At 39.4% G+C, this 144179-nt stretch overlaps 1 protein-coding gene and 1 long non-coding RNA gene across 3 annotated transcripts in view; one reads left to right on the forward strand and one right to left on the reverse strand.

Annotated features, from left to right (window-relative positions):
* Positions 1 to 24674: 24674 nt before the first annotated feature.
* ZNF608 (zinc finger protein 608) lies at positions 24675 to 106755 on the forward strand (the record flags this gene model as incomplete). Of its 2 annotated transcripts, XM_082301820.1 has the most annotated exons (9): positions 24675 to 24812; positions 27929 to 28972; positions 62205 to 62460; positions 98451 to 98538; positions 99005 to 101456; positions 103217 to 103634; positions 104180 to 104352; positions 105279 to 105432; positions 106670 to 106755. In XM_082301820.1, 8 exons carry the CDS (start codon positions 28088 to 28090, stop codon positions 106753 to 106755), a joined length of 4512 nt encoding a protein of 1503 aa, XP_082157946.1. The 2 variants fall into 2 exon arrangements, with proteins under 2 accessions (XP_082157946.1, XP_082157947.1); XM_082301821.1 differs by lacking the exon at positions 27929 to 28972 and having other exon boundaries at positions 24771 to 24812.
* A 35761-nt stretch (positions 106756 to 142516) lies between these two features.
* The window catches only part of LOC309585383, a 6703-nt gene continuing 5040 nt past the window's right edge, over positions 142517 to 144179 (reverse strand). The window contains exon 3 of the long non-coding RNA XR_014227291.1: positions 142517 to 142735. This is a non-coding gene — a long non-coding RNA (uncharacterized lncRNA). The remainder of the gene's footprint in view (positions 142736 to 144179) is intronic.

Below are 144179 nucleotides of genomic sequence, written 5' to 3' on the forward strand. Positions count from 1 at the left end.
TATCACAGAAAAATTCAACTAAAATACAGGCAAGAAACACACATGCTGTTTCCCCAGGCTGATGCAAGGACTGGGTGACTGCTAGACCTTTCTCACAGAAGTTAATGCTGCTTGCTTTAGGATGGGAGAGCCACTGCCTTAGGATGATAAACATAGCACATATCATGGATCCAGGGGATAGGGGTGATGACTGCTCCTTGTGACAGCAGGGCCAGAATATGCTGGCAATCACTGCATTGCCTCTTGCCATTTCCCTTCTCTATTCCAGAATGCAAGGCATGTGCTGCATCTTCACGGGCACTTTCTGCCTTGAGAAGACAGTTTTATCAAGTCACTGCTGCTCGGAAAGAGAAGCCCTACACCACACTGATGCTGTGCTGCTGATCAAGAAGCCTGGAGGAAGAAAGCCAAATAAATTGGGTTTAAGTCATGACCAGAACGGGGAATACATTCCCCTCATTGCTTAGGGCAGGGTGTTTGGACCAGCAAAGGAGAATCTATCAAAAATCCTTTCACATAATAAAAATAGTTAATGATGTTTATTTTTAGAAGGAATGCTGCCTATCAAGATGGCACACTACATTCCACGCAGTTATGTCTCTAAGGGAGCTCCACATCATCAAATTTCTGATTCCTTATAGGAACTTGTGACTACAACCAGTGCTCTCATTTAACTTTTTTGTGATAAATAAAATGGACTGCACACCCCAAACCTTTCACAATGAGGCTTGTTTTCCACTTTTTAAACTTCTAATTCTTTTCTGCATTTTCTCTGGAATATCAGCAGCTTACTTGAACACGGTGCTCCTGTACAAACCACCCTACTAAAAATATCTTGAACCTTATGTGAGAATCACTCAGCCTTGTTATTCAGTTGACTATTCCCCATAAGCCTCCACTCATTTTCAGAGCTGCTGAAGTCCTCTGCCCTGAAATACTGGCTTCTATTATTTGTTTCAAGCTGAATTGCTATATGGTATGTCTGGTTCTTTTCTCCTTCCTTTTGTTGGAAAAAGAAAAGCCATAGTGTTGTGTCAAAATGAAATAAGCCATGCTTTAAAATAGTCTGTGTAAAGAACCTGAGTGAGCAAATACAGGGGATCCTTTCATGAAGTTACCATACCTTTGGTAGTTTTTCCATGGAATAAATACAGATTATAAACAAGAATTGTTATATTAACACTTCACCTTATAGTAAAAGGGCATTCATGTTGAATACTATTTTTCCTATTATTTTTATTAATACCCTGTACATTTCAAGAAGCAGTTGCCAGGATTAGTGTGGGAAATGGGAACATATTGTACAGGCAGAACTGACATAGTAACAACGATGAAGCCAGGTGAGCAGAGTCTAACACACAAATGAGAGTAAATATATTTTCTCCAACACATTAAGGAGCTAAGTGACTTTTTTCCCCATTCTTTACAGAGTTCAAATCCCTGGCTGCAGCTCAAGTTATTTTGTTTAGAGGAATCTAAAAAGGTTAAGCCAACTAACACCATGAAACAAATGGATCAGAGGTATTTGAGCTCTGGAAAGTCAAAGTATTAAATAAATTGTAAGTTCATACTGTGCCAGTTCTTAGTTTTCATTGTTTTAATTTGAAGGATGAAGTAAAATACAACTGTGTTAGATAAAAACATAATGAAATAAAAAGGTATGAGTAACATGACATGACATATATAAAATAGCAAATGATTGTTTTCACTCAGTCAGTTCACATAGAACCTCAGCAAATCAGCTTATTTTTCCTGAAAGTAGTTCAAAGAACACAAGCTGCCATTTGTACCCTGTTTTTTGCATCTTCCATGCTTGCCACCTAAAAGCCTTGTAGGTACAAAATAGGAGTTTTGACTGTGAACCTGACAACCTACTCAGTGGTTTTTGGCAGTCTTAATGGGTGCAGTTCTCCACAATACAAGTACCTGTTTGACACAAATGGCTTATGAACATAAAGACCTGCATGTACTTTCAAAACCAAATATTCCTGAACATTGAGTGTGCTTTGCACACATTGTCTTGAGGAACAGATCCTTGTTTTGCCTGCAAATCAGGCCTAGTAGGTATTTAGAGAGCCTAGAAATGCATACATGCTACACCACATGTTCTCCTACCCACTTGGATGTTCACCCTATGAAAAAATTATAATAAGTGTCATTTTTCTAAATATGGTGGTATGTTCACCATGAAATCACTGGTAGATCAGAAAAAATTTATAAATTACCTAGTACAGGTCTAAAAACAACTTAAGCAAGACTTTGTCTTGGTCCAAAAATGAAAAGTGAATAATAGTAAAATTGAAAAGATACAAGCAATTTTCCAGTGTGTGCATGTGTGCGTTTTGATGTAGAGTCTATTTGGAATTATCTTTAAAATTTGGGAGGTTTTTCCTCTTTATTTCTATTGCATTTTTTCTTATCCAGATGACACTTTCTACACTTAAAGCTCAAGAGAAGGAGTGTTAGTGAACCTCATAAAGATGACCAGAGTGAAATCCCTGAAAAACACATAAAAATGTTGGTTCTTTTCCTAACCGTCAAACCCTGCAAGGTGCTGGAGTTTTACTGATGCCATTGAACTGACCTGGGAGAGATGATAAACCCCTGGAAAAATCATGCATTCCTGAGGCCCGAGTGTGTCTATGGGTTCAACAATTAGGCCTGATGCAAACGTGCAATCTAATGCTTGCTCTTTGCTTTATTTTAAAGGTTGAAATGTGGCATTTAAATAACATAATGTCAGATAAGTAATAAGTGTGAATGTTAAGTGTTTACTGAATATCAGATTTCATCCAAGGAGATGAGAGAGACATAATTTCTGCAGTATTTGCTAGATTATGGCTTTTAGTTTCATAGGAAGGGTGGCTGGCAGCTCCTTGTCAGCAGATGGGTAGGAGTACAAGAAGCTTCCTTGTGTTCAATATCAGCAACTCCTGTTTAATTTGCATTTGCAGGAGTTTTTTCCATAGCGTATTCATTTGCCAGTGAGTTAATATGTCCCTGCATAATCAGATAAGAATGGAATAGAATTACTAATGGTAAGAGGAGGTGGAATAAGGGCATGCCACTAGAACAGCCTTTCCTTCACCCACTTAATCCGAGTAGGTCATAATTTCAACTATCTCAAGTTTAGGTTGGTCTTATTTCTTTTCCACAGGTAGGAAGGTTTGTTGTTTGTTGTTTGATGGGGCCTTTTTTTTGTTTTTTTCCCCCTCAAAGCTGAGTTTAGAAAATTAAATGCTCCGGATTGGCTATGACAACCACTTCTTCATTCTGTGAAGCTGAAGAATACAGAACTTATGCTCGCAGCTAGAAAAATACGTCATCTACCTCCTAAACCAAATCAAAGAGCAAACTAATTAAAGCAGAGTAAAAAATATTCTCTGTGAAGCAAGAAGCAAAAATAAAAAACATTTTAAAACCCACGAAAAATGTTGGTCCCAGTGCAACTAATGTATGCAAGCCAACAGCCATACTTGCATAAGAGTAAATGCAAATGTCATAAGCCTTTAGGGTTGTAATGTGCCATTCATGGGGCAGCCTGCACAGCGAAGGAGGGAGGGCTTCCAAACAGCTTTGTCAGCTGCTATTGTGCCCCTGGGGCTCAGCAACTATGCTGTGAGCAGCAGTGCGTGAGCTGCCCTGCCAGACTCGTTGGTGTTCAAGAGGTGGTGCCTTGACCTCAGCAGGGAGGTCACGGCTGCACTGCAGGGATTTGTGTTGCAGCCAAGGACAATCCTCCAGGCTGCTTAGCAATGCACTTGTGGGCCCTTCTGTAGCCTTTGGAAAGGGGCACATTGACCAGCAAAAGGCTTGCAACACGAAGCTGCAGCATGTTAAAACACCCCACAAAACCCCATGAATTTACCACTAGTAAATTCATCTCTTCTAGTGTCTCTTGGACAAAGCAGCAGTACAAACACCCTGGAGTTTTATGTTGCATTATTACTTCTAAGCTTCTGTAACTCAACATAGATTATCCCTTTTAGCTGAAATACTTTGTAATGTAGATGAAGCTACTTTTGAATCAAAGAGACAGGTGTCAATGGCCAAGATGCAGGAGGCCCAATTTTAAACTCGTGTATGATGTAATTTCATTTGGATTAACTCAACTCCTAATTTGGTTTTGTCTGTGCAAATTCTCAGTGAACTCAGTGAGCTACACCATTTAAACACAATAGTTAATGCAGAAAGTGGATACTTCATACATTTATTAATTCTGCTTTACAAATTTCTTTGTGATTTTAGCATAGAACTGTGAGTATATAAGCCATGATATATTAAAAGTGTTGTGAATATCCATAGCAGTATATATGCAGTTTGAAAGAAAAGGAGGGGGGAAGAAGGAGGAGGACAAAGAAAATGAAAAAAAAAAAAAAAAAAAAAGAAGAGAACTGCAGGGGTCGGGGAAGGGAGTGGAAGGGAAAGCAAAGAAAGGCAAAGGAAACAGTCTCTAAACATGTATTATGTGCCAAACCAGTTTCTTTAGCCTAAACAGTTTCTTCAGCCTAAAGCATTCCTGTGGATTTTGCTTGGGGCCCTTAAAAATCTTCTTACACATTTCCTATTTGAATATCATCTGCTCAGCAGGACAGATATGCCAACTATAAACTATTCTGCCTAAGTGACATAAACTACATGACCTTGCACTGGCCTTTGCAAATTATTTGGACCAATGATGTGTTTAATTGGGAATTTAATGAGCGAAATAGATGTTCCTTGTGCTTTTCCAATTCACAATTATGTTCTTCTGCTTTTACTTCCAGATAACTCTACTGACTTTGAGGAAGCTACAGTTAGAACACAATTTAAAAAAAAAAAAAATTCAGAGCAACAGGCCCATGAGAATTTTGCTACTGAAAACAAGCAGGATTTACACCACCATGGAGCAAGCAAATCTAGATGTAAAACATGGCAAGTAAATATGCTGAAAGAGCCTCTCAAAAACGAGCACCCTATCACTGAGAGATGTTTCAGCCACTGTCACTAAAACTAAACTTTGTGATTGCAAAGCCTGCTAAGCATTGAAGAATGCTTGATAATGTCATTGAAATCACAACCATCTCCCTCAAGCAATACATCCCAAGAATCACCTTACAGATTACAATACTATAGTCATTTCTGAAGAAAGCTTACACTTGATGCTACCAAGTTCAGTGTTTCTAGTAACTGTTCTTCTAAACTCTTTTTTTTAGTAGCATAATTGAGAAAAATTTAGTTATCTCAGCTGAATGGGTTTTTTACCCTTTGTCCATCACTGTAGTGCTTGAACATTCAGCACTGTCTTGAGAAATACAGCATACAGAATTATGGGGTTACTAATTCATAAAGAAATCACACTCAGAATTCAGATTATATAAAAAAATTCTAGCTTTGATTACCTTCAAAGTCACCTTATCATTAGCAAACTACAGAGAAGATGCAATATGCAACAGGTGAAGATCTGAAATCCAACATAGAATACAGAGCAAGGGCTCATCTTAGACATTATCTAATGAATGAATAATTATATTTAATTATTTAGTTCCAAGCTAAGGACATCTAGCACCTAAGGTAGATACTCATACAGGATGAATAATCCAAGCATGATGCTTATTCTAAAGTCTAAAACAGGGAGATTCAAGATATGGACAATGTGTTCAGATCACAGGGACATCAGGAGGAAAAAGTTCTACTTCAAGTACAACCTGCTGTGCACAGTTTTTACTTTTCCACTGGCTTCTGCTGGTGCCAATGAACTTCATTATTAAAAAAAAAAAAAAAAAAAAAGTATGTTCTGGCTGTGCCCACACTAGTATGACAATGATTAATTGCTAATTCTTCATTCCCTCATGGAGTTTATTTATGGTAGGCAACTGATAAAGTGACAAGAACTACATGCCTCTGATTTTTAAATATCATTTTGTTCCCTTTGTACTGAAAATTCTTTTCAAGCACAATACATCATTCAGTGAATGAGTAAACTTACAAGAACCTAGGGTCCACACAAAATTTTCCAAGAACAGGTGCAACTAACTTTTGTACTTCAACCTTCCCTCAATTCTCTAAGGGACTGGTGTTGCCCTTCAGGTACCCAGACAATGTCTGGGAATGTCTGTGATCTTTAGAATATAAAATTCCAGCTCCACTGTATTTGTATAAAAGCCAATTCTGCATTTTTCCCTAAGCCATAGAAAATGTCAAAAGTTGTAAGGCATAATGACAGAGTTAGAGTCCCTGCTGCATTATTTATACACATTAAGACGTGTCACAGCAATTGTCCTACATAAAGAAGCCCAAAAATCTTGTATTTTCAAAGGTCTTGAAGTGGATATTTACATGACAATGCTTGTGAAGACCCAGTAGGTGTGTTCTGCTAGGAAAACCTCTGTGAGTCACTTGTTTCTGCATCTGGCAAGAGGTTATTACAAAATGTTGTAGGAATGTCTACAAAGTTGTTGTCAGGTAGCCAAAAAAAAAAAAAAACCCAAAACACTACAAGGATTTAAGAAGGATTTATTCATTCACATAACTAGACTTTAAAGCTGTAAGTGGCTCTGCCATGCTGTATGCTTCCATTGCTCCCAAAGCTGCTGCACGTACTTATTGAAGTGGCCTGTTACAGTTTTTAGTGCTGGTCAGACCTGTCTGGCTTTTTAGTGAAAAGCGGAACAGTTAGTTTTGTTTACACAAATCACTAAGCTAGGGTCCCAAGTTCATGCAAGAACAGATCTCTGTTCAGGATCTATATTATCGAGTCTCTTCCCTAAACTCCGTCAACAACATAAAGGCAATGAGACACACAGTCTTCAAGAAAGTTATGCCAAAGGCTCTGAACCACAACAATTTTGATTCAGCAAAGAAGATGAACATTCATTCCTGTCTATTTGTAACCTACCAGAAGGTCTCTAAAACAGTGAACTTGTTTGGAGAAAAGCCACAGACTAAGAGACTGGATCCTCTGTGGAAACAGGATAATCTCAAATAATTGAAAGGCATGGGCTGTGGTTTCTGTGACTGCACAGTAAGGTGGAAGGATCAGACTTCCAGTACATGGGCAATCCTCTGTGGCTTTGTATCTGATTGTTGCTGCCCAGGCAGCTTCAGGGACCTGCAGGGCTGCTGAGCAGCTCTGTAGAGATTGTACAATAGGTCCAACAGTCCTGGGGTTGAGCTTCATGTGCTGTCTATTGGAGCCTCTGAGAATGGAGACCTGCAACTCCATGCTCTCAGGTGGTCACGCATAGGAGCAGTAAGAGTGAGAAGCAGTCAGAAACAAGATTCATTACCCTTTTGTTTTGGTCAATTCTTACTGAGTTGAGAAAAACAGACGAAGTGATCGCCTTTATGCTTTTGAATTGTATGTGGTGATGAAAGACGTAAATAAATTCTGCCGACAAAGTTAATTTCCCTTTTTCTGCTTGAGCGTGTCATGGTGACCCATAAAAACATCCAATGCGCAACAGGGAAAACACTGTGAAAAAGAGGAGATGGTGTTAGCAATCAGGTGTTTAAATATTTGTTCTTTTTTTCTTCAGGTTTTTGTCAAACAACTTCAAATCAGAATTGAATTATTTGATTGGAAAGTCTTGTGTATCATTCTGCACTACTGGTCCTATTGTATTCCTCCAGCAGAGCACAACACACATCAGTTACTATTTGCAGGTGTGGAGATGTATATATTTATTATATCTTTCCTGAAAGGCTTGAAAATAAAAGCATTTTCATTTAGCTTATTAACATTATGCAAATGACAAAATAACTAGTCTTGATTTGCTGCCACTACCTTGGAAATATTTAAATATTATTATTACTGAGCTCAAGCTTTCAGTTTTATCTCTGAAATTTATGCTTTTAGGCTCAATATATGCTTGTCAACAAATAATGATCATAGATGTGAGCTGGTTCATAATCCAGAGGTACTAGGTTACAATGTGTTGCCATGGAAACTGTGTTTTATTGCATTTTCTCTACTTGATTTAAGACATTTGACAATCACAGCAACTGTTTGCCTGTCTTCCCATATCATAAAATATTCAAAAACACAAACAACCAATAGGAGACATTCACACAGTTCTTAGACCTCACTATAAAAATAAAAAAAAAAGAAATTACAAGCTTATGTTTAATAGGGACCTTTTGTGAATAGTTTATCTCACAGAATGTCAAAGAGTGTTGGAAAATTCAATCAGAGGTTAGTCATCGAATGGACCTGTCTTGCCTGTGGTTCATTTTGTTTATTGCATCATATATCTTTTATGATCACTGGGACTTTAGCCTGAAACAGCATTTTCTTTAACAAGAGCCATGTTTCCTCTAACGTTGTTTATTGCATCTGAAACATTACTCTTTGAAACCACAGTACATTTTCAATTGAGCAAAGGTCTGTAACAGAATACAGCATGTCTGTGTTTATTCAGGATCGTGAGTAAAAAATATCCCAGTTCATGTAACATTAATCACTTTGCCAGTGTTCAGCTGAGGTCATTGCCACATTCCTAGCAGTATTAAGCCAAGTCAAGATTAATCACGTACATTAAACCCTGCAAGGAAAGCACGTGCAGCGGGTCTGAAATTAGACATTTGGTGAAGGACTAAGAGAGCACTGTAACAAAATATGTTAGCAGTGCTGTAGCAAGCTTTCAGAACAATTTGAGATTTTTACCTCCTATGTTCTTGTCAGCTCATCTATATTTAAGGCTTTGTTGCTGTCTCCTTCATTTAGCCCATTTTTAAGAAATTCTAAATAAAACCACTAAAATGCTTTCTACATTGTAGGAATTATTTCCCCCCTTTTTTACTCATTCATATATTTTAAAAATGCATTAATGTATTCTTATGTGACTCAAATTTGGCTTCTGAGATTTAAAAAAAAACAAGTAGTAGCATTCTGAGATATTTTCAGATAGAGAAGTTAATAATCAAATAGTATTTTATATCAATTATCCTTTCATACTTTCATCTCTTTTTGTATGGGCACATACATTAGTGCCATAAAGCTTCACATTTTGTGCTGATGTTGCTGGAAGTCTAAAAGATGCATTTTACACCATATCTTTATGTTCTACATGGTAGACAGTTAGAATTCCTTTGTCCATTCTTGTAAACTTCCATTAAACATTTGCTTGGTTTTTTATGGCACACAATCAAAAAAGGATAATTGAAGGACAAATAATTTCCACTGAAAACCCCAAGGAGAAAACCTTGTTGTGACATGAAGTTTACAGCCAGTTATTTCTGTCTTGAGAATATATTGACATGTCAAAAAGACTAGATTCATGTTTTTAAAAAAATTAGGAAACTTGGCAATTCAGCAACACAAATGGGAACTAAACTGCTGAACTATAAAATTAAAGGAAGTAGATTAACATTATTTTGCCATTCTGCAGTGGCTTAGTGATGGCCTTCAATATCAAATGCTTCTTTTTTTCCAAAGATAACAGAAAGCTTTTTCATACAGCAAACATCCAAAATCTGGGCTTGCCATAACTGCAACTATGTACGGTCATGTCCTTATACAGCTGTACAGGGTCACAGAAGTATATAAAATATGATCTCACACCACCAACTCATCCAAACACACAAAATGCTCCTAGCTGGGGATGGATGGACTGCTCATTGAAGGCAATCCTTCTCTGCTTGGGAAGTTCTCTGCTGCCTGCCCGACTTTTGTGATGAGCAGGAGGGATATCCCCACCTCAGGTTCCTCAAGAGAAAGGCTGTGTTCTACAGGAAAGGTAAGTGGCATCTCACCTTGTGAAAGACTCTCATCTGGAAAAAGGCACTTAGCACCAGTTTCTGCAAGGGTTCAGACACTATAGCATTTTTTTATCTCCTTCTTTATGAACTTTCACTCAGCAAGAGTCATCTTTTTATAGTAGACCAGCACAGAAAACAGTGAGAAAGTTTAATGCTTCCCTGCACTTAGAGAACAACATTCCTCTTGTGGATCATCAGAGGCATCTCCAGCTTAAGGTAGAAGATGCTTCTAGTAGCAATGACATTTATGAGACATCTGTGTCATGTGTGTTTGCCACAACTTTATGCTAAACTATGTCTGGAAACAATCCTTATTCAAATCCAATTGGCACGTATTCTTGATTTGCTTCTATAGAATTAATCTTTTTCCAGTGGTTGTGTGCGAGATTTCTCTCTGCTGCAGAGGCTTACAACACTGGATGAAAAGTCTGCTGCCCTCCTGGGACATACTAAAGCTGTGTTTTTTTCATATTTGGCTATAGATCTCACATTTGCTGTAAGACTTGGGAATTATTTCTGTGGCCTATGATATTTCAGTAATATGTAGAATATATTCTGCCAACCTTCTAAAATACTTACTGCAAGGTTTTCTGCAATGGCAGGGATTTGGATTTCTTACACAGTGTCCTCTCCAAACCCATACTCTAGGGATTCAGTGATTCTGGCTGTTCTGCCAAAGATGTAATGCATGACATTCGAACTTGTTCTTGTCCAAATTACCTGTCTATCCAGCAGTTTGTCTACTAGGTGTCTCCATAATATTTTGGCTTCTGCTTCATATTCTAAAGGAGTATTTATGAGAAATAAACACACCTTCTTGAGGTTTTTTTGAACTCTTTGTGGAAAATAAGAAAATTTTTTCAAAAACCCAAAAGACAGCAAAAAAAGAAGTGCTGGTCCTCTCTTTTTTGTCTTTTGCTCCCCAAAACTTTATTACTGCAAGTTAAAAGTCAACCGAAAGGATCTTGCATGTCTACAGTTTATAAAACTGCATATGCAACATTTTCCCTGGAAATCAGTTTACCACTGGCTTTATCCAAGACCAAATTCATAGACTCACCGAATATGCTGAGTCAGAAGGAAGCCATGAGGATCACTGAATTCAGGTCCTACTCTTATGCAAGACACCCCAAGAGTCACACCATGTGCCTGAGAACATTGTCCAAACGCTTCTTGAACTTGTCAGGCTGGTGCTGTGACCACTGCCCTGGGCAGCCTGTTCCAATGCCCAGCCACCCTCTTGGTGAAGAATTTTCCTGATATCCAATCTAAACCTCCCCTGACACAACTTCAGGCCATTGCCTTGGGTCCTGTCACTGTCACCACAGAGGAGAGATCAGTGCCTGCCCCTCCTCTTCCCCTCACAAGGAAGTTGTAACTGCAGTGAGGTCTCCCCTCAGTCTCCTCCTCTCCAGGCTGAACAGACCAAGTGACCTCAGCCACTCCTCACACGGCTTCCCCTCAAGGCCCTTCCCCACCCTTGTGCCCTCCTTTGGACACTCTCTAACAGCTCAGTGGCTTTTCTGTGTTGTGGCACCCAGACCTGCCCCCAGCACTCGAGGTGAGGCTGCCCCAGTGCAGAGCAGAGCGGGACAATCCCCTCCCTTGCCCGGCTGGTGATGCTGTGCCTGATGCACCCCAGGACACGGGTGGCTCTCCTGGCTGCCAGGGCACTGCTCACTCATGTTCAACTCACCATCGACCAGGACACCCATTTGCACCAGTACCTGTGCCATTGGCTTTAGGTGATGCCATAGTATTAGGCTGAGGTAAAAGTATTAACACAGCTGAAGTTTCATCACCATGACAACCTGAAAATATTTTTCTGAGTCTTTTTTGCTTTGTTTTGTTTCCTGTTTTTGGGTCTGGTTTTTTGGTTTTTTTTTTTTTTTGGTCACTATTTTGTGAGAGGGAGGTTGTTTGGCTTTTTTGTTGTTGTTTTTGGCTTGTTTTTGTTGCTGCTGATGTTGTTTTTGTTGTTGGTTTTTTTTGTGGTTTGGTTGGTCTTGTTTGTTTGTTTGTTTGTTGATTGATTGATTGATTGACTGATTGAAGTACTGATACCCCATTAAAAATTTTGAATGAATAGTAAATCTGTGCCAGTCCTGAAAATAGGAATACCTCTTAGAGATATTTGTCCATGCCCAACTTTAGAGCTGAAAAGACAAAATGAATGTGTCAACAATGTCAGTAAATCCTTCTGGGTTTGTTGAATTCATAACAAAAATAAGACTGTTGAAATCTTCTGCAAAAATAATATGAATCTGTGGCTTCATGTGTATTCAGTGAATGCCAAGGGAGATACCACACAAAATATTCCTCATGGGTGAGTTTAATCAACAGATAAATAGCCTGTCCGAAAAAGCCAGTGGGTATAACAAAGCAAGAAATCAGGTCACTTTGTACTGAGCCCATGTATCTGAAAGAAGCCACACAAATCATACCAAGATTTACTTTGGATTTCTAAGATTTCTTACAAATTTGGAAGATCATTTTGTAGTCAATAGCCTGAATATTCTCTGTGACTTTTCCAAATAATTTGTCTGCCAAACCATTTATTGCTTTCAGCTCAGGTCATCTATTGCATATGTTGATCTCACAGCCAAACCTCCTTAGTCTGTTATGAAAGGAGGTTTATTTCTCCCCTTCATTTGCTTGGGATTTCCCAAGTTCTCCATTAGCTCCACCTTGATTTCTTTGATCTATTCTTTTCACTGAGAAAGTTACTGCAAAGTGTACTGTTGTGAATTTATAGCACAGTCATTCTCCTGCACTTAATCCCTCACAGTGCTGATGCTCTAAGGAGAGAGGCAGATAATTTCTTTTTACTCCAGCTGTGCCTAAGGAAGGGGTTTCTATCCCCAAGTACCAAAAGTTTTTAGCTGTTCCTCTGAATGAGGTGCTTTCATGAGTATGTCTTAGCCTGCTCTTGGGAAAACGAATGGGAGTGGGTTATGTCTAAAATGTGGTTGTTTTGGGGGCTTTTTTTTGGAATTCAACCCACAGATCTGGTGATGGTAGGTCTCTGTCCTTATGGTACAGTTGTATTAAATGGTATAACCCAATTTCATGGTTTACTGCAATTAAAAGGGGTCATCTTGCGCTGTTCAGGTCTCAATTTCCTCTCCCTCACTCCCACCTAAACTTTATGCTACCACTGACCCCCTTAAGAGAAGAGGTGACACATCTGGTCCTCTGACTGTGGAGTGCACTCATTCAGTTCACTGAGCCAGCAGCACAACCCCACAAAACAGTCAACAGTTTTTGTTGGCTTAACAAACTCCACCGACTCACTTAGGGGTCAAATGAGTGCCAGATCTGTGCAATGGAGAGGATGAGACCACACAACTTGAAGGGCTGGAGAAAAAGTGGGAAAACGGGGCCTTAGAGAAACGGACTTCCTCTTTTGGCAGCGGCGAGCTGTTAGAGCAGCTGAACTGTTTGTCTGAACGGCACCCTCACCGCGCACAAAGGATGCCCATACGAGAAAGAATGCAGTAGTGTGCTGTAAAAGTCACACCCCTGTATACTTTGCAGTAACTTCACTTGAGCCATAACTCTTTTGTTCTGTATTTGTTCTCCAAATTCCCTCCCTGCAGGCAGGTAAGGGAAGTAGCTTCAGCTAATCCCCTTAGCATACCTATTGTCTGTCTAAAATACAGTCATTATGTTCAACAAGCCTTCATTGTAACGAGTCTGGAAGAGAGAAGACACAATCCATGTGAGTTGGATACCCATTTGCCAGGGCATTCAGAAATACAGCAAACCTGCAAGCTCACTGCACTAACCAGAAATCCTAAATCTTACCCATTCACCCCATCGCTGCATTATGTCAGAGTTCAAATTACTAGACATTGATTAGGTGGGAGAAAGGTTTGCCAGAAAACTTTTCTGGCTGAATGCACATACATTGCACAGCAGAACATGTCTGGCCCCTTATCTAATTAATTCTGTAATTAACAGACATTGCCCTGTTTTGGAGAGATCAGCCTTTTTGTGAGCACAAGTAATGCCAGTGACTGGGACAGAAAATGTGGGTTTGAATTAAATTTTCAGTGACCAGTTTTGACCTATTCCCTTCAGTAATTAGCAAGAATATTCTACTAGAATCAATGGCTTAACAACAATAGAGGCAGCTCCAGGATATGACAACTGGGCTGTAAACAACCACTGCAGATGAAATGGAGTTATTTTCTAAGTCTACTGCGACTTGTTTATCTCCGCACTCCCATGTCTCTTCCCAGAAGTAACTAAATACCATCTCTTCCAGGAAGATCCCCCATCTAAATCACTTCTGCCTAAATGGATTCAACTACTTAAGCAGTGAGGAAAACAGTTTTGCTAATTTGCCTCATTTTTGTTGAAATGATCTAGAGAGTGCTCAGGTGGAGGGAATATGATGTACTGTCCCTAGGCAGATGATGAGTTCTACCTCTTCAGTGGCACAGCTATTTGCAGAGTACATTGTTTACCTCTACTGCTGCAGTCTCCCAGGAAGACAAACCAGGGATATCTTCAGCATAAGAAACTTTTAAGGTGCAATTAGATATATACTGGATAAGCCATTAAAACATTATTTCATTTTAATGATTTGTATCAGCAAGAGGACATAAATTAGTAATGGCTTATCAAACTTTACAGTTAAAGTTACTTAAAAAGACTTCTGAATAGTAGGTGATAGCAAAATATATGTATACATGTATGTATATATGTATATTCATATACTTATATAACTACAGAAAGAGCTAAAATCACTATTTTTTTGTCTCTCACAAAAGAAATGGTTCACACATGCTGTCCAGCTTGAAAGTTTCCAAGAGAGCTGATTGCCAGCAATTATTTTATGTTTTATGATGCATTCTTTCACTCTATATTTGGTTTTGTTCATATGGAGTGCACAGTGCAATACAAAGGTTTGTAGGGGTTTGGAATTCCTAGATTTCTTCTGAAAGCTTGCTGCTATTAACAGAGGCTGCTTAAAAAAAATTTTCCATGGCTGCTGGCTGCTCCTGAAATGCATAACAAGATTTCAAGGGAAAAAACCCCAACCTGTAAAGAGAAAAAAAATGAGAGGACACTAATTTCCCTCATTCTGAGTAGGAGGTATAATGTCTTTATAAAGTAATAATTAAAAAAGTACAAAACAATGACTGGTGCCTTATCTGGACTTTGCAGCTGTACTTCCCTCTTTTGCATTAGCAGTGTGTGTTCTAAGGTTATGAAAAACCATGAAAATTGCATCTTAAGAGGAGTTTTATTCTTTTTCCTAGCATTTGATTGAAACAGACAGCTACATTTTGTGTATATATAATTAGGCAGTAAAATAGGCTTTGAAGGCAGATTTCTGTTTAGTATGTGAGTCACACGCACAACAGTCTTTCATTCACCAACGAAAGACTGATCTTTTTAATGCCTCAACTCGCTCAACATGTTTTCTGAATGCTACATCTTGCAGGAAAGAAAAAAAGGAGAGAAGGGGAAAAAAAAAAAAGACGACACAAGCAGCTTTAAAGCCATATTTCTCTCTTTCTTTCTGGTTTTTTTCCTTGTTTCCCCAAACGAAACACAATCTGAAAAGCCAATCTAGCTAGTCTGTAGTGATTTAACCTTATGACAAACTGATTTTTATCGTCTTTCTTTCCAGATGGTTGTCCAGGGCAGCACTGAATGCTGCACCAGCTCTAGGCGTATCTAATCCCTCTCATAAAAGGCCATTGTGGTAGTAAAACTGAGACCAATGGCTTTTTCATTCTCCACATCTCAGCTCTCCAAAGTAATGGCAATGGGGTCTCCTCTTCATGTTTTTCTTTTCAGATGCATAATTTCTCCTTTTAATAAGGCTAAAATAGAGAGAAATAAAAGGAACACAATCACATTTTCCTCAAAGCTCTTTCTATAAATACCTTCTGGATAACTGAGCTTAGGAACAATTATCTGCATTCTGAGTTGTTGTGACACTGTGTGAATATAGCAAAGTATTCATGGAAGTTTCTGAACATTATGAAGTATGTGAACATATTCAAATTTTGGGCAGATATCACTTAGGGCTTCATATTTTCTGCTTAAGGTCACACTGGCATTCTTCTTCATCCTAAAGCCTAAGGTTGCAATAAGAGTAGTGCTCAACACTGGGACAGTTCTCATACTTATTCCTTGCAAAGTAATAATGTAAAAGCAATTGTCCACTTATTTTGTGCATTTGCAATGCATTATTGCCAACAACATTTACCTTAAATCATAATCCATATATTTTTACAAAGAACAACTAAGAAGGTCAGACAGCAAATATTCTCTGGGAAAAAAAAAGTGCATTTTCCTTTTTTTTTTCTCCCCCAAAAAGCCTTGACCTCGGTGCTAAATGTTTTTATTAACAATATGTTAACAGATTATATTTCAGAACGAGTTCACCATTTTGAACAGCAGTACGAGAGAGTTGGCCTGCATTTAATTACAACTTTTTATTTGACCTCAGAGGAATGCTTTTAACCAGCAAAATACAAAGTGCTAGATAAAAAGATTTACAGCCAGAAACAGTTCACATAAACTCATTTCTCCAAATAAAAAACCACTGCATTTTAATACACCTGGTTAATATTGATGTACTTACAGATATCTTTTTATATTACCATTAAAATTAAAACCCAGCAACACTACTTAAACTTTGATTTGGGCAAAATATTGATACAAATTTTTTAGTTCTGAGAGAATTACATTAGTGCCCTTACAATTATAGCAGTGTAAAATAAAAAAGCAAAATTTTTTAATAAGAAATATACAATTTATTTCTAAATTTCAAATCTGGAGTCAAAAGGAACGAGGGGTATTTACTCTGAAAAATAAAATTCCATAGCATGGAATAATTCGTAAGTATCCTTGTCTTTTAAATACAAGAAATCTTCTGGGCATTCTTGATGAATATGAGCTAAAATACGTTCTGTAGAAGCAGTGATCCTCACAAGATTTCTTCCAGGTTCTTTTATAGTACATCTGTGGGAAGATGGTTGAAGCAGCACTTCTGGCTCCAGGACAGCACAGACAACCTCCAGCCAGAACAATTCCTAAACATCTCTCTTTCATGAGAATTACAAAAAGTGCACCAGATTTTCTTTTTTTACACATCCCCAGGCCGTTCAGGGAACAAGACAAAAAGTCTTCTTCCATCCTGGCTTAAAAGGTTTGAAAGGACAGAGCATCTTTACATAAGGCAGATAAAACTGAGACCCTTTTTGACTCTTGGAACTTGTCTTTCTTTTCTCTAGTCCCAAAGAAGAGAGCAGTTGCAGTCACTCGAAGGTCTGCTTTAATAGCAGCTATTTGCAATACACGTCTAAATCTAATGCAGATGTTCTTAATCACATTACACTTGATCTCAATATGCTTAACAAACACAGTCCTCAGGGCACCCTGTAAGGTAAGTAATCACTGTTACACAAAATTACAAGTGAGGAAGCAGAAGCTTTGTGATGAGAAGACCTGCAGGTTTCAAAGCCCAGACTGTGCAGAGGCTCACCAGCTAAACAGACCACCTCTGCCTTATTGTCTGACATGAACAGTGCTATGCTTGAGCACACACCACTGCTTTAAAACAGACAGATGTGAGGTGCTCTGTTTAGCTACAATCACAACTTACTTCCATTAATAAGAATGATCAAGCAGACATGATGATGTTACTTTCCTGTACCACAGCTGCGGCATGTAACACCAGCTATGTTTCATGGCCCCTGCTGTGGTACAACTCCTCAGTGTTGACCGTAACAAGGTGCATAACAAGACTATTGGAGTATTATAAACATACCACATATTAACAGTAGGAAGTCACTGAAATAATTTTGAATGTTGTATAAAATACTCTAGATTCCCAGGTGTTTTGTTGCCTTTAGTGGGAAATTCTCACTGCAAGTTTTTGGTTTTTTTTACTTGATGTTCCTTACTTCTGGAATGTACTTCTCAGTGCATTCCTTGGAGTTTTTTGATTTTGGTTTGTTGTTGGTTTGTTCTTTGGGGTTGTTTTTGGTTTTTTGCATTTTCTCTTTTATTTACCAGGCTTCTTTTTAAATTAAACTTTTGCAATCATGCCTCTGCAGAAAATATCTAAAAGCTTGATGGGTCTTCTCCTCAACCTTCAGGAATGCAGCTCTCCAACGTTTCAGGTAGCTCCATGGAGAATGTAAACCTTGAAATGAGCAATGTCTCACCTGATCCCATTTCATCATCCACTAAAAAACATAGCTGAGCTACTTTTGGCTAAAGGAATCAATGATATTTTTACATCCACTTATTGCTTTACTTACTATTTCAAGGCAAGATGGCCAAATCACAGTTGTCACAAAATGACTGTGAGACAGCTGAGAACAAACTGCCCCAATTCCCCATCTTCTGTACCAACCTTCCCTTTTTGTGATTACAGTGTCCTCTTTACTGTCTCCCTCTCTTGGTCTCAACCTCCCCCCCCTTTCTCTCCTACTGTCTTGCTCCCTGTTTCCTCATGCTGCTTTTAGAGCAAGTCCCTTCTTGTGTAGTCGAGGGTACAAAGCTCTCTTTGTGTTTCTCTCCAGCCCCAATACAGCAAAGGAAACAACAAAAGAGCAACAAGGACAATCAAGAAAGCAAGAGAGCACAGTTGCCTGCTCTGGTACACATAAAGAAGTTCTTAGGGTTACTCTCTTCACTTGCAGCTCCAGTGGCCAACATATTTAGTTTGTTTAAATGCTTCTCATCCAGAGTATCAAAATTTTAGGTATTTGTCTTGCCCCAGAGCATAGGTTTTCTCCTTCCTGTGCAGTTTTTAAACCTACTGGGCTTAAACCTACACCCAAACAGACTCTGATACTTCTCTGGTGGATTTTCAAGGGTCATTCCTCTTCGAGCTCATTTCTGTCAAAAATGTAGCAGCATGTTTTCCTCATTCTTCCCCCAAGGATGATATACCTAACCTTGGTTCTGAAAACTTTCAGTCATTCCTCACTTTACAGACAGTATGCATTTTGACTGTTAGTCACCTTTATCTTATTCCTAGTATATGCTGATTTCATACATGGCCTATTCCTTCTGCTTATCCAACATCATGCTTCTTGCTCTCCTTTTACATTGGGAAAGCCCCTTGCAAACCTGCTTCTGCTGCAGACTCCTTATGCCTAGCTGGCTACTCCTCTGCAAATTCCATTTCAAGACTCATCTTCCCTCTCCCTGGCCTATGACTCCTAGCCTTTCGTCTAATAAAGCAATCCAATCCTATTCACTAAGCCTCAGTTTCATTTCCCCATGCTCATTTGTTCTCTCTGAAAATCTAAAGTATGGTACCCAGCCACTGGCCTTTTGTACATTTTTCACCTTAGCATGATTATAACGTGGACACACTGTCCTACTAAAATACTGAAACTGCATCCATCATTTCTATTACAAATTATAATGGACTGTGAAACATTAAGCTAAGGCTATGACAAGACCATAACAGATTTTAGCATGTATTGCCTGTTTCTCAGAGCACACTCTCTATTATGAAAGAAATAAATGTTTTTAATGTTATCTGAATGTTTACACAAAGCACTACATAAATAAATATGCTGTTTAAATTACTTAAGAAATTTACTACCTATATTGAAGTCTATACTCATGTCTAGGCAAAGGGTTTGCAATTCAAATTCTACACTTGAACTTCAGAGAGCTGTTAATTTACAAAACAGAAAAGACTTACTAGGTCATTCAGTCCACTCTGATGCCGAAATGGAGTAATTCCCCATAGTATTTATTTTCAGTGCTTTTTCCAGCCTAATTTTCAAGTCCTATGCTGTAGGACTTAGGAACTTCCTTCTTACTTATTCCTTCCATATTTATTTCACTGATTAGCACATTTCACTGTTAGGATTTTTATGTATTTATTTTCAACTGCTGCTGTTCTCTTTTCCTCTTTCCTTTTTATTTTCTCCATTTTCTTTTCCTTTTTTGGTTTTATTTTCTTTTGTTTTCTTATTTTTTATTTTCTCTACTTCCCCTGTGCTCTCAGAAGGATAGTTTCTATCCTCTTTACATTTTACACTCACTCTGTACCCCCAAATACATACAAATACAGACACAGAGGCTCTTTCATAAATCATTCCCTCTAGTTGTCAGGTCATCTTTGTTGCTCTTCAACAAACAACATAGCAGCACTTTGTTTCCATATAGAACCTGTATTTGTGTGCTGAAACATCAGAGACACTGACCTCTAGATTAGGTATCAAACTGAGACTCCTTGTGAATATGCAGATAAATGTAAAAGAGTCTACGGACTGTTCTAAAGAAGAAGGAAACATTGTCAGTATTGCCTCCGGAAAAAAAAAAAAGTATCTAGCAGGAGTATCTGCCAAGTGTATAATGACTCCTCTGTAGTTTGTATCATCAGTTCCCACACTCTGATCTATGGATCACTGGCAGTCAGCAATGCTATAATAGATTACCCACAACTAATCTGCAGACCAGTAGTTTGTGCACATCAATTGAAAGTTCGTCCATAATACTGTGGGATACTCCGAGGGTTCTAAGGATGCGCTAATCCAAAGTTTTCGGGTCAATACAATTTCCAATGTACCGCTTTCAAATCTTGCTACGAGAAAACTTTTATGTGTAAAATCTTGTACAGGAGAGAAACGCCTCTCATGGTTTACATAATTAGTCTGACAAATAAGTCCTGATGAGAAATGGATTTTTGTCCTCTCTTTGGTGCGAAGTTGAAGACAAAGAAAACGATGGTTTACTCTTTGCAGACATGCTGTCTATAACAGCGAGATTGGAGGCGCGGACGCGTACCCGTGCTCCTGCAACATGGAACGAGGGAACAAAGGGTGCAGTACAGAGAGGCTGAATGAGGGGAAGCAATTAAGGCTCTGCTGCAAATGACGGTAGGACTACGTGGCATTACAGCAATTTACCCCATCAAGTTTAACCCCAGCGATGTCAGCAGTCCTCCCTGCTGGCTGTGCGGGGCCGGGGCGCGCAGCGGCTCCCTCAGGCCCGGTGCCGCCGCTCCCCAGAGAGCTCGCCCAGGGCCCGCGCGCGGGGGCACTGCGGGCGCGCGGCCGCCGCCCCGCCCCGCCCCGCGCGCCGCCGGCCAATGGCGGGCCGCGAAAGCGATTTCTGGCGCGCTGATTGGGCGCCGCCCGCTCAGCGCCCGGGGGAGCGGGCAGCGCGCGGAGTCCGCGGCCGCGGGAGGGGCGGGAAGGAGCCTCTCCTCACGGCACACGCGGGCTGCAGCCGGCCCGGGGGCAGGGATCCCCGCCTCGCGTCCCTCCACTAAACAAAGAGACCTTTGCCGGTGATTTTCCTTAGCGTATGCAATGCATATGTCTGGAAAGGTTAAAAAAAAACCCCAAAAAACCAAAACAAACTCCCCAGCAAAACACAAAAACGGGACGGGGGGCAGGGAGGGTGAGTGGTGATCTCTTGGTATTATTAGCGGTCTGCAGCTGCATCAATTAAACCCGGATTTCCTATTGTAGACAAACATCATTAACTTATTTGCCTGTCGTCTGTCGTCTTGTAAAATGCACAGAAATACAAAGTTGTAATTTAATTTGGCAAGCAGGTAGAAATTAAGGTGGAAAAACCCCTAAATCACACAGCGGGCCCTGGCTGCTGGCGTTCTGAACCTGACAAGACAATGTGAATTAAGCGGTCCTTTTGCAGCCACTCATGGGAATCGGCTGCTGCAGATGCACCCACGGGCCTGCGAGCAGTCTTGCTGTAATTTCTGCCACAGAAGTGGATAAATAAAACCCTGCTTCGGTAACCATGTGGTACGCTGGGCAGGCTCCTTCCCTGTAGAGTCATGCACAATAGCCAGGAGGGAAAGGGGCGAGAGAGGAGACTACCCTTCGAATTTTGTGATCTAAGGAGGTTTTTAAGGATGCTTTACCCATCAGGTGGCCTCTGTGGTTGGAGAAATGGCTCTTCCACTGACCGTTGTTTTCAAAAATTAAAATGATGGTGTAAGGCAGATAAAGCAGAGGCATTTTTGCAATCTCTCCCAGTGACTGTTCCTTGGCTAGTTAACAGAACATCTATTCAGAAGCAATTTTCTTTGGGCTGAAATTATGTGCTGACCGTAGCAGATCACTTCCCATAATACCCCTTCCCCCACCCAACGCTAAATACAAACTGTCTCGTACTCACTGTATAATAATGTGAAAATGACTGTAATTTCGCAGACGAGAAGCAGCCCAAAGTTAAACGTGTCTAAACAGTGGTCGATACTGAAAAATCAAGGCCATTACCTAAATCTGAAAAATACATACTGTAAAGAAACAGGAATAGTGATCCACGACTAAGTAGACCAAAAGCTTGGTGTTGCTGATCTTAAAATTTTGCTAACCGCTGAGTGACTCAAGAGCTACCCCGGGGAAACTGTGTTTTTCGGTACCTTGTAATATTATACATGCCCACTCCTCCACGAATTGCAAATGCTGGGCACAAATGTCCCCTCCCTGGGGGGAGGCTGGCAGCGCCCTCCTTGCGGTTATCCCTGCGTTGTCCGAACGCCCGGGCGGGAGAGCGGGGATGTGTTCACTATTTACACCTCAGCATTTCTTCTTTGTACTACCCACATGCCATGACTTTTTTTTTTTTAGCTTCGTTTCCCCTCTCCCCCCACCCCCGCTTTGTAACGGCTTAAACGTTTAATGTGATCAAGGGCCTCCTTGACAATGAACTTATCCCTGCTAATAAACCCTTCATTATCAGCCCCTGAAGGGGAAGTATTTTTGCACAGGAGAAATGGAGCAGTCTCAGACCGGGCAGCCGCAAGGCCTCCCAAAGGAACGTATGTTGGTGACCCCAATGCCCGCGGCGTGAGGCCGGAGGGGCAATCGGGAGCCGGGGCTCACAGGACCTGGAGGGCAGCCTTTCCTCCCGGGGCCCCTGGTCAGGGTGACGTGGTGGCCAAAGCGCGGTCGGCTGCCATGCCACGGGCGGTTTCTAGCTCCACTAGTCTTGTTTCACCTTCCGCAAAGCCCCCTCAGCAAAGCCCCCTCAGCAAAGCCGGGTCTGGGGGGGCTTTGCTTCTCTGGTACCTCTCCATTAATCGCCCCTTTGATGGGAAGCGTGCAACGCGGGGACGCTGACGCGCGTGATTTGCTCAGCTGGATGAAATCCAAAGAGGTATTTTGTCACCCTGTCATGGGTGTGCAGGACATCGTAAATGCCACTCTTTGACTTCTTGCCGGAAATTTTGACTTGGGCAATGCGTGCGCTTGGCAAGAAAAACATCCCGTATCGATTTTCACAGGGAGATCAGTCCCAGCGAGATCAAGGGGGAAAGGAAGGGGGGAAAAAAAAGTAAAAGAGAAAAACAAACAAAAAAAAGTAGATCGTGCTTAAGGGTATGAAAAGGAACAGGGTGCCTGCGGGGCCAGGGGCAGTGCCCCCCACCTCCCGACCCCCCCGTACCCGCGGGCGGCGGCGGCCGCCGCCGCCCCCATCCCACCCCCGCCGTCCGCGAAGGGTTAAACGCAATTTAACGCAGTGGTGTAGCATAATGGCTCCCAACGTAAACAAAAGGAATGATTAAGGGGGATATTTTCGAGCTACACAAAGCCCGATAGGGAAGATTTGTGTTACTAATTCCTGTGAAAGGATGTTCACGTGGTAGTTATAGGGTCGCTGGCATTCACACTTCAGTGCGTGCGGCAGTAAATCAGCAGTCTGGAAACAAAAGGGTTATTTTCTGCTCCCCTTCCTTCCGAAAAAGAGGAAGAAAAAAAAAAAAAAGAAGAAAGAAAGGAAGAAAGAAAGAATAAAACCCGACCTGCCTAACTTAAGCCATATTGTAAAAACGAACATGTAGTAAAATACATGAGGAGCTGAAAAAGTGAATACAAGAAAGAGGGTTGATCCGAGAGCGGAGCAGCGCCTCGGTGACCCCCAAGCAGAGGTGGAGGTGCTGCCCTACCCTGAGCCTCCCTTCAGCCCCTTCCTCCAGACACTGTTTGCTTTTCTCCTCCACTAAGCACGAAAATAATAGCACATGTGTATCAGCAACCCTCTCTCGCTGGCTTCAAGCTGTTATAATTTTGAATGAGGGGGCATTTAAAAATTATGACTGAGATTCTAAATTGCCTCTTTGAAACCGGCACAGAAAAATCATTCATCATGGCTTCGAAGAACTGCCCTGAAATTAAATTAAAACGAAATGAGGGAGTCTTCCTCCCGACGTGTGAGTCTTGGCAGAGCTACACTCCACCTTGGTTTTCTATTTTTTTCCCCTCCTCCCCCTCTCTCTCTTTTTTTTTTCCCCTCATTTCTTTTCCTCTCCCTAAGCCCTAAATGCTATGTAGGATAATTGAAATGGGAAACACGATTTGTATCTGGCTGCAGAAAGGAGGCTCGGTGTAGGCTGCGGGCTGCAGAGAGAGCGGCTGCGTGCGTGTGAGCGCACAGTGTGTGAGTATACAGTGTGTGTGGGGGGGTGTGAGGGCACAGCGTGCGTGAGGGTACAATGCGGGTGTGTGAGGGAACAGTGTGTGCGGGTGTGAGGGTACAAGGCGTGTGAGCGAGGTACAATACGCGAGCGAGCGCGGGTGCCGGGGGTGCGAGCGGGTGCGTGTTTGTGTCTCTCGCCCTCGCCGGCAGGCAGGAGGAGCGGCGGGCCAATCGCAGCGCCCGGTTTCATAAAAGCTGGGCGCTGATTGGCCGGCAGCGAAAGGGCATCGCGAACAAAGAAAAGTCCCTCTCAGGTACCGCGCGGAGCGAGGCTCCCACTCCCCCGCCTCGGCCGCTGCCGTGGGGGCAGCGCCCCTGTCCCCTGTGCCTGTGTGTCAGCCCGTGAGGGGACAGACACACATGCCGGGTTTTCCTTCTCTGCCCCGTTTTTCTTTCTATTTTATTTTGGTTTCCTTTTTTTTTTTTTTTTTTTTTTTTTTTGGTTGTTTTAATTTTGTTTCTAGAAAGAAAGGAAGGTTCATGATATCTGGTGCTGTCTTCCTCCAAACACAATAAATCTGTTGAAGACATTAGAATTTTTTTTCCTAAAATAAAAAGCGGCTGCAACAAAAACACACTCAATGCAGTTAGAAGGAAAAGGTCAACTCGATCCAATACAGACCGTAAGTACGGTTGCGTGGTGTGTCTATAGCACTTAGAGGGGATTTTTTTTTTTTTTTTCTCTGCAAACGGGAGTGTTGAAGAGTTTTGGGAGTTGAGATAACTAGGGTTCTTGGGGATTTTAAAAGGAGGAAAAAAAAAACCCAAAACAATCCCACAAACAGGGTGAGTTATTTGAGGGAATGAAAGCACTGTAGCCACACAAACCATACCTGACGGTGCACTTGGGGGGCGTTAAAGCGTAGTGCCTTTTTTGGGTTTTAACTAACGCAGGGCAGGGGGAAGGGGGGGAATAAAAGTGACACCATTACAGCCAAGCCAGCATTGCTTCCCCGCCCCCCCCGGCCCCGAGAGCACGGCGCTCGTTAGCAGGAGCGATGGGGCACCGACAGACCGGGAGGCACCTCGCCTGTCACACCGAGACACCGGAGACGCGAGGTTGGAGCTGGGGGGTGGGAGTGGGATCGTCCGTCGGTGGCTGATGCCTTGGCCGCTTCCACCGCCGTCTGTTCTCCCGGCCCTGAGGTGCGGGAAAGGGAAAGCCCCGAGGTAAATGCGCCCCCCGGGGAGGCGGCGGGGGTTCGGCGAGGTGTTCCTGGGGGGCACCCCGGGGCTCCAGTGGAGGCGGCGGGGCCGCGGGCAGGGCGCGGCCCGCCCCGCCGGGTGTGTTTGGGGCGGGCTCGGCCCGGCCGCGCTCCGCGCCCCGGTCGGCGGCGGCCAATGGTGCCTGGCGGCGTCACGTGACGCGGGCGGCGGGACCGCCGCGCCTTCCCCCGCCCCCGCCCTCCCGCCACCGGCAATTCATTACGGCTTTTAGCTTCCCATCGCCGGCTAATTAAAAATACTAAGCTAAAGCTCCGAGACTGTCTGACTTGGGGAGGGGGGAGGGAGGCCGAGGGAAGGGGGAGGGGGTGATAACGGTAGACTGCGAGGTTTGCTGAGACAATAAGGTGGGAGAGATCTGTCCTGACAAAAAGGTCGTCTGCTTTATCTCCTCGGACTCTAATTACTGAATTACTTACCGCATGACTGACTAGCCCAAGCTCACGGGTTTTTCGTTGTTATTATTTTTTTCCCCCCCGAGACAGCAATTCGAAACTGATAACGTGCCTATGCTGATTTTTTTTTTTTTTTTTATTTCCTATTTTTAAAAAGCGCTGATCTAAGACTAGAGAGGGGAGGGAGGGACGGAGGGACGGGGACAGGCACCCCCCTCCCCGAAATCTTACCCTTGGGAAAATTTAGTTCTTTTGAGAGCACGCAGTCCTTCCACTCCCACAAAATGTTTTGATAACCGGTTTATCAGATCAGTGATTCCCCCCTCCCGCTCCTCCTCCTCTTCCTCGCCCCCCCTCTTCCCCCTCCCCCCGCCTCCCCCGCCCGTTTCCCCTCAAGTTACTTCAAGAAATCAGATCTGTCAGGACGGGCGAAAAAAATGCCACTTCCCAACTAACAGGCGGAATCCAGCCCAGATTTTCAGTCCTTTCTTCTTCTTTTTTTCCTTCCTCCCTTTCACTAATTTATCCCGATGTTAGCACATTCTGTCTTGTAACACCCGGGCGCCTGTAGGTTTGTTTCATGGGATCATTACTTACTGATCGGGATGGCTCCCAGGTCCGGGGCTGAAGACGGAGTGTGAAGTTGGGGAAACATTTCTTTTTTCTTTCTTTTTTTTTTTCTTTTCTTTTTTTTTTTCTTTCTTTTTTTTTTTTTCCAATATTACTGTGATGATTATTACCTCTCGGTGCTTATCCAGGAAAAGCAAACAAACAAAAATCTGGTCCTTGATGCTTCACTTCTGAATGTGAAATATTACCTCCCAGCTGGTAAAGTTGTGAGGCACAGCATTTTTTTTTTCCTTTTTTCTTTTTTTTTTTTTCTTTAAGCAAGGACGAAAAAAACCTAAACAAACAAACAAACAAAAAAAAGGACTTCTGATCCGTGGGCCAAAGTAGGGGAGATATGTTACTGACCGATTTATACTGGCTGAGATGATACTTGCTTTCTACTTGATCACTTGCTCTTTAAGTAAAATGAGGCACAGAGTTGTTGCTGAGACGAGTGGGAACAGCATTTTGATTTGCTGGTTTAATTAAAAATGATAAAGGATTTAAAGGTAAGAATTATGCATATATATGTATAAATATTTCGGCAGTCGACTGTAAAAGGGAGAGATCCCTTTAAAAATCGTTTTAACTAAGCTTTGTCAAACACACACTCATTTGCGGTCACTGAGGCCACCTTGGTGCAGATCACTTAAAGTGTATGTCTTAATCAGTTTCCTGTACAGTCAGTAATACTATATTTAACAGACCTAACAATTGTGTGACCTAGGAATACATTAGAGCTGCTTTTAAAACTGTTATGTTAAGAATATTTTCTTAAAGAAAAGAAAATTTTTATTTTTCCTCACCTTTTTTTTCTTTTTATTTTAACCTATGGACTTTAATATTTTGCAGTTAACATTTCTGTTTGTAGGTTGTTGTTTTTAACAGAAGGTGTATTGTGGCAGGGAAAATGAGGTTTCCCACTTCCCTTAGCACTCTCCTCTCCCCACCCCCCCCAAGAGACTAAGTGGAAGGGGGGTGAAAGATAATATAGGAGAGTCACAAAACTTCAAGGGTTTGGTTTAAAGCCACAAAATCCATGGAATGCAGTGAAGAGTGAATCCGTGTCCTTCCTTTTCTCCTTTTCGTGCCTAGGTGGTGGTCCAAAGGGTTAGATTACAACATGTGCTCCAACAGCTAGGCACCACTTCTATGACTGTATTTCCTGAGCATTGTGGATTTAAATCATGTAGATAATTTTTTTCTTCTTTTTTCTTCTTTTTTCTTCTTTTTTCTTCTTTTTTCTTCTTTTTTCTTCTTTTTTCTTCTTTTTTCTTCTTTTTTCTTCTTTTTTCTGGACATGGCTTTTTAAGAGAGATAGTGGATATTGGTATACAATTGGATTAAAGGTGCTCATTATAAAAATATCACAGGTACTGCCTCTGGTTTAACGAACTTAAGAACGTGGCAATGGTGAATGTTTTCGCTCCCCCCTACCTTGCCCCCTCTTTATTGAGTGACGTTATATCATGGTAACACCCAGACAAATACTTGACTTTCCCTCCTCACAGGACAACGTGGACGTGGACTGCAGGTTGTGAGCCTAGACACACCTAGGGGAGGAAGACAAGAGTTGAACTTAAGAGAGAGCCCAACGGAGATAAACGAATGTCCCCACATCTCCAAAGGAAAGTTCATCGGATTTTTACTCTAGAGATCTCATCTTCAGGATGTCATTGAACACTTCCACTGCAGGAAAAGGTGTGGATCCAAACGCAGTTGACACTTATGACAGTGGCGATGATTGGGAAATTGGTGTTGGGAATTTAATAATCGATTTGGACGCCGATTTGGAGAAGGACAGACAGAAATTTGAGATGAATAATTCTAATACCACCAGCAGCAGCAACACCAGCTCCAAGGATTGCGGGGGTCTGGCTTCCAGTGGGGCTAATGCTACCTCAGCCTTAGCTGATGGCCTAAAATTTGCTTCTGTTCAGCCCTCTGCTCCCCAGGGGAATTCCTCTCACAAAGAGACTAGCAAATCAAAAGTGAAAAGGAGTAAAACTTCTAAGGATACTAATAAATCTCTGCCTTCTGCTGCCTTGTATGGGATTCCTGAGATCAGCAGTGCTGGCAAAAGGCAGGAAGTCCAAGGGCGCCCTGGAGAGGCAACTGGCATGAATTCAGCACTGGGTCAAAGCGTGAGCAGTAACCCAAACGGCAATAATAGCAACACCAGCAACACCACCACCATTGCCTCTTGTGGGAAAAACAAAGAGGAGAAACCAGGTAAAGCCCCAGGCAGCAGAGGCTCCAAGCGGGATAAGGATGCAGGAAAATCCAGGAAGGACAAGCAGCATGACCTGCAGCAAGGCCACCCCAATGGCAGTGGGGGTGGCAATAGCCAAATTCCCTCTGGGCACCTCTATGGCTTCGGGGCCAAGGGAGGCAGTGGTGGAAGCAGCAGCCCCTTCCACTGCACCTCCTCTGCTGTGGGGGAGGTGAGCAAAAGTACCCCGGATTCAGGGTTAATGGGGAACTCTATTTTGGTAAAGAAGGAAGAGGAGGAGGAGGAGAGCCACAGGCGAATCAAGAAATTGAAAACAGAAAAGGTAGGACAAAGCTCCTCTCCACCTCTTCTGTGTTTCCCCATGTCTATAATAAGTGTCCTGTGAGTGTCCCATGACCATATGTCTGGCTCCTCTGTCCTCTGCTGTGTATTTGTGACATGTGTATGTTCTTCCTCTTTCCCTTTCAAAAAAAAAAAAAACAAACCCAAAAAAAACCCAAAACAACCCACAGACCTCTTCCCTACACGGACAACACCACGTTTCCACTGTGCTGCTCTTCCTTGTGGTTTCCTCTCCCTGTCTTCACCTGGAGAATGTTTCTGTTTTGTCTGTTTGTTTTAATTGCGCTTGCCCAGAAGGAGAAAGGTAGAGAAGACCCTGACTGAGCTGTCCCCAGTTTTAGCAGAGAGCAGCGGTACCAGTGGGATGGCATGTGTTTGCATATGGGGGTGCATAGCTCAGGCTCCAGGTGCAGCAGGTCTTGTATGTGCTGACTCTCTTCCACAACATCAGCAGGCATCTGTGGCCATTCCTCTCCCAAAGTCTAAAGGACCCCCTCTCCTTTCTCTGACCCACTGCCTGGAGCTGAGATTGTGCTTGGGGGAGGAAACAGGAGCTATCGGCAGAGACCCAGGCTCTGCCGTTGCGCTTCGTGGAGACGCAGGATGCTTATTGTGCTGGGGGGCTCCCATGGCACTGTAGCCCAGAGACCCCAGAAGCTGGTGTAGCGGCTGGGAGGAAGGAGCCAGCAGGCAGGCAGTGCCTCTTGTCTTCCTGGGAGGAGGATGCTGGGAGGAGGGAAATGCACCTTGTGCTGAGAAGCGTGTGTGGGAAAGCTTTTGAAACAGAGGGGAGCAGTTTGTCTCCTGTCTTGGGGAGTTTTCCTCTCTGAGCCACGCTGCCTCTTGGATTTGAACTACTTGTTTGTTGAGTGGTTGAAATGTATGAAAGAAATCAGATGGGCGTGTGTGATTTTATTCCTATTACCTTATGAAGGATGCTTTCTGTATGAATAGATGGCCACTACTCTATTCTTCGGGAAGGGTGGAGTGAGACCTTGTTGTCTTGTCAACTGCTGGTTCAAGGATGTTCTGGTGTTGGTGGGAGTTCTGTTCCTAGGGCAGAAGGCATCTCCTGGGGGACCAGAGGGTGAGTGTTGGCCCAGGATTACAAGTATGATAAAATTCTACAGGTTGTTAAACGAAGACAACCTGCTCTCCCTGAAAAATAAAGGAAACCAACACCCTTCAAATGAACAGTCTCAGCGTGTTAGATTGTGACTGTATTGTCAGATGTTGGTCTTAAATTTCCTGCTTTTACAACTTCCCCCAGTGAATGTTCAGCGATGGGGCAACTTTTGGGTCGGTGTTAACTGTATGTTCTGCAAGTGTCTGGGAGGGCTGAAGGTCTCATGGAGGGGGGAGTTATATCTTTTTATGACTTGTTACCAGCTTTTTGTATTTCAGTCAAGAAGTTTTTGTAATTCTAAATCGACTGGAGGATTAGATCTGTGTGTTTGTGACAACAGATATTTGTTAGTACTGGAAGACAATTCCAAGGGACTCTGTTAAAGGCAAGGAACAAATTAGATTTCATATTGTATGCATATTATTGCTTTTAAGATAGCATATCTATGGATGAATTTGAATGAGCCTTATGACCTTGTCTAAATGCAGATGAGAAAACCAGATTGCTGTGTAATTCATGTATATATGTTTGCACTTTGATTTATGAAAAGTGCTGTTCGCGGCAGAAGGTGTCTAAAAATCTCATGGTCTCTTTATTAACTTAGTACAGTAGGCATTTACTTCTGTTGCCAATAGTCTTCAAATTGCAGTTCTCTAATCTGTTTTAACTATCTAGATAAATTGCCCTAATCCGGTCTTCACAATGGCTGTGGTTAAAGAGTCAGAGCCATTTGATTGGATTCAGTGGCTGCCTGGAATGTGGGAGGTACTGCCCTTTTGCAACCCCCTTAGCCTTTTAATCTCTCAGCCAAATGTTCACATTCAACAATTTTGTTTAGCTGGCAATCTGAACATTTCAGTATCTCAAAGGCTGCTGCCATGGCAACAGAGATTAGAGGGTGGTGTGGTTTCTCCCTTTTTTGTGTTCTTTCAACTCTCTAGTCACACAGGAAATTGTATGAAGAATCCATATACGTACGAGTAATTTTATGTGCAATGTAAATGGGATGGCATGCAAATTCAGAGCAAACGTGTATGGAGGAGTTCAGCGTCAGTGGCACACTCTGTGTGTTATAGATGTCGCTCCAGGAGGAGGTCTGGAGCTTGCATTTCCAGCAACAGCCGCTGCTGTTGGCACACACCGACTTTAATACAGGCTTTGCACATCAGAGTCGTGCAGCCTTGGCCATTGTCTGGCACAATGGTGTGCTTGCTTGCTGTCTTAAGTAATGTCCCTTAGCGTTTTTCTTTGCCAAGAATGTTCCCTTTTAGACGAATAATAATAATGTAGCTTGTTGCTGATAATGGTTGATACTTTAAGTCCAGCCAATGGCAATATTAGTAACAGTCGAGTGTTTTGTGTTTGTTGTTCTGTTTTTGGTTTGGTTTGTAGTTTTTTTTTTTCCCCCAAATGATTAACAGTCCTTGGAAAGAATTCTTTAAAGGTTTCGGATTCCTGAAGCGTTATTGCTTTGACTGTTTATACACTAGAATATATATGCCATACTGACACAAAGCACCTTGTATCTATAGCTAAATACATAATTTTCAGCCTGCATGTTGAAACCAATGTTCAGTTATCTTACTATTGTGCAAGACATGCCTCATGAATTTGGAAGTTTCCTCTTAGAATCAAATGAGTTCATGACTGCTGATTCAAAATCTACATGTTTTTATGTGCGGCATGGAATATAATACTGCATTTGTTTACTATTTGTGAAAAGCTTGGAGCAGATTCCCAGGAGTTGTAGTCACTGTTTAGCTTTCACAGCATGCTTCAATTCTATTTTTAGTCTAATTATTATGTTTTCTTGCTGCAGAAAGTCATGTAAAACATGATAAATTGGATCTTATGAAGCCTAATTAAATCAATGACTGTGTTCTGCTGGCTCTTTTATGCAGAAACCACAAATATGTTGTAAAAGTCGCCACTCCCCTAATATGTGGATAAAGTCAAAGTATGCTGTAATTCTAAGATGTTTGAGCTATATTTGTGCAGTCCATTTTGTGGCTAAGCCACCAGTGACATGTCTGAATAAGTAGCTTTGACAGGTAGGCTAACCACTCCTAAGATTTTTGGTGTTAAAACCTGTCTCCATTTTCTGTTTCTCATCCATACTGTTTTTAGCACAGTCAGTGATTGTTTGTCAGCATGAACTCTTCATCTGTTTCAGCTAAGTTTTTTGTATTTTTAACAGCTGTTACATTGAAAATTGTTCAGAATAGCTACAAAATTTTCTTTGTGTGCATTGTGAGGAGGTTTTGGAATTCAGACAGTTATAAGTTACTCTGAGATATGGGAAAAATGTATTTGGTGTGTGAAAATCAGTATGTTTACATGAAATTAATGCAGAAGATACAAAGTTGTAATCAGAAGGGATAAGTTACAGTTCTAAATGTATCAGTCTAGTGATACTTCAGGATTGACTTTTTTTTTAGCTTAGTGCTTCTCATTAAGACTTCATTTCACATTTGTAAGTCGTCTTCAGCAAATTAACATGTTGGCTGGTATTATTTATTCACTTCTTTTGTTGTGTTTTAGTGTTAGGATTTGAGAGTGTTTTTGTACGCCATCAGGACTCTCTGGATGAATTTTACCTATTGATGTAAATCATTTAAGTACATGCTTTGATTAATGATGTTATGGAGATATGCTCTTCATGTACTTTTCTTGCCGGCCTTGTGTGTAGTTTATTCACTGTGAAATAAAAGGGCAGGGAGGTCACTTGCTGTAATTAAAGAACAAAGTCTATTGTTGTTTGACAGCAAACTGTTTTGAAAGCTACATAAGGGATTTAGCTGTTAAAAACATTGATAAGTATGGGTGTCTAACAATAAGCACAACTCAAGGTTCTTAAAGTTCTGTAGTGCTGTCTAGTAGTGTGACGGTGCTTTTCGAGCTGGGTGAAGAGGTGTTGCCCTTTGGCCGAGGAAAGCTTTCCGTGTGAACCTACTGACCTCTGCCAATATGTATGACCAGATCTGCTATTGAATTCCTGTGCAAAGCAAGAGTTAGTGTAGCACAATGGAGGCTGGTCTAGAACATCTATCAAATAAAGTAGGGAAGCTGATAACCATACTCGGAACTACTGGAAAAATATTTCACCTTGGGCATTGGTAATTTTACAATTTTAATAACTTCATAAATACCCAGTAAAAAGGAAAGGATTGATTGTCCAGATGTCATGAGGTTAACCATGTTCTCCATGTTAAAGGGCTTTCCTGCAAGATTGTTTTAATTATAGCTATATAAAGACTTGTTTTTCCAAAGTAGCATTTTATAGTCCAATAAATGAAATGTATGTTAAAAGTGCTAAGCAAAATCTCCCGTAACCATAGAGGTGTTCAATAACCAGATTCAAGTAACATGGAAAGTACCATCTGTTTCTAGTTTTCAGCATAAGCCCAGGAATTGAATAGCTGAGATTTGCTCGTATTTTTCTGACTCTCTTTCTTTTTTTAATTATTATTATCATTATTTTAAAAAGTTCACCTGGCACTTTATAGAAGCTTTCTGAAATGCAATAATACAGGAGAGACTGTGAAAACACATGTTCGTACACACAGTTAACCAGTTCCACTTTCATTTAAAGAGATTTCCAGAAGCTCAGTCATTGAAGAATTTATAATAGTGAATCACCTCCTGCAGGCAAACACAATAAGGGTCAGTTCTTCAAAGGTCTTGCTATTGAGGTAGAACCTGATTTACTCTTTCCTTATGAAGTAAAAGGAAGGGAAAGCTCCCCCCCCGCCCCCCCCCCCCCCCCAACAATAACAACTAAAAAATCCCACCCCAACCTCTCAAAGGATAACTTTAGCAAGCTCTTATCAGGCACTTAATTGCATATGATAAAACTATTGACTAAAATTTTCCATGCAGACTTTACTGCTGTTCAGGGAAGTGTTCTAGAATTGTTGATAGGGAGAAAATCACTCTTTTAAAGATAACTTGTTCTAAACTGATAGGCAATGAGATTCTTGGCTGTAGCCTATGAGCCCTGGATAAAACGCCATCCGGCCTTTGTTTGAGGTCTTTTACTAAAGCTAATGACTGGTCTTGTGCCGCCCTGAGATAAATGACATTATCTCCGAGTGGTCTGACAGGAAACAGACATGTTAATGGTGAAGCTGCGGGGAGGATCTGCTGTAGTTCTGACAAAAGAGTAAAGCTTGGACCCCTGGTTGTGATCATTAACACAGAATGCATTCCTTCATAATTGGAAGGCTATTTTATCGACAACAACGTAAATCATAAATCTGAAATGTGCAGGGTTTTTTGTGTGCTAAAACTGGTACCTTCCCCCTCCCCTCCCCGCCGTATAAGAAATGGGTTATCTCCATAGTACTGACATTAGTGGGAGAGCCTGGGGTCTGCTTTCTGTTAACTGGACACATCCTTTGCACGTTGAATGCAGGTTCCCCTTTATGTGCCCTGTGTTATCCATGTGATTTGCATTTCTAAGAGAATAAAATAACACCTGTGTTTCTTCACATCTTATGCTGTTATTGATACACGTGCTACTGAGCACGTTTTACAAGCATCGTCAGGAGTATCATTGCAGAAGTATTAACATTTCAGCTATCTCTTCACCCTTTCACCTTTACTCCCATTTTGGATAAGGGCGTATATATCTTTTGGATTTCAGTCACCCACCTTCTTCAAAGCAAATATATTGCTTCTGCATCAGTTTGGGCAGCTTTGTGTTATTTCCACATGGTCTGTATTTCTCAAATGTAGAATTCCCATTTTGAGTGGCATGTTCCAGATTTGTTCCAGGGTAGACAGTTGAAATTGCTGAATGTAACCATGTTTCAGAGTCTCCTGTGGTCTGAGCTAAGATACTTTGTACAAATGATCCAACAACCAGGTTACTATTTTTATCATATGATTAACACTTTACCAGCTTTATATTGTACCTATATGATGTTCTACTTCACATGGTGATATATTGCTATGTTCTCTGAATGGCTGGAGAGATTGACTTCTTAACTGTGCTTCATTTTTTACAACAGAAATACATCTTCCCCTGAGTCCTCAGATAGGCTCACACCTGTGGATGCAGTGGCTTCAACTGAAGGGCTGGCCATACTTTTTGCTAAAAACTAGCATTTGTTTTAGTGTGTTTACATATCAAGGAATTATTTTTATTTCTTAACAAACAATCACAGAATATATATATATGGATATTTAAAAAAAAATATGGTCTGTACATAACATTTCCTGTTGGGTGAAAGACAGCAAAACGGTCTCCCATGAAAATTTCTGATGATGACATAATTGCAAAAAGTAAATACCTTTCTAAAAATCAGAAAAGTTAATTTTATATGTATATATTTTTTCTATTTCATAAACTTTTTTCTTTTTCTGTTTTTGTACCAGTGTTTCTGCCCAGTGCAGCTCTTTTTCAGTGCAGCCTTTCACCAAAGTGAACAATAACACAATCTATCATTTTATAATTTGCTTAAAAATATGTTTGAAATGTGATAATTTTAATAAAGATAATTGCCAGTTGTTATAGGAGGACTTGAGGGGTTTTCCTAAAGGAGATTTTAAATCATGATTGTTTAAAATTATTATTACATTCTTGATTTAATACCACAATTTACTGAAGGAAATGAGTAGCCATTTGGGCAAAGAGGAAGGTCAGACAATGACTTTTGGTTGTGCTGTAGGATTTCAGTAAGCATTCTCTGTTGCACTTTCTCTTTTAACTCTTACAAAATGGTCTTGGCAATTGGAACAAAGCCTTTACATTTGAATGAAAGGTTGTAAAACTATTTAGAGCAACTTGACTGACAAGCAAGTTCTTTGTAATATTTTTTTTCTCTTTTGAAAAAGCTGAGAGAAATATCAAGCTGTGGGAATAGGTAGTTTGCTCTGGCACCCCATCTACATGTACGCTTCCATAATATATACGCATATAAATATAAGACTACTTGATTAAACAATTCAAGTGAGCACATAGGGCAAGTTCCATGCAATGAAGTAGGATTCATGTCTGTATATATAGGTCTTCCAGCCCTAGGGTCACTATGGTGTTGATTAGATTTTCTGAAATCTTAAGCCTACTCTGCAAGTAAGAAAGGGGCATTTAGTGACAGATTTATAATCTTACTTTTACTGTAAGTTGACAAATACTGCTAAATCTCAAGGTGAAAGGATCAACTTCTCTAGCCTGTAATATCTATTGGGAATTAAATGTGAAGCTCTTTGTTTCACTAATTTTGAAGTGCAATTGTGCTATGTTCAGTTGTATGTCCTTTATGATAAATCTTCATCAACCACCTTCAGAAAAAAATGCCAAACATTTGGTTCCCTTATCTTCTCACAGCTTCTGAGTCTTCCTAGACTAAATCTCACTCTTGTGCGCAAGCCCAGCTTGGCTGAGGTGTTTGTCTCCGGAGAAACTCCACCAAATAATAATGGATGGAAAATGACCTCACGAGGATGTTTGAAGCATATGCCAATAATGGCATGTGAATGCAGTTTTTGCAGTCAAAAGAGCAAACTAAAATCTATTGATTGTGGTTACTCGGTGTTTTCAAAACACTAGCATTCGAGTTGTTGAATTGTCCTGTCATGTTAGCCAAGAAGCAGATGGCATAACACCACAGAAGTGTATTTTTACTTAAAGAAACTTTAGAGATTTTGATGTGTTTTCTTTTCCTCTTATTTCCCCGATGGCTTCTTTTTATTGAAGAGTAACATGAGGAGACCTGGTAGCAATTTTATTGCTTTCCCATAACAGTTTGAAATAATAGGTTGGTCTTTGGTTGCCAGTCAAATTTCTACCAGTCAGCTTGATTCTGTTTTTTATCATGTGGCAGTGGAATATAAAAAGTGTATGTTTGTAGTTTACCCTCAGAAACTAGCTTTTTTCTCCATGCTTCAATTAGCAACAGAAGACTAAGCTTCAATTGGTCACACTTTCGTAAACTCTGAGAGCTTGCTTTCTTCATTCTGATAAAAGAAAGTGCCAAGTTTAGGCTCTGTTTCCCAGGAAATTTTGAGGCACATCTGGCCTCTTTAACTGTGTTCACTAGACAGTTTGATTTTGCACACATTTAGTCATTTGCATTATCCATTGAATTAATTCAGGGGTTTTGTTAAGCCCATTCCCCCTGCAACACAAGTTCATGCTATTCAAATGCCACCTTTACTGATGAATTTCAGTGATGCTGTACTCAACTGCGGTAGAAAGAGGTCTGTGGGTACCATAGTTGCTTGTTACGTAAGAACAGCTTTTATAATTTTCACCGCTTCCCTCACCCAGTAAGAAGAGTGAAAAGCAAACTGTAATCTCCTTTCTCATAGCGCGCAGGGCCAGACCAAATTATTTTTGGATTTCCTGTCACCTCCTTGGCTGATTTCTGTGGATGGCTTATGTTAAAAGCAACAATAATGTTTGAATTGGAAGGGTTTTGGTCTTTGGGTTTTCGTTCTTCATGAAGAACTGTTTATTTGAGTGTGGTTCACCACACTACATGGATAGTACTATCAAATCTGTGCTTTATTATAGGCTTGTAGCAGTGAAGTAATGGCTGTATTTGCATGTTTCAGGGTTTCATGTTCTTGCCAATTCTTTCTTTTTGAAGGAGGGAAATGAAACTAGATCTGTATCTCTTCAACAAAAGGTAATAGTTAGAAGCAAATACAATTAGAAATGGACCACATTACTTCACTGAACTTTGTTTTGCTGGTAGGAGTTTTAAATCTGATTTAGTAAATATTGAGGGATTTGTTTAGTTAGCTTGCACTGACTACAAGGATCTAATATTCCAGGAATATTTATGGGTATAATGAACGTATTTGACATTAAGTTTTGATGGTTAAATTTTACCCTGGGTTTAAGGTTAGGCACTATATGTTGTATTGCACCAGAGTTCTGAAATTTGAAGGAAAAATACTGCTGCATTTTGAGAACAATGAAGGTGGTTGTTCCACACCCAGTTTTACTGAAAACAAAAATTGATGTTCTTGCCCACTTCATCTAATAGTAAGGTGCAATATTATGTAATAGTATTACTAGTTGCTGTTTAAGGAAATGGTTGTGTACACATATGTGTGTGTATGTATATCAGTATAGATATTCACATATATGCTGGAGGTGTGTGTATATATATGTATACACATACATGGACATACATACACAAGAAAAAAGAGCTGCTACTGTTTTATAAATACAGCAACTGAGTTTTGGCTAATAGTTTTATTTACATTTCATGTCCAGATCTTTTAACAGTCTTTCCTGTGACGCTGCAATGGATGCCAAGCACTGAAGGAGAAAGCTAGCAGCTGTTTCCATTACAGCATTGGTACATTAGCCTCTGCACTTTATTTTCATTTTATGATCTCCTCTAACCTTTCCTAATCACCCCTTAAAAAGGCTTTTCCCCTTCTGCCTCTGATTTATCTGTCTGCAGGGTTCTGTGTTTTTCTTAGCTTTAAAAATGTAAAATCTGTGTGGTTTTTTTTTTTTTTCCCTAAGAGCTTAATGCTTTGACTCTTACCCACACTGAGCAAGGGCTTATCATCCTTTCTCAATTCAAGTAAGTAGTTCCTTGTGTTATGTCTCTGTAAGCCCTTACTTGAGATGAGTCCAGGTTGCAAAACAGGACCCACTGTGACCAATTTGATTATTCTTGTAACAGCTTGAGCCACTGTATGATTTACAGGTTTTTTTGCATGCCACCTGAATAGTGTTTTGTTCATTCTTGCTCTTTCCTTCGCCATCTCTCTGAAAATAATTGTTTCATGGCTGTATGCTCTTATTGCTGAGATATGACTGAAAACTACATGCAGTACAGTGAAGCACATTCATTTTCATCTAGTACCCGTTTATTGCCTTGAGCACTGTAAATCTGTCAGCTCTTCACGATGCTTTCACCTCTTTCTTCATTTGCTCCAGCTTCTAGTTTGACAATGTTCCCCTGAGGCAGAATTCTAATCTGCTTCCAATTAGTTGCAAAATGTGACTCAAATTTCCACATTATGGCTGCTGTTTTACTTGCACGAACACATCTAGAAACAAATTAATGCTCTTGAATATTTATTTTTGAGCCTTCAGATTTACTCTAGGTGGAAAAGTTGCCAACTACATTCAAACTGCGTCCAAGATTTATAATTTTTCTCAAACTGAAATATTCCTTAAAGGTTTAAAATGCTTAATTTTCACAAACCGTTTTCAACTGGTTGGTAATTATTGAGGGTACATTGTATTGTGATAAATTAAACAAGTTTGCAATACACATAATTAGCGTTTAAATATGGATGGGATTGCTGTGTCAGTTTAGGATAAGAGGCATTTCTTTTCTGCAGAGCCAGCACAATCTTTTTTGGAACCTTTAAGTAGTTTTTCAGGACGAACATACATACTTGACACCTGTCTGACTGCCACGTATTATCTGCAACTTCAGAAGTTGTCATTTGGCTGAGGGGGAGGGAAAGAGACTCATTTGATCTCTGGTGAGTCTTAATAGGTACAGCTAATTAAAATCTTTTTGTGCGTCCTTTTGTAAGGATCTGAGCTTGTCTATGCATCCATATAGATGAGTGCATGGGTGTACATTTAAAATACCATCTCTAAATTAAGTTTCCAGGGTTTTCCTGTAATGTTCATTTTCCTTTGAGTAGCTGCAGTAGGAATATGTTGTATTCAGTGGGGAAGAAGTCAGATTTTCTGTGGAGAGTGTGGAAATCAGGATTAAAACACCAAGGAGAGGACTGGAATCTAATGGGAGTCTGAAGTTCATTCCTTATTCAGGCAAAACTAGCATGAGAGGCTCCATGACAATTCTGCTCTATTGCCCATCCACCTCTAATGCCTTACGTCTGTAGTTGCCTATATAGAGAAACACAGAGTATTTAATTCAAATATACCAGTAGCTGAACCTGTAGGTGAAAATCTTTAGTGGAGATTAGCACTCTAAAGCCTGGCAGATTGATGTCAGCAGTCGTAATAGACTTTAAATAGGCTTGCAGAATTTCATTGGAAGTATATTGCTGAAATTGAAATAGCTAAGTACCTGTCATTTCTAAATGATATTTACACCTGTAAATTTATCTTTCCATTTACAATACTTTACTTATTTAAAGTATTAAGTATTAAAAACATACAGACATGTTTTTTAAAAAAAAAAATTTAATTGTCTTTACTGTCCTGCATTGAGGTGGTAGCCTGCTATTCCTGCGTTATATGTAGAAACATGTCCGTGAAAGCAAATATACGCATGCTGTGTTCTGGTTTTAATCCCTGAGAACTTATTTTCCAGAAAGAAAAAAACTTAAAAATAGAGATAAAGCAAAACTATCTCAATGTTATTTTATTTTCTCTTGAGTCATGAGTGACTTTTAACTGCAGAGATGAAAAAGCTAACGTTATTTATTTCTCTGAAGGTTTCACTTACTCTAGTAGACTCCTGTGATTCACAATGTCATTCTATAAAGAAACAGTATTTGCAAACATTGTGAAATGCTGCAGCAGCATGGCATTTTTTTTTCTCATACAATATCAAAGTACTTGAGGTTCAGCTTTGTAGCCATGGTGAATCACAGTTCCTGTGATTGTCAGTTGTTGATAAAAAGTACACAGACAATTAAAATTCAAGTGAAATGCATGTATTTGTAGCTTAGAATAACTGGCTTAAAGACATGCAGAGTGAATAACCAGGCCAGTACATGAAAAACCTCCTCCACCATATCCACATGTATGTGTACACATATATGAACATGCAATCACACATTATTAATTTTTCAGGCAAAAACCACAGTACTTCAGAGAAGTATTAAATGCTTTTGTTGATAGCTTATAGTTTTATAAACTCTAAATGAGCTTATTGCCTTTTAACCAGCAGTAAATAATAGAAGAACCTATGAGCCTCCACATTGGACAGCAGCCAAAGAAAGAGAGGGTAAAAAAAAAAAAAAAAAAAAAAAAGTGAATGGCTTAATTGTAGAGCAAATCATTTGTTTACAGATTAAGAACTATTTGGTAGCTAAATCCTATGGACAAGGAGGTGAAAGAATGAGGCACTAAGGTACAGGAAATGAGCTTTATATTTTGTGCCCAAGTCTTGCTATTTTTGCCGCCTCCTAAAGCAGAGGAGGCAGGGAAAAAATGAGTTGTTTAACAGCAAAGACTGCTGAACAAACCGTACATATTAAGTAGGAACAAAAGGGTGGGAGAAGGGAAGTGTTGGTGCACTTATGTGCTGACAGGAACCTGACAACTGGAGCTGCTTCCATCTTGCCACCAGTCTGTGGCAAGATGAGCTGCCCTATTTTGTTTTCCTTCTGAATGGGGTGGGGGAGAAATGCTTCTGTTAATTTGAGCAAACATAATACATTTTCTTGAAACTCTCTCCCCAATATGCTGTTTGGCTTGCTCACTAGAACTGCCTACCCCCCCTTTTTTTCCTTCTCGCTTTTTCTCCTCTCTTCTTTTTAAGAGCAAGGTTTTTTTAATAGGCCTTTGTTTCAGTATCGTAATTAATTAGTTGACAGTTTCAAATGGTTAAGAATTGCTTGTGGTTCCTGCTTTATTGTTGTACAACATTTTTTTAAAGACCCACTTACTGGTGGCCTGTAAATTTGAAGATATCATTTTCATGAGTCATTGGTTTAAAGATCAAAGCCAAGAAAGCATTATAGCAGGAATGGAGTAACCTCTGCAGTAAATGTTGTTTAAGTTTCTTCAGTTAAAACTCACTTTTTCGGTAATTCATAATCTTTCAAAATTCTTACCTTCTGACTAGAATTTTCTGTGGCTTCTTCTCTTCATCACTGCTGTGAAAATGAATTTACGAAGTCTGAATAAGGAAACAGGTCCATAGGTCATGGAAAATAAAACATTTTATTTTACAGAACATCCCTGCTGTCAGTATCTTGGTAGGCAAAGCCTTCTGAGAAAATGTGCCATGATTATTTGTGTGGAAATTGGCTTTGATTTGATCAGATTATAAATCATCTCAAGAACATGTTTGGCCTGTGTAAAACAACCATTCATTTTTCCATCTTCAGTGGCTGTACTAATTTACATGGGAAAAAGAGTAGACATAGCTGAGTTCGGTAAATTGTGTCTGGTCATCTGTACTAATAAAATACATTTCTAGTTTGATCTCCTTAACTTATAATAAAATGGACATTTTTATCCCTTTGGCTAGTGGCAAGTTTGTGTAAAGAAAAATCAAAATATGCATGAAAAAAAGAACTTGTCAGTTGTTCTTATTGAAATCCAGTATAGGAAAGTTTTTAGTGTACATTATATTGACTAATTTTCATAAGGGGACAAGGAAAAGTTAATGAGCTTCAGGAGTGACCTTTTAAGTGCTTGGCAATGCTGTGCCTTGTTTCTTTACATATTGCTTGATTGAAGTTCACTGATGTGATATAAAATGTTGCGCTCTTCTTACATATAAACAAATGTAGAGTGTGTTGCCAGTAGGTTCTGCTATTAAGAATGTATCTCCCTCCAACTAGGAGTCTACTACGTAGTAACCTCAAGAAAAATATTCTTAATAGCACTTCTTTCTTCAGATTTAGTTTCTTCTGCATTTCCTGATCACAAGAATGAGATATAGTGCATGGAAAAGTGATCCCAGCTGCATTTCCTAGTCACAGGCCACTTCACCCGTTGCATTTAGGCACAGCAGCTGATTGCTTCAAAATGAGCAGCAACATGAGCACTGACATCTCTGCAAGAAGAATGCTGCTGTGAAAGTTACGTAAGAATTGTGTCTTTTATATGCAGTCTAATTATAAACATATTTGTATATGTTCATGCCCCCTTTGTGTTTTCCCTAGGCTCTGAAATGACTGTGTCTGTTGGAACATTAAACCAGGCTGTTATCTGATATCTGTTTGGTAAAATGAGCATTGACATATTTGACGTGATTGAAAGCAGTGTTCTTAGTGGCGATTAAAGAACTTTACATTATGTGCATGGCATTGTGATTTTGTTCACACTGTACTTTAAAATGTGTATAATGTGACTGGCAAAACTATAACACCTGTTTGTAATAAGAAATTTGCAGCAGGAAATTTTAAGGCAAAATGGTAGTAATTTTTGCATCTACTTAGACATATATAATTTCCTTGTTATTATTGCTTCTAGCAGATACACAGTTGGTCTTCAGACTGCAAGTTAAAAATCATAACATTGAAATAAAAAGTGAAGTTTCATAAATTTTCAAAACAAAATTACTCTTTTTTTTTGTGGGTATGCATATGAAGCTTAACTACCAGTAGACAAATTCACTCCAGAATAAGTATTTCATTTTTGATAAATGTAGTGAAGTAGGACCATATTTTTCTTTATCGTTAGTACCTTACCAAATGCTTGATGGACTTAATAGACTTGTTTGTATCCTTGGCAGAGTAAAAACCAATGATTGAGCAATGTTGCCCTGACTGTGGGTCTCAGTAAATTCAAAAGGAAATGTGCATTCTAAATCAACAATTATAAGACAAAGAAATAATTTAATCTCAGGATTTGGGAAAATTTGATTGAAATTTTTTTATTTTTTGTTATTGTTTTTCTTGTACTAGAAGCCAAGGGTCTGGTAAAAGTCTGAGAAAAAGGAAGTTGCTGACATTAGCTCATTAGGATAACAATAGCACTGGATAATATTTATGGTGTCATAAGAGCTCGTCTTTCATATAATTATGTTTATCAACTTTTAATTCAGGAAGAGCCATGCTCTTTATTTATTTATTTATTTACAATATTACTTTCAGAATTGAATGGGGAATGAGTGGTGTGACTTGCACTAACAAATTTCAGTATTTTGCATGGGACAAGCCTTTGATAAGTTTAAGTATAGAGGTCAGAGCATAATTTTCTCTGTCCTGTTAGGCTTGCCATTGTTGCACAATAAGTCACTGTGTTTGCTTTTGTGAATAAAAATCAGCTCCAAGGATGAGGAGAATGACACTTTCGTGGTTCATTCCTACACTTGTAGTATTTTCAGGGTTTTGACTTGGAGAAGGTCATTTGATCTGGAAGCCTTAAAGCCGGAAGTCAGTATACCAGGTTTGTCAAGTAATTAGGCTAATTTGTTTTAGTTGTTACTGAATTTGTAGAGCATTTGCTGACAGACCAGGCTATGAGCAGTGAGGAAATATTACTTAGAGATCAAGTAAATCTCCTTTTAAATTGCGGCTATATTTAAAATTAAACTTATAGCCCACTTTAGAGTTGAATTACTGCATTTGTTGGTTTGGGGTTAAAGTTAGGCTGCACTTAGAGGAAACAGCATCTCCAAGACTAAGTCCTCTTACAGCACTACAGAAATTCTTCAATCTGGCTTTTCCACTATGGAAGTGGGCTATGGTAAATCTTGTTTTCTTCAGCTCTGGACACAAAAGGTCATATTTTTGCTCAGTTCACCCACAAAAGGAGCTCAGGCAAAATAGTGTCTGCACAGGTCTTGGCTGTACCCTAGTCTTTGCATCTAAATAAGCAGTGAAGCTGTATCTGTGACATGGGTAGGAATGAAGCAGTGCCAGGACAACACTGTAAGCTGATGACCAGAGTATGCCTCAGCCTGCAGGTATCAGTGGAACAGTTTTGTTAGGTTTCTGAAAATGAAACTTGAGCTGTAATACCATGTTCTAACAGCATCTACCCAGAATAGTATCAATACATATCACTGAGGAGTATTTCTATAAGGTGGGCCATTCTCTAGCCTGCTCCAAAAAGATGTCCAGATGATCCACAATAGTGTGCTTTTTCTAACCTAGTGTCCAAGTTGACTAGGGTGAAAGGGGAGGGTATACAGACAATGTAAAGGGAAAGGCAGTGATCTTCAGAATAGGTGTGTTTGGGTTGGTGATGAGTGCCTAGCTTTGATACCCTCATTTCTATTTACCTCAGCTGTAAAAAGGTATGTGACTGCAGCCTAAATCTGTTGAGTTTATTTGGCCATTTAAACTGATGTTTGGAATCTCCTGGATAAACAGAGCAATTTATTTTAAAAAGTAAGCTTTACATTTTTTCATAAAGGCCATCACGACTCGATGTATCATGCTTTCTCCTTCCCATGAGATGAATGATCATTCAGACTTTTCCTTGAATTTGTGAGATACTAGTTCCTTGCACACTGTAGTGCCTTCTAGTATTTTTCCCATCTTACTCCATATTCAGTGTTAGTAAAAGAGGTGGAATTTAAGAATAAAATTACCTCAAGACTTCCCTGTTCATTTGACAGATTGTGTATGAAGTCAAGTCTCTGGTTCCATGGTGTATTATGTCTGTCTCCCCTGTTGTTTCTGTGAGCTTCCCAGATGGTTACTGAGGAGAGAAAAGTATTTCCAAATTAATAGGAAAATCTGTTGTGAAACCTCAAAAATGTACAGAAGTCTCGAGGGTAAGCTGTGTATCTGGAGCACTTTGTCAGGGCTTTCCTTTTTTAAAAGCTTTCATTAACCTGAAGGGATAGTGCTTGTAGAAACCTAATTGCTGAAATCCCTGTCTCCGTTTGCTGTCCTGCTTTGGAGCTCTCCATCTCTTTAGCAGCATTTGAAATTCTTATCTGGCTGTCTGGTGGCTAAGTGCTCTGGATATAACTAGGAAGAATATCACAGGTAGCAAGGAGGACAGATTTTTCAGGCATGATGGTCAGAGTTGGAACTGAGTCACTTGATATAAATGAAGCTCACTTATCTTAGATTAAAATTCATGCTTACGTTCTTCAGGGAAATCTCTTGGAGTGAGGTTGGAGCAGGGGGTGGAGATTGAACATCTGTTATCTGGTCATGAGGAGGGTTTGTTTTGTTTTTGTTGTTGTTGTTGTTGTTGTTTGTTTGGGGTTTTTTTTTGTTTGGTTTGTGGTTTTTTGTTGGTTTTTTTGTTTGTTTGTTTGGGGTTTTTTGTTTTGGTTTTTTGGTTTATTTTTTCAGGTTTTGTTGGTTATTTTTGGTGGGTTTTTTTTTGGGGCCATAGTTTTCACACTTACCACCAGACTCTGGAAAATATTTTCTGTAGGTGGCACAAGATAGGAACACCCTTGTGTTTATGTTTAACAGTCTTTTGCTTCTTCATTGGTCTGTCGATTGTCTTGTGTATCCAGTGAATTAGTTTATGACAACTTATGGAAATAGGTAAGCATACAATTCCTAGTGTAAGTGATGCAATTTGACAGATTCTATGTTTATGTGTAAATCTCTGCTGTTTAGGAGACAGGTGTGACATTCTTTTCCTCTGCATTTAATACACATTAACTAGCTTTCTATACAATATTCAGTGATGAGGAGATTAAAAATCACCTCTTTGTAAAGGAGGAGGAAGCAAGTGAGTGTATGCCTTTGGCAAGGGAAAGGCAGTCTTTCCAATGACTCTGTTGCCCACTTGAAGCTGTAGCACAAAAGTGACTCTTGGCTATTTTGTCCCTCTGTGGCCTGAGCCAGATACTATTGGTGGTGCTGTGTTTAATGCTGAAATGTATCTCAGTAACCATTATAAATCAACAAATATTTGTAAGTTCCTTCCTGTTAGATGTTTTTTCACAGTGCAGAGAAGGCTATGGCACTAATTGTTAAGAGTTAGTTTTTTCTTCAGTATGCCAGTGTTTCCATATAGATGCTTATGTGTGTAGTTACTTGGATTTCAAGCTATTTTCATCTCATCAAGAGAAGCCTAAGAAACATAAGAGATGTATACTGGCTGTGTAAGTACTGAGGGCTGAAATCAAAACACTATCTTTCTTTCCTGGTTACAGTTAACCTCTGGTTGAACTCTTGACGGCTCAAACTGGCACCAGCCCCATTTCTTCCAGAGCTTCCTCATCCAAATTTGTACATGCAGATATATGGGAGTTACTAGGATGATGACAGGTGCCATTTACAGGACACTGGAGGTCTAGCTTGATTGACCTGACCTGAGAAATGTGCTTTAAGTAGCCGTAGAGACAAAGGTATTTAATGTGTGAGGCAAACAAGCCTAGTAATGACAGTAGTTTCCAGACTGTTTTTCTTTGTCTAGCCTAATTAAATATCCAGAGAGTTGTTTTATAAGCTATGTATTGTTCAGAGAGCCATAGTTACTTCCATAAAAGTAAGCTTAAAGAAATGTGCATAATTGGAGAAAAGATTGTGGTGGCATGGGTGTGGCTGCACATCTTGAGTTTATAGACAGGGAAGCTGTCTTTGGTTTGCCCGCAAAATCTGTGGTTAATCTAGTGGATAATAACGTAGCCTTTGATTATCAAACAGTTTCAAAGTACGGTGACACGATGTTTGTTTCCAAGCTGTTAACTTTCTGAAAAGTCACTGTATCTCAGTTAATTAATAATGTTATAGGGTCAGCATGTTGCTCGATAAGCAAATTCATCACATTAATTAAAACGTGAGTGTTGTAATCTTAAAATACAGTTATCTGACCTTTTAAAAGAACGGCTTGTGTGTTACTCCGTGCCACTGTTATAATGAATTAGAAATAAAAATCTAATAATGAGTATGTTTTCTTTCTAGTGAAACTAAGTGTGGAGATCTTTTCCCTGTGTGTCACTGCTGTTACAGTCAAGGGTGTTGTCAGTATTAAAATTTAAATACCACCTCCTCCTGCTCGGTGTGATGACCCACCCTTAAGGGGAAGGTGGGTCATCACACGCACTCATCACCGCTGAATAAAGTTGGTTTTGATTGTAACTTTACAGATTAGCAGTTCCTTAGTTCCCATATTGCTGTTCAAAGCACAGGGGTAGCCTAAAATGGCTGCAGATTACGATGTATGGCTGCTCTTGTGAAGCTGCAGCTGTGAATCTCAAAGAGGATGTAACCATGCAGAATCGCTCTTTTAGATGGTCATTAGCGCTGCATAAGTACAAGCCTCTTTTTCAGATAGCATTTATTCTTCACGGTTCTTCTACTAGTATGTGATGGCAATGTCATTTGCCAAGCATTGAATAACAATGAATGTTTTATTGAAGTACAGTATTCTGAACCAGTGCTTTTTTTAAGCTGTTTAAGTGCTTAATTTTCGTTTGACTGCTCCTTTTCATGCAAATGTGAGTGTAGCAGAAAAATCCAATACATCCTTCTCCCTTGTGCTTGTGTGATGTATTGGACTAAGCTGAAGGCTTGTGTGTGGCAGAAGGAAACACAGCATAATTTATCAGTTATCCACTGGCACCCTATCCTATTCCGGTTTTAGTTGTCTTTTCTTCAGTTTGTTTAGAACAAACATGTGCAAAAAACCAAAGCAAACAAAAAAACCCCGAAATTTTTCTGTGTGATACTAAGGTAAAAAGCAAGTCAAGAAACAGTCTCTTCCTTGCCCTTAAAATTCCCGTCAAACAGAGAAAAAATTAAGCACAATATTCCTTTTTTTGTGAATGAAAAGTGGAATTAGGTCCAAATATTTCAATGCAGGGTTCTTTCACTCTTCTTCCAAGGACCAAGTTGCACGTGGAGGCATTATAACTTCATTTATGAAGGGCACGTTTTTAATGTTGTTAGCATCTACAGCTTTGGCAAGATTTTTTTGAACAGGCTAGCACCTACTTTTGCCATTATGAGGATCTGAGGCTAAACTCATGCACCCAGTCTGCTTTGTCCTTTTGAGCATCTGGCCCCTTGTTTTGATTTGTGAGCTATCTTGAAAATCTGGCATCAGTCCTGGGGTTTAAGTTCTAATTAAATAAAGTACACAGTCTGGCCATAAGCTTTGCAATACACTGAGGAAAGGAAGAAGTGGGAAAAAAGCTATCTTCCTTTTATAGTCAGTGAAATTGAGATGGCGAGACTACAGAGTTATTGAAAATAGACAATATATTTCCATGCTGAATATTTCTTTCAAAAATGGCTTTTAGAGCTTACATACAGACCAAACCAAACGTGTCTGTGTTCTCAGAATTCCTAGGTTTTAATACCACAAAGCAAGTTATGACATTATGGCATGAAAATTAGCCATGCCATGCCATAGTCCAATACATGATTGTATCCGTTCCTGTATTATCATCAGACTCTTTACCATGATTTGGGAATGCAAAGTAATTTTCACTTGTTTGGGGGCAGAACAACAGGTACTGTACTTGTTCCGTGGAACAGTAAACAAATACTTGTCAGAATTCAAGTGCTGTGATGCTAATTTTAATAAAACATGTGATCTTTCCTTCCTAACTATAAACAGTATCAAAAGCAAGTGGTCAGTCTTCAGGAGATACTCAAATTAATCCAGTCTAATGTCTCTTAAATATGTACTTCTTTGCTATGTAAGAGCAGAGAACTTTCTATTTTATGCGTATTGAGATCAAAGAAGCTTGTGTTTATCTGATTCTTTTTGCCATTTTTTTCTCTATAGAAAAGCTAAGTTGAAATGTAAAAATGTGTATGAAGTTCTTTGCTTGTGTTCAAAGGTCCTCTAGTTCTACCTCTGTATCTTGGGTGTATGATTTTTCCAGAGTCTGTGTGTGTGTGAGCCTTCTTTCTCTATCCTCAAAGAAGCAATGCATGTTCAGGTATCTTTGATCCATTTTCTGGTTGGCCATTAGTCATATTGATTCTCCAGTGATAAAGGAAGCTTTGTTCTCAATGCAGTTTTAACAGTTCAGTGTCAAGGTCTGTCACATAAACAGTGTTGACATCAAAGATAATTTGCAAAAATGTATAATTTTGCAAAAATACAAACTCAGTTATATTTCACTTTTTGTATTTGAGATCAGGAAAGGAAAACTGAGCAGGTTGGTTTTAATATCCAAGAGCAGGGAAATTCCAGGAGCAAATGAAAACAAAACAGCTCCCTCAAAATTGAAAAGTAAACATGTCCTTAATTTCAGTATCTGAAAGTAGCGATTTGAACTACTTTGTTCACAGGTAGGCTTTGAACTAAAATACTGTTTACATACATATTGAGAACTGTTGTCAACCGGTGCACTTCTTATATTTTGTTGTAGTACAATGCTTGCTTTAATCCATTTAATCCATCCAAGAGTCAGTCCAATGAGAAGGAAGGGAAAGGCAGCAGAGGTGTAATAAACACTGATTTAATTTTTACAGCACAGTACATTATAGAACTATAAAATTGTGTGATTAGCCAACTCATTAACACTGTCTTAAAGCAAATAAGTGTTTAGAGCTTGACACACTTAGTGCTGAAAACCTTTCTAATAGTAAATTTTAAAAGTAACCAGTGTTGCTTGGAATAAAGATTGTGCTGCTGTGCATCATCAGGAGCTCTGTATTAGGGCTCTCATCCAATGATTCCATTCGAATGCATTCCCTGTTTTACAGCACTCCTGTCTGTACTGCTTTGACACTTCCTTGAGAGTGGTGCCATGTAGAACCTGCAGCGCACTTGTACAGGACTGCCACAAAAATAACTTAATAGATTTAAGTACTGCCTTCCACTTTATAAAAGGGTTTCTTTTCACTTGCTCTTTTGTCCTGCATTTATTGGTAGTGACTTAGGAGGCATAGTAACAGCCAATATGAGTCATTGCAGTCACCTAAGTCTGTACCTTTCTGGTAGAATTCCATTGATCTAGTTGCTGAGTTAGTTGTTTATGCCCTTAGCATTTTCAGTGGTGATCTAGGAGAGATCTAATTGCCTGGTATGAGACATCTGAAAATTCCCAGATTTTTGTACATAGACTGCTCATGGAGTGCTTTTTGAAAATGATGTATTTGAGCTGAAAATTTAGAAAGTCTTGACCCCTTTTGGAAGAGTCTAAAAATAGATAAACAGTCTCTTTTTAATTTGCTAGATACTGGGAGGCCACTCCTGTCAAACTTAACTCATGTCACTTTGCGAATTAACTCCAACATTTGGTATTAGTTTGTATTAGTTCTTTCAAATTTGAAAACAATGTTAAAGAATGCTTGGAAAACAAATTTACTGTCTCAGCCAGCTTAACAAAAACATGTAATCTCAATAAATTTAACTTTTTTTTAATCAGATTTTTTTTTTTTTAAGTAATTATCAGCTATACAATGGTGAATCACTTTCTTGTTTTAATCCTGTGCTAACAAAGTTACTGCTTTGGAAGAGATCTGCCTGATGAATGTTTCCCCAGGTTAGCTTTTAAGCAATTGAATTGTAAGGTCACTAGTTGTTACAGAATGACAGAAAGAGGGAACACACTGAAATTAACATCTTGAGATGTTTTAGGGTGAGGCTCATAGCACAGTGGGTTTTTTTGGGTATATATCAGAGATAATTTTTTAAAACAGATATATTCCAAAAACATGTCTAGGACAAGATAAAATGTATTTCTAAAATTGTGTCAGCCATTGAACCTACAGGTGATCTATCTTTAAGGGCATGTTGTGTTCCAGGCATTGCTTTTGCTATGGGAAAATAAGTGTAAACCTGAGTGAGCAAGGGACTCTCACACACAGTATTAGGCTATGTGATTTAGCTCAGTGATGCTTAATCACATGAGTTTAGGATGTTACATTTCTCTAGCAGCAGTTGCCATCTGCATGTGCTGACAGAATGATTGTGGGAGAGAGTTCTGTCCCCTTTGGTGCAAAGCACACATGGAGTCTGTGGTTCCACCTCTGGAGAAGCCAATTTCAGACTGAGCTGTCACTGCCACGCTCACTCATGGACCCTGTACAATGAACTGACATGTCAAGATGAATGCCACCAAAAGTGTGAGACAAGGTGCGGGATTTAGGTCAGATCCGAGTTGTCCACAGGTTTGGATGTTAGAGACACGAGTACTGCTACAAGTCTGTACCCTTAGTGAAAGTTGTCATTACAAGTGTCCCTGGAGCAGTAAAGCTGTGGAAGCTAGCAGTGCCATGGCTGCCTGAACAAACAGTCTGGGGCTGATACCTCTTTAGTCCAGCTGTTTACTAAAGGAGGAGTTCCACAATATGAATCTGGTGCTTGACATATTTGGTGCCTTTATGTGCTTCCTTGAGTAGTTAAGACCCTCTTAGCTGTGTCAATTTGACTAACAGTATGCCATCCTGAAGTAGGATATGAGATGTGTGGTACTCTACGTAAGAAAAATAAAAGGAATGATTGTCTGGAAGACCACAGCAAAGTGGGAACTGTTAAAATTGGTTTATGTCAGAACAGAATATGTACTCTGGAGCTGTGCCTAGAGCTACTGGCTCTGGAACAGCGAAGAGTCTAAAAGGTTCTTGCTTCTTGCTTCCTCTTTGCTCAGAGGTTAATTACTGGCAGTAACTGAGATAGCCTGTATAAAGGTAGCTCTGGAAAATCCCTACAAATAAATTCTCTCTTCCCTTAGATACACAGTATTGGTAGGATTGGATTCAGGTTTTTTGCAGCCATGCTGTGAAACCTCTCTATTTTTAGACCCTCGAGTAGAGTCCAGAGAGAGCAGACAGTGATGGGATTAAACCATCCAGCTGAAAGTGCTGCATTTAAAATGTCAGCAACAAGTCGTTTGAGGTCCATCTTCATAGGCATGTTTACTTTTGTACAGAGGAATAACTGTTCCCGTTGGAGTTACATTCTTGGCTTGTTTCCATTCATTTATATGCAAGAAGAGTAAACCTCTAGTCAACTACACTCCATAGAAGTCATTAAGAAAGGCATAATTGTGGATTTTTTTTCCCCACACACATTTGAAGACCAAAATGAACCTGAAAATGAGTTGGTAGTATTTCTACTTCAGTTTTTCAAAGTCATTAGCAATACAGTAAATGGATGCCTTTAAGTCTGGCTAATTTGTATATAATGGTAAATAGATCTGAGGATGAGAAAAGTCATCAAACACTTCGGTGTATGGATATTAATTTCCAAATATCTGAATAATGGTTGCTGGATTGATGCGTTCAGGAAAGGAACACACAGAACTTGTTGCCTTTGTCCACCAGCTAGAGCTTTTCCAGCCTTTCACAACTTCCCATATGTTAATGAAAAACATTTTCCGAGAAATTGGCCGCTTCGTGCTTTGTAACTAATGCCAGCTTTTTCATGGACCAGTTCAAGGCAGAGCAAAGGGAAAAATGCCTCGTTTTAGTGCGTGAATTACTCTGACAAGCTTTCACATCGCCCCTCCTCTTATTAATATTCTTTTTGATGTGAGCTTGTAAAACAGAGGATTGGCTGTTAATCTCTGGGATCTCAAGGGCTTTTGGCAGTGGCCCATAATTGATGTGTTCACATGGCTGTTGTCTGACTACTAATGATTAGACAGCAGTGTTATCTCCCAGCTAAATCAGTGTTGCTTATAAATCACACTTGATAAAGTGCAGTTTCATTTCTTCAAAGGGTCTGTGCATGTCTGTATAGTTTGATGCAACTGCCAGAGCCATTTCATGATTTTGTGACAGCTTAGATTAGGTTTATTTTTATGAGCAAGATATTTGAATTTCTACCAAGCATTCAGAAATGTTTTTGTTTTTTTGGGGGCTTTTTCAGTCTTTGTTTTGAGCTTATTGTGCGTGGATAGAGTAGAAAGGATATGCACAGTTAGGGCAGACCATCCTAGAAAGTGCAAGTAACTGGAGAATATAACACATGAAAAGTGGAGTACTTGGACGGTCGAATTCTTTTGCTTTGTTTGAACAGAGAGGGAGCTTCATTTGCAGTAGGTGTTGATCACTCTGTTACACTATAAAAATAGTCTGTGAGAGCATAAGAAAGGACATATGGAAACACAAGGTATTTCAACAATGGTGTCTGGGATTTTCTGGGTGAAACTGGGTCCTTTGCATGCCTCCCTTCTTTTTCAGCAGAACAGGAATGATAAATCCTTTATAAAACTCTTCAAATAAAAACTTCTGTGTTTGGGTTCCTAGAGAGCATGCTAATGAGGATCTTAAGGTACTAAGGCAAAATCAATAGGCAAAAATGTTGAGATAGGGACATGAAAACAGAGATCTCAAGGTGACCTGAATACTCAGCCACTGAAAGGACAAGATTTGTCTGTCTGTTAGGTAACCTGTAATCAGATAACTTGGTGCTGATAGTGAGGATGCTCTCATGAAAAAGAACTAAATCTGGGTTTCTCCTCTCTGCCCAAACTGAATGACCTCAGAATTGAGGCAATTAGGTCAGAAAATTTTGAAAGGTCTTTCTTGCTGACTTTGGTTCTTGTATTTGCCTTCATATTGTAAGATTAATCCTTCAATCTCATTATTAAGGGTATTGAACACTTTGTGTCAGAAACCGGTGCCAACCCAATAATTTGGAGAGAACAGATATTAGTGGTTTCCTCCTCTCAAGGATTATTTACCCTTAAAAAAATCTTTACTGTACATGTATTTTTTTTGGAATTTTTTTAGAGCTCTTATTCGAAATGCTATCTACTTTTCTCCCTGGTAAAACAACCACTACAGTCCAAGCGTTGCCCACAGTTATGCTTCAGTGGACCTACTCTGGATTTATACCAGTGAAGGTGTACATCAGCTGGGAAAAAAAAGTCAAGTCATGAATTGTCTTTCCTGAAGACACTGTAAATAGATCAAACTGCATTTGAGAATAAAGACTTTAACTAGATATTCAACAGTGGGCAATTTCAAGGAGAGCTAAACAATAACGCTTCAGCTCCTTTTTCAGTTGAACTGTCACAATGAAAAGGAAAGCTGAAGGGTCATTTTAGAAGTTTTCCTTTAGTGACTTGCTAAATAATCATGAATGTGTATGTCCCATTCTTGAAAGTAATAATACTGTCTTGTCCTTTAAGTAAAATTATGACACAATATCCTACACTTGGTACTGTTTGTAGCTAATAGTGTGAAGTTAGCCTAAGGAATATAGAAAAAAACCTAACTGATACGCACTATCAAAAAGCACAAGGAGACCTCTAGAGCAATAATACAGGAATATATTAGTCAAAGACCCACATGTCTTGCCTAAGAAGCCTAAGGGCTTTTTAAATTAAAAATTTTAGGGTCTGTAGACATCAATAAATATGGGGCCATTAAGTCAAATGCTTAATTTTCAGAACATGCTGAAAATGCCATCCCTAAGAATGTAGTCAGGCACGTTAAAGCTTTTGGTATGCATAGGCCATCAACAAAGTTCAGTTCTGTGTGTGAGGATTATAGAAGGTCTTTGACAACCTTTTGGAAGAGAAATTAGTTTAGACAATTTTTCTTAACAAAAATGTACTGAATTCAGGGAGCAACAGCCTGAGTCATAATGTGTGCAACTTTGCAAAGTGAGTGTTCAGCAAGTGGGTATAAGGCAGCAGTGGGCCACTGACATGCAGAAAGTCAAAAAAGTACAATGAAGCCATTTCTCTTCTGAGTTTTGTTTGCCACTTTATTATACATTGTCCTGGAGTCCTGGAAAAACTCCAGAAGTTTTATTGAATGTCTTATATTCCTGTACTCCAGAACAGCTGAAATGGCAGCTCTTCCATGAGGCTGTGGTTGCATCATCAAGTAACTGAAACCATCTTTTGGTAGTGGAGAAATTCTGCTGTGGAGTCATAGAGTCATGATTTGGTTGGACATTAAGAATGAAAATTTGCAGTGGAGCAGTGAAATGATGATGCAATCAAATTAAATATTATCTTCCTATATACCATTAAGAATGAGAAAATTTTCCTTAGTCTGTTGGAGTCTTGATCTGTCATAGAGCAACCATGCCTTCTTTCTCGGGTTGAAGTCTTATATGTGTTAGAAATAAACATTTGAAAACTGAGGGTAATATTTATTTATAATGCTATGAGATTTATGTAAGCAAATAACATATCTATTTTCAGGCTCAGAACCCTGGAAGGTTGACTGTGGCAGAAACTTTGGAATAAAAAGAACTGATTGCCATTGTTAAAATGAAAAGTTTTTTTCTTTAAAATGAAAAGCTTCTAAAGGGTCATATAACTTCATAACCCTCATAACATTCATAACCCTAGGAACCTAGCCATCACCAGTAGGTGGACATGCTTTGGTTTTTGCCATATTCAGTTGCATGACACTGACAGATACTGGACATCATTCTGCAGTTTCTATCTAGCCCCAGACAATCCAGAGAAATAGCTTTCTTGACTACTCAGAATAATTCCTTTCTTAATTGTGGACTACAGTGTACCTCTCTACACAGGATAGATATCTTGAGTGAATTTCAGTACTTGTTTATTTTGTATTAAAGCTTAGCAAAGCATAATGGCTGACTGAAGAAAAGTTTGGAAGTGCAGATTGAAGAGCTGACCAGGAGAAATCAAGACCAGGAGAAATCAATGCAGAAAGGTGTTCTAGAAACAATTATCTCAATGAATGTGATTTACTTAGGCTGAATGAGGAGAAATGTCTCTATGAGAAATTTGCAGGTGGTGATCTGGGCATCCTCCCAGGACTCTGCCAAGCGTTAGAGTTGACATACAATTTTTCACAGACACAGCCTTGGCAAAAGGATATCACTGGCAGCTGTCAAATGCTAATCTTTCTCACAGTAAAATATGTGAATGGCTTGGGAAATCCCAGTCATCTGAGCTAGAATGGGAGATCCAAGAGAGGACAAGGAAGTTTCCTTGCCTTTTGTTCAGCACTGTTGTCCTGCATTAGACCCTACTCAGAACTTTGGCTTTTCCTCATAGTCTTCATTAATGCTGTTCTAAAAATAAAATACAAGCATTATCATGTCTTTGGAGGTGCTGCAGATACATAATGTCACATAGTCACATAAGGTCTGAGGAGGTCTGGAGGTCACCCTGTAAAAAGAACATGCAACTGTGAAAAGATGAGTTTGCAGAACTCTTGTGTGCTGGTCAACGTGGCTGATGTGAGTGGCAAAGAATATTTTGGGTACAAGGGGGACTTTTTTTCCTTGTTCCCCATATTGAAAGTTTAGTAGCAGAGTAAGATTATAAGTGGATATTTTTTTAGCTTAATAGCAACTGTTCAGAATACTGAAATCATTCCAGATGTGAGTGATTTGCTGTTTTACTAGGGAAAAAAGTGTCAGTTCTGTTAATGCCTTTTTGCTCTCTCCAGCTACTCAGTTGATTGAAGTGGAGATGTTAATTTTAAGAGTAGGAAATACTTGGAAACTGCAAGTAGATGCTACTTGTGTTACTCAGTTCAACAAAATTACGCATCGTGTTTCTTGTTCATAATACAATATTTGTAAAGTATAAGCATTTAAAAAAATATTCTCAAACAGAGGTTTCAAAGTGTGAAACTTGGCTGAAATTTATCAGTTTGAATCATCTTTGTTGTTCTTTTATGTTTAAGCTCTTGTGATTCTCAACTGGGTTCACCAAAATAACTAATTTTCTTAGTATCTCTGATCTTCCTGAGTTTTGAATGTAAAGCTTGTAATAGATATGTCTGTCCTATGGCAGAAATTCCCTTCTACATCCATGTCTTACAGTATTTCTTTTTTTTCTATGCTGTCATTTATGGCATTGACTTTTTTCCCCCCTCAACAATTTGATGTAGAACATTTGAAGAAAACAAAATATCGTTTCTGTTAAGCATAATATCACAATGCTTCTGAGTTGGCCTCTGATATGATTTATAGGCAAGAAATACTGAACTGAGATTAAAATGGGATCTTTCAGACAAAATGGAGATTTTTCATAGTGGTAATTCCTGTCACATGGTAGAATATGAAGGAGTAGCTTTAGGTTTTGGATATGTAAATTCTCTGTAGGGCAAGGTGTGTAGCAAGAGGAGAGTTGAAGATTGGTGAGATGTTTGGAAGTGCAGACATGCTTCTGAGCACACAGGCATTTTTCTCATGTCACATTCTCCCATATTTGTTTTCTTCCAAAGGAGTTACATTAATTTCATTAAAATTACTTCTGATTTATGATGTTGTGCATGAGATTACAGTGAGGTCTTCTGGGGTCACTGTTGCTTTAGAAAATCAAGATGGAGGCAGGTATACTTTATGTAAAAACAGGCTAGTCTCCTTTTCACTGTAAAATCTAGAGAAAGCAATTTTTAGGACTCAAAACTTCCAGATAGGGCTGAATTCCTTTATTTCCTGTTTTCCTTTCCAGACACAGTGATTCTGTGAAGTATTAATTCATAACTGTAAAGAACTTCTCAATGTAATTTTCAGAGTTGGAAGTTTCTTAGTCCTTTCTGTCTTCATGTTGTTGTCTTTGAGAGGGAAGACTTAGGTTTGCAAAGGGCCAGGCTTTGGTTTTTAGTTAGACCCTATAATAGGATTCAGATCTTCTTTTCACATTCTTTCTATTAGTGCAAACATTCCCACTGGGAATGCTTTCAGTATTTTTCTTTTTTTCTCCATTTAAAAAGAAGTGCTTTCTGGGAAGGGCTTGTACTTAGACTGAAACCTTCTCCTCTGCCTTTCTTCTGGCTGTGTTGGTAGATGGATTAAATGGCTTTTGGCATATACATTTCAAAATCACCTGTGTATGACACTGCAGTAGTGTATGACCCACTTTGGCCTTAGATTGGTAGACCACGTTATCGTTGATATATATCTTCAAAGACACACCTTCATGAAATCAGGAAGGTGAGTTTTGATACACAGAACTTGATTCCAGCATGTAAAGTGACTGAGTAACTGAATGGCAACCTTGCTTATTAGAAAGTCTTGTCTATTTCTTGTTAGTACGATATTTCCTTTCTTTTCCATGTGTGCTTCCTCCTACTGACAAATGTTATGCAGCCACCAAAATAGACTTTTTTTTTTTTTTTTTTTTTTTTTTTTTTTTTTTTTTGTAAATGTTCAGATAAAGGATTGCTCCATGGAGCAGTGACTAGATTGTTTGGCAGGCAGTCTTCATTTTCTGTGAGCTTTCTGCTACTAAGCATCGTAGCTCTCTGATACGATCAAACACTTGGCAGTGGAAAACTGCCATGAATAACACTGCAGCTTTGTAGCCTTTGTCACCAATCAGCTCTCAAAAGCTCTTGGAATTAGGTGAAGAAAATATTGCTTGAATATTTCTGTCTTTTTGTACTCCTTTGATTATGTGTCTAAAGAGAGCATCTATGTAAATAACCTTCTTCAGATTCAGATTTTCAATCTCATATTGGAATCTCTTGTGTGATAAACAGCAAGGCTACTGTTCAGTATGCGCCAACACCTGGGAATAATAATGAAAAAATAACAGTGAGAAACTGCAGAGCATCTGTTCTTGACATTAACTTTCCTCAGTTTGACAGACTGCCACCACCAGATGTTAGTCTTATGTGCCTTTTTTTCCACTGGAGATGGCGGCCTTCCTGCCTCTCTTTGCCTCTAATAGCTTACATCAGTGCCCTTTGGAGAATTCATGAAAACAATTGTGTCACCACAATGATCTCTAAGAACCACCACTTTGCAGTGCTGTTGCAATTATCAAACAAGATGGGATCATTTTAAAACGTGGAAATCTGGAGCAATGTTTAAGCTTAGTATATTTTTTTTTTTGAGTAAGGTCATATATGTGCAATGAACAGGTACCTCAGGGACAGTAAGTGTCCACTTATTTCTCAGCCAAAGGTTTAGTGTTTTAATTCACAGAGAAACAGCCCCGTTTAGTGCAAGCGCTCCTATTTGGCCTTGTCCTGGGTGAACATTTCTAGTGGAAAACATGAACGTTTATTAATGGCTCTAAATAAACCAGACCTGAGTACAAATATTTGTTACAAAGAACTTAATAGGATACACTGTCAGATCCATGCTTTCGTTAGCTCCCCCTCACTGTTTATAATACTCAAAAATGGAAAACACATCTGTCAGTTTAGTCTACATTCACTTAAAACATTGGCTAGTTTAGTATGACCACAGAAAACACTTTGGATTTTTTTCCTCTGGTTTTGTGATGAGTATATTTTACGGAAAAATGATGTTGCATTTGTAGTAGGAGGTTTTGCACAGCTTTACAAAACACCATGTAAACTGTCAAACAGGCTATTCATCAGCATTTTTTGGGTTTATAATGGGATGTGGCTTAGCTTTTCTTAAGTGCTAGGCTCCATTTACCTGCCAGTTACTGATCCCAGTTCTCTTCTGGCTTGAAGTAAGGTATGTTAAGAGCTCCTAAATTATGCCTGGGGTACAGATTGACCCCGTTTCACTGACAGAGCACCATTACACAGCCAGTGCCAGGGAGCAGGGCTCTGTGCCATCCAACCGTGTGCCTCCACTTGGCAGCAGACAGCAGGAGCTGTAGAGCATAGAATCAGTGTCTCCCCACGCACGGCATACACAGTTATGGTTTTGTGTGATGTGTGCTATTAGATACTGCAAGAAACAGCTGCTGCTGGGGGTCAGCTGATATTTGACTTTCCTGTGTGCATTCAGGTCTGCTCTGCAAAGCATTCTGCCTGTGCTTTAACTGTGCAGCTCTGTTGGCATAAAGAGAAGAATAAAGACATCATTGCTTGAGTGCATTGTTCCTATGCCACAGGAGCTCTGCTTTAACCAGTAGAATGTTGATAGTATTAGTAGATTTTTACTCCTTAGGGACGCTGTTAGTATTTATGTTTTGCTTTGGTTTTGGTGTTGCGGGTTTTTTTTGTTGTTGTTTGTTTGCGGTTTTTTGTTTGTTTGGTTTTGGTTGTTTTGGTTGTTTGTTCTGGTTTTTTGGTTGGGTTTGTTTGTTTGGGTTCTTTTTACTTACCTTGAACCTGAAGATTTCATTCTAAATAAAAAGAATCCCCTCTAAATGAGGAATACTTTGGAGAAGACTGTGGTTATGGGTCCTTCCCCTCTCCTGCCTAGTTCTAATGTAATTGAGATCAGAATCCAGGCTGGTCATACTAAGATCATACAAAACATTTTTACAACATTTATTGAGAAGTGTTCAGCACACATAAGGCTTGTATACACAATTAAAAGCCTTGACTCTCAGTTTGAGTCAATGAATAATGCTAAAAGCAACAGAATTGTTACAAAGGCCAATGGTAACAGTTGTTACAATTTTTAAAAAGGTCTTCCTAATTTGTCATTTTATTTTCTCATTATGAAAAGTGTCCATTTGATGAAGTGAGCTGATCTATGATACATGTATAATACCTTTTAGTTTGTCCTTTTCTTTGTATCCCCATTTTGCTTTACAAGAAGGCAAAATGAACTTTGATCTACATTAAGATACATTTCAGCAAAATCTAGATGATGTATGGTGAGCCATTATGTCTTTTCTGTTGAGTCTTCTTACAAGGTCCAAAACTAAAAATATAGTCTTGAAGACATCTGATCATCTATTTTGATGCAGCTAAAAAGCAGCTGTTTTTAAAAAAAATTATTATGCTGAAGAGTGGTTTCTTCAGGTGATATCTGTGATCCAGTGGGCCAAATGAACATGAGTTCCAGGTGGTTTAGGTAGTTGAATGGGCACACTCACATCCTTATCTAGCTGTCTTTTATGTGACAAGGGATGTTAGAGCCCAAGTGACATATCGAAAACCTTCAGCCATATCTTTACACAGAAAATCTGCTACTGAGGAGATTGGTAGTTATATGGGAGAGATGATGATGAGTGTCTTCAGTTCATATGCAGATATTGTCTCTGTGAATTGTCTTGTGCATAGACTGATTGTCTGGCGGGATGTATTCTTCTAAATATGCATTTTGGAAACCCTGAGAAATTAGATGGTTTGGCTAGATTCTTACAGAAGTCCTCATCTGTTATTGCAAGCAGAAAGATCTAAATGTTGTCTGTAAGGTATTAGGTGGGTCATCCTAATGTATTTTAAATGATTGGATGACAAGAGATTGTATTTGCTCCCGTATGGATATTAGAATTGTTCCAACTACTAAATTCTCTATGATACACATGAAAGAATGGCACTTGTGTCTTTGTACTGTCTTTATAAATGTTTTTCTTTAAATAGAAAATGAAGTTCCCAGTTCGCAAAATTAATTTCCATCCACAAAATCAGTCTCTGTCAGTGCCAAGAAAAAAGTAAACTTAATCCTTGTTTTAAAAACTTATTATTTCATACTAACAGTCTATGACAACAGGGAATAGTCTAGTAGAAACTTAGCAAGTTGCCTTGTTTAGCGTGTATGATAGATATTTTTGTACTTAATTTTTCATGTGCAGCATTTGGGCTAATGTCAAAAGATTGAAACTCATAAGACTGAAATTACCTGTGATACACCAAATCCCTACATAAAGAAATGCAGTCTTGGCAAACTGGGCTTCTTACACTTTTTAAAAAATTTAGTTATGTATTTTATTTTTATTTTATTTTACTTTTCTTTTTTTAACTCTCACAGCACCATTATAGTAAGTTTGTCTGTTGTTTTCAGGTTGATCCCCTGTTTACAGTGCCTGCACCTCCACCTCCGATTTCCAGCAGTATCACACCTCAGATTCTGCCTTCCTACTTTTCCCCATCTTCATCCAATATTGCAGCACCAGTCGAGCAGCTTTTGGTACGGACACGTTCAGTGGGTGTAAATACTTGCGAGGTTGGAGTAGTTACAGAACCCGAATGCCTTGGACCCTGTGAGCCTGGGACCAGCGTGAACTTGGAAGGAATTGTGTGGCATGAAACTGAAGAAGGTAAATTGTTTTTTCCATTAGGTTTTTCTGTGAGATTTGTTGACAAGGGGATACATGCTGTATCGGCCTGGGTGCTAACTAAAGGCTTGCTCATCTGTTGGGACACCATTATATACCATGACAGTCACAGCTTTACAGCTCAGCTAGTGAGTTTTTATTTTGAAAACAAATGGCGGGCCTTTCTATTGTTTAAAGCAACTGTGTTTTCCAAATGACCTACCCTGTAACCCCATCTAATAATAGAATTGTTTCCTCTTGCTATATTAAGAAAAGCATATGAAGAAATTGCTAGTAGAATAGCATAAATGTGCTAATTAAATGTACATCATGAAGAGGTGTTTATGTGATGGGAGTTGATATTTGAATGAATGATGAAAACTTAGCTGAATATTTCAGCTGATAAGAAATGCCACCATTATGTAACAATAGAGGCCCCAGAGATCCTGCAAATTGATGTGATTATTTTTCCATTTTGGTTATCTGAAATATGCTTTAAGAGGAAAGCTTTCTTGCTTGAAGAAAAGTGTTCATGTGTTGAAGAAGTGCTATCAAAACCAGAATGATTTCTTTAATATCCTTTGAAGACATTTGTCCGAGTAGGAGTGCTGGAAAGCTTTGGGGAACACTAAACATTGATTTGCTATGATTTAGAACAAAGTAAGTAGGAAGAGGATTATGCTGTGATATGCAGATTTTTCAATTTTGGTTTTCAAAAGCTTATTATTAAAATACCAGCTTTCTCCTGCTAAATGTACTGCATGTGTACACTAAACTTTTGCAATTTTTCATTTAATAATAGCAGATGTTTTCATTTATACCTGTGTGAAAATCTTCCTGTGATAGTTCTTATATTTCTTTTGAGGATTATTTAATTTTTAGTGGTCTACCTTCCTCAACAGTGAAAACAAGATTATTTACAAAATGATATAATGACAGAATACAGCAGTGCATCGCTTCATCATAAATCCTGACATGTTTCAGACCGTATGCACAATGGCATTTCGTCCTTTGCAGTGATATATAAGACCTCACCAAAGTGCTCTACACTGTCCTCTCAAAAATCAATAGAGAGAGTCAGATTTACTTGCTTTTATATGCTTTCATCCATCCATCTTTCTCTCTGTGTATGTCTGCAGCAGATTCATAAGGTAGATTGATCCTTTTAGATTGTTTTTAAAGCACAGTATAAATTCTGTTTTAAAATATCCCTGCAGAGATGACTGCCCTTAGCAACTCCAATATTTCTTGACTGGCCTATATTAACCAGAGTTGGAATGTGTGGGTGTTAACTGTGTTGACATGAAAGAGCGGTAGCTGTTAATGGTGTTATTCTTGCTGAATAAACTAAACTTCTGACCCCCACTGAATTTAAGAGGCCTTCCTTGCAAAAGGTTTGGCACCAGAAATGAAGTATTAAAAAAAGTGCATTCTGTTTACCAGTATCTCAGCACTCTAATGGTTTAAAAACCCTTGTTAGTTAATGGAAATTAACTCCCTTAGCCTTTTCCTAGTTTGTTTAAAACAATTTTCTGAAACAACTCAATTCAGTGATGGCATGTTTGAGCAAAACTGTTTCGAGTGTGCCTGTTTTCATAGCTTTACAAACACTCTTTGGGAAGACTACAGCTATGAATGACTACAAATACAGATAAAATGGGATTGTAAAATACTCTAGAAATTTAACTAGAGTGTAAATTAAGAGACTGAAGATACTTGATATGATTTCTTATTGTGTGGTTTGTACCATGCTCTTTGTGTTTGAGGGTTTCAGACCCTTCTGACTGAAGAAAATAATAAAAATTTGACTGTTTTGTCCCAGAGTTCACAATCAACACTGTATTAAGAAAAAGGAGTTCCTAATGATGATTTTTCACATTTAATTAAGTTTTGATGTTTGGAGCACCCATATAAGTATATATTTATGTGTTTTCAACTTTTCTGACATGTTCATGAAAGCAGCTATATAGAAGCTTGCATGGAGCCATTTCTGTCAAATTCTAGGGAACAGCATGCAGATGGGTCTTCTATTTATCTTTAACAGAACAAAAAATATTACCAGATACTAATTTTCTCCAGTTATGATTTTGACTTTAGGGTAGAACACAACCTTTCCTAAACTGGTGTAAATCCAGCTTACTCTAAGTGAAGTCTTTGTAACTAGGTACATTTAAAACCATCTTGATGTTCATGATGACGTACAAATTTCGTTTGTGATGTTCATATGTTTCTTTAATATTCACTCCCTTTACTGCTTTCCAAAACTTAATAAAAATACACATGCAAACAGACATTGCTTTAGCTGTCTGGATATCCTATAGCTTCTCAACATAAAACAATCCTAAGAAGCTAAGGTATGAAAATTTCAAATCTTGGGTTGTGTTTTGAGATATTTGAGTTATTTTATATCTAGTTTAGGCATTCTGTGAAATTAGTTGTGAGGTGATAAGAATAGGCTTGTAGGATGTCTGCATACTGTATTGCATATGAAACAAATATGCTGCTGAGCAGCCTTCATGTCCTGCAGCAAGTAGCTGTGGGAATGCAAATACAGAAAGGATGTGGTGAATCACAGTTATTACAGCAAGAATAGTAGTGTGAGTGGAGAAAGATAAAATCAAATCGTTTATGTAGAACTCGTTATTAGCAAAAATGTAATACATGCTCTATAAAAAAGAAGGCATATACTGAGAATTCCTGTTATGAAGGTATCTGAAATAACCAGTTTTATGTATGTTAAACAAGTTGTCACATTCTGTTGCATTTGTTCTTTGAGGTCAGGAAAAGGATGATGTTCAGGTTTATGAGTCATATTTTTAAGATAATCACTCCAAGGGTGGGGGGCAGGGGAAGAAAGCAACACTGGATTTCAGACAAAATTCTGAAAGACCAAAAAGGGCATTGGTACACAGCTCTTTTCATTACTTCTACACCACTCTATTTAGTTGACTTGATGTAATAAATCAGACCATTTTTCCCAGAGTGTTTTAATCCTAAGAGGTGTAGAGGGAAGCTGGCATCTGAAGTCTGTGACATTTAATTACAGGGGGTGGTAACTAACCATAGCTGGTTACTCCTACAGTTGACTGAGACTGCTGGTTATCACGTGGGAATTTCTCAGTTGCTCCACTAAGCAGTGTAGTGCTTAATTTCTACGTATGTGTGCCAGAGGCATTGTCATCTGCATGACAACCTTGTTTGGATGTAACTTGGTAGTGTGGCCAAAGTGGTGGTAATGTCTGTGAAACAGAGCATTGAAGGAACTATCTGAGGCTACCCTGTAGAAGAACAAAGAGAAATGATTATGTGGGCAAGTCAACATGAAACTGGCAGTTGATGTGGATATTTGACATTAGAAACTATCTTCAGTAAAAGTCCTTCACAGAAACAAGCTTGGCAGTGTTAACTGGAGTGTATATTCTGGTTTGGTTGGTTATTCTGATGTTCTGGGAAATAGCTGCTAAAAGTCTCTATTGCTATACTGAGAAAAAAGCTTATCTAGAATCAGGTACTTGCTAAGATGTGTCATTATCTTCTGGGAAAACAATTTCGAAGCAAGTAATAATTGTTTCTTATTGCCTGGAGGAAACGTAAATGACCCAGAAGAAAGGGAAACCACCAACCAACTTTCTAAATTGCTTAGAGCTTGCGTTTTTGTTTTGCTTCTCACACGCAGTTGACCCAGTTGCCCTGGGTCGTGTCCTGGTTTTGTTTCTGCATCTAATAGTAGTGTCTGCCTTTAGATGGCAAGCAGTAGTTCTGATGATGTCTTGTTTTCTTGAAGACTGCATAGGAGACAGTCCTTGCTGCCTTTGTGTGCAGAATGAGCTGTCTGTATGAGGTGACATTCTTCCTCTTTGTGCAGCTGGGGCGCAACCTGCTGTTGTTCAGTAACAAATAATGGGGAAATTAGTTGTGTTTTTCAATCAGGGTTAGCTTGTTGGTCTTTATAACTTGAGACAGGTTGTCAAATAAAAGAAACAGGAATCTGTGCGATCTGATGGGATCATTTCTAGGGTATTCCAAATTTATCATAGCATCAGTTCTGACACTATTTTGCAGCATTTTTAGAGAAATTCAGTAGAAAGGAGAAGGCTTAGAAGACAAAGAGGTATGCTGGTATTTGTTGTGTATAGGGTTTCCCAGCCTGCCACTTTTGCAACTAATATGCATAGTTTGTTTTGAAAACATTATCTGTTGCACAGAGCTAATGTGGATTCTTCTCTGCCTTACTATGTGGTCTTAGTTTTGCAAAGAATACTTTAAAAGAACAGTCTGTTTTAAATATCTTTGGTTAGATGTGTTTGTACATGTGTGTGTAAATAAGGCTGTGTATGTGTCAACAGAAATAGAAGAATGAGTAGACTGGCTGCCTGTTATTCCTGTTAGCAATTTTTGTGGTTTAACAACCACATTTTCTTACTTTCACAAATACAAAGGCATGATGAAACAATGAAACTTGTAATGGAGAAAGCCATGTCAAATATGTTAGGAAACAAACGTAGGCATTAGAGACTTTTATCAAAGAACATTACAACAATTCGTATAAATTTAGAGAAACATGTTAAATCACACTGTTGTCTTGAGTTCAAGCAAGGTTTATTGAGAGAGGCAATATGTTTTATTAAACCTAGAGGTACATTTGTAAACAACAGGTTCGCTTTTAGACTGGATGCATTTATTTTGCTGTGTGATGTAGACCATTGACTTGCTGGGTAGAGGGAGTGGTGGTTGGGTATTGGTAAGCACCATATTTAGTTCAGAATTGTGTATTTATATGACAGAAGCATAAAGATAACTACTGCTCAAAAATCAGGCTTTGTTATGTCCACATTACAGAGAAGTGGAGATAGTAGGGTTTTTTGGCTAGTTATATTAACAGAACAGCTAAAATCCAGCTGTTCTCTACTGGTGCATGGGTCATCTGCTGACCCAGTATGAACATCACCCACTATCAAAATGCCATCGGTTAAGAAAAAGCCTTTACATGTATTTATATTTTTACATGTTATGTTTAATTTCTGCTCTTTCTACTGTATGTGATACCAGACTCAGTAAATCAGTGGATTTATGGAATCCTTAAATATGTGATTTTTTAATAAACCTCAGCTGTCTCATTGTATTATCTCAGGCACTTGGAGTCTGACACCTGGTACGTGTTACATAGAAACTTGAAGCAGAAGAGATATGCTCTGCATCTCACAATGGAAAGCCACAGTCTTGCTAAAAATGTTTGTGGTTTGTGGGAGGTCAACCTACTTTACAGAAGGAATCTGGGATGTACACAGACTATCTTAAAAAACCTTTAAGAGTTTAATGTCACAGGATTCATTCTGCAAGATGGATTTAGCTGTAGTTAAACCAAGGTTTGTCGTGTCTGAAGGGGCCATTTTGATCATCTCAGCTGTTTGCCTGACCTTATCAGAGTATGCACTTGTTTAGGGACATAAATTCTGGCATCGTCCTTTAACTGGCTTCTGCACACTGTTTCTTGTGAATTTCCTTGAAACATGAAGTGCTGGCCAGTGTTAGAGCCAAGGAGTGCCTACCACTTGTAGCCTGTTTTATACAGGTTTCATCTAAAATCAGTGAAGCAAACAGTAATTTTAGGGTATCCACAGGCACCCCTCAACGGGTTTTAAGCCATTGGGACTGACTCTATGAACCAGGTGCACATGGTTGTGATGTGGCTTCAGTGAGTTGCCCTGAATCAGCTGGGTCACGATAACCAAACCTTTTCAGGCTCTTTGTTCTCAGCAAACAGTACATAAATCATGTCAGTATAAACATCAGTGAAGCAGAAATTAAAAATAGGTTGTGGATGGTCCCTGCTGGCAGAGGAAGGGAGTCAGGAGATATTTTGACTTTCCTGAGTTTAATTCTGTTGCAAAGAACTCCTTTTCCCAAAAATGTTCAATTAGTCATTCATATAAACATAAATTAAAGTTTGAACCTCTTTGTCTAGGTGATGTAAAGCACCACAGATTAGTGAAGATCTGTAAAGGAAAAAAAATGAGGTGAAAATAGAACCACTGTTAATTTCCAGGCTTTCTAAGTGCAGCAGAGAAGTTAAGCTAGCTCATCACCTTTTTCATTTCATCTCAATACCATTGCTTCAGATTTTTGAAGACTGCAGACCAACACTGGAAGAAAAGCACTTAGGAAATTTGTGCTGTTAAATGTTAAATTTGGTATTTAAAAGTCAGCGTTCCTCCTTGAACATAAGCAGCCCACAGGGTCTAGCCAGCTAGTCCTACAGATTTGTTTAGAGAGGCTGTACGCCTCTCATTGCATGGAGGAATGTGCGATTTTTGTACTGCCTTGTGCTTCTCTTGTTGGTTCACCCTTACTATACTGATGTAATGCTAAGCAAAGTGTAGTCCCAGTACAGTCATGATAACTGACCAAAAATATGAAAAGTGTCTTATTTACCCTGGAAAGCAACAGGCAACTTATCTAAAGGGACCTGGCAAATGCCACATTTTCCAGCTGAGTGAGAATCTGGGTGTAATTCTCTTGGTATAACCCAAAGCAGAGAATGAAAAAACTTAACAAATTCCAGACTGTGCTTACATAAAACTCTGCATATTGCCAGATTCCTACAGAGGAAGACTCCCTGTGCTGCTTGTACATACATAGAAAATTATCCCTTTTACAAACAAGCATATGGGGGCAGGGAGGGTGCCTAGAAAAAGGAAGGAGGATAATTGAGATTGGAAACATTTGCTTGGAGCTATTTGAATGTGAAACTGAGCCTGCTCAAGCAGTGAGGTTATGAACACCGAAGGAGTTTCTTCAAGAAAAGCAACAGTTTTGAGCATTTACTGCTCAGAAAGCAAAATCTCAGTAGCTGCAGATTGCTTAGAAGTGAGACTGTTCCAGTACGAAATACTTGGAACATGCGATGTTTGGATTTGTAGATAGCAGGGGGAGAGATGACTGCTAATGAAGTGTGTGTGCATCCAAGTGTTTCCTTACTAAATAAATACCATTGGAGTAGGGAATGAAAGCACAACTGAAATGGCATGTTTAGTTGCTGTACTTCAGGGATTAATCCACTTATTTAAAGATGTTCTCTTGGTCACTCTTAATTTTGTACATAGTTTAAATACTTAGGACAAGCTGTTGTATTCCAGTGTTGCTGCACTCCTAATCAGTGCCAACCTTGCGCAGTGGTGAATGAGAGGTTCTCTTGGTTGATAAGACTGTATGATTTACTAATATAGATTAATATAAATTTAAAAAATAATAATTTTTTCCACTGTTTCGGGCTACATCATAAAAAGCTGCTTTTAGCATCGGGACTAACCTTCCAATGTAAGATCAGTGGCTGGCCTAACAAGCATTTCATTTTTTTAGAAATAGTAGACACTTATATTTTGTCATCCTGAGGCATATTTGTAATTCTTCCCAGTTATTACTGTTATTGTAGTAACTAGATACTAATATGGAATTTTTGGTGACAAGTAGCAATCCAAAAAGCAGAAGGAAAAACTCAATTAAAATATTTTGAACAGTGAAGAGATCTTTGACCTTCAGGGCTAATAAAAATTACTGCTTATGTTTTTGTTCTAAAAGAGGGAGGCAGGAAACACAGAGGTTGAAAAGGTAGAGGTTGAGGGTGAAGAAAAAGAATATATATAAAAAAGAGAAGCTCAAGGGAAATATCTTTCTTGATTTAGTCTGAAAAAGTAGGTCTAGATTTACAAAAGCTAGTGTTACAATGGAAAACACAATCGAAGTTCATCGGTTTTATATCCCCAAGTGCCATGAAATTTAGGGTAATAAAATCCCCTAGAAACATCTGGGATGAAAAACAAAAGGCCAGTATTAGAGCACTCTGCTTTAATTTGGGTTTGTTGTTTGGTTTTTTTGGTTTTTTTGTTTTTTAAGGAGTATCAACTGAAGCAAAACACTTACATGTCCATCAAAATTAGTACTGGTTTGTGTTTACTAGCTGTAAATTTAAAGCTTAATAGAATTTAAAGGGGATATAGCTATGGAAATAAAATTTATAGAATTATAGATTTAATTTTTAAGGGCAGATTTTTACCATACTTGTTAAAGATTTAAGCAGAATAAAGAAGAATATTTAAGAAAATCCTTCTTCTGCCCTACTTTTTTTCTTTTCCCTGTTTTAAGATGTCAGTTAAGCTTATTTGGGATGTTTACTAGGCCTTCAGTTGGGTTAGTACTTAGTGTATTTAAGTGATTTTTTTTTTGTTTGTTTGTTTGAGTTTTGCTGTTGTTTCTGTTTCAGTGTTTAGGGGCAGATCAGGCCATGCTATTTCTCTAGTAATTTAGCTAATGGTATAACGATCTCCAGTAATGAAATGGGACTGACACTAGTTGTCAGGAGATGGCAATTCTGTAGCCAGATCCTAACACGAAGGATAAGTGTTGTGGAAAACCAGTTTCAAGTGGGGGTAGTTCCAAATCAATCTTCAATTAATCTAGAGGTGGTTTGTTGATTTTTTTGCTTTTTTTCCCGGTCACTTAAAACTTCTTCATTTAAGTAGGTTGAAGCAAGTAATTATGTTTTACTGGCTGTTTACTTTCCCCTGCAGTGACTGAACCTGTACTTCTTAACCTTGCATTCATATAGAGCTGGCTTTAGTGGATCTTTGAAAGCCCTGAGGCTATGTGACCCGCTCAAGCTGGGATTTAGAAACAGTAAGAAGAGTCTCAGGTTGCACTAAAGGAGCTGTTTTCCTTAGGGAAGAGAGAAACTGACGTCACCTTTTAACAGAGTATGACTTCTAGTGTGTTACAGGTTTTAAGAAGAAGCTTACTTTATAGGTTTTTCTCTACAATTTTCTGAAAGTCCTAAAAGTTAAGACTCTAGATTCTGTGGAGAAAGTTTTGCAATAAACTAATACTGCTTTCTTGAGAAATTTTGTTCAAACACCACCTGTGACAGTGAAGGCAGTAAAAGTTTGTCTGCATCCAGGCCAGTTTCATCCAGAAGAATCACTCGCTGTTGGTAGATTTCATATAGTTCCAGACTAGGAAGAATCACTAGTTACAAGACTGAGCAATTTAAGAAAGTAAAAAACAAAAAAAAACCTCCCGTGTTCCAGAAATTTCCAGACATGATACAACCTGAAGGAACGCCAATAGATGCTGCTAATGTTCATTATCTTAATGAAGATCAGATTATTTTTGCTGAATGTTGAAACGAGAGTGGCATCTCTACATAGTCTGTGAACATTTGAGAAAGCCTTTCATTTTTCTGTTACTGTGTGAAAGAAAGAAAAAAATTTCCTTGATAGTCCTATAAAAATTTAAAATTCAGGATTTTTAAAAACATGCAACTCCCAAGTGGCAAAATAATTTAGTCCTTTGACAGTATCCCATTTCTGAGCTTTTTCAACTTCATCAGTTTTTTTGCAAACCCCATCTGGGCCCCATTTCTTTCAGGGTGCGGCCTACTTAAGATAGGAGTGAAAGATCTGGGGTTTGAAACATAATGACACAGTAGTTTAAGTTTCATTAAACTGCATAGTCAGGGTTGGTTAAAAACAGATTTATCTGGGAAAATGTCCGAATGTACTTCAGGGGTGGGAGAAAAGGCTGCAGCAATGTTGGTGGTGGAAGTGTTGCTGGAGAGATCTCCACAGCACTTGGGCTTTCTCTGGCCAGTGTGGACATCTTGTTTGAGAGCAGTCTCCTAGATCTCTCTTTTTTGTTTTTTTTTTGTTTTTCGGTTGTTGTTTTGGTGGGGTTTTTTTTTGTTTGTTTATTTGTTTTGTTGTTGTTGTTTTGGGTTTTTTGGTTTTTTTTTGTTTGGTTTTTTGGTTGTTGTTTTGGTGGGTTTTTTTGTTTGTTTGTTTGTTTTGTTGTTGTTGTTGTGTTGTTTGTTTTTTGTTTTTTTTTTTTGTTGTTTTTTTTCTTTTTTTTGTTGTGTGTGTATCCCAAAAGCTGGACAGACTGGTTTCCTTACTCCAGCACCTACACTTCTGTGGGCCCCAGCCACTGTGCTGTTGTGCCAAGGCACTCCCACTTGCTGAACAGGGAAGCTGTGGGTGCCAGCTGACTTGAGGTGGATTTTGAATGACTGCACCTCCCCTGCAAACACCTTCCTGTTGACAGTGGGGATGAAGTTGTATAACATTTTAGTAATTTATTCTTGATACTCACTGAAGGTTGTTTTGCAGGAACTGACAGTTTCTCCCTTGGATAAAGATTAAAGGCAGCACAGAGGTCCAGATTTATTAACTGGTGCATTTTTATGAAATATTAATGGATAGGCTAATGCCATTTCTTCTTACTTTGATTATGCCCACACAAGTGGAACATGAAATTAGTGAAAATGAGGGGGAAGAGGGACTCTTGAGGGGCAGGAGTAAATCTGTACTTGGTTTTGCTTCAAGGCAGTAGGTGGTGATTGCATTACAAATTATTCTGTTGGTCTAGACAAGCAAGTGACAGGAAATAGCTTAGAGAAAATGTTTTTGTATCCCCAAAGCATTATCTATAAGAAGCACAGTTAGTAATGCTGTTGTGAAAAGAAACTTCCATTTGGACAGACAGCTTGATGTGGGCAAAGCTGCTAATTTGTTTTCAGCTTCAAGGAGATTTAGAGTCTTTGCATCTTTGGCAGTAATACACAACATAATTGTCTCCTTTCCCCTTAATCTTCAGTCTAGATGCATTGGCTTAATGTGGCTAGGAGAGGCTGGAATGTTGACTGAATTAGCTGCACCAGATAGCTTACCCTAACAGGCGAGGAGAAGTTATTCCAGCACTCTTGACTTTGTAGTATGAGAGGAGAACACTGGCTGTTCTTTTCATCATTACATCTAGTGGCAGAAACCCTTTTAAGCAGAATGGAAAATAAATTGCGGGGTATGAAAAGGAGGTGACAGAACTAATGTTCTTGCACTGGCAACATTACTCAGCTATTAGGGGCTCTCCGTAAGTAACGGCTTTGCTTTCATCTATTTTCTGCCTCTTTCTTTCACAGAAGTAATTTTGTAACACTACGATTTTTAAGTACTGCAAAAAAAGCTAACTGTGCACCAGGAGATTTGTTTGCATTCCTATTATTCAGTTTGGCATTGTTGGTGGGCAGCAGCTGCTTACACTTTTGGAATATGTGCCATTAATATGCCACTGGTTTAAAACTAGCTCAATTCACCAAAACTACAATCTTCAGTAAAGGGATATAGCACATCATTGAGCAATTACATTATTTAGTCAATCCAGTGGTTAAGCTTGGGTCAGCTTTGAAGGGTAAATTTCATTGCTGGGATACATTCTTGGCTATGAATGAATGCATGAATAATCTGTCTTTGAACCCTAAGATGCACAATAGACACAATAACTCTAGAGTTGAACTCTTGAGAGTGGGCTGATTTATGGGCAGCTGTTGAAAGTGCTCCTAGTCAAATTATTTTTTAATCTGTGAAGTAGAAACCTGAAGTATATTAATTAATGTGTACCATTCCAATGGTAGACAGAAAAAAGCTGTGCAAGTTTTTGTGACGGGTTTTTAATTTATAAATTAAAGATTAAAAGGAAAAAGTAATGATTTTGGCATGGTACATTGCCATAAACTGAAAATCACTTGCCAGGGCTCCAGCAGACAAATAGCTGAAGGCATTGTTGACCTCAACTGCTCAGCCAGTTGATCTGGCTAAGTTGCCTCCCATTTACCAGAGGCAGCAGTGGGGACTGTGCATTCTCCCAATGCCAGCAGGTTCACAGACCTGAACAAGCCAGTTCTACTTTCATTTACATTAATGGTGTGATTGCAGGTGACCACGGATCTGACACACATTTATTTCTACCTTCCTTGTTCCAAGGTCCGTAGCCTCAAGCAGAAGGCAGGGGCTGACGTACAGGAGGGTGAGGGTGTAACATTCACTACACCAAGATTTGGCCAAGATGGTCTGCTGGAGGGCATCAAGAGGTCTCTTTTGTGATCAGCAATAGTGGCACAGCACGTTTTCAGTGCTGGGGAGGAGGGAATTCTTCTTGTCTCAGTACCCCTTTCTGAGCTATTGTGTCTACATTACATGGTGTTAACAAGGTTTGCTGATTGTTGTAAGGCATTCTGAGATATTAAAATGTGTCATGGAAGTTGGGGGTTTTTTGGGAGTTCTGAGAATTAGTTACAGAAGGAGCAATTTGATTTTATTTTCTTTCAGCTAACAGGCCAAACAGATGGGGAAACAGACCTGGAGTAGTTTTGCTGGCTGGCTGCCACGATTCTGTAAATTTTGATTTGTATGGATATGTAACAGTTTTATTTTTCCCTTTTTAGAAATGTATGCCTGTAAGTCTTTGGGAAATTAATCACTGGTTTCCTGTGAAACGTGCACTTGTAAAACAAATGTTGTAGCAGTGTGCCATGCAGACCCTGTGTTGTGTCAATTAGGAAATGTGACATCAGCAAACTCCGTAGACTGTCAAGGGCTAAAGAACTTTTCAAAGCATCGTTCATTCACAGCTCTCCAGAGAAAGAATTTAAAAAACGACAGAAATTTGAGCTGCAGTTCAGTACAATTTTATTGTTTTTCTTTGCCACTCAAAAGGCACAGCACTTGTAATTCTACCTAAATGAGATTTTTAGTACCATTTGACTTTGCACTATTTTGTATTTGAAATTAACAAAACATTCATATTTTCAAAATCTGTAGTAATAACCAAGCGTGAGTTCATCAAAATGTGGAAATCCTAAATTTAAAGTTCCAAGGGAGAAAGAAGAAAAATAAAACCCATGTTTCACCTTTGGTCTGTCTCCCACCACTTCATGCTACTCTTGGCACCTCCACACCAGAACAACCTTCAAGAAAAAGTTACTAAAGCATTTATTTTAACTGTGGTATCGATGATGACATAGCCACTAATTACACACCAAGAGAGCTACATTTAACAGTAAAAAATGCTAGAAATTTAGGCACATGACTGACAGCCTGGGTCAGATTTCTTTTTTTGTAGCTTTTCCCCTGGAAATTTAAAGAACTGAGTTTCTTACTGCTCACTCAGCATTTGGATCTTTGAGATCTAAAGGCCTTTCCTTCAAAGAGTTTCATGTTGTTATTTAAATGGTAATTGGATCTATCCTCATTTTGACTGTGAGCATTTTAACTTCAGTAGACTTGGGATTTTCATTATTTTCAGTTCTGCGCTTCTAATGGAGGAAGTGATTTGGGCAATGACAAAGATTAATTGCAAATCTGGAAGCTAGTTACTAGTGACAAGAGTTTAGGAAGTCACATAGGCTATTTGAGCAACATGTGCTCCATAATGAATGATTTTGCTGCTCTAATAATTTGTCCCTTCTTTAGTGGTGACTTTTGCAGCTAGAGTAGTTCCTTACTGACAGGTTCATATTTCTGTGTAGTGTGGACTGTGAAATATACATAAATTATGAGATTTGTTACACTATTTGCCTGCAAACTTTTGGTTTGATACAGTACTCTCTCAAGAGAAGACCATGGCCATGAAATGCTGATCTTCAGGGGGACAGTGCTTGAAGACTACTTAACTTTGGCGTATACCTTCTACTATAATCTTCAGTACTTTCTGGTGAAGAAAAAATGAATGTTGCATCAGTCATCATAGGAGACAGAGCCAACATTCTGCTTTAATTCCTACTCTTTGCTGGACTGGACTTCAGTTCCTCTCTTGTGAAGTCTATTATCTTCAGCTGTCAGTGTGATGAAGCAGCATGAAAATTGCTATCCTTGTTATCCAGGAAAGACGCTTTCCCAAGGAGATGTATTGCTATATGATATCACTATCACTGTAGTAAGTAAAGTACTACTGAAGAACATGACGAGACACAACTGTATTTCCTGTTCTTGGTGACTTGGTTTTCATTTTACTCTGGAGAGACCCCAAAACACCCTCAGGTATAAATACCATTAAAGTGGCTAAACCGTAATCAGGATTAAAATGTCCTTGTGCTAAGCATTACACAAGAACCTGCAGACCTGAGTCAGAGAAACAAGTAGTTGAGTGTGACAGTTTTCAGAACACAACAGTATAACTTCCATGTGTAAAGGAAAGAGGCATCTGCAGAGTCAACAGTGGGGTCTTTGTATTGGTGGTATAGCACCACGGACTGCATTAAAAATCTCTGGTGTTTTCTAATAATATTAGATGTACCTTCCCATTGATAAGCTCATTTTCTTTAGACCACCCAACATCACATCTAACCTGCAGCCTTTTTTCCCCCGCAGTCTCCTTCCTACCCTCCCCCAAATGTATGGTGCATGTGTATTCATGTTTTTGCTTTCTGTTCACGGAGATATCCAGCTGGGAAAATATAGTGTGTACAATAGTTTCTGCCTTCAACCGACATTTCTCATAAATTGCAACAGAAACACTGCTATCAGCAGCTAAATAGCAGGTAGAATACAGCTCTACATAGCAAGTCTCAGCAGGACACAGAAACTATGGTTACCAAATTTCCAAAGAGAAAAGGTTGGGAGGGAGAGTTTTTATATAAGAATAACTGGGGAAGGGGGATGAGAAACATTTAAAATGGATTCATTGAAAGCTGCCTTTTTTTAAAAAAAGGCTTATAGGGGCTGACTCAGTGGCTTCACATTCACTTTTTGCTGAATTGTTGTTTTAGAAGACCTCACAAGAGGTTTCTATTATAAGCAATGCAAAACAGTCTTTCCTAGTTGGTTCTTAAAAACACCCCTACCCTCCACACACATTCCTTGAAATACTTTTTGGAAAATATGTAATACTTAACTGCTGCTGTAGTATAAAGTGTTTATGACAGAAAGCCTGTGTCAGCCACAGTGCATTTATGGTTTGGTGGAAATAGACTAGTAAATATCATTATGCTCCTAATCACAGGATTTAATAAGTTTCATTTGCCCTCAGCTCTACTCAAACTCAAATCTTGACTCGAAAAAGCTAGAAAATAACCTCACAGCATAGTTTAGAAAATATAACACAGTATTTATGGACTTAGGATTTTGTTGGTTTTTTTTTCCATGTCTGGGCTTTTGTTGTTTTTTGAGGTTTTGTTGTTTTGGGAGTTTTTTTAGTTGGTTTGGAGAGGATATTAAGTTGGATGAGATCTCATTTATAACCGGTTGGTGTGTTCTTTGTGACCATGGCAGAACGGGCAGGAAACAATGATCTTAGGCTGTGGCCAGAGAGATTCAAGTGATATATTAGAAAAGCATTTCTAACAGCAAGGATAATGAGGCTGTGGAGTAGGTTGTCTAGCAGCTTGTAGAGTCTGCCATTAGAGAAAAACCTGTATGAACATTTTTTAGGATAGATGCTGACACTGCATCAGAAGTAGGAGGGGTGGACTGGGCAACTCTGGAAGTCTTCTTTACTCTGTAGTCCAGTTCAGTGAGCAGTATAGTTCATAATTGAGTCTAGTTTTCGTTTTGGGGTTTGGTTTTGTTGGTTTGGTTTGGTTTTTTTACTTCCCACATGGAGATTTCCTAGGAAATTAGGACATGGTGTGTCACCTTCTTCCTTTTTTTTTCCCCTTAGATTAAAAATTAGTTGAACAGCATTAGTGAAATATTTTTAAATGGCCATAAAAAAGAAATTGTTCTGCCTAAACCAGGGCTATATATAAATTATAGCAGACAGCTATTAATCAAGGGCTCATTGGAACCAAATATGGAACAGAGAATAACTCTCTTATGGACAGCTTAGTAATGAAGACCAACTGTTGAATCCATACAGCTAAAGGAAGAATAAGGAGAGAGTGAAGGTACTCTTTGCTGGAAAGTTACCCCTGTGCTTGGCTTAAGCTTTAATTTTTCATACCAGTACCTAGCTAGTAAATACCTCAACATTTTGAAGGATGCCTCTCCAGTAACCTTTGCATTTGTGCAACATAATCTTTTAAAGCTGTCTTATGAGGAATGAGGGAAGGCAGTGTTATAAACATAGTACAGCATACCGAGATCCAAGAATGCCATCAAGTCTGAGTGAGGCACATAAATAACACTAATCTTCCTTCTGTGAGGACAGCTATTGGTTTCAGTTTGGAGGGTAATGAGGATATACTGCTCTTCTTCAGTTTATTAAACTATTTTCAATGGAATGTTTTTCTAGCAGTAAATCTTCATTAGCATTTTTGTTTGTTTCTTCGAGTGGTATTGGTTGTATGCTGAGTTTTGCTTGGAGAGAACTGAAAAAAAACAACTCTTCAAGGTCTCAAAGATGTGGCCAGGTCTATTTTATTTATGCCATCCATAAGACAGTTGGCAGACAGCCTTCAAGAGACAGTTTCGCTCTCAGTCTTCCCACTTTTCTCATTCTCCCTACCATCCAGTGGTAATAGTATTGAAGGTTTTCCTAGTTATGTGTTGTTTTCCCTGTAGCTTATTTCCCCGTGACAGATAAAAAGTAAAAGGGAGCTTTACCACTAATGTTCTTTTTGATTCATCCTTCATTTGGCTTCTTTCCACAATCTTCCCTTGCACTCCTGAAGTTTTATGAAGTCTAATATCTCATACGAATTTCTCAGTTGGTCAGCCATATAGTTTTGTCAAAGAGCAGTCATTATCCATCTGGTTGTCTAACCATGAATCTCCTTGGCAGTGAGCAACTAGCTTACAAATGCATTACACTTCTCTCTGTACAGACTCTCTAAAAGAAAGAGGATGTTTTCTCATGGACATCAAGAGAAAGCCCCATATTTCTCTAATTGTGTAGGCAGATAGTTTACTAATCTCCCTTTGGGAAGACCTTTAAGAAAAAGACCTTTAACCAATAACCACACAGCTTTTGATTGTAGCTGCTACATTCTCTAGGCAGGACAGGTGAGATGAGGAGTCAGAAAAGTAATTTTAAAGTTTAGAATCTAGACACCATTTCATACTTAACATCTGCATTGATTATCATTGTGAATCTCTGAAATCCAGATAAATTTGGAAGGTTCTTTATGAAATGCCTTTGCTTTCAAAAACAAAGACCAAAACTGGCTTAAATCTTATTGGAAGTATTCTTCCTTGACTGTCTTGTGACTGTTAAATATTGGAGAGAAAAATTATCTTTCAACTCTCTGAATGTTTCTGACAGCCTTCTATCTCTAGGGTACAGCCTCCTATCCATGGAGGTCATTTTAAGTAATTCCCAAATATACTGGGAGTGGGCATATTAAACCCCTAAAGATATATATATCAGAGAAAAAAAAAGGTCTTGATTTTTCTAAAACACTGGCTGTTGGCTTGCGAAATTTAAAAGTACTTGAAATAAACTCATGTGGATGTAATTTTACGTGGAATTATTTCTGAACTGCCTTAGTCTAGCTACTGAAAGAATCACTTTATGGTCTTTTAGTTTAAGGATGTTTTACTTCCAGTTGCCAGTTTTTCAAGTTTACCAGACTTGCCTTTTGTCATTTTTTGTCTCAAGTCTTTGAACTAGTCTATTGGTGATTAAAAATAATAAAAAAAATCAGAAAAAAAAGGAAACTTTTTGAAAGGAATAGTTGTTAAATTCGTATTTAGGAAATACAGACTTTTTCATGACTGTGCTTATATCTTCAGGATCTTCTCAGTGTAAACAACGTACTTATAGTCCTTGCGAACTCTTTGGTCAAGTTTGCATTTCTAATGGAACAAATGCAAATTTTCATGTTCTTAGAAATAGGTCTTAGTCACCCAGCAGTCTTATCAAGAAAGGGGGAAAAAAAGCCCTTTCAGAGGACAGAAGCTAAAAGTAATATAAGCTTGCAAATCTTACAGGAAAGTTAGAATACATCTGTTGGGCAACAGGGAATCTTTGCCCAAGAGGTTTTTCGATAGAATCCTGCTGTTTTCAAAACATTCAAACAATGGGTAAAGGCAGCAGCTTTCTGCCAGCCTACCAATCCTATCAGCTGGAAAGAGATCATGAAAACTTGATGTGGATTTCTTTTGGTGTAGCTCTTGTGTATCCTGCAGCCTTCTTCCTTGGAAGCTGATTCATTTCACCAAGCAGCCTTTTTATCTGTCTGTCCCCAAAAGGTTTCCTACTAAAAAGCAAATGTTTCTGATTGTGCGTGGGCCTATGCAAAATAAAATAAGGTTTCTAGAGAGTACGATGCTAACTAGGTTTGGGCTGTCTCTAGTATGGTGAAGGGAAAAAGACAAATCCTCTACAAATCTTTTACTTGGACATTGGATAAAATCCTAGTGTACTTTCCTTCTCTTTTGAGTAGTCTGGTAGCCATTTTAGATAGTTTCAGATCTCTGTTAACAAGAATATAACAGTTCCTGTTATTAAATCTTCAGTCTTCAAATCTCCACTGGTGTTTCTTGTTTCAAAGGCAAGTCCCTTCTGTAGAGTTTTCATAGGTAATTGTAATTTTCTTTCTCAAAATGACATTTGCAGAAGATTTTCAACCAGAACTGGAAAAGTGTTCCAGGAGAAAACATCCACTTACCAGTGGACACCAGTCCTGCTTTTGTTCAGTTCCCAAAAGGGGCAGAAAGACCTCTGTGTTCTTGTGTCCCTTAACAGATGTAACAAATGTATGGTCTTACTTTGATCTCTAGTACTCTGTCACAGAGGACAGGCTATGAGAAGAAACCCAGCCTCTGTAATCTAAGCAATTATTTGAATAAAGCACTCAAAGATCATTGGGAAGACCTCTGAACACAGTGAAACTGTGAGGAAAAGGTGCCACAGCCTTGGCTGCCTTCTGCGTGAGGAGAGAGGCTTCTGCCAGAGATTTGAAAAAGGCAGCCAACTGTCATTCCTTTCACACCTTCCCAAAGTGTTACAAACTTCTTGTTGTGGCATCTGTTGTTACTGCATTTGGTTGTCTACTGCTCAGAGATGCAGTTCATCAACAGGAGCCCATGGGTGGAGACATATGGAGGTCTGACTTTTATTCCTCATTGCCACCCTTCCTTTGTCAGTGCTGCTTTTTTTTACCTGATGAAATGAAAGTAGAGATTCTACTTTATCCTTCCTTTTAAGTGGCCTTAATCTTCTGGTGAATATTGCACAGGAAGCATAAGAGAACAAAAAACAAGTACAGTATCACTTTTTGCTAGTACAGTATCACTTTTTGCTGATCACTTTTGTGGTTTCAAATGGTCATCTTCATAAAATCACAGAATATGCTGAATTGGAAAAGACCCACAAGGATCATGAAGTCTAATTCCTGGCCTTATGCAGGATACCCCAAGAGTCACACCATGTGCCTGAGAGCGTTGTCCAAATATTTCTTGAACTCTGTCAGGTTGGCGCTGTCATCACTGCCCTGGGCAGCCCAGTGCCCAATCACCCTCTGGGTGAAAAACCTCATCCTGATGTACAACCTAAACCTCCCCTGGCACATTCCCTTGGGTCCTGTCACTGTCACCACAGAGGAGAGATCAGTGCCTGCCCCTCCTCTTCCCCTCACAAGGAAGTTGTAACTGCAGTGAGGTCTCCCCTCAGTCTCCTCTTCTCCAGGCTGAACAGACCAAGTGACCTCAGCCACTCCTCACACGGCTTCCCCTCAAGGCCCTTCCCCATCCTTGTGCCCTCCTTTGGACACTCTCTAACAGCTCAGTGGCTTTTCTGTGTTGTGGCACCCAGACCTGCCCCCAGCACTCGAGGTGAGGCTGCCCCAGTGCAGAGCAGAGCGGGACAATCCCCTCCCTTGCCCGGCTGGTGATGCTGTGCCTGATGCACCCCAGGACACGGGTGGCCCTCCTGGCTGCCAGGGACACTGCTGGTTCCTATTCATGCTGTCATTGACAGGACTCCCAGGTCCTTTTCTGTGGCTCTGCTCTCCCGCCTCTCATTCCTCAGTCTGTCCGTACATCCAGGGTTGCCATGTCCCAGTTGCAGAATCTGGCACTTTCCCTTGTTAAACTTTATATGGTGGGTGATTACCCACCTCTTCAGGCAACCTTGTCTCCTGAAACACAAGACTCCTCTTTATAAGGCAGGTTAGGTGAGTTAAAAGATTCTAACCATATAAATAATGTGGAGAGCCAAGAGCAGGAGAGCAGTCTTACCATGCAGTTGTCTCTCAGCCAGTAGGAGGGTGAATATCCACCCCAGTGAACCCCACAATCTCTAGGGCTATACGAAAAAGTGCATTGGTTAAATGTATTTATGAAACCACATTCACAGGCTAGGACTGAGGGAGCTAGATTTTATAAGGGTTTGATACATCACACTGGCATTTCATGAAAGGGGAGGTCCATTTGAGATATGCAGATTATTCCATGTAGTAAATGATGGCATCATTTCCCTTGCTTCCATCCTGACAGAAACCATTAGCTGTAGTGGATTAGCTGATGTCTGAGTGGAAGTTGTTCTGACAAAGATGATCATGTAAGCAGTGAGCTGTAGTTTTATATTAGGAGAGAGATCAGAAAACTAATGCATCAGAGGATTTGAAGAGAAAGAACAAAACGCTCTCAGAAGCCTTGCTTTTGTGGTCTGTCAGAAGCAGCTTTCTTCTTGTGGCCAGAAAGAACATAAATGACAATAAAACATGGAGTGAGGAATTGTATTTAATCTGACTTAATGCTGTATATAAGATCTTTATCAGTCTTTTCTGCTCCTGCTGTTACAGGCATATATTTTCAGGCTTTCAGTTCATTTCCCCTTCCCTCTTGCTCCTGGTCAGGGGTTGCAAAAATTCAAGTTTGTTGGTATTTTCATTATCATAAATAGAGAGCGAAGGGTAGTACTAGTGTGACCCTAGTTCAGACATGACATTTCTTTCCTTCCACCCCCCCACATCAGTTATACTGCATTACTAAGCACAATTGACAGTGTAGTGGTGATCGAGTTTACAAGCACTGTCATCACAAAGATGGGAAATGAAAATGTTTCTTGCCAAAATTTATGAAGAAGTAGCAGGTGAGGCGTGGAAATCAGAATTAGGCCCTTGGGGCTTTTGGTCAGTGTATGTTGTACTCTCCAGCGCAAATCTGCATAACAGAATGAAGGGAAGGGTTTTCCTCATTAATTCATGTGACAAGGAAGTGAAACAAACCACACAGCTTGTACTACAAAGTTTTTATTGCTTCATAAATTTTATTGAGATAGAAATTAACCAGTTTCCTCTGTGTTTTAAACAGAATCAGTTTGTGTTTATTGACACAGGGGAAGCTCATCTGTGTTCAAGAATAGATCTGTTTTCTGTTAGAAAAGGCTGCAGAGAATTTTTTAATGGTATAATGTATTAACTTGACACACCATGCTTAAGAATCTGTGGTTTGGGATTTTTAATTTAACAACAGCAGTTTTTTCTACCTGATTGGTTTTATGATAAGCAGTGAAGCATCATGAAAGAGGTATTGAATTATAAGAAAACCACTCTGAGCTGCAACAGATGTGCCAAAGTCAAGAAATACTTTTATGCATTTCCAAAAATTTTTCAGCACTGCATCCACACTAAGTCTGCTGCCATGTTTATTGAAGCATTTGAACTTTTTCTGCTCACTTAGGGAGGACTGTTTAGGCATGGGCATTTTATGTTGTGGCAAACATATTCACGATTTAAGCTTTCATTTAAGCTGTATTATTCATTAAGCATTTTAAGCTGCCCTAATACATGCAGAACTTACACAGATTTATTTGGGTGCTTCAATGCAGGCATGTCCATATTTGAAATGGAAGCTTAATGATCTGTGACTATCTGAAAAATGAAAACATACAGGCAGAGCCCTTGAAACATCACCCATCTTTTTTCTCTTATTTTTACAATAATGATTGTACAGGATGGGATTTGCATCTCTGAGCAATGAGTTAAATACTTCCAAATCTCCTTGAAATCAATCTTGTGTGTTCATGCATACAGACTGAAAACCATGACTTTGAGATTTACGTTCTGTGAATAAAATTTACGTTCCCTGAAAAGCAAAGAAGGCTGTCATTTCATGCTTCCTAACCTTCATTGTCTATTTCACTTCAGCAGAAGCCCCGTGCGCCTGCGCACAGTCTTGAGGAGCAGCTTTCTGCTCTGTCGTTTTTCTGTTTCATAAAAGCCCTGTTTTCTTTATTGGATTTACCTATTACATCTGTAAAATTTATTAAAGCTGTGACAAATTTCTTTTTGGGCCTGGAGTCCTAAGGAACAGCAACCATTGGGCTGTTGGTAAAAGATTTGTTGGCTGTGACTGTTCATTAAATGGTGAGAGTCTGTGGGTGAGGCTAGCTGTCTAAAGCTGCTCTGAGTAGGTGGGTTATGGGCTGTACTTAGTGAATATACATCATGAGAGAGATAAATGTGCTTCAGCAGCCTTTTGTTTTGTTCAACTAAAACGTGTGTTGATTTTGGAAAGCTCAGCAAAATCACTGTCATTTTTCTAAATTAGATATCATTCAGAACACCCATGAAAAACAGCTTCTAGGTTAAATATAGCAGCATTACTTGCCGGTTTGTAAGTTGACAAGAATAGTATTACATTTATTTCCCTTAAAAAAAACACTCAAACTGAACACAGTGCCTGTGAGTGAGAGCTAATTGGCAGCACTGTAACAAGCCCTGTACAGTCCCAGGTGCTGCAGTGCTTACCTTTTCACACTGCTTGGCTGGTTTTTCTCAGTCACATTTTATGTCCCTGTAGGGACAAGAAATTTAATGTTGGTACTATTTAAAAGGAAGGAAATAAAAGAATATTCATAAGGATAAAAACTTGAGTTACTAATACTGTGAGTGTTTGATCTACAGTGTCTACATAAATAAATTGAAAGGCCCAGTGTATTTTTACTTTTTATTATGCTATTCCAGCACTACCAGTGCTTACTGCTCTGTTTATTCAGATGTCCACCAAAGTAACTGTGAAACTTCATCTTCAGCACAATCTGAAAATAAGGTATTTGATGGACTACAAATTATGAGTTCTTCTCATTCTTCAGGGTGTAAATATGCTTTCAGCTGAAATCCAGGGAGGGAGGGGAATCCTTCATTTGAAACAAGCTTTTAATCTGCACTTGATCTCCTCTGGTTTTGTATGAAAAGCCACATTGGACTGAATGACAGCTGAAAAGGCAAGCTGCTGTGTCAGAGGATTTAGCAGAAGGAAACTGCTGTTCTTTCAGCTAGCACATTCCCAGAAAGCTCTCTGCATCTTATACCAGTTCAGTGCATCTGTGAAGTTGGAGCACTAAAAATATGTGGATGAAACAGTTTAATTGAAAATATATCTTGCTGCCTTAGTACTGAGATTCAGGTTTAAGAAAGTAAATAAGCCTTCACTTATGGCTGCCAATTTCTTGTCTGTAATTTAAAATGAAATGATCCTTTCCTAAAAGCTGAAGTTACAGTGGCAGAATCATCTAAGGCTACAGCTAAGTTAATTCTAAAAAACCCACCACTACCCCCCCCCCAAAAAAAACCCCAACCAACCAAACAACAAAACAAAAAAAAAGCCCAAAAAGACAAGGAAGTCTTTGCCAACTGCAAAATCTAGTCATGTTACACAATGTTGAAATTCTTACACAAAAAAGGTTTTTGTGTATGTGGTGACAGCACTTGTTGGTGGTATTAAGATTTATGCATGCAGCTGAAATCATACAGAGCGTCTAATATTAATAGTAATAATGAAGGGCGAATGTTTTCAAAGATAAGTCAGTGTTCTTCCCTGTCACACATGTAGAAATCCCACTTAAATGATCTTCAGACCTCAGAACAAAACTAGGAAAAAATAATGACATCATGATTAGTTCTGAAAGTCTTTTCATTTTGAGCACAATGTGATACTGATCTTGAAATACTATAGGGTGACTAAAGAAGAAAATATTCATTTGTCCACAGTTAGCATAGCACAATTCCACTAGGGATATTTTTAATCAAATCTGTTATGGTCACTGGTTCTCTAATACACAAGCTATGTTATGGTACATGACAACATTTGTATGACAATTCTGTGTGACTGAAAGGTTATCCTTCTTGGTGTACATAAAATTATCTTCAAAAATCTTTCTTAGTATGTAAAGATGACAATTCTATCTATGTCAGTGTTGCACCTTTCTTTCACATAAGTCTAAGGACTGATCTTTGTTGCCTATGATTATTAGCAATTAGGAATGTGTTACTTTCAAGAAAAAGGCTTTGGGGCCATTGTTGTACAGCTCAGAGTCAATAAAATCTGAGCTGCTCATAATAGCCTTTCTTTCTCATTGAAGCCTTGGACTTGCTCTAACTTCATCAGAGTAGAGGAAGAAAAGAATAATGTGAACAATAGGAGCCCTGGAGTTTGACTTAGGCCTAATGTGAGGAGGCTGTAAAAGCTGTCAGGGAGCTTGATTGATTGGCTCTTGGGCTGCAGTCCTCAGTGCAAAGCAATAATGTTCCTGCCTCTTGTGAGAGGGCTGGATGTGTCACCTGGGGTCAGAGCTTATCAGCCTCAGGGGCCAACATTTCAGATGAGGCCAAAGTGCAGTCAATAATTTATACAGAAATTTGTGTGTAGATTCTGGAGTAAAGCAAGCTTTATCTTGAAACTGTTTGTCTGACCAAGGAAATAATTAAGTCGTGTCTGAAAGTCCAGTCTTCCTCCCCCCTTTAGTGACATGGGAATATGTGTTTCTGTCATCATGGTGGTTGTACTTTTGATGAGGGAGGGCATGCCTATGATAATCCTTTTAGGGATGTCACATTGCCAAAAGAAACAGAGATTTTCAGCTGAGTATATTAGATTTCTTAGCATCCTAAGTTTTTGCCTACCTTTTATGCAGTCTTCAGGGCTGGCTTCAGGGTCTAAATAGTTTTGTTTCTAAACCTATGAGGGTCAAAAGTTGATCAGCTCCAGTGCATGAAAAAGCCAAGAGAAGCTGTAGTAGAGGCATAGAGCACAGCAGGCCTCGGTAAACTAGCCAGGCTGCTGTTAATAGGTGGAGAAATTGGGACAGTATGTGCAAAGGATACTTAACAGGAAAGTTGTTCAACCAGTTGCTGGCAAGAGAAGGAAAGTCTCACAGAAAGTATAGTCATCTCTAGTGGGATATCATTTTGCTGGTAGTCTGCCTTTGCATTGCATCAGTATTGTCAAGCAGCTGGAGTAAGCCAGCTGGTTAACTAGATGTTTTACTAGTTTACCCACTTGGAAGATAATTTAAAACATAGGAAAGAAAATCATGATGAACTTCTCTGCAGAATTTTGACACCTATTGAAGTAGGCTAGCTAACAAGTAGCTCACTTTTGTTCTGTCCCAGCAAAATGAGTACTTTGCTTCAGCAAATGCTAACAAAAGCCCTTTTACCTTACTTCTGCTCAAGGAGAACACTATTAGTCACAGTTCATTAGGCTTGTTTACAAAACTGAACTGGTATCTTAAGTGTATAACTGAAACACTTTTGACTGCCAGCGGCATCTCTTCCACTACAAAAATGCAAGAATTTTATAATGGGAAGGATAACACTGCCTACTATTTTTCAAAGAAAATAACTAGTTTGTAGTATAAGAACTGTAAAAATTATGTAGCATATAGCTTTGGCAATGCATAATATTTGTTTTGTGGTTTTCAAATCTAGAAGGTGAAGTTTCAAGCATAGTTTGGCTTACAATCTGTTAGCTATAGTAACAAAAGACCTTAAAATAAGGTTACACCAAATCCTAAACTGAAGCAATTGTGTAGGAAGAAGAGCCCCCAATTTATAAGGTGTTTGATCTGCTTTTTCTGCACAGAGGAAAATTAGAAATGCTGAGCCTGGCCACACCAAATTGATTCCTTTTTGGTGCATGAGTGGGAAAAAGGTAGAAGAAAGAGAATTCATCATTTACACTCGCAGTTTTCATAGGACTCTTATGTACACCCAATGCTTGCCTACAGACCACTTTCATTTTTATGTATTTTGCTGTGAGGTTTCATGGTGGCATATTACTGTATTAAGATCTTAATAGAGTTTATATCCACAAACATAAATGATGTGTCTGTGTAAGTCCCATAAACTAAATGAAAGAAGAGTTATTTGTCTCTTGTTAGCTGTAGCAAGAAAACCTGAGGGAGTTCTGCAAAAGAAATCCCAAATGTTTTTATTTCCCTCCCCTTTGTCTTGGATGTGTCTGTCTTAGGTGTTTACTTACCCTTTTCCCAGGCTGAAGACAATGAAGTCTTCATGAAATCAGTGAAGCTTAATGCAAAGAGAGAAAGATGTAAAATGCAGTTCAGTAGATTTCAATGTTTTCAGCCACTGATTTAAATTGCTATTTTAAATTCTAGTGAGTGGAATAATAGAGAAGTTGTCATGTCTACTAACTGCAGTTGGCCTTTGTAAAGAATGGCTTGTTAGGAGGCTTTATGATTTACTGAGGCCACAGCTGGCTGCCAGCAGAGCTACAGGAGTGTGTTCTCTCTTGGGCCTGGAAGCTAGAGATGAAAAGGATCCAAAGCTGGCACAAAAGCAAATAAATGCTTTGACTTTAAATAAAGCATCATAATTTATAAGGGGCTCTGCTTCTCAGTCCCAATGAGGTACATGGATCAGCAGCAGCGCTTTGAGTTTGAGCAGAATTGTCTGGCTGGCTCGACTGCAATTCTGGTATCTGCAGTCTACAGATTTGGAAGAATTTTCATGGTTCGGGATTGGAATTGTTTCTTTATTCATGCTGTTTCTTTTCCATAAATTCTCTCTCTTCTGTCTTCCATTCCTTTATGTTTCATTAGTTACTCTACTGTTTGATAAATAATTGTACCAGTGTTTGCACCTGGCAGCACTTTATCATGATGTACAGCACTGGGAAACTAATCACCAAAGACACCTGAAGGTTTATAGGTACGTTTTGTCATCTGTTATTTGCTTGGGTTTTACTCAAGTTCCCACAGTAGCAGAGTTCAGAGCTAGGACAAAAACTTCTATTGAGATATCCTAATACTCGCCTTAGGAAGAAAAAAAGTGTATGAGCTCCTTACGAGGTTTTGGGGTTTTTGTCGGTTTTTTTTTATACATTTACACACACGCATACCGACATAAATTTATACCAGCTTCCCCATTTCTGCAGCTGTTTCTCAACAGTCTGCTGATGAAAACAGTATTTCTGTGGTCTGGTGTCTGAGAAGAAGAATAGAAATGAGGCAGATAATTCTTAAAAGGAACTCCTGAATGCTTGTCTGAGTGAGAAAAAAATGGTTTTGGTTTTCCCTTTTTTGGCCCTACTTCTTGTGTTGAAACAATAGCTCTTTCCCCCATGCTCCAGGCTTGTTTTGCTTTGCTATTTACTTGCTTTTAAGGGAGAAACAGTTTGGGAGAGAAGTAAGTAGCTGAAGAGTTCCTGTAATTAATATAGAGTGCAGGAAGCAAGTGTGACAGATTAGCTGAAAAGCCCTGTGTTCTGTTGCTTATCTCAAGTGACATATGGTCCTGGAGTACAAGCAAAGGCAGTGGATTGTGGGGCTTCTTTTCCTTTTGCTCTACAAGAAGTCAGAAGAGTGTCCATGTGTTCAACAGGCCAGCAACAGAGGAGCTGAAATAACACTCCTTGAGAAGTGAATGGGAAACTCAGGGGATTACAGAACAGCATTTCCTTCTTCTAAAATTGAGACTCTGACACTTCTCAGTGTCAGGCTATGTGAATCACAGTTATGATTACTGAAGTAAAAAAGAAAAAAATCTGCTAGAAACAAAATACTTTATTTCTGAAACAGATATGCTTTTCTTCAGAACACACAGATGTTAAATGATTTTCAACTCACATTTTTAGTATCAGCTGAAATAAAGTAAGACTGCAGTTTTATTCTCAAGCTGTGGTGAAACATTGAAGCTATTCAGTTACTCTGGCCAAAGAAAAGGTAAGGGCTGCACAAAAAGTAACTCTTTAGTTGTACTCCAGAGGTCAGAAGCCTATGGTTAGTTTATAATAACATTAATTGCACATTTTCCTGTAAACACTGCAGTCATGTGATCTGACATTCAAGAGGTGTAACAGCAATTTATCCAAAAGTTTTCCTGGTCCTGCCAAATTCTAATCACTTTTATATAAATCTGGCAGGAAAAAATTATGTGGGTTGCTGTGGCTTCATAGATTTCAAAATCACCACTCTAAGTAGCTCATATTTTAGTAGAAATATTTAGTTGTGGATAAATCAACAAGCCATTTGGGACCCAATCTGATGTAATTTCTGGTGTACTACCCAGTTTTCATTGAGTCTTTTATTGGTCTTCTAATGACTGTGAATTTTAGCCTTGGATTTGATTAGGACCATTCATATTTCTTTCAGCTCTCCATTTGCATCTAGATCTTGGTCACTGGTTATTTGTTAGGCAGGCCATCTTTAGAAGAAATATATACACTGGAAAAAATACAACTATCATTATAATGAATAAGGGACACGAGCTCTTTAATTAGATGCTGCCCTGTTTTCCAGAGCCAGCCTGACCCCAGCATTTCAGTCATAGCTTTGTCCAAAGAAACTACCATTTCAGCTTACCCTCAGCTACATGTCTTCCTAATATGCTGGGGTTTTTTTATACTAAAGCTGGAAGAGGATAATGTTGCTAGGGAGGCAGGAAAAAGAAATGAAACCAGAGCTTCTTTTAGCTGACCATTCAACTGAATATTGACCACCTGTCTTCCTGAGAAAGAAATAGATGGTGGTGAATAAGCTAGAGTCTAGTTTTCCAAGAAGTTCAATGATTTTCCCAAATCAATACAGCCCATCAGGCTTCAGAACAAAGGATGTGGGAGACATGACAGTGATGGAAGTGGCTTGTGTTCTTTTGTGTATTAAGCACATGGGCTCGTGGGGAAACAGGATTTCTTCAGTTATTTCAGTGTTTATTCTTTTATATGCACTGGGATAAACTTCTAGATTAAGAAAATCTATTACAGTAATTATTAGGTGGGATTAAAAAGTTGTCTACTTGATGGCCCAGATCCATGTTTCCAAGAGCTATTCCTCACTGTATATTTGCTGCTTCTTGTTTGAATGTAAATTGGAATATGTAATGCATGTCGAGGGAATAGGTTCTATATAACAGCTTTCAAACCAGGGTGGTAGTTCCCCCTTTCAATATTACCTTAATTTTACCAATAACTTCATAATGAAACAAAAAGAAAGGGTATGACATTCAAATAAACTATCCATGAAATTTAGGTTGTCATTACTCAGAATTTACTGGAAATCGCACAGATCTAATCTTACTCTGTTACGCTGTTGCAGAAACTACTGTAGTTTGTAGCCCAGCTTTAGCCACCAGCAGGGCAACATTAACTAAAATAGCAGGGTTTAGGCTCTCAGCCCTATAACCTTTAAACTTCCTATGCTTTCATAAAGTACAGAATGCAGAATTAACACCACAGCTAAGTCCCTCAGCAGTTTATGACTATACCAGACGTGTTTCATTACGCTTCTTTTCCTTGATGCTATCCAATCTTCTCATCTTCATTGCTGTACAGTATTTGTTCAGATAAAGTCCAGTGCCCAGGATGACTAATTGCAGATCTGTGCTCCAGATGGTCTGATTACAGGATGTGGTTAAAGTGACTTTTCAAACATTCACTGCAGCAATAGGGCTCTCAAAAAAGCCCCCTAAAAATCCCACCAACAAAACAGAACAAAAAAAGCCAACCCAACAGTCTTGCATTTTCAGGCCACCTGACAATAATTACATTCTCAGGCTGACTGATGTGGATGCCTGTTACATGTGCACCTGCTGTAGATGTAGTTAAGTTCTTGTGCCATGCTAGACAGAGAGTGTGATTAAAGTAGTAAATAAACTGTACGTCTCCCAGATCAGCATTCAGTGTATAAGATGTGGCTTCATACATAGAATGTTTGCTGTTAATTTTAGATTACTTTCTGGATGGAAGCAATCAAGGAGAAATAAGCCATTTGCATTGCAAGTCTAATATAAACATTGTTCTGTGTTTTTTCTGCTTGGATGAATTGCAGGTGTATATGTGGATGTGGGATTGATGATGATGTGGCGGATATGTTGGTTGTGAGGCAAATGAGTTACACTGCTTTTACTAAACCAGTGGCAACAAAAAAGTTGAGATAATCCTAAGAATATAGATTTTCATCTTGCAGCTTTTTGCACTTCATATCCTTTCAGTATTGTTAGAAAATCATGTCAAATATGTGGGACCAAAAAAATTGCAATGTCACATGCAGAATAACACATGTTTAGTTGATGATGGTGGTGTACTCACTGATGACAAATATGCCATGGTTTGGCTATCCCAGGCATGTTGCACAGCCGCACAGGCATGTCTGTGTTATTTGTACTTGGCATGGCTGGGACAAAAGGAAAATCAAATTTGACTTGCAAACAAATCTGTAGATTCACTAGTCACAAAGATACAAGGAATTGATTTTACTTAATTTTACATCAAGTAATGATATGATGCTTCTCTATACCAGGGATTGCATCTCAGCCTTGAAGAACTGCTATGCCACAGAGATTTTTGCCACAAGGATTTATTTATCATATTAACCTTTTAAAGAAGTAATCTTATTAAAAAATTCTGCAAAGGGTGGTATACTTTGGAGATCTTCCTGTGGCATCAGCAAAAGTTGTTTTAAAATGATACTCAGGATAGTAAAGGTGTAGTAGGCAGAACTGTTAATTTTGGAATTTTGACCACAGAGGAATCCATTTATGTTAAAGTGTAAGTGACTTATGTGACTTTTGAAATATACATGACTTTTTAAACATACGTGACTTTTGATGACTGAAAAGCAGACAAATCATTCCTAGTTTTGAGAGATCATTTAAATATTCTTCAACAAATCAGTCACAAAAGTGTTCAGAAAGAGTTTGAGCAGATCTGCTTTCTCCAGAATTTTGCAGATACTTATGGCCAGATTCTTTACTAAGAGCAGCTCCTTTTACAAAAATGAAGGCTTACCCATTCTGTCTTCTGAGTTTCCTGATAAAATAATCAGCTTGAACTAAACCAGGATTTTGTAGCATTTGCTGTGGGTCTGAACACAAAAGCAGTCTATGCTGTAAAAATTAAGTCAGGCTTTCCAGTCTGATTAGTTGAGTAGCGTCTACTTGTATTGGAATTTGAACATGTTTGTTTTCTAAAGCCAGTGTTTTTAAAAGCCGGGGCCTGCATTTAGGATAGTAATGTGATAATTTGATTCCTCACCACATGATCTCATTTTCAAAGTTTTGAATACAAACATAAAAATTCTTGGCTTATGTTCATTGCAGAAAAGAGAGTCAAGAAATCAAAGAGATTAGTATCTGTTTTAGACTAGATACTTCAGGGGTTTTTTGTCTTTAAATGAAGGAACATCTGCAAGAGTGTAAATGTGTCTGCTAAAAGTGTGGGGCCAGAGTAGTCCATATGAACAGTACCCTTGCCTGGTACTGAAAATGCCTTTGATTGTGATGATTTTATGTCAAATAGCACATCTGCATTTCTTAGCAACAAGTTTAGTTACTTCATTTCCAATTTGTGATGACATAGTTCATTCTATGACATATAGTTAATACTAAATAGCAAATTTTGATTCCAGTCTTTGTTATGCAGTCACTGAAAAGGAGGAAGTGGGGAGGGGGGAAGGAGAGAAACATTATATACACAGAACTCATTAAAAGTGTTTTTTTCTATAGGTTTCTGGAATTATTTTCTTACATACCGCTTTTGTGACACACGACCTTTCATCCCATAATAAAATTCAAGTACAAATTGTCACAGTTGTTTTGTACATTTTATCTATCACAAGTGCTTACGTAAAATGGCTTTGTGCTCCTACAGGCATGGGTTAGTTCTTCCTGTCTGGGAAATTTTTTGCCATAAACATTGTGGTTATGATTATGATGAGTAAAGAAAAAGAGCTCATAATGGTACCTGTACTGTGAAGGAAAAAAGCAAAATACAGCATCTCTTCTAACTCCTAAAAGGCTAATGACATCACCTTTGATGTTAAAGGAGGAGCTTCTATGGACAGTGGTGGGCACCAGGTGACATCCTGGGTTTACCACTGTCATACCTTAATGCTTTTGTGTATGATCATGGCTTGGCTAGTAACGGATTTTGGCAGAAAAACTACAGTAGGTGAACTGTAAAACTTCTGGGTAACATGACCCCATTTTCTTACATTATAACACCATTTTTTAATTCCCACACATAAAATATTCATTACTTACTATTTCTAATCTTTAATGATAAAGGGTAGCCTGGGTAGTAACTTCAGAACTTCTAATTCTAATATTCTATTTTGCTTTCATTTACGACACATGACACTGAAGACTGCAGAAATTATTGTTAATTTTGGATATACTGTAACTGTGAATAGTTACATAGTTTGCAAATGGAATGATAATCCAAATTAAACCAAAAAATGTATACCCTTATTTTGGGAACGTAAGATTTTCTCTATTACACCTAATTCTTGTGAACTGTGCTCTGGTAATTGGTTAAACTCTTTGAGTTGACACCCTTACTTGCTCAAAGAAACATTGGTATGTAGTATATAGTCACTGTTGTTTAATCCAACCTCACAAGAACAGAATTAGATATTTGGCTAGGTTTCCTCCTAAATTAGAATCTTAGAGAGTCCAAATACCCTTAGGTACGCTTCATTACAAACATCTGAATTTTTTCCCATTCTTCAGTAATAACTATTTTAAAAAGTTTAGCCTCTTGAGCTTTTCTTAATGTAAAAATTCATCTTTGCATTCAGACAATATGAAACCTGTGGCCTCCTCAGACTGCACGTTCTCTCTTGTTCAGGAAATGTTAAATAAATTATTGCTACATGATGGGTAGTCTAATGTAATAGGAAGTCCCATTATAGTGACTTTTTATGACTTGACACAGCCCTGGGGAGGTTTGGTCCTGTATATGATATGTTCCTTCACAAGGTTGGAGGGGGTGCGTGGGCACACACATGCACAGAGGAGCTGGAACGACCCGGAGAAGGGTTAGTGCATCTCTGAGTGCATGGCCATCGTACTCATGGGTGATCCTTGGAGCTGAGCTGGACACTGCTCTAGCTCTGCCTCTGGGACAGCTCAGGCTCAGCAGAGGTTCTTGGTTTGAGCTTGAAGTCCTTGCCAGGACAAACATTACACCCTGACTTAGAAGAATAATCCTTTCTCTTCAGCACTGCATCAAGGACTTTGTGTGGATTACCAACTCAGTCATCTCCACTTTAATTTTCCGGTGCCTTGGTCTAATAAGCCTCCACCAGTTGCACGTTTCCTTAGATCAGTCCCACCTCCCATGTTATTTATATTCTCCTCACCCATTTCTATGATAATCTTAGAGGAGTAAATGAGCTACCTTCCCTGCCAGTTCTGTGGAATCTTACTTGGGGCTGAGCAATGTGCTGTCCATTAGGGAAAGGAAATGTATTCCTTGCTACAGCTTCTCTAACACAGCGTGGAGATTAATATTCTCTCCTACTTGAACGGGATCTTTGCTAAGCGTAACAAATTTAACGAGAGTTAAATTGTATATATATGTACATATAGTATGTATATGTAAGTATATATATGTATTCATGCTATATGTAGCAGACTTTAAGGGAGGAACTTGTGTTTGCTTTTGAAACACTGACTTTCTTACACTGGAAGGTCATTTAACTGTCTTCTTAGAATTACTGAAATATGTATTGATTTCAGGGGCTTTTATTATTTTCACTATTCTATGCCTTCTACCTTGCCCTCTTTTCTATCAATAGGTAACAGACTATCCCTAGGTCTGGTATATAAATTAATAAATGAATAAAGTGCATGTAGAGATCAGCAAGATTACAAATATCAAGAAAGATGGATGCTTAGGTCAGAATAAACCTTCACTAACACTGCCCCCCCCGCCCCCAAACATATGAAAAGAAAAGAAACAAACCCCAACTCAAAAAATCCCCACAAAAATAACAGTTACTTTTTTAAAAATGGATAAAGGTGAACTAGCTAGGGAAGAATAAATGGCACAGACAGCTCGTCAGTATTACTCTGTGGGATGTCAGAGAGCTCTCCTTGCTTGGTACATTAAGGAGACTGGACAAACATTGGTATTTGGGCTGGAGGGAACAACTGTGTTGCTGCAGATAGATGGGCTGCATGCCATAACAGAATTTACCGGTGGAAAATACTCACGATTTTCACTTGAAGCCTTACAGAGTCACAGATGACAAGCTGTTGTAGTGGAAGGAAGGCATCAAGGCTGCCAGAGAAACACCTTTATAATGTCTCCTCTCTAGGGTGTGAATGGCAAGTGGGAACATAGCTTGGAGTTGCTCATTGTAAGAAATCCCATTTCCACTGACAGGCATTTCCTCTTGGATGTACTGGATTGTTCTCCTCTTCCTCCTCCTCCTCCTCCCCGAACCCCAGCACCCCCTGGCTGCGTCCATGCCTACACAGGGGGCAAGATAAAGCAGCCTTGGTGTCTTTGCAGGCTGCCTAGTTTGCCTAAGTCATAAAAATACAGCATGGCATTTTAACCCTGATCACAGAATCACAGAGTCAGTTACGCTGGGAAGGACATCTGAGACCATGGAGTCCAACCTATGACCCAACACCCCCCTGTCAAGTAGACCATGGGACTGAGTGCCACATCCAGTCTCTCCTTAAACACCTCCACCATGATCCTTCTAGGTACTCAAAGCCTGGCTCTGACACTGGCTGGAAGTGCTATTTGTCTTTCATGCTTCAGACCAATTCACCCCAGCGTACAAAATTCCAGTTGCGTAATCACAATGAAAAACCATATGGGGGATAAATTTTAAATCTGCTACAGAGAATTTTCAAGGAAATCCCTTCTTCCCTGGTACCTCTGCTAAGAACATTTAAAATACTTCCCTGCTGCTAAAAGAACCCTGAGGAAATGAGCGGCTGGTTGTGTGTTAACTTCACCTCACTTCAGCAGAGAGCGATGGTTTTAGTGCAAAATTAGAAATTGCGCTGGTAAGACAAAGAGAAAAGATGGGCTGGAAACATTCTGGCACAATGCCATCTTCATATCTTTTACAGACGCTGCAGATAGAATAAGGGAAGTGCAGAGGAAAAGCAAGGCTGTCAGCTGCAAGTTGGTGTCTTCACGCCTCTCATATATTTGGAACATTTTGTATTGTGCCTTCCTTTGTTAGATGAAATGTATTTTTTATTTCAGTGTGTTTCCTAATGAGAAGAGATGTCTGGTTCAATAATACTACCTTGTGTTTATCTACGGCAGTTAATGAATTAAAGGGGTCATTATGCTGGCTAGTCCATAAATATGATGACAAATTATGTGAAGAAGCATTTGAGGGCAACCTGAAAACATTTGAATGGCACCCCCTGCATTTATTTTCCTGTTACTTACAATAACTTTACCATTCACAAATTTTACAGGGATAATTCAAATAAAACAAAATTAGAATTCTGCTTTAGGCAGGCAAATTTGCATTTAATAAAAGTCATAAGTGGAAAAGCAATTAAATTACAGTAGGTTTTTTAAAGGATCCCTCTTCCTGTATAAATATATATTGCAATTACTCTTAACCTTCACTGCTGTATGGTTGAAGTTTCATGTCTAGTCCCTCACTTCCCTCTCAGAAGCAAAGGCAAGGCAAATAATACATTTTTCCAGATATATCTACTGAACAAAACTTGCAGTGCATACATGTGTGTGTTTGTATGTTTGGATATGAGTAATTTCAAGTAAATAGAAGCATCATTATCATATTGTTCAAAGCAAAGCAGATTATTCTTCTCAGTCACCTTCTGATTTAAACACTGTAACTGGTGCTTAGTTTATGCTGGCTGGCTGCCAAGTGAAAGCAATTATGTGCAATAACAGCAAAATTAAGAGGTGAGTGTTGCTGTTTTACAGCAGGACATGGCAAAACCCATTTCCTTCTGTCATCTGTATCTTGATTACACACACACAGTCACACAGGCAAGCTGTCTTACACACACATGCGTGCACACATTCTTGTTCTTTGTCGTTTGCTGTCTTTCCTGTGGGTTTTAACTTGAGGTCACTGAAACCAGAAAAGAGGAAGAATACAGACCAGAGTGTTTGAAAGCAAATGAGAATAAACATCTTACTTTGTGGGGGAAGGACAGAAAAAAAAAAAAAAAAAGAAGAAAATAAAAGAGCAAAACAAAAAGCCTATCCCAGTTACTGTTCTAACTGTGATAATTGTTTTTTGGTCACTGACAGGTGTCCTAGTGGTAAACGTTACATGGAGGAACAAGACTTACGTGGGAACACTGTTGGACTGCACAAAGCATGACTGGGCCCCTCCTAGGTAGGCAAACATTCTGAGTCTGTTTTTTCTCTGCTGTATTTTAACCCCTAATCTCAGGCAAGAGACGGTACAGAGATTAATAAAACACAACTGGTTATAATTGAAAACATGCACCAGCGAAACGAATAGTTCTCTGTTCCAGGGTGAAATGTGGGGTGGAAGTTCTTTTTTATTTTACTTTTGTGTTTTTGAGAGGGGAGGGGAAATACATGGGATTCAGTCAAAGAGCAGTTAATTTCAAAATACATTTCTTAAGTTAACAAAATTTTTTGCTCCATAGTTCTAATTAGGTGTCCTTGCCATTTTTGTCCTTTTTTCATGTCTTTGCCTTTGACACTGTAATATTCTCATTTGTCAGAAGAACATCTTTCCTTTAACATGTGACGGTCCTCTTATGAGATGTGGTGGTGGTGGTTTTTTTTTTTTAGTTCACAGCTTCTGCTGATGAAATCTATTGTTTGCACAGGTTTTGTGAATCGCCAACAAGTGACCTGGAAATGCGTGGAGGACGGGGCAGGGGGAAGCGGGCAAGGTCCGCTGCAGCTGCGGCTGTACCTGGGAATGATGCGAGTTTTGCAGAGTCCAGAGGACTTCAGAATAAAAATCGAGGTGGTGCCAATGGGAAGGGGAGGAGGGGCAGCCTTAACGCAAGTGGGCGCAGAACACCCCCGAACTGCGCCATGGATGAAGTCAAAGCCAGCCCCTCGTCTACAAACAAGAGGAAATCTAAGCCTCCTATGGAGCTAGATTTGAACTCCAGTTCAGAGGACAATAAGTCTGGAAAACGCATTCGTACTAACTCTAGAAGCACTCCTACCACCCCACAGGGGAAACCTGAGGCTACTTTTTTGGACCAAGGCTGCTCTTCCCCAGTGTTGATTGACTGTCCTCACCCCAACTGCAACAAGAAGTACAAGCACATTAACGGATTGCGTTACCATCAGGCTCATGCACACTTAGACCCAGAAAACAAACTGGAGTTTGAGCCTGACAGTGAAGACAAAATTTCAGACTGCGAGGAAGCACTGAGTAATGTGGCACTTGAATGCAGTGAGCAAAGCACAAATTTGCCAGGCTTTGATCCGCTAAAAGCACCGACATCTCCTTCCTCCATTGCTACCCCAGGGACCCCCAAGGGAAAAAGGGAACTGACCAGCAATGGCCCTGGTTCAGTTATCAGTTCCAAAACTGGCAAGAATTCTGGCAAAAAGAAGGGTCTGAACAGTGAATTGAACAGCCTTCCGGTAATTTCTAACATGGCAGCCACACTGGATAATTGCTCAGTAGCAGATGGCAATTTGCAAACCGAAATGCCGAAATTGGAGGCTGAAGGGTTAATTGACAAGAAGAGTTTGGGTGATAAAGGGAAGAAATCGAACAATTGCAAAGTGGATAAAAACCTTTCCAAACTGAAAACAGCCAGGCCCATTGCCCCAGCGCCAGCACCAACTCCTCCCCAGTTAATAGCTATACCTACTACAGCCTTTACAACCACCACTACAGGGACAATACCAGGACTGCCCTCTCTAACAACTACTATTGTTCAGGCTACACCAAAGAGCCCTCCACTGAAACCTATTCAACCAAAGCCCACAATTATGGGAGAGCCAAGCACTGTAAACCCAGCTCTCACATCACTCAAAGACAAGAAGAAAAAAGAGAAGCGAAAGCTGAAGGACAAAGAAAGCAAAGAGACGGGCAGCCCCAAGATGGATTCTAAGCTGGGGAAGCTGGAGGATTCAAAAGGGTCTGGAAAAGACTTATCTGGACATTTTTTAAAGGACCATCTCAACAAGAATGAAGTGCTAGCTAATGGACTGTCAGAGTCTCAAGAGAGCAGGATGGCAAGTATTAAAGCTGAAGCTGATAAAGTTTACACATTCACAGACAATGCGCCCAGCCCTTCCATAGGGAGTGCCTCCAGGATGGAATGCAGCACTTTGGTGAATGGACAATCTGCCATGGCCCCACTGCACGTGTTGACACAGAATGGTGCAGACAGCACGGCCGCTAAAACCAACAGCCCTGCTTACTCAGATATTTCTGATGCAGCTGATGATGGTGGCTCTGACAGCAGGTCAGAGGGCATGAGGTCAAAGGCCAGCTCTCCATCAGATATTATTTCTAATAAAGATGGTGTTGTAAAAGGACATTCTTCAACCACAGCACAATCAGCTCAAGCAAAAGAGTCTCATTCTCCCTATTACCATGGCTACGATCCTTATTATTCCCCAAGTTACTTGCACTCTGGACAGGTCAGTGCCCCAGCAGCTGGGAACAACAGTACCCCACAGGGGCTGAAGATTAAAAAAGAGGCTGAGGAAGAGGCTGAAAAGAAAGAGAAGGCAGAATCGTCAGATGCCAAGAAAAGCGAAAGCACTTCCTCTAATTTGCAGCCACAACACCAGTCAGTAATAACTCAAAGACACCCTGCACTTGCTCAGTCACTTTATTATGGACAGTATGCCTATGGGCTCTATATGGACCAAAAGTCCTTAATGGCCTCCAACCCTGCTTACAGGCAGCAGTATGAAAAATATTATGAGGACCAGAGACTAGCAGAACAGAAAATAGCACAAAGTGGGAGGGACTGTGAAAGGAAGAATGACCCCCCCTTGAAGGAGATTGGGAAGGATGACAACAAGCAAAAAAATATTCCATCTGCTACTATTTCAAAGGCCCCTTCAACTCCAGAGTCCAGCAAAAATAACACTAAAATAGGGTCTTCAGTTCCTAACAAAGGTGAGGAGACAAGCAAATCACAGATCCTTTCCAATCACCAGCAGCAGCTTCAGTCTGACACTTTCAAAGCCAAACAAATGGAAAACCACCAGCTTATAAAGGAGGCTGTGGAGATGAAATCTGTTATGGACTCCATGAAGCAAACAGGAGTAGATCCAACCACAAGATTTAAACAGGTAAGATCACAGGAAATGGAACAAGAGTGTCTTGGTTTATCTTTTAAGTCATGTGAGATTTTCTCCCTGATTCTGCTATGTTCTTCTGCCTCTGCAGCCAAACAAACTCCACCATCCTTTTTTCATGCTGGATGGTATTGTAGTCTGTGAATAAACCTTCCAGATGAGCTGTTTGAAAAGAACAAAACAATAAATTAAAAAGTCTAGTGAGGTGGTGACAGAACCCAGGCTTAAGACCTGAATAGACTATTTTAAATTATATGCATGAATAAAATAGAATTAGATTTCTCTTTTAGATGTAAATTCTAAGCATTTTGCTTAGTTCAGAAATGAGAAATTTCAAGCAAAATAAGCAGCTTTCATTGTAAGAGGACTTAAAGTAGATTTGAAACATGGTTTGAAGTGTTTCTTTTTTTTGTTAAATGACAGTTGGCATTTACTAAAGATGGGTGAGCTGGTTCTTTGAAGAGTTGGCTTAAAGCACAGCTCTTTATCTTAACCCAAGGTGACCTTTCTGAAGCAGTTAAGTTCCCCTTCTCTCCTCAACCAACCTCAAGCCCCTACAGACCTACACAATGGATGAAATCCTCTTTCCATTGAAGTCAGCTATAGTTTTGCCATTGACTTCAGTGTAACCAGAATTTTATCCAGTGGCTTCATGCTGACCTTCGTAGATGTCACATTGCCTTCATTTGAGGCAATGCCACTGTCTCCGTGCTCTGAACTGGAGCCTCAATGCTCGGTGCTTTCATGTTCTGGTCTATGGTACATCCCAGACTTCACCCTTACGGGCTGTCTTTCAAGGTACAGTGGGGTCAGGGGAGTGGGAGTAGCAAGCTCTAAAGGAAGTGGGATGGTACAGCCCTAAGCAGGAGAAGATTTCTGCTGATTCAAGTGAGTATTTGAACCAGAATGTCCAAGCGTTTAGTTGTGTGCTTATATTTCTGTGGCGTGTGCCATAACTGTCTGTCAGTTGGAGAAAATGTTTACAATTAGCTTTTGCGTATACTGTATTAGAAAAAGAAGTCTTTCTGTTACTTCTCCATACCACTTTGCTGTGGTGCTGTAAAGAACTCACATACCTAATTCTATCACGTTTATAAACTGGTCTGTGTAATATATTATGTAAAAAAGTATTTACAGTGCCCAGTACATGTTCATTAAACCATGTGATCCTGATCCAGCAAATACTTCCCCATCTGTAACTTTACAAACTTGTCAGCTGAAAAAGTCTGCTTTTTAATGTCTGACTTCCACTGATTCCTGGATGTTTGTAATGTCAGAGGCAGTATTAGGATCTTTCCAGCTAGATCAGCTTTTCATGTGCATTGTTCCAGGTATTCTAAGTGCTCTGGCATATCATTAGCCAGCTCTAATTTTGTGGTTCACAGATACTTTTTCCTCTCTAGTGGGAAAAATCTCTCCGTGGGCTTTAATTAAAATGTTTTATGAATAACATGGTCTCAGAACTTTATTACATTGCATATGTATTTCATTATTAAACTAGTTAAAGGCATGAAGGAGGATATAAGATGAAGCAATTGAATTAAATTTTGATAATAGACTCTTGCTCCTTCATGGGAATATTGGTTTGACTTTGAGCTCGAGGCACTCTGTAGCAAGCAATCCTCTCCTCTATGTAATAGGGATATGGTATTAAAGCAGCTATTAAGAATACATTAACTGAAATATGGGAAATATCAATAACAAACTTAGTTCTACGTCCAAGTTCAGAACAATCTTTTTCTCCTCTGTATTAGGATCCAGATTCACGAACATGGCATCATTATGTCTATCAGCCCAAATACCTTGATCAGCAAAAATCAGAAGAACTTGATCGTGAGAAAAAGTTAAAAGAAGACAGCCCTAGAAAAACACCTAACAAGGAAAGTTCCCTGCCTAACCTTCCTGTCTCATTAGCAAGCATTAAAGAGGAGCCTAAAGAGGTCAAGCGTTCTGATTCTCAATCAGTGGATGAGAGCAAGATAAAAAACGATGATCAAAAGACTCCTGTAAATTGGAAGGACTCTCGGGGTGCTAGAGTAGCAGTTTCCTCACCAATGAGTCAGCATCAGTCATACATCCAGTACTTGCATGCTTATCCGTATCCGCAGATGTACGATCCCAACCATCCAGCCTATCGCGCAGTCTCTCCTGTCCTAATGCACAGCTATCCTGGTATGTATTCTGAAATTCGTCTTGTGCTCTAGTTAAGATTTGCATCCTCACGTTCAGCAAAATCTGCATTTTAATATTTCTGTTAGTAGCTAGGGTAAATTAGAAATTTCATGGGTGACGTTGTGTTGCTTGTGCTTCCACTAGGGAAAGTTCCGTAGATGAAACTGATTTAATACAAGATGTTCCTTTTATGAACTCTCAAGTTTCTCAACACTTGACAGTCTGCTGTTGCTGTTAGACTGACAGGTAGTTTATTGCCTATAAAAATATTCTAAGCACTTACTGTCAGAACCATTATAGTTACTATTCCTTTTACTTAAAGAGGACCCATAAATGTCTGAAATGGCTATCAACTCAACCCTCTTTATAACCTCCATTCATCAGGGTAAATTAGGTAATATGAAATTGAAGAGCAGCGGTGCCATTTGGTAGTCATGTGATCTACTTTTGATGTTATTCTCAGTTCTGACATTGTCTCCTCCTACCCTGATAAAATAAAAATGTAAAAACAGTAACTTGACGTGGTATTTATTGTTTACCTGCAGGGGCCTATCTCTCTCCAGGATTTCATTATCCAGTTTATGGGAAGATGTCAGGGAGAGAAGAGGCAGAGAAGGTCAATACCAGCCCAAGCATCAATGCAAAATCAACCACTGAGTCCAAAGCACTGGATTTGCTCCAGCAGCATGCCAACCAGTATCGCAGCAAGTCACCTGTTGTAAGGCTTTGTCCATTCTTACTGAAGAGTTTTACGTACAGGGAGGGGTAGAGCAGGAACGTAATCATAGGAAGCACACAATCTGGCATCAAGCTGTGAATGCATGATTCTTCTTTATAGTACTGCTTACAGTAAAAGCAATTTATAGTCAGGATGCTTCTGTGGCATGAACGGGTAGTGACACACACATCTAACACAGTTCTGTGCTGAGTTTTCCTATCTTGAATGGACTCATACAGAAATACAGATTCAGAGAGACCTCCTGGTGCACAGATTTTTGCAGTTAAACAGGAAACTCCTGCCTGGAAACAGATAATGAAATGAAAAGTTGGGCTATGGGATTTGATAATATCCCTTCCTTGTATTTGCCAAGAATTCACATTTTCCAAGTAGCTGATTACCAGCCCCATTTCTGAAGATTTACAAACAAGATTTACAAAGTTGGAACAAATACTGTTATTTCACTTTCAGATAAGTTGGTGCTGGTTTTAATTGTGAACAAATCACTGACTCTCATTCTATTTTTAAAAAGGTTTTTCTACTATTCAGTCAAACTTGATCCCCAGAATGTTTTAGAAGATTGAGGATTTATTAACATCCCTTTTCAGCAGCTCACCTAGGTTGTTCAGGCATTGGCAAGCCAGCCGAGCTTCAGGGAGCCCAAAACTAGAAATCACTGTGGTGTCTTCAAGATGCAGTGTGTTGCCCCAAAATCTCTGTACATTGGGAAATCTTCCATTAGCCAGAAAGACTAGCATTAGACTAGAATCAAGTGCAAATACTCCAGTAGAGATACTTCTTCAGAAAAAAATTAGCTTAATCATTTGGATTCAAAAGGTTTTTGACAGGTAGTAGCACATGGTTTTGTTGTGATTTCATCCCTTCTAAAATTCTCACATCAGTTTTATTTCAATTTCTATTACTAGCCTGTGGAAAAATCACCAGCTGAGCGTGAACGGGAAGCAGAAAGGGAGCGAGACCGCCATTCTCCTTTCAGCCAGCGGCATCTCCACACACACCACCATACACATGTTGGAATGGGCTACCCCCTTATACCTGGACAGTATGACCCATTTCAAGGTGAGCAGAAAATTTTCAGTGGATGGGATTGGTTTGCCTCATGGAATTGTTGCCTTGACACTGGAAATCGTGCCTACATGAAGCATTTTGAATGGAGATCCTGTTGTTAAATCAGAAGTGCTTTACACTTAGGAAGGGTTAAAAATTCATGGCATGTGCTAGCAATAAATTAATAGCTTCATGCCTGAGAAATACCAAGTTTTGTTTCCAAAACTGGGTGTCAGAGCATTATTAAAGATGTACGAGTTAGGCTGTCATCCACATGAATGTTTTGATTCCTCCCACAAACTGACATTAACTGGCTGAAACACAGTAAAAAATCCAAACCAAACAACCTCCTTTTTGTATAATTAGGGTTGTGTAAGCAATGGAGGAAGTGTAGCAAAGACAAAAGCTTTTTATACTGAACATATTTTATGTACAAGGCATTGCAGTCACAAGGGTTTGTGCTTGTTATAATTTGACTGTTTGAAAGAGGAGTCTTTGTATTTTGGCAAATGCCATGCACAAAGTTCAGTCAGGGAAAAAGCAGCACAGTGAGATACGATTTATTCTCCCTAGGTTTTATACCAGTCTTTGAATGTTTTTTCTCTAACCGTGGACTCTAGCTGAATTAAAAGGAGGTTTCCTCCCATGCAGCAAAGTATGTGCTACCACAATTGGTGGCTAAATGACATTTCTTCTTTACATTCACTTGGTGCCTCAGTACTTATTTTTCCTGTGTAAAAATCTTGACATTTCTCAGTGTGATTCAATGATTCCATATGCCTTTTGGGATGCATTATGCTTGTTCAGTAGCAAAACTGTAAAAATGGTAAGTTATTATGAATGTATTGTATCCTGAGCAGCTGGCATGTCGTTTCTGTAATTCACTGTGACTTTTGATTCTTGTTGTTTCCTGGTACCTATTATTTCTACTGAGCTTCCTATTCATGAACTCATACAAACCACTTAGCATCATGCAGTGCAGTATTTGGAAAGAAGTAAGTCAAAATGCTGTCATTTCTTCTAGAATATCTATCAAAGACAATTCAGTTTATTACAGAAAGGTATATTGATCATACTAGGCAGGCTGTCTTAACAATGTTCCCTGCAATATTTGCCATTTATGTAGTTTTAACCCCCGCCACATTTTCTGGCTGTTTGCTTTAGAGATCCTTCCTACCATTTCTCTGAGCACAAAAATCCATTAAAACCAGACGTACATCAGCATTCCTTTGTTTTTTCTTTCCCTCAGGATTGACCTCTGCTGCCCTTGTTGCCACTCAGCAGGTGGCTGCACAGGCATCTGCATCTGGTATGTTTCCTGCACAAAGAAGGTAAATAGACAATAAATTATATATCGTAACATAGACAGGAGAAAGCAAATCATAGAGTTTTTAGCCTGATAGTGTGCATTTCCTTGTACAACACAGTTTTTAAGGTTGAGGAAAAGCTTGGTACTTTGGGTTAATTGCAGTTTTGTTCTCCTTAGAATGACATTTTGTCCTTCCTTAGTTGTGTTCTTTAACTGTAACATAGGTCATTAAGAAAGAACAAGTAGTCTGTCTTCTGACATTTTCCATAGAGTGTGTTTTAAGGATTGGTATTAAGAGAAAACAAGAGATTATGAAATACTATATAAGATCCAAATTTTTAATGAAATTATTTTAAAATTAATGTTCAGTTGACTCCATGAATGACCAGAATAACTTAGTATTTTATCTATTCTGCAAGTTGGCCTGGTTTGCTGATCTTGCTTTCAGGGAGGTTTGTTTGGGAGCCTGTTAGAAATGGCTTCATATTTAAGTTACACACCCATTTCACACATTTGCCTCTCAGTTATTTACTAGGTTGTCAAGAGGAAAATTTCTGTATCGTGATAATCCCATATCCAGTGAAAATCCCAAAGCATCTTTTAACATTAGGGTTTTGTTCATAGCTGCCATATTAAACCTCAGAGTTTAATGTATTAAATAGAACTGGGAAGGTCCCTGTTACAGGTGTCTGTCTGCAAGCTGATGCTGAAACAAGCAACCATTAGCTGGAATTATTTGAGTAAGAAAGGTTTGTAGCCCTGAAAGAGCTGATGGATGATAGGGTATCAGAACAGAGGATAAATCCTGGCACAGGTTACTTCTTAGGATGTGGTTCCTGGTAGGGGAGGGATGAGGACACGGCTTGGTGTCTTTTCTTCTTGGGTTTGAGAATACTTGTACAGATTTCATTTCACGATGCATTCAAAGTGCAGGACAAAAAGTGTGAGGAAAGGATGCTGCTTACTAAAATCTTTTTCCTTCTCTTTTCAGAGAATGATGAATTTGGGGATGAACATTGTCATGTGACTGGATCACATGAGGAAGCGCTTTATTACAGACATCAGTTCCATGGTGTTAATTTGAAATGCCTTAATGGCAGGCAAAAACCAGTCATTTCATTTTTGTAAATTGCAGATTTTATCACAGAGTAACAAATGTTGCTGTAATTAGACTTCTGTTTTTATATATATATATATATGCGTATATATATATATACATATATATATAAAAATATATATATATTCTTTACTTTTTTTGTATCAGTACCAAGGCTCGCACACAGGGTCTGCTGCTAAGTTGCGAACCACACACTAAATGGAGATATGTATTTGTCATGTTTAGAAGGCGTTAACTGCAAAAGGCTGTTTGTTTCTTTTCTCTTCTTCTTCCCTTTCTTTTTCTTCTCTCTTTTTTCCTTTCCAATTGTAAATAAATAATGTTATGTATCAGTGTGCCTGAACCTTGCATACCCTTCTGGTATTTCCCACAAGCTCTCAGAGAGGCTAACTGTGATGACACTTTGGTACAATGTAGATGTCTATTTGGTGGTTCCTATTAAGATGCATCAGTGTAAAATGTTACTGTATTCACTGTTTCATTGTAATTGTGTATTGTGAAAAATATACCTTTGGAAGGCATGGGGATTCTAGTACCACAAAAACTGTGTTGTATATAATGTATAGATTTTAAATGGAGATAATGAGCATCTGTGAATAATGAAATGTCTTTTTTGATAATCTTGAATGGCAGATAACCTAATAGCCTGCATACGAGAAGACATCTGTGATTGTTCTATTACTTGAATAGTCCTGCAGTCTTTTTTTTAATGTTTACAATTACCCAGATTTAGAGGAGAGACTTTAATGCCATTACCTGTTTACTTGTTTTATGCTGTAACCTAGTTTATTTTATGTAAAACCTATATCAAATGCTTTCATTTTTTTACTTGCCTTAAATAATTTGGCAATCAGAATAATGAAAAAAAATTTTGATTTAAAAAAAAAATTTATTTTATTTTTCTTTTTTGATTTCTGGGTGTCTATGAGCCACTTTGAAAGATGTGTCATAGCTGTAGATAGCAGAGGCTGCAGCAATGGCACAGCTCCTAGTCGTGCTCCTGCTGGGCCTGTGCCATTGTCCTCTCCCAGCAGGCAATGCAGGGTCCAAGCCAGATGGCAGATGGACCTCTTTCAGTTGACCCTGATAGGCTCAAAAAAGGCCCATGGTAACACTTTGGATGGTATTAGTGGAACTGAAGTCTCTAATACCTGTTTTAGAGCAGCTCTGTATGCTACAAATTATAGGCAATTTTTTTCCTATTATATCTGTATTGCCCTTCCCCCCAAAAATGAGTAGATGCCTAAAAATAGAGGACCTGTCAATTAAAAAAAAAATAAAATTCCTTTGCTGTGTTTAACCTGCATTACCACAAAATAAATGTTTTATGTGGCTATACCACCTGTTTTGTTACAATGCAGTTAACACAGTACACAGTAACATGAAATCACTAATCATGATGTGAAAAAAAATCAGATTTACTGGACAGGTTTTTGAGGCTTTAACTTTTTTCCTTTTTTGCATATCCCAGTTACATTGATTGTCAAAACAGCTTTTTAAAGTTTTACTGGTTTTTTTTTGTTTTGTGTTTGTTGGGGTTTTTTTGACAGGGTGAATTACTGCAAGTTAAAGGTTGTTCTTGAAGTTGGTTCCGTTTCTTCTACCTTGTGAATACTTTATACAGAAGGATGAATTAAAGATTCCCAACAGACAAGCACACTTGGACTTTTATATTACTATGATGAATCTGCCACTAATATTGCTATAATTGTTTTATTTTTATAGGCATAAAATCAGTTCCCTTAGTGAATAGTTATAAGGTTTATTGATTTTTACTACACATCATTCATCTGTGGCTTACTATTATTGTCTTGTTCTGAACACATTCAGAAGTCTCACAGTGGTGACATACTACAAGTTAGCCTCAAAAATGGGAAGGAAGGGTTGTTTTCTTTGAAAAAGGGGATATTGTGAATGCAGGGCTCTTGAAATAATAAATGCCTTATTACTTCTATAGTAAAGGCTCAGATGGCTTTTGTGTTGAAATGTACCATTGACTTTTGGTTTTTTCCGCCTAAACCATTGATGCTACCACAGCAAAACAGATCTTATAAATTCACACTATTGGTGATTTTGATTTAGTGTGGTTTGAGTGTCAAAAGTAACTGGAATGAATTACTCTGATTGATACAGAGTAAACAATGGTTAAAATTACAATAATGTTATAGCTTTATTGTATCCTTGAAGTCTGTAAGAGTGGCTAACATCTATTGCCGTTTATTGTCTTCTTCCACTTAAGATTATTATGTTTTTCATCTAGCTTCATAGCTTTGTTTCTGGTTTAACACTCTCCATACTGACCTCCCTAAAGGCTGTGATACAGTGTCACACTCTCTGGTTCAGCATGGTCTGAAGCCAAAGGGTATCCCCCCATGTCTGAGCACTGATGTGCAGCTGCCAAGGTCATCTCACCACTGTATGAGCATTCAAAGGCAGAGCAAACTGAAGCAGTAATACAAGGACGGCAATTTATACACCAGGGAACTAAGAGCTGCAGAGTCTGGTCACTGAAAAGGGGTAGCAGAAGCATTACAATGCAGATACATTTGCACTCTGTTTACCACAGGATGGAATTACACTTTTTGCTACCTCTAGCTGACCTCTACCACCCTGTCCTTCCAGCAGCAGCTAACAGTGACCTTGCTTCTGTCTTTCACCCAGATGCTGCTGTATGTCTTGCAAAGGTGAAGTAGGGCTTATGCAGTACACTCATTTGAGTTTCTAGTCTGTCCATGTAAATGCAGCTAGAGAAATGAAAGGTTTGTCAGTGCAAGCCCATCATTCAGACTCAAAAACCCAGCCAGGGAGCTACTGCCTCGGATACTTGCAGTGGCAAAAAAATGGATGTGAACAGCAAAGGGGTGTGGGGTGCTTTTTGAGCTACCATGTAGCTCTAGGGGCTGAAACAGGACTGGGATCTAACCAACTCAGCTGGCCGGCTACCAGGGCTAACCTAGAGCTGGTGAAAATGGGGGCTAGAAGAAACAAAACTTCAGTTCTGTAATTTTGGATTGCCTGGTGGCCTTGAGGAACACCTGAGAAGTCACAGAGCTAATTCTGTGCCATGCATCCCCTCCTTTCTTCTGATAGGTGCACTGGTTGGGTTTAACCATTTGGTCACTTGTCACACTTGTCACTCTGCTGTCAGAACAAGGACCTCCAAAGGACATGAATTTAGAGCATCCCTGAATCCATTCTAAAATGCACATGAGGGATTGTTGACAGCAAAAAAAACTGGCATAAACAAAGGACACTACAGTGCCTTTCTACAACTCTCCACCCTGGCTCTTCTCAGGGAACCAGTGAGAGTCAGGCAGGGAGTCTAATTCATATTTCCTTCTGGCATCAGAGTCTTGTCACTATCACAACTGACAAAAGTACTGTCCTCATGTTTCTTTCTCAGAACCTCACTCCAGTGTTTGCTTGCCACACACTCTCTCCTCTTTTCTCCTCTCCCCTCCCCTCTCTGTGTCACTTGCTAGCTTAATGAGCCCTCCCTCTTACATCCATCTGATATCATCAAAACTCTATTTGCACATCTAAAAGCTTTCTGCATACATTTGTGAGCTTGACCCTTGATTAGTTCTCTCTCTTTCTTTTTATCACAATTCGTCCATTGACCTGTGCCTTTTTTTCTATCTTAGACTGTGTTAATGTATCCTGCCTCTCTTTAGCCTACAGTGTTTGGGACACAGAACATGTCTCACTTCAAATTCATATAGCATAGTTCATATTTATAGCTACCTCTTAGTAATAGCTACAGCACCTCGTAGATGATAGCACAAGATGCCATGAGTAGCTAGGACAGACCTCTGTTAACAAGGAGCTTAAGGTAAATGACAAAAAAATCACAGTTTTCAAAGGTATTTTGAAACCATCCAATGACTCAAAATTGTGAATGATACGAAGCCCACATAGGAAGTCTGAGCCTTTATCTCCCTGCATCAGAGAGAACTGGAGACATACAGTCATTACTTAATGTGCCAGCTTTGTTCTGCTTTAGAAAGAGAGCGCTGATTTCAGCTTTAGCACTTAGCTCTCTGTACTAAACACCCTATAGCATTGCTGTGAACTACAGTTCTCTCTCGGGATTTTTTTTTTCCTAGGTCAGTATTTCCTACATTCTCATGGCTTCAGCCTTTTTTGCAAGGTTGGCTGTTTTTTCTTTCTTTTTTCTTTCTTTTCTTTTTTCTTATCTTTGGAGGAGGTGAGTCTTACTGTTACCAAGAAATGCAAAAGGGTTTTCATTCAGGAGAGGAGACATCAGCTGAAGTTGTGCATGTTCCAGTGGTGGGGTGATAGACACTAGTAAAATTCTTACACTGGCTGTTAGTAATTTTTGTGCAACATATGCTAAATAGGGCTTTGAACCTCAGTAGCAACTCTGAAATTTCTCATCTGGACTGATAAACTATCAAACTGAAGGACTGAGCAAAGGTAATTATTACTTGCAGCCTAGAAGTACTTGTCATGAAGAAAACTTAATCCCACAATAACATGATAAAGAAATGTTCTGGGGACTATGAAAGCAGATTTTACTATAAACATATGAACTCCTGCAGAGCCAGCTGATATCTGTAGTTCAGTCCCAGTAGCCTCACAGATGTTTTAGCAGCATTCTGTGGTCATTTTGAATGGCATAATGATGTATGTTAATTAATTACATGATATCTATCATTTGAGTTTGCTGATGGTAGGATGGTGCTTGCTTACTGTTTTGAACACAATACTACAGGATTTCCTCATGAAACAGTGCAGCAATGCCTTATAAAAAGTAGAATTAGATCAGTAGGCAAAGGCCCTCTGAAAGCCTGCTTTAAACCCTCAATACGGGGGGACTAATTTCAAGCCATCCATCTTCACAAGTAAATTACTTGTGCTCTTTTAATTGTTTCCACGGCCCTGAGGGTATTACCAAGCCTTTCTCGCCCCGCCCAGCCACCCACGGAGCTTGCTCTCCCCACCCCTTCTCCGTGACCCAGGACTCCTATTTCAGTCCAAGCTGTTCGTCCCTGGCTCAGGGACACGGATGCCTTGGGCTAGTGCTGTACCCTGGTTGTCTTTCCCTTGGCTGGGGGCAGTGGGGTGGGACCTGCCAGCCTCCAGAAGGCCCCAGCCCTGGCTACACCTTCAGAACGAACAAGAATGTGCAGTTTCTGCTCTTAAGGGATTTGTGTTTAGGCTGTTTCTTACAGAACATTATGCAGGGAAAGGGCTTCAGTAAGACCCCTGCTAATATTTTCTTAAATAGACAAATGTAAGGTTAAAGAAGAATTTTGTCTTTATAGGTTTCAAATCAAACATTGGAAATGAGGTGTGGAATAAAAAGCCCCAGACTGAAGAACCCCCTACATAGTTAACACCCGCCATGAAAAAACCAGACCTTTTTTCCCTTAGTTTTTAACCCTTCTTTCCTCAATAGTATAAACTTGTGTTTGAGAGTCCAAGTGACACTAGAAATAGGGTACAGGAGCATTTTTTTCCTCTCTCCTTTCAGTGAGAGTTACTGAAAGGGACAATTAGCTGTAAAAGGAGCTGGCTCTTAATACATGTACTCAAACTAGACACCTTCTGTATACAGAACGTGTTTCTTATTAACGAATTCCCTATTCAGCAGCAGTCAGCTCTGCTGGCTGCTTCAGCAAGCTAACTGGCTCCTTCCTTTGGGTCTCTCTGTTCCCCAGAAGAGAGTGGGAGGCACCACATCAAGGTCTACATGGACTGGAAAAACAGCTGAAATTTCTGCTCTTCCTTTGCTTATAAAAGCCAGAGCAAGGCTTTTTATAATTTCCTTTTGTCCATACCTTTCCCCACTCTGTCACTAAGTCAGTTTAAGTATTTGCAGTGATGAGCCTCATCAAGCCACTGATTTTCAAGTAGAGCCCCAGACAGAAAAGGTCATTAAAATGTCAATGACAACATGTTCCATGCCGTGCATTGGAACATAACAATTTAATACCAAGCTTTGCCACAAGTATCTGCAGTCAGTCATGATCTTCCTGCTTGAAAAGAAGCTGATTTCCTTGAATAGAGAAATTGCCAAATCCTCAGACTCTTAAATGACTTGTGGCTTTCCTGAAACCACTTTCCTTTGATCTGTCAGGAGTCTGTCCCCATGTTTGGATTTATTTTCCCAAAGAAAGCATAGAGAAACTGCTACAGAAAGAAAATACTAAAAATAGCAAGACAGAGTCCAGTTCTTTGTGCTAGAGCACCTCTCATTAGGCTGAGGCAGGCTCTTCTGCAACTCAGATAAGGATTTGGTCCCTTGAGGCAGAGCAAGTAATTGCTATTTGGTATAGCTCCTTCCTTCTTCCTTGAGTACAGGCACATGTACTCTCTCAGATGCTCATGTACTCACTCTCCCCTTTGTTACAGGGTCACACATAAATGCTATATGCATGATTTGATACCAGTTTCCTTAGAGGTTTCTTTTGTAGCCCAGTGGCAATAAAATAGCAATGACTGCTCAGCTTTGGAGTTTCATATCTGCCCTTCACATGAGATCACAAGCTTTTAAAACCTGTCCCACTTGTAAAAGGGTTAGTGAACATACACTAAAATTCATTTCTCTTAAGGAGAAATGTACATCAGTGTGTTGGCCTAACAAATCATTCAAGATGCACACAGAAAGGGGAGGGAACAATTAAAGCTGGCCCTGATACATAGGCAGGACAGGAGGCACTGACATAAAAGTGACCGGGCAGAAAACTTCTGAGTCTGCTCTAAGGACTTCGGTGCTCTTCTCTGTAATGAAATACAGGACTTTGGAGATTTGTGGGTCCAGCAAGGTCACCCAAGCAGCACCAGGAGTAGTGGTGTCACATAAGTCACTGAGCAGGCGCAGGTGAGTGCCCAGACACTGACACTACAAACTGCAGTGAGTCCCCATAAAGAAAGCTCTGGCACTGGACAGGCAGACCCTTCACTGTGGGGTTAAGATGGGGCAAATGTCCTTGGGGCAGATCTGATTCTTCTGAAGCTGTTTAGTGCTTGCTACAGACTCACATGCCACTGCCTTATGAACTGCCCTCTCAGAGTGCTCTGCTTTCCCCAGTGGCACAGGCGTGCAGCATCAAGGGACAGGGTGTTTACAGTCCAGAGAGAGGTGAGAGTTACCCTAATACATCTGAGCAACTTAAAGAGGATAAGACAGGATAAAGCATGGGTCAGTCTTAAAGTTCAAGCATGGCCTGACAAAAAGTTTTCTTTAGAGAGCACTACACCTGTCGAATTACTGACATGCAACTCCCCTCCCAGAGGACGTATTTCTCCTGCTTCAGGCTGCTATACAGCAAAAATACACCTTCTCTGTCTGCCCTCTGAAGGCAGGAGTAAATTGTAGAGAAAGAGAACTATTGCAGGGTACAAAATTATCAGTTAAGGGACTGTATGTGGCAAACCAGAAGTGTATGTCTCCAGTTACACTTCCTCTCATGGCAGTAAGTTGAAACCTTTGGTACTGTTCTCTTTCATTGTTTGTTATTATCAATTCTTACATTCTTTAGGGCCCATTAAATGGCAGTATTAGATTACTTTTCACTGGTGTAAAGGGCCCATATCTCTTCATTAATAGGCTGATGTGTGTTTGAGAAGCCATTTTGAGTATTTTTCACTGTAAGAAGGATATTTCTATCATGGGATGTGATCATTTTGTACTTGCTTTTGTTTTGGCCTCTCTGTTTTTAAACATTAGCACTTCAGTGTTCAGCTTAGCTGAGCTCAGCTGAATCTTCAGGTTGCAGTATTTCGTGTGTTCCTAAAGTCAAAATCAGTACTATACTTTCATATTAAGTGCCCCATATATTTAGTAATGTGTTATAGACTTGTGGGTTTGTTCCTTGTTGTGGTTTTGCTTGTTTGTTTGTTTGTTTGTTTGTTTTAAGCCTTGTTCAATTGAAAGTGAAAAATAAGCTTGCAGTAATTCAATTTTGATAGTTTGGGGGTTTCTTCCACATTTTTTTAAAAGGACAAAATTAATTCACAAGTCATTCAGATTCTTGTCAGGATCTGGTAGCTGGTAGGGAAAACAAATTTCAAAACAAGTCATTGATTTAATGAAGACAACATTTATCAATAATATGATTACCCCTCTGGCTCATGCTAAGACTCATTTGACTAGTATATAATGATCACTAGGATGAAAATCTACTCAATTTTGACTCTGTAAGGCAAACACAGGAAAGTTTTCAGGAGGTTTTATCAGGGTGGCTAAGAGCAGTTAGGGATGCAGACCAGACCGCCATTTCCCTTTCACAACCCTGCACCCCTTTTAGATTATGCTTTGCCCCTGAGTTGCTACTTGAATTTGTTATCCATTAGTCCCTAGTGATAACATCAAGGTCGGATGCTGTACTCGAATCAACATCTGAATCACCCCTATCTTCTGACACCATCAAAAGCAAATTGCTAGCTAATGACTAAGGAAAGGAGACAACAACAAATAGTTCTGTGACCAGTGAAGCTAATAAAGACCAGTTTTCAGTGGATCTCTTTTGTATTTAGACCCTCAGATGTTCAATAAAGTGTGAACTTCTTAAATTTTTCCTACATGAGGCCACTAACTGGCCATCTCTGCTTTGCCTTTTTAGCGATACTTGTGAAAGTAGAGACTGTCTTTGGAGCATCTAGTTTATTTGCAACTGGTCAATAGGCTCAAATGTTTTGTGCTAGGGAGAGGCTGTAGGCTTGGTATGGTCACAGGAACTGTAAATGAGAGCTTTGCAAGGGTCTGCTCTGCATGGCCTTGTTATGTGTGTCTCCTGGGCAGTTGAAAAGCTGAAAGGTGCCAATGTGTTTAAGAGCATCTTTTTGCCTCACAGAGATGAGGCGTGTTCAAGGCCAGGCCATGGACCCTTTCTGTGAAATCACTCCACTCCACTCCACTCCACTGTCTTTCACCATTCTCTGCACCACAAGTAAGGTGCAGAACATCTCTGGCATAACAGCTGTAAGAAACTGGCTCACAGTTTAATATTTAGACTTAGGGTAAAGTTATGAACGAGGGAAATGGAAAAAAAAAACTAGGTCATGGCTTTGAATCCTAAACCATCAATAATCATGAGAATGTATAACTTGGAAGTAGTCTATTATATTTATGTATTTAGCTGTAGGCTTTATGTGTCATTATTATATACACATAGGCAAAAAGGGAGCCTGGATTTAAGAAAAGCTGTAGTCTCTTTTAAATGCTTTTGGGTGCCAGCAAACAACAATGAATTTTTCTAGGTTAATAATAAGCTAGTTAAGATACAAAAAAAGAACAAAGTTATTTTTGAAAGCGCTGGGTAATAAGAACATAATGGTTTCATTATCTAAAGTTCAGTCACAACAAGGACAAAAAAATCCCTCTTATGTATGCTGAAGAGCTTTTCAGTTTTGAAAAAAAAATCAATACTATATTCACACTAATGTTGACTTGCATAAAATATTGACTGTAGTCACACTGGTGGTTTTACATAAAGACTTAAAAGCAATTTTGGTTGTCTGAAAGATTCTAATTGTTTTTTCCCTTTCCTGAAAGAGTAATGAAAGGGCAACTAAAAAGCAGAACTATATAGTTATTTTATAACTGGCACTAACAAATTTCACCAATTATAGAGTCCATTCTGTAAGCAATGAATGTGTGGCTCCCAATTAATCTAGTGTACCTCCAGGCAAGGTCTAAATCAGCTGGATACAGCTAAAGCAATTTGCACACAGCTAAAAGCAAATTGGAAAATAAGTGTTCCACGCTACTGCCTATCTTTTCAAGCCAAATACACAATCAGTATTCTGGCAGCAGCACTCTGTCATGTTATTTGCAACTATCAATTTTAATTATAACAATTATTGATTAGTTGGGAAAGTGAATAATCTAATGTTCAAATGAGGTTGGCGCGGCGCGGCTGCTGGGGATTGTTTTTTGTTTTCATGCACGTGTGCATTCAGTGTTAGGAAATACCACGCAAAGAATATACCTGCAGCACAGTGATGAGCTCAGATAACTACCTTTGAAGGTGCAGCTGTGATTTTTTCTTTTTTATTTTTTCAATTTGTTTACAACAAGCATCCAGTTTTAGGATTCACCACTCTGCTGTACAGAAAGATATGAATTCTCTTTCTCTATAAGATATGAATTGAATTAGGGTGTGGAAGGAACCACTGAGGAGTATAGGCAAATACTTTCAAACTTGGGCACCTAAAATCAAACTCCAATTTTCTTACTTAACCACCCAGAGTGCTCTTGTTGCCCACTGGCACAGGCTATTTTGCTAACCTATTTGCTTTTAGACTCAAGCTGTTCCTTTGTAGAACAATGCTTCTCTTGGAACAGAGAAAAAAGAAATATCCAGCCCTAGCTGAACTAACAAGAACATTATGTGTTTCAGCTAAATAAATAGCTGGGGGAAGAGGGCATCCTGACTTGAGCAGAGTTACAGCCACAAAGGCTGAACATGAATTCTCTGAATCCGAGTTCCTGGTACAGGTTCATCTCCACTGCTAATCAAATGCCCTGTGTAGTGTTTCTGAAGACATTCTGTTTCCATTTGAAGTGACCCAGTAAACATTCCACTAATAATTACTGTGCTCCAGAGAAGCCTTTCAAGTGCCCTGCAGACTGCCTCTGCCAAGGCTGGGAGAGAGCAGGAGAGTGTTCCCGTCACACGTGCTCCTCTTGCCTCGTGGCTGAACGTGTCCACTGTGCTGGGGACACGTCCTGCTGCCCGGCACAGAGCTGGAGCCTGGCACTCCTGCAGGGCAGGCTGGACACAGCCACTCCACCTGTCTGGCTGCTGCTCACACAGGCATGGCTTCTGTGTTTTAAAAACGTAACGAGGGTAGCTGGTGGTAGCAATATCCCAAAGCTCGGGGCTATCACTGAGGGCAGATGAGTGGGATCAGATCCAGGATCACAACACTGCCCATTCACCTGCTTTTGAATTTAAAGCAGTGTACTAAGTAAACTTTTTTGTGCAGTTTTGCACAAAATGGCCAGTGGATAACTGGCATAGTAGGTGGTGCATTGCACTGTTGCTGGGAAACTGTGGATGGATGTGAAACTGGGAAGGTCAGCTGCTGCAATTAGTTATCAAGAGAGAATAATTTCAAAGACCTGCACAAGGATTTAGCTGTGCAATGCCCACTGTCTTGGCAGAGCCTAGTACAGCTAATCATCTGCTTTGAAAGTGCGAGGGAATGCGTCCTTGAGTTGGACAAGAAGATCTCTCTGCCTATTCACCAGCCGAAAAAATGTGCTTACAGTGTCTTATACTGAAATGAAAAATAAGAAAGGAAAAAAAATAGCAAAGGCATGGAAACGAACCCTGAGTGTGCCAAACATGGGAATGCCAGTGTCTAATAACAAAAGTGCTCTCTGAGAAAAAAAAAATAGTGAGATGCCTAGATAAGTACACATACATATGAGATAATCTGGTAATCAGGTACAGCTTTGGCACACGTGCACACATAGTGAACGTAATACTGTTGTCTGACACGCCTCCTGCTCAGTCTTTTGTCTTTCTGAACTCTTTTGTTTGGAGTTTAAATTATTTTATCCTGCCCACCAAAGCTTCCAACCTGTGCAGCGTGGTTCTGCACAAATGCACTTGCAGGGAGAGGCCTATCCCCAACATATTCATTGTTCTTTTCTTTCTCTTTTGTTTTGTTGAGGGGAAAAAAACCCCCACATATGGCAATTTCCTGTCTATTAGTATTTACCATTACAAGTATTTTTGTAATAGAGAATCACAAAAAGTTATAGACTGCAGTCCTTTAACCTGGTGTAAAACAGTGTGATTTGTATTTTTTTAAGCCATAAATTGATAATGTCATACCTTCTCTATTATTTAAAATGTAGTATTTATATAATATAATACTAAAATTGCCGTGCCTGCCCTTAACTTTGGGATCAGATATGTACCTCAAGGGATCTGCCTCCATCTGCAATAAGTGCTTTTCACTTCAGATTAATATATTTTCATTGCCCTGTCAGCCTATGCAGATGGAGCAGGCCTCAAACCACACGGGGTCAAGTAGGAGCCCAATTAGTCAGAGTTATTTTTAAGTTCTGGAGGGCACAGGGTCAGCACACTGGAGAGATTTAAGCACCTAAAGATGTACATAGGTGCCTCATGTATTTTCAGAAGTGCTATCACTCTGCAGTCAAGGGGAGCTAGGCATCTGGTAGCTATCTTGAAAAACACATTCTGAGATTCCTGCAAAGAGCTTGAATCCTTTTGGAAATTCAGGTTTTTCAGGCCACGTAGCTGAGGCCACCAGTGGTTTCACTTTCCCAGTCTCATTGTCTCAGGTCTGCTGAGATTTATCCTCACGGCCAAGATTCCTGCGGCAGCCCCTGGACGTGCTTGCATTGGTCAGGGGGTCACATGTGCATCGGCCATCCCAGGAGTCCAGAGCATTGGGTGGGGAATCCATCAGGAAAAGAGGGAAGCCAGCAGCCATGGGTGAGCCAGCTGCATGCAGGCACGGCATGGGCATCTCTGGTGGATGTCTTGCCTGGCTAAAGGAAGGTCAGAGAACATAAACTCAACCATTTTCCAGCTAGCTCTGTCATCAGTCATGGCCATGATTAAATGCCTAGAGAAGAGCAAGAGCAGGGAATGTGTCATTGCTGATGCTCCTCTATCCTCTGATGATTTTCAGGGGGGTTTCTAGTGCAGTTTCTCTATAAAATAACTTGCAAACTTTTTTTTTTCTTTTAGAAAAGCTAATAGGTTTTTTCAGTCTCCCCTTGAATTCGGTATGAGCCTTTTGTATCCACAATGTTCCCCCTTTGCCAAGGAGTTTCCCGCATGCATCGCCAGTCACACAAAGACCCTCTCTGTGTCGTGGATACAGTCCTTCTTACCATTGTTTGCTGACCAAGGATTCTTGTACTGGAAGTAACAGCAATACAATGTCTTTCCTAGTCATCCCTCTGTACCTATCATGATTTTATAGTCGTCAGCATATTTCACCTTTAGTCATTTCTGTTCCACACTGAAGACTCCCAGCCTAATTTTTTTTCTCTTTTTTCTATGTGGAAGTTATTAACCATCCTTGCCATTCTTTGAAACTTCTGTATTTATAATATATCCTCTGTAGATGTAGGGACTCATATCTGTCTTTCTGCTGTAGAACAGCCCATTTCTTCCTGCCTTTAACTTCCTGATTTTGGCCAGTTAATCTTTCCTATGTGTGTTTTTATACTTCTTTAGAAGGCATGGGGAAGGTCCCTGTCAGAAGCTTTATGGAAAGACATATAGGGGCAATCTGCTTGAACCACCCTTTTTCATATGTACATGAGTCCCCTGTCAACAGGTTTGTGAGGCAGGACTTCCCTTGCCAGAAATGGTATACAGGAACCAAGCTTAAAATGTTTCCAGCATGAAAGAGAAGTAATGTCACTTAGAGCTAGAGGCACTTTGACATTTTAATCTTATGCTGTGAATTATCTTGGGATTTTAGACACACTTGAAATACAGCAGGTAAGACACAGTCCTTTGGAGTCTTTTCAGGAAACAGCTTAGGAAAATGAGAAATGTGCACCCTCAGCCATATTATATTAAATCTACGTCATTTTCCTCTTAGAATCACAGAATAATTTCTCCTGGAAGACACCTGTAAAGGTGTGTAGTCCAGCATCTAGCTCAAAAAAGTTTTGATTAGAAGAGGTTGTTCATGGCTGAAGAAACTTATTTTAAAGGATGGAAATCCCACACCTCTCTAGGCTTCTGTTCCAGTAATTCACCACCTTCATGGTGAAAATTTCTTCTGCCATGCCTAGTTGAAATTTCCCATGTTCCATCTTGTATCTTTTCTAGCTTTGGGTGGGGTCTGGCTACACTTTCCCTTCAGCCTTCCACCAGCCGGCAGTCAAATCTCCCTTCCTCCTTCCTTTCTCAGGGCAGAACAAACTCAGTGCTTTTTAGCCACTAAGAGGTGATGCATTGGTTTGACAGCACCAGCATGTTTCAGTTCTTGTTCCTAATAATGAATGGGACAGGACCAGGATGCAAATGTTGCCCACACAGAGTTGGAATAAATCCTTAGCAGGTTTTTTAATTAGGTTCTTAAAAAACAGGAAGTTAGATCTAAAGAATTTCACTGGAAGTCAGCAACTAATTAATTTCTGAAGCATTGGCTGAATGAAGTAACATGTATAGTACATACCAGGGCAGAGAGCATGTGCACTAGAAAGTTAAATCCTAACAGAGGGGGTCATCAAAAGCCAGTAGAAATTAAAGCAGTGCAGGATGCTCCAGCTTTGACTAAAGTGATTTCCATCAGAGTGGATCTGCAAAGACCAGATGAGGTTTTAACTGCTAGTTTGCATATTTGAGGTCTTACAATATCCAGCAGCTGTATGTGTTGCTCTTGATGTTCCTGTGGTTCCCAGCAGAAGGGATGGAGGGGAGGCAGAGAGAGCCTTCACCACAGTGCAGGGAGTTTCTGTGTTAGGTACTATCCCACTCAGTTGTCTGCCATTCCTTTTTTATCAGCCTACCAGAGAGTGAAGTGGGTAGGTGAGTCTTTTCAGTCTACTGGTGATACAGATTCATATCTCAGTTGCTCTACAGAGCACACTGAAGTACATTTCCCAGAGTCTGAGTATGGTATGGGGTACGTAAAGCCAAATCAGCTGAAATCAGTCTGGAGGTTGGCAAAAAACCCTTTTCAGAACAGCTGCTTTCATAAAATTCTTGATATTTTTGTAGGAAATACAACTGGCAGCTCAAGAGACATTGACCACAGCAAATCCAACCTTGACTGTCTGCTTAGATTGGAATCCAGATCTGAAATTTAAAATATTCAGGGACAATTATTTCAATCCAGCTGTGTGTCCTTGCATCTGCAGTTCTGAAATTTCTTGCAAATCTTTACCATTTCCAGTAAAGTGTATTTGGTGAGTGTCAAAAGAGGAACAATGCTGTAGATCACAAACCAAGCTCCAGTTTCAGGTTTGTTTGGCAGTCAGATACATGACAGTGGGTCAGACCCTGGTGCTTGCTCCAGTCAAGAAGGTTTGTCTAAATATGTATTGATAGCTACGGCAGGAAAAGTGGGCAAGTGCTCATGTGTTTGGTATACAGTTTTGTGATCTTGACACCTGTATGTGCTACCATCCTGTTCTGGTTTCTTCTCAAGTTCATTTTAGCCTTGATAGAAGTTTTGTGAGGCTCGTGGGCACACAAGTACAGAGACCTCGGTACCCACAAATCTCCTTTAAGAGAATATTAGTATTAGTTGCATGTGTGTGTGTGTGTGTGTATGTGTGTGCAGAAAAAACAGTTCTGCCTAAAGGGACCAAAGAGAATCTGATCCATTAAATATTTCCAGTGTCAAATATGGCATGTTTTCCAAACGGGTTACACTTCACACTTTTCTTTGTTCATATTTATTTCAGAGATGATAAGATGAACCTGGTATAGCGGTTCTTCATCTTGGTTTTCAGAGATAACAAGTGCTAAAAATGCAAAACAATATCAAGCAAATCTGGACAATGTGAAAAACAAATAATAAAAAAAAAGAGCAGCCAAGGCCGACCTTGACCACATTTCTGCTGAATGTGACCCAATCTGAATGATGCATTTATCCAACCCAAGAATTTAAGTCTCTTACAAGTGGGTTTGTAATATGACAGAGTATGGGTAAGATCTTTTGAAAAAGAGGAGAAAATGGGCTCTGGTGCAAAGTTTAAATGACAAAAGGCTCATTAAAAAGCTTGTACTTAGACCAAATTTCACAGTCAAGTGTATTTCTTTCTGTTTCTAATATTATATGTAAGTACACATATTATATGTAAGTCTACTTTTAAAACTTTGTATGTATAGATATTTATTTAAGTATGTATACATGCATGTAAATGTGTAAAACTACAACTGATTTTCAGATGTTTAAGCATAAGTGAACTAAGTGCAGAAGCTTTAAGGGCTATTTTTGAAATAAGCCAGTTACTTTTGAATTAAACAGGGAAAGAATATGGATGTAGAAGTGGTGAGCTTCTGTTGACCACTAGCCCAGGGTGCATCCCAGCCCTGGCTGATATCTGTGGCAGGTTTCCTTCCATGCTCCAGGAGCAGTGAATGCCACCACTGTCATCACTGCAGTGAGGATGGCACTCTGCCTGTGCCCTTCCTGGCACACCAGGCACAGTGATCCACTGGGAAGGGCATCAGACAGCACGTGCTTGTGGAGGGCTGTTAGGTGAGTCTTTACTTGGTTGAAGGACATTTTTTAGGTTTTGGGGGCTGTGTTGGGTTCTCCTCATTCATCACTATTTCTAATTTGTTTTAGAGGACTTCAATTCGTGTAAGATAACATACTACGTTCCAGCATATGTTTAGCCTATACTCCAGAAAGGTGCTGCCGCTTTTCTTCCCCCAGGAGCATCACTCAGTCTGGGGAACAGTGCCAGTCAAGGGCAGGCTTTGGAGTAGCAGGAATGACATTTTCTTTGTATCCACAGCAGCCTTCTTTTGGGTACTTTATGTCCTACCTCCCAGCCATCTGCTCATCAAGTCCTTGAATGTTTGGATCTGTTAATGCAGTGCACATTTTGAGTAGGTAGAAGCTGCCACCACCAGCGAGGTTCAAAGTGATGATGAAAATGTTATGGTGGCCAAGTGTATTTTCTTATACTGACTCTTTCATTTTGCTACTTCAGCTCCACTCCACTCTCAGCAGGTAAATCATACAGATTTATATTCACGGTGCCAGAGATGCTGACCTCCCCAATAAATTCAAATTCATAGCAATGTCAAAGGTATAGAGGCAACTTGGCCTGGTGGATAAAGTGGAGAGTAAAAAATATTCTATTGCCATAGAAATTAATGGAATTTGTTTTCACTTAAAGCAGGGCTGACTGTGGTTCAATGACACTGAATTTCACAGATTTGCATTGATTTGCTAATGAGAAATTTACACCACAGTTTTCTTGCCTTTAAATTTGACCCTTTCACTTCAGCTTGAATTGATGATTACTGTGGGAACAGAAGGAACTGGATCCACTTCTCTGGAGTGAACATAATTCAGTGAGCAAACTATAAAAGAGTTTGAGGGTAAAGTAATCCAAGGATTAAAAAAAGTCACCAAAGAAGCAGCAGAAGAAAGAGCGTCTAGTGGATGGTCACTGTGACTAGGATGAGATCCGTGGCACCCCTAAATGCTGGGGCAATGCACCTTGTCCAAAATGAATGCTGTGGAAGAGGGCAGGTGTACACAAATGTAATTTTAATAATCTCCTGAAAGGTGGTATGAAATCCAGCCCGCTGCCCTTGGGTCCCGTGGGCGTGCAGGCTGCCAGGGGCCTGTCTGCAGGGATCTTGCTGGGAGCAGGGTGGTGGATTCCAGGGTGCAGGACCCTCTGAGAGTGGCTGCAGGGTGGGCCAAGCCCGAGTCACGGCCTCAGAGCCGAGCAAGCAGCGCAGGCACCGGCGCTTCGGAAGCGGCTCACAATGCGGCGCTGAACCGCGCACGGCTGACCTGCTCCGGCTGAAAGGAAGGAAAACCCACATTAGCATGTAAGCAAAGGAAGTCAAAATGATCTCATTCATAGAGCTTTCTCCCATCTATGTCAGGGGAGTTGGTCCCCACAGAATAGCGTGTCTTTCTCTGGGCCACACAGGGCTGTCTGCCTAATTTTCTTCATTCTTAACCTTTGCCTCTCCGTGGGACTGAAGTGCAAGACAATGCCAGGGTGCTTCATTCTTCCCTTATACCTTAGCTACAATGCTGAGGGGTTGGCAGGGCTAAAAATGTTTGCACACCCATGGGACAGCTTGAATTCAGGGAGCTGTTCTGGCATTGCATTTCTGAGCTGCAAGGACTCACCAACTTGAGTACCTGCATCTCCTGCACAGAGATGAGTGTGGAGCAGGCAGCTGCAGCCATCTAAGCTTAACTGTAAGCTATCGAGTTTCAACTGATGGTAAAAAAATAGCTCCTAAATAATAAAAGTCCCCAAAGCAAAACTTTCATCTAATACTACTAATTGCCTTTGAATTAGTTCTTCTCTATAATGCCACATTAGCGCAGCAGCACATTTATTATTAAGCAATATTTAAATCACTCTGAACTAAGTAATGCATTCATTTACCACCTCTTTTCGATGGGAAATACTTTTTGTAGTATGTTACATTTTTTAAATCTATTATTTAAAATAACATTTTTTGTTTGTCTTTCCACCTTATATAGTTGTGAATTTTTGTGAAGACAATGCTGCAATTGAACTGCAGGTTCAGGAGAAAAGTATTTATCATATTTTTGATCTAATAACTAATATTTTTTTTTTAATTATGCCTCTTAGCAAAATATTTTTTTGCTGTATTGTTGGACAGCTTAGCAAATTGCTTTCTAAAGGAGTCTACCTGGATTTAATTAATTATATATGACACTAATAAACTAAGTATTCATAAACCACATTGATTGTGCCAACACAGACCTTGAATCCATCTCACAATTGAATAGCTAATATTTACATTCCTCTGGAAAAGAATGTAGCCTTTCTGTGACTTTATGAGCTAACTGTACAGTGTAAAAGGTGGAATAACCGTCCCTAAAAGTAAAGGCAGGAACATAACACAGTAGAAATATACTAGCTAGAACTTCATTCCTTTACTACTATATTATTCTACAAAATCTTTCTTCTTTTAGCATATATTCAAAATATGGTTTTGTTATTTTGTAAGACCTCTTTTGTGTTGTCCTATAAAAAATACACCTAGGTATCTGTTCTATTGCATTTATCAAACAAATGCTTTTCCCTGGGTTTTTGAGGTGCTCAGACAAGAGATTCAGCTCCTGAGCAGAGACATCTGAAGATGCAGGTCAATACATCCTGGCCTATATAAATAAACCCTCCCAGGGAGCCTAACCCCCCAAGAGATATGAGTATGTTCTCATGGAGGGCAGGCCTGTGAGGATGCTGACTTTACAGGCATGCAGGACTTTGCAGTGGGCAACACGGTATTGCACAGGTATGGAGTTGCTGGGAAAAGGGGAGAGGCACAACCATCGGTGCTTGTCCTGACACGTGCTGAAGACATTCTTCACAGTTCAGACAAGATTTTTCTTTTCCCTCTCCAGCTCTCCATGAGCTCATCTATAGGATGCTGTAAGACCCAAATGAACCTCTAAAGAGTTTCATAGGTGTTACAGGAGCATCTACGTTTGCTGTGCCAATTTGCATGACCTGCCCTCAAGTGCTACACACAAAATTTGGAGGCACCTCCTTTATGTCCTTCCACTACATGTGGTGTTAAACTGAAAACAGTTATAGGAAATCACAATTAGATCAAAGCAGGTGCAGATCCAGGCTTTGCTACTGTCCCTGAGAAAATTATGGTACATGTCCTGTTGTAAGCTATTTTATCCAGACATGTGGAGGGCAAAAATGTGACTGGGAAAACCAGTACAGATTTACTAAAGATAAATGGTGCCTATCTTGTCACCATCTGTGGTGAAACAACTTGCTTGGTGGTGAGCAGAAATCTGAGGATATCAGTTACCTTGATTTTAGCAGGATGCTTGATGCAATTGTGCCATTATGTCCTGGCTGGCAACCCATTATGTTAAGGGCCACAAGGAGTATGAAAAACTGTCTGACTGGCTGGTGGTAGTCAATGGCTCAAAGTCAAACTGTTTGCCACTCATAAAGAGCTCCTCAGGGTGAAAGCTGGGACCAGCAGTGCTCAGCATCCTTGTAACTGGCCCAGATGATAGCACTGAGTGCATCCGCTGCTCCAGGTTCATGTGTGACACAGCAGGAAGAGCTGTGCATACTCAGGAAAGAATAGCCACTCTGTAGAGAGATGAGATTGGGTTGTAAAGAGATGTACAAGGTCCAACAAAGGGAAATGTGAATTCCTGCTCCTGGGACACAGTGATCAAAAGCAAAAGCACAGGCTGAGGTCTGCCCAGAGGGGCCCTGAGGTTTGTGGTGGGCAACAAGTCAGCATGAGCTCGGGGTATGTCTTCGCAGCAAGGCAGGCTAGTCCTGGGCCACATGAAGAAAAATTCTACACTTGCTGTCACACCAGTTTGAAATATGCATAGTCAGACTCATATACCATGTCTGACAGGGCCCTATTTCTTCATTCTCAGATTTCTCCTTTTTACTCACTTGTTCCATACTGGTGCTTCTGATGTTTATATTCCAATTTTGGGCTCTTGCAGGACTCTACTGTCTTCCTCTGGATTTCTTACTTCATGCCATTTGCATCTAGTTCTATGAAAAGCTCATTTTTTTTTCTCTGAGGTGGTATTTTCCCCTCATATACTTCTGACATTTAAATCTTCCAGACAATATCCCCTTTGGGAGAAAATCCTTTAACTTCATAACCTCAGCCTTCACCAATATTTGCATTCATGTTGGAACTACGCCCTTTCCCCCAAGCTGTACATTTCCCCAGGTGACTAATAACTGCAGAATGTTCAAGTGTTTGATGGATTATAAAATTGTTTAGATGACCCACTTGTAGGGCAGGATTGGAAGGAATATATGGAACGATATCTGAATGTTGTGTCTCCAGTTTGTGATCCGTCCAGTCTTATCAGAACTAATGGAAGGGATCATGATAATGCATGAACATAAAAGCCTTCAGCAGAACTTTGCAACACTAAGTGGGGGACTCTACACAGCAGTGATGTGTAGTTTTGATGGATGACCTCAACACAGTAGACAGAAGAAATCTTCTAAAGCAGGCCTTATAAATATGAAGCATGAAATTTTTCACAATATCAAAATGGTATCATCTAAAGAAGGTGCAAAGATGGATATGTCTTTGTAAGCACAGAGGATTGCAATACAATTTTAGAAATGTGTAAAATCTATCTTTAAATAAATTCTGAGATCAGTGTTTTTCTAAGTATGCTCACACTCTTCAGCAACAGAAGGGTTTCTGTGTAAGTACAGCTGGAAATCTTCGCAAAGCTTTAAATTGATGTTTTCAGATGGGGAGTATGGACAACCAGCTGTTCTGCATTTGGCTCTTTCAGAACTACTGTAGCAAACTGCAGTTTGGGTTTGATGAGATTGCCGTGAGGGGGACTCGCCTCTGGAACCTGGGTCGCAGGCCCTAGCCTGTGATAAAAACATCTTTTATTTTGTTTTGTTGTTTTCCCCACCCTCCAATTAGTCAGTTCAGTGCTGGTTTTTCACTTTTGCGTCATGACTGTGACTAACACTCCCTGTGGGGATACTTTCTAGGTGAATTTTCAGTCTTTTGTTTCCAGGGGGTTTTTGAGAATTTATGCTTGCTGGGACTTTGATTCACACCTTCCAGCTCTTTTCGTATCTGAACTGCCTATGATCCTCAGCTGCTACTATTTTCTGAAAGGTAGTTTGGAAGTTGGCACTATTCAGCAAGAAGCAAAAAGAGCAGCTGTGTTGCTGGAACACTTGAGAGTTACTATTTTGTTCAGACTGAATTATTGGTCTGAGAAAACCACCTTTTGGGTAGGACAAATATTTTTCAGGCATGTGACATGCTACTTCTTGTGCCTATACATCACTCTCGAAGTAATGTCTATACATCACTATGCAAGAAAACATGATGTTTTGTCTGTATCTCATTTCAGACTGTGTTTCAGATTCACTGTCCATGGCACTTTCCTTCTGGATTGTTTTATCCAGCTTGTGCTGTAAAACCAGATGCCTAATTATTTTTAGCCTGAATGTAAGAAGAGTAAGAAGATGTTTTGCTGTCTTTGCCAAGAGCAGTTAGACAGCCTGATGGAAGCCAGTCGTCTCAGCCTTTCTCTGAGAATTGGGTAGGAACATTTTGACCAGGGTAACAAAGTGGTGAGTAACCTGACGGGTGAGCAAAGGTCTACCAGGAGATATTTATCTTCTCCAGACCTACCTCCTCTTTGTCCCTACTTCACTGATGAGATGATCTAGGAAAACAGGAGAGTAACAAGAAGAATAAAGGAGTATCATCTGCTTCAAAGAGATATTGAGCCTGCAGAATCACTGTGGGAGGGATAAACTCTGAGTGAGAGACAAATCCAGATATTCTTTTTTGTGATGTGTATCCTTTATTGTCCAAGAATAAAGTGTTTTAAAAATTCCTTCCTTGTTCTTTTCTTTAGCAGTGGTTTCTAAGGAGAAACACTTTTGACAAGAGTGCCATGAAAGAGGAGCTCTTAGAAGATTATATGACCTACCAAGGAATCTTTGTGGTGGAGGGCTTCTTCCCTGACTCATCCAAGATCCTGTTCCCAAGCAAAAAGGAGGCTCCCAACAAAGCACATGCACCCACGTTACATGCAGGTGGCTCATGAGTAGAAAACATTCGGGATCATTTTTGAGGGAAATCACAAGATCCAGACCATGGATAGACCCTGGGTAGACTGACTGCCAGGCATGTGGTAAGAGTCAGCCTGTGCTACAGTGTAAATAAAGCAAGAGGTGAAAGAGCAAGATGGGAGAATAGCATTTCTGTCAGTGTAAATGTATCATCTGAAGCACTACAGGAAGAAGGACCCCATCAGGAATGAGAAGGTAGGAGGCACCATATGTTGGATAGGAAGAGATGTAAGATTAGGATGTAGGGAAATCCCCTGATGAGAAAGAGATGAAGGGATTCAATGGTAAGAAAAAAGAGACTTCAGGGATAAAGAAAAATTAAAATGGTAGGGAAAAAAAAACCAAGAAAAAAAAAAGAGTAGAATGCAATGAAAAGAATCAGAAGAAAGAAAATAAGAAAGATCACAGGAAAAGGAGAGGAAGTGTGTGAGTCAGTAAAGAGTGATAGGCATAAAAGCGTTAAAGTCTGAATGGAAAAGAAACACTCCTTTTAGAGAGAAAAAGAACAAATAGTTACTGAAGAGAGGCAAGAGAACAACATGCAGAACAATAAAAATCTAAGATAAATAATACAGATGTGAATGAAATTAATCATAACTAATAAAAGAGAAAAGCAGGGGAAAAGACTGAAGAGAAAAAAAAGATGAGTCAATATTCAGAAAAAAATAGATGATGGATTTTAATTGCATTTATTTGTTTGTCTATATCTAATGGTCTTTATGTAAGAGGCGTATGTTCTGAGATTTTGGTATTAAGATCAGTGGCCATCTATAAAATAATGTGCTACATTTATCAAATTTTATGATTATAATGTTCATGGAATGGCTTTTACTAGTGCTGCATTAGTATAATCTGAATAATAGAGGGAATCTGTAGGAAAGGTTACCCTATAGGCAAAGTGACCCTCCCCCTCAGATTAATTATTCTAATTATTTTTTCAGAGTAGAATAGAATTTAATTTGGCCTCTTTTAATTAAGGGGCCAAAAAAAAAATCATCTCCTTTTGAGTCATTTTTATTTCTTACACACCCTCTGTGTATAGTTCATCTGGAATCTGAGGGTCATATGCCCTGCTCTTTTGCACACCCCAAAATCAGCAGCTTATGTTTAAGATGTTTTGCTTCTTTTCTGAGCCTCTTGCTAGTGTACTTAGCAGAGAATGATTAAAACCTCTGCTCTGTTAGAACTGTTGCAGTGTTTAAACAAGGAAGTCTGTGTTTGTTTAAGAGAATGGGGAAATGGTTATCATGACAGATTAGACTGAAAAAACAGGACAGCCACAGTCTAGCACAGATGTCCAAATTTGCCACTTGGCTGGTTTTTTTGAGGTCCTCTAAACAAAACTTGCTTGTGTGTTTGTGCTTTTGCTCTGTTTGACACCTGACTGAGGAATGTGATTAAGCACTACTGCCAGAGATTACATGTCTCTCTTGAGCAAGTGTTCGCAGGGCTGAAGTTTCCTCATGTCTGTCTAACTGTGTCATAGCCTGCTAAGGCAATACAAGAGAAACATCTCAAAATGGATTAAAGCTCTTGAAAAAAGGCTGGGTTGTAATGAAACGACTTCTTTTGGACTGAAATCCAGTGAACATTTTTTTGAGCTGAGTTTTCTAGCATCTCCATTTACTCAGTGACAGAACACATGGAAGTGAGAAATGCATAGTTTGTCTGTGAAATGCTGACACCATTTGCAACACACATTACAGCCTCCCAGACATAAAGCACATCTCGGTGGAGAGAAATGTTACGTCCTTAATCAGTGTGAGATGATCATTTTTTAATACATTTAAGATGTATACTTCACATGATAAATCCGTACAACTCTCTACTCAAACACTTTATCAACTCCCATTAACATTATCATCTTGAATTAGTTGTCCTCACATTACTTCCACAATAGAAAAAGCACTTTTAAAACCATTGCCATTTAATTTCTTTAAAACATGCTTATGTGTAAATGAAGTTTTGCTTGGTTTGATTAACGTTAAGCTGAAAAACAATAACAAGTACTTGATAGATAAAGGCCATTTGCCTACCAGAAGAGCTCATTGCACTGTTCAGGCTCATGTGTGTGTTAGGGTTTGTGTTTTCATAGTGCCACATGAGAAGTGCTTTGCTTGGTGTGTGTGTTCTATGTATCACATACATCCTGGCCATGTACACAAATCTGGTGTACACTGTAGGTCCCCAGGAATACATCAGAGCTCTGGGCCAGATCTCAGAAAAACCCAGCACTTCATGGTACCTGAGAGTGGGGATGTATAAATACCATTACAGCAATTGCCATTGATTCCAACCTTCAGAAGCACTCTGAGGAATTCCATCTTTATATGTCTGTGTGATTACAGCAGTTTTTTGGCATTATTAATGGTGAATATACAGTTAGAATGAGAAAGATCTTTTTTTGAGAAATTACTGGAGATATGTTGGTGAGTTATTCAGACTCCTATTAGCACAGTGCTGTTGGACAGACATTTTATAAAGCACCTGTGGCAGAGGTATTAATGCAAATCTTCTGTCTTTTTTTCAGGCTGTCCTATATCTAGGATTCAAGTAGTGTTTTACCAAGATTAAAGCTATGTACCTAACATAAATATGAAGCACCTGATAAACACATAATACATGATGAATGTGAAATGTATGATAAATATGAAAATGAAACTTCTCTGGGACTCAAGTCTCCATACAGCTAAAAGGACCCTGTGAGCAATTCAATTTTATGACCGGTAGAGTTGTTCTAGGCTTTGAGGAGAGATTTTGATACCTGCTTGCATAAGAGTTTAACGTACTTCAGCATCTGCTGAAGTACCATGATACTATTTAAAGCAGTAATGAAATTGAAGCCACAGTCTTGTTCCACCTTGAAACTTAGCAGGTGTTTTATCTTTTTGCTGAGGAGCTGTGAGAATTTTTAGCCTGACATCAGAAGAAACGTGAGAAGGCCAAGGACCTTAAAGGAGAAAGTGTTTATGCCAGAAGACTTTTATTTAGTTGCTGATAGGCTTTTATCTGTTTCTTTTATCACCAGTTCCTGATTTTTGTTTTCTGTCCAGACCTCGGGCTTGAAAGTTATGACGGTTCTGAAGTTATGTGCCAAACATGCTGTGAGAGCAGAGATGAGTAAACTGCTTGTGGTTGAAATTTTTGGCTTGAAACGTCTGACTTGCCGCAAGGTGCTTAAAACGTCTCTGAGTCTTTATACTGTGCCTGTGCAAGTGTGAAAAAAGGGATTCTTTACCAAATCAAAACTGGAAACTGTACTAGTTGTTTTTTTCTTTTTTTGTGCCATGGTGCAGAAATAATTCCACCACCCTTGCATGGTGAAGAAAATGGGAATCCAGGTTAGTGCATCTTATTAGCTGAGGCTAGGAGGTAAGTTCATATTCAAATTCACTGAATAATGCTATAACAAATAATAAAACACACTCTATGTAATTACTTGGAACAAGTACTTCCTGGAGTAAAAACTTTCCAAATGGTATTAAGAGTGATATATAAAAAACAGCTCTTTAATCAAAGCTTTCAGGGGCACAAATATGGCTCTGCGTATGCATGATAAAGGATTTCTACAACTTTTGTAAGGTTAATTAATCTGTATATCTAGCAGGCACATCCAATAGGGGATCAGTTGCCCCAGTAACCCGCCCTTGGGTCAGCCCCTTGGAATTGGTCCAGGGGCTTCTTTGTCCCATTTCTTTTTATGTCTCTTCTGTTGGAAAACAAGATGGCCTCATCAGAAATTCCCTTCTTACAAATAAGACAAAACAGAATTTCAATAATGTGTTAGTAAGGGTTAACGTATTTTGAGAAAGGGAAGGAAAAGTTCTAGAAACCATACAACTCTATATTAAAAATCTACAAATTTACAAATATATGAAAAATATTTATAAAGCTAAGGAATCTTTAGGCATCACAAAGAGTTGTGTAACTGTCAACAAAAATGAGCAAATAATTTTACAGTAACCAAATCTTCTTCTCTGATAGGGCATTAGGAGAGTAACACCAGATGTTACCTATCTTGACTGTAGTTAAGAGACAAACTGTGTCAATGCACACTTTGGCTGTGTATCACACAATGCTCTCAAGTGGGGGAATTGTGGTGTTGTTAAGGTGTTGTGAAGTAGGAACAAATGTGACTTTTAGCCTGTGTTTGGCAAATAATTATCAACACTTCTTGGTCAAACTACTGTGCGGACTGAGAAGAGACTCCCATTCAGCTGCTCTGAGACCACTCTTCAATATATTAATCAATACCTTACATACTGAAATAGAGTATATACTCTTAAAAAATGTATAGTTCCTCCCAAACTGGAACAGGCTGGAAGTGCATTAAGAGATAGGACTGGACTGCTAAATAATCTTCACAAACTGGAAAAGTACAGCGCAAGAGATACGTAAAACATGATGCATAGGTGAGGAAAATAAACTTGTAAAAGTAGTGGTTAGGTAGTGACTCTCTAGGGGTTTATCATGGATCAAAGTGAACAATGTCAACAATGTCATGCTCTTGTGAACACATCAACACATCCTGCTGGGATATGAAACAGCATGGAACACATTAACTAACAACCCCTCTATACTGAGCAGTGGGGAGAAGTCAGCTCCGTGCCCTGTCTCTTTTGGCCATTTACATTTCAAGCTGTGGTCTGAGTAGAGTGAATCTGAAGGAGAATGGGAATTGCTAGAAATGGAGGATTTCAGTTTTGAGAAAATCTGATCAGAGGTGGAAGTCTTAAAACAAAGAAAGAAACCTCCCAAAACAGGAAAGCAACTTTACTTCGTGGGAGTAATAGATAGGCTGAGAAGTTAAGGAAAGAGGTTCCAGCAAGGGAGGTTTACATTACTCTTTAGAAAGGCCGAGTGTTAAAGACTGTCTTAGAGGGTCTTACAAAAATTCTTGTAAGCCAAAATACTGGTCATATAGGCAGTCATGTATACCTGATCCTTGAAACATTGCTAAGGTGTAAGGTGTAACCTCTGAAGACTATTTCATGCTGAGATCCAGCCTGCATATATGTCTAATTTAAAGATATATATATTTTTAATATATATATATCTCTATATTAAAAATGTTGTGGTGATATTTACATTTTCCTAAGGGGGCTTTTTAGTTTTGCATGACTTAAGCATGTGCAAACACCATGGTTGCTTTAGTACACTAAATGATAATGATGATGATTCTCTCTTACCAGGAGGAGCATTCGTGAGAATGTTCCTGCTTCCACTTATCTTTTTGTTATGTCTGCAGGTTTCTAGAACTGCATGGGCAATTCCCAAAAAGATAGGGCAGTTTCCCTTTAGCTCACTATGCACCTGTTGGAAAAACACTTCTGTTCTTTTCCAGTTTGTTTGTTTGGGATTTTTTTAATTACAATTATTTGTCAAAAAGATTTATGCATGGTGAGTTCCACGTTTTTTTGTTTGCAGTCCATAATTGCAGATTGCTGGGTTTTTCAGCTCTTATAAAGCCGGATGATCTCTGAGGAAAAATATTTTACTGTTGAATTGCCCAATGGTGTCTTGCGGGACCAATTAATTAAGCTTTGCTAACTTTCTGTAGCATTTAGTGCTCATTGATTTACCATAGATACAATCCTTTTGTCATCCTATTCTGGACACAAACAGCTCTCCCCACAGTCGGGTCACCTCAGAATATCTGAATTTACTGGATTTTTCTCATCTCTTCTTTTAAAACTTCATAACTGAATACGAGTTGCAGGGAAAGCATAAGGCTGTGAAAGGAATATGCTAGCTGAGACGGAAAAATTTGTAAAATATATTTTGACTTACTCAGATGCTGTTGTGGTGACTACTGACCTTTCTTTTATTTCCTGCAAGTTTTCTAAGTAAAATTAATACAGAAGGAGTAGATTTACTCCCCAGAAAATTTCAGGAGCATCAGAATAAGCCTCCTGCTATTTCTATACCGCTGGATTAAGGAGACTTGGGGACCATGCTGGTCCTAGGCTTACCTGTCCATACTGACACACTGCCAGGGCTCTTTCATCCCAGTTTTGGCCCACACCATCTGCTGGGCAAGAGGTGGGTCTATACCCAAGTTGTAAATTTGGATTTGGTTGCCCTGTTTTGAATGATAGGATAATTTAGGGGAAAGAATGTGTGCTGTTCTGTGTAGGTTGGCTAGAGAATGGCCTTGGGCACACTGAATTTACTACCATGTCTTAGGCTATCTGTCCTGGACAGACAGGAAGGAATTCATGTTTTATTTCTAGCAAAGAAGTTTATACCTCATGGTGAAGGTCAGTAAAAGGTCACAGTGAAAACTATTGTCCTTTAATTGTTTACACAGTAACTACCTTTGCAGTCTGCACAAAATCCACTATGTCCCAGTGTAACCAGTGCTTTTGAGAGCACTGATATTCACTAGCGATAATGAGAGGAAAAAGACACGGAGCTTTGTTCTTTAGTGTTTGATGCATTTGAACAGCACTGAAGTCAAAGGATTGGAAATTATAGCTGATCTTGTTTCTCAGTAATCACTAGTACACCAAAACATAGAAAGAATATCCTAGCCAAAGTTTTCTGGCCCAGAGATCCTTATAAATGGTAAGTATGTTGTGAGTGGTGCAGTCACTGTCCTTCAGCAAAAATAGTTGTCAACATTGCGCTATTGGTAAGAATTTTTTTTCTTGATTAGAACATTATTAGAAACATTGACATCTTACAGAGAGAATAATACATTCCCCATGAGACCTCGGATTTAACCTTGAAGGAATACCCTGTGGCTGAGTAGAAATCTGTATCTCTCTAGGTAAATGGAGAGGACAAACAAATAAACAAACAAACAGAATATAAAAATTTGAATATTTCCTTACAAAAATGTCAATATAGATGTTCACATACTGGCTCCAAGGAATGTCCAATATGTTTGCTGAAAAAATTTAATTTATGGCAACAACCGTGTTATTTCTATTGTTAGTAAAGCTTCAAGGAACTAAGTTTGAAAATTTCAAATGAACTACTAGGGTAACATCAGTCAAATACACCTTGCATATTGCTCCTAGACTGATAACAATGAATACCATATCATGGAATTTATTTTATTTAGCAGCCTCCAAAAAGTGCATGATAAAAAATGAGAAAAGTGTGACTACCAGACAGCCTTTAGCTTTTTCTGACAGCCCCCTTGCAGATCCACTCTTAACAGTAGCTTTGGCCTTGCTGCTCTCTTGACTGTAACCCTAAAGCTAGAATCACACCGAGACTCACATAGGGCCGCCAGCCATCAGAAAAACTTTTGCTTGTTTTCTTGAAAAGAAAGTAGATTTCAGTTTTCTTGACTGTTAGGGAGCACTTGTAGGTAGTCAGAGAACTGGTTTAGGGGTGCAGGCTGCTGTGTGTCAGTATGGGATGCTGGGCCCCAGAAATGCTGCTACAAACTTGTCGGGACACCCAGGCTTGGAGTATCAATGGTGACGAGCAGCTGCAGCACCTGGTCCTCCGACCCCAGCCCAGTGACTGCCCCAACACCCAGTGGCCCTGAGCCAAGGCAGCTCCAGGGTGAGCTGAGCTGCTGGGGTATCCCAAGGGATGGGGGTGCTCCGGGTGAAAGAGTTGTGGGAGGAGGCTGCAGTTGCTGGGCTAGGTGGGCAGGATCTTCACGTGCCTGGTGTGCTTGCAGCTCCCAAGGTGAGGAAGGCTGGAAATTTGTGGTGGCTGGCAACAGAAGGAAACCTTTCCCATCAGCAAACGTGTTTGCAGAATACCAGCAGTGTCATGGTATCAAAGAGCTCTTCTGAGGGACAAGGCATGAGAGGTGGCTGAACCAAAGCTGGCAGCATGAGTTGCCAGACCAGTTCCCACTTTTTCACCTGAGGGGCGCACAAACAGTGGTGACCATGGATGCAAGAAGGCAAAAAGGTCACGGAGCAGAGAGGGGAACAGCTCAGTGGTGTTATGAGGACTGCACATGCATCCCACCAAGAAGGCTGCCACAGTCAACTCTGCATAATTCATGAAGCGCAAATCTTATTGCTTGTTTCCCAGTATACTCAAGTCTATCAGGCTCCAAAGTCCAGTTCAAAATCCATGCTATGTGTTTATCTTTGAGCTGGTAGCTTTAAATAAATACAGGGAGAGAGGGAAGGAGATGTCTATTGAAAGAGAAGAGGGAAAAGCAAGAGTGGAAATGTAGAAAGACTCTGTAAAAATAATACAAAAATAAAATTTTTCTCTTCATAATTAATGCTCCATTAATTCTAAATTCTTAAATAAATACAATTCACATTGCTCATGTCTGTATGAGTTCTGCTTCACATTGTTTCAGCACACAGGCTGCTTCATATTCCATTAAAGAAAACACAAACCATATGAAAATACTTAAATGACTGTACATTTTGGTATGTTATTGCCTTTTTTTGATTGATGATGTGAGATTGCACACCTCATTGCAAAGTAATGCTTTTAACTTAAATCAAATCATTTTTAAGTGAACATGTTTTATGCATTTATGCTTGTAGTTTGAAAAAAGTGTTTCCTAAAAAACAGTACTGGCTTTTAATTATCCAGTGAACAAGTCACTGGAGATGCTTGCATGTCTCAACCAGTGAACATTTACCTGTATTGTCATGCAACTGCTACAAGTTTAGGGCTCACAGAGCTGCTGTAGTCTTAATGAAGCAGTTAATGATGTGTGAATTATAGATCCTGACAGCCTCTTTTTAATAAAATCAACAGGACTGCATCCACAGTCTACCATAGCTGCTAAATAATGACAATACTGTCTGCTTAACATAATGCAGTATCTTTAAGTAAAGTACCATTCTTGAATGCTTGCACTGAAAAAATCTCATCAATGTAAAGAGGAATGTGTGCAATGAAGAACAAGCTGATACACATGACACTTCATTTCTTTCAGTTTGGGAAAGAAATGCACTAGCCACAGGGAATTCACAAATGAAGCTTCATGTAAAGCAATGTGTTTTTCATTGTTGTTGTAACAGCACTTCTATGAGATCCTTCACTGGAGTAAAGAACAACATAATGGGTAATGGACTTTAACAGTCAAAGTTTTCAGGGTGTTTTTTTGCTTTGTTTTGGGGGTGTTTTTGAAAGCATGTGAGCTTTATGTTCCCAACAGCTTTCAATGAACAACTGTCTTCACATTGTAGCTAGCTGGAATGTGATCTTTCCACACTTACTTATATGAAAATAGGTACTGCATATAAATATATATGTCAAGGAATTTTTTCCATACATTTAGCTAATAGAAAAAGAGTGATTGTTGTAAGAATGAAAGGGCTGGGTTTTTTTTTTTTCTTTCTTTCTCTTTTTTTTTTTTTTTTTTTTTTTTGGTGTTTTTTTTGGTGTTTTTTTTGGTGATCAGTCTCACAGCTAGCTAACAATTCAGGGAAAATTTTATGTGCTCCTTGTGCATATATTCCCTAAATAATCTTTATTGCCTGATAGATTGAAACTAAGCACTAAGGACTTTGGAAAAATCCAAGGCTATTTAATGTATGTGTTTGCTCTTTTTAAAGTTCTTTTTCCACAAAGATTTCAGGCAGCTGTCTTTCTCTCACTTATTTAGCAGATACTGAAGCGAAGAAAAGGGAAAAGATCCAAGTCACATTCACTAGCTCGTGTAATCACTTCATTTGCTATCTTGGTTCAGGCAATATCAGAGCAACAAAATACCAAAGCTAGAAAGAAACTGACATGTAAAAAAAACCCTCCAAGACAACCCAGCTACAAAAGAAGGAACTACCTAGCCTGTTATGAACTTGTGAATATATTCAGGATACAATAAACCTGGTCTGCTGGACTGAATTTACCCAAGTGAAATTTTTTTTTTCCAGTAAATAAGCTACAGTCTGTAAAGCCTGTTGTAATTATTGTGCGCAAGCAAAGCAGCATGACTTGCTTAGGGAAGCACAGCCAAACATTCCCCAGAAGCTCAAAGTCTGTTTTCCTGCATTGCTGCAGCCGTTTGTACAATAAACATTGGCCATTGCTGTACTCTTGAGCAAAAATCTTGGAAGTGCTTCCTGCATTTGCACCCTTCCACTCCTCTTTGCCTTCTTGCTTTTGTCTCCTGCCTCAGTCCTGTGAGTAGACAGATGAAAATACATATTCATACAAGCAGGTGTTTACATCTCCTTTCTTACGTGTATCTCTTAGTTTCCAGTACTTCATGACTGTCCTCTCTTCTATAATCTTTCTTCCACCCTTCTCAGTTAACAGCTTGTTTAGCCATCCCAAATAATATCCTGTATCCTCTGGTCCACTCAGCAACTACAGGGAAAAACACAACTGCACATCCCTTATGAATTGAGAGACCACCCCTGCCAGTGAATCCATTTTTCCTCCCTGATCCACCCTCAATGCATGGGGTCAGATTTGCTGCGTGGAGCAGATACTGGAGAGAAGATGGTGAAAAGAGAGGCAGACCAGCTGTTAAGACAATTAATCTTTCTACAGGTGAAGAATTTTGGGTGACCACAGGCCTTCCAATCATTCCTCTCTTTCAAAGCAAACCCAATTTTGTATGGAAGAAAACCAATGTGGAGAGGGTGGATGTACTTCTTGGGAAAAAACTTATGTATCCAGTGCTGTGGATAAGGTAGAGATGGTAGAGTAGTAAAGTGCTCAAGCACTTTTGAAATTGAATACATGGAAGGCTTAGAGTCCTAATACCGCTCATTATTTTTGCTATTACTAGAGTAATGAAAAACCCAAAAGTTGAGACTCTTTTATAAGCCAAAATCTCAGCCTAGTAGCTGCTGTACAGCTCCTTTCACTTGTCTCGTCATTAGCATCAGTGGCAGCAAATCCTCGAAAAGCAGCGGTAGTAAAACTGCCGTCGGAGAGAGGCTGGGAATATGCCTGCTCGGGAGCACGCACAAGAACTGAAACAGAGTAAATCTCCCTCCAGTGCAACATGCCATCCACTTCAGGCATCCTGAGTGGTGCCATATGCTGTCAATATTCCTGTTCACATCAGTCACTTCCTTGGAGAATAAAGCACCACAGCTCCTGGGAATTATGGAAGGGCACAGGTCTTGAATTGATAGTCTCCAGCACTGGAAAATCAGTAACAAATGTGAAAAAACTTAATCTGGGGACAAGATTGAAGCCAGCTTTATCTTTTTGGTGAGAAAGCAAAAAGTGTATTAACATTTTACTTATTTAAGGCTTTTTCATTTAATTATAAGGTAAATATCACAAGCAATATTGCTTTTCTTTTATTTTAGACCACCTACCTAAAAGAGAATAAGAGATCCAATCATGCAATGATCCTCTGCTTCATTACCACACGAAAAAGGTTTAGAAAAGCTTAGGATAAGCAGTGGGATTTGTGAGCATGTTTCTGAGTCAAACCTTAGAGATTTCTGAGTTTTGCTTAGAATCCCTTGCCTTTTTCCACAATCAGACCTTAGAGGACCTTGGAGAAAGACAGGTCATTAAATGATTCAGTTCTAATCTATAATGGCTTCTACTGATATCAGCAAAACCTGTGCTTTCCATGAACCATATCTCTAAGCAGTATTCTTTAACTAGGAAAATACTGGCCTATCCTGATTTTTCAGTGAGATTTTTTTCACAGTGGTACTTTTCTTTTGTTTCTCAGTAGTTTATGTATTCTTCTGTTGCAATGTTCAAGAGAAAATCATTGTGAAGGTGTGTCTTGCACTGCATATTGCCTTAGCTGCTTCAGAGCTGGCAGTGTGACATATCTGATTACAAAAATGGCGGTATTTTATTATTGCAACAGAAAGAGCTAGAAGGTGAAAATCAGTTACACTCAATAAGCTCTTAAAATGCGTAGGTGCTTTCATTGCTGTTAGTGTTTTTCAGGGTTCTGAGGGGGCCAAGCCAGTTTCATGTGATTCAGGGACTTTTAAAGTGGTGTCTCAGTGGACTGCACTGCTGTTTTTGTTAAAGCACAGATCTCATTGAGGCTGGTGCTGTAGGGAGTGTAAACTGGCATGATGCCACCAAAATGAATGCAAATCTGCTGCTTTTTGCATTGAGAAGGTTGCCCTGAGATAAAGCAAACTCAGTTCATGTCCTATAATGACAATAATGCACCACATAGAAGGACTTTTAAATTTGCTTTGAGTAAACTCAGAAGAAAAGCATGTATCAAAATACAAAAAAAAAAAAAAAAGAGTCATTTGGTCTCACCTAATACATGTATATAAAAGAGTGTAGCTTTGATGGAGACACTAGTGAATTGGTTATGTTTTCATAATGACTTCTTTACATTATTGAATACAATGGGAACTTTAAGGCCAACTGCAATAACAGTTTCTCATGAAAAATTAACAAAGAATTTATGGAAATGTAGAAAAAGTCCCAAAGCAATTAGCTTAGATTCCTCTAGAGTCTGAGAAAAGCCTGGATAATTGCAGACAGAAACTGCATAAAGTGGCTATTTTCATTATCACAGGATACAGAAAGTCCATTTTCATCACAATGGGGCATAATGATGTTAAAGCTAACACGGAGATCTGTTTAAAGAGATTGAAGCACAGTTTACAGAATGGTTTGATTTACATGGCATTCGGATCCATATTAAAGATCCTTCTCTAAGTGATGCAGTGTTTTTTGTCTTCAAAGGGGTCTTCAAAGCCTCCTGAAAGGTAAGAAAGTAAAATAGATTTCAGTCTCAGGAAGCTAATTGCACATTACGAGTGGAATGCACAGAAATTAGTTTAACTTGAACAGAGAGAAGCGAAGTTGGGATACAAATCAGTACATAAATACAGATATGAAAGTACTCATTATATATATGTTTATAAGCTAGTGCTACATAGTTTGGAAACAGAGCATTTGTGCAGGTTAAGGTCACGTGAAAATCACCCTTAAAATTATAAGAATATTGCTGAGAGCACCTGTAACACCTCCTCAGCCCTATTTTCTGTTTTGTCTATGAGATCCATTGATGCATTTTATTTTATTTCACTACTCTGCGCATGGTGCGCTCCCGCCAATCTAATTACTCCTCACATGAACTGGAAAGTCATATTCTGGTTGGATGCCCATGCTCAGATGATTTATATTATATAACACAAGCAGCCTATTGTAATCACAGATGTCCTTTGCAATGTCACTCGCTTCAATCTACAGAGTATTTCTGCAAAAGACGTCCATAAATGGCTGTAGGTAAAAATTTTCTATTACAGCGCAGAATAATTTCTACACTATTACAGTACAGCCCTGTGGTCATTGTGCAGGTGAAGTTTGCTTTGGTCTCCAAGGGGATTTTGACTACACATTCAGGCCTTATATGTTCTCACAGCTGAGTACCACAAATAGCATACAGTCTAGCTGTTAGGTTTGATTATAATCTTGTTCATATCAGTGTAAATCAAAGCAGCCTTGCCAAAGTTTTGCATAAGTGGAAGTCTGAAGTACAGATGGGCTAGCTTTTTTTTCCACTAGTTTGCCAGTTTACTTCTCTCTGAGTGCTGATATATATTGGTATAATTATAATTTAGATCCATTTTACAATAGATTAAACATGATTAATATATGCTAATGCATGATCCTTTTTTCCTCCATGAATATTTTGATAATCTTTTTCTCCTATGTGAGCGGGAAGGATAAATGGTGTCAGTGTTTTAATTGGCAGGGAGTTAACATCATAAATCAGAACTCATGGGTAGCTGCTTATCACCTGCATGAGCACAAGTGAATTTATCTACATACTCATCTGACCAATTTTATCTGGTTTTGTGTTTTCACAGTTTTAAAAGTAAATATGCTCCTAAAAAGTTACCTATTTTCTCCTATCATACAGTTACATTAATTGCTGTATGAGACTAAGTAATAATAAGAGTCAATGCTTAAATATGGCAAATGGTTGTGATCTTTTTTTCCCCAAAGACTGCCTCACAAAAGGAAAAGAAAAAATAAAAAAAAACCAGGAAAAACCTGCCACATGAAAAAAAAAAAAAAAAAGCTCCACAAAAATATTTCTATAAGCCTTCAAGGACCAAAACCCAATTTGGATTCACTGAACCAAAAGCTTACTTGAAACTCTGCTGAACACAAAACTGACATTAAACACCCTTGGA

The sequence above is a fragment of the Coloeus monedula genome (genome assembly GCF_965178545.1).
Source record: "Coloeus monedula genome assembly, chromosome: Z".
Taxonomy (NCBI): Eukaryota; Metazoa; Chordata; class Aves; order Passeriformes; family Corvidae; genus Coloeus; species Coloeus monedula.